The sequence below is a fragment of the Salvelinus namaycush genome, chromosome 9 (assembly GCF_016432855.1).
Source record: "Salvelinus namaycush isolate Seneca chromosome 9, SaNama_1.0, whole genome shotgun sequence".
Classification (NCBI taxonomy): domain Eukaryota; kingdom Metazoa; phylum Chordata; class Actinopteri; order Salmoniformes; family Salmonidae; genus Salvelinus; species Salvelinus namaycush.
The window spans coordinates 49,036,274-49,167,193 of NC_052315.1; the positions used below are offsets into that span (position 1 = coordinate 49,036,274).

Here is a 130,920-nt window from a genome sequence, read left to right on the forward strand (position 1 = left end):
AGAAGAGACTTGCTAGGGCAAAGAAACACGAGCAGTTGGAGATTTTTGGTTCCAACTGCCGTGTCTTTGTGAGATGCAGAGTAGGTGAGCGGATGATCTCATCATGTGTGGTTCCCACCGTGAAGCATGAAGGAACAGGTGGGATGGTGTGGGGGTGCTTTGCTGGTGACACTGTCAGTGATTTATTTAGAATTTAAGGCACACTTAACCAGCATGGCTACAACAGCATTCTGCAGCAATACGCCATCCCATCTGGTTTGCGCTTAGTGGGACTATCATTTGTTTTCAACAAGACAATGACCCAACACACCTCCAGGCTGTGTAAGGGCTTTTTGACCAAGAAGGAGAGTGATGATCTGTACTTCTCCACAACTTTGTACCTGACCTGTTTTGGAGAGCTCCTTGGTATTCATGGTGTCGCTTGCTTGGTGGTGCCCCTTGATTAGTGGTGTTGGAGACTCTGGGGATTTTCAGAACAGGTGTATGTATACTGAGATCATGTGACAGATCAAGTGATAAATATAGTCTACCTGTGTGCAATCTAACTAATTATGTGACTTCTGAAGGTAATTGGTTGCACCATAGCAAAGGGGGTGAATACATATGCACGCATCACTTTTAAATTTTTTGAAACAAGTTATGTTTTTCACTTCACTACACCAATTTGGACTATTTTGTGTACGTCCATTACAGAAAATCCAAATTACAGGTTGTAATGCAACAAAATAGGAAAAACGGCAAGAGGGATGAATGCTTTTGCAAGGCACTGTACTGCTAAGAATATGAGAGTAGGGTGACTCCCCTAGCGGGTCTCAAACCCAGGGCACAGCACCAATGACAAACACCTTAATCACTGTCCCAATAAGGGATAGCTCTAGGTCAGTGTTTCTCAGCTCCGGTCCTCAAGTACCCCCAACAAGTACACATTTTCGTCGTACTGTAGAGCTATTTTTACTTGCATACAATATAGCTGGTTCACCCTGTCCTGCCCCAGGGGTTCCACGGCCCTGCAGTGCCCCAACCCAACACGCCTCACTCAGCTTTAGGATCTAACTTAAACATTCATTATTGGTTTCAGGTGTGTAAGGCCAAAGTGACAACCCACAGGATGGCAGACCCCCAGGGCTAGGACTGAGCAGCCCAGCAGCTAGGGATTGACTAAATAGGTATCGCTCTTGACATGGGCATGTTTTCAATACAGACTCCTTTTGTCGTATAGTATTACATATAAGGCATCCAGACCTTATGAAAGTTGCACAGTATACCCTTAATCTTATAATAAATCAAATCTAGTGATACATAACTTGGCATTTCTTCCATTTATTGTGGGAGGATAACCAGTTTCATAGCCACTATAAATGCTAGGTTACACAATTTGTTCTGATAACAGTCTCCAGTATCAACATTTACAAGCAAATCTGTAGACATACTGAGATAAATGAACATACTCTTTGCCAGAATTCAAACAGCCTTCACAAGAGCTTAACATGGTTTTAAACTGCAGTAATTTATGTCAGAGATTATATGTGACCCGTTTCAGGAATATGTATGTCGCTGGTCACTACTTTACAGGAAAACCGTTTGAACTTAAACATTTTTCTTTCAAAATGCATTTTTTTTGGCAGAAATGCCTTCTCAAACGTGAACTTTCATGTGCCTTAAAAACAAACTTGTATGCCATCTGTAAATACAAATAAAATGGTTAAATTACAAGCCCAGTTGGTTTAGCCACAGAAAAAGCGAGCAACCTTCCCTAGCCATGATTGGCGGAGATAATGGGTGGGCTGGAAATCCCGAGAGATAAGTAAGGTTTGGTCTGCCATATAGCACGCTTCTGTCTATTTGAGCTGGTCAGTATGTCTAGGTAATCCTGTCTAATGCAGCTTTTTAAAAAATGTATTGCTTAGTAAAAACTGCATAAGTCTAATGTTAAGTTAAAGTGTACTTTTAGCTAGCTAACGTAAGCTGGCTGGCTCGCTAGCTAACGTTATGTGTATGCTCTCCACTTTCTGGAGGACCCGAGTTTTGAAGTCAGTGGAATTCGGTTATGATAGCTAAGGAGGTGGAGAAAACACGTGTCTCCGGATTATATCTACAAACTAAGGGCAACCATGGCATCCGACAGGAGACGCGTCCATCCATGATGTACACGGGTAAATAGTCTAGCTAGCTACATTTTCAGATATTACACGTTTCTAATTTTGACAGAAAGTGGTTTCATTTCAAGTTAAAGTGTACCGTTAGCTGGCTCGCTCACGTTACTTGCATGATTATATTTGTTTCGCAGAGCCATTTGCTTGACTAGTTAACGTAAACTAACTCACTTCTGTACATCACGCTGGTCCGTACAATTGACCTTATTTTAGTGCCCCAAAAACGTAACACTTCCAGATCAACCGTAATATCAATACCATTGTAAAGCACAATTTCTCCCCTTTCCAACAAAATCAATGATGAGGCCTTCATGATGCCCATCTCTGCATGATTCAAGAAGGCAATGAGCTCCGTCGGGTCTTTTTAAAAATGGCGGGTGGGGAAGCTAAACCTATTGCGTGATAGTGAGAAGGAGAGATGTCCTGTGGGGAAATGGCTTTTTTCACTCGATCTGTCCAACTTACCACCTTATCGCTTCTAAAAATGTAAATAAAACATTATAAAGAGTTTATATAATGTGTCATTACATACCTATTTAAAGGTTTGTGTCGAATTTGAATCGGGTTTTTAGCGCGGTGCTAAAGTGATCTTCAGAAGTAAACAGCGGCTTTTGAGAGTCAAGACAGCCTGCAGTGATGACGCAAAAAATGACTAGGTATCCCCCCTTACCCTGTCCCTTTCTTGTTTTTGAACGGTGAGAGAAGTGCTACACCTGGAGGAGAGAAGCTGTGAGACAGAATTAGTTGCTTTATGCATGCTGTATGTTACGCCATGACACGTCACAATGTAACGTACAGCGTCGGAGGGGTCAGTTTTTTCAACTTTTCTCCAATACTATAGAGTCATTACAATGTCAATCAATGCTTGAATAGAAACGTAGTTCTCAACACAGTCGCTACAGTCCCATTAGTTGTCACGGTTGCGCACATTTGTACGGAATGGGGTTCGCTTACGTTATAGCCTAATGTTAGCTAGCTACCTGCAGATTCATGCAGGGTGGTAATGTCATGAGTTGGGATTTTTGGTTAATTGTTTAGCTAGCTAGCTACATGTCTTAACAAAAAAAACACTATGCAAGTCTACATTTCAATAGAATGTCACTCCAACAACTGTTGATCGATGTACTAGCTGGTAAATTCGCTCTGGCTATCTACTCCGATTCAAACAACAGGTAAGATAGTCTAGCTAGCTACATTTTTAGATATTACACATTTCTAATTTTGACAAAGTCTTTTTAACTTGAAATGAGGTGTACTATTAGCTTGCTAGCTGCTGGCTGGCTGTGATGTTATTATTCATATCTCAGAGCCATTTGCTTGACTAGTTATAGCCTAATGAAATTGCATTTGTCACATGCGCCGAATACAACAGTTTGGGATCGGTGAAATGCTTACTTACAAGCCCTTAAGAAAATCCCTAAAAAAGTAAGAGACAAGAATAGCAAATAATAGCTAGCTAACATTGAACCTGGTTGGTTGACTACCTGCAGATTCATGCAGGGTAGTAACGTCATGAGTTGGGATTATGATTCATTGTTTACCTAGCTAGCTACATGTCTTAACAAAAGACTCTCGCCTGAGTGTGCCAGAGCGCAGAATAACGGATTAATTTACGAATGCTCAACACGTTGAATATGGCCGGTGTCAGTAAACGTCGGCAAAAAAAGGGTAATTCAAGTTAGTCACCAATGCTCTGGATAACATGAAAACAGACTAACCAGCTCTGCTAGGGCGAGTAAAATGGTCAGAGTGGAGTGTTCTCTCATTATGTGTCTGGAAGTAGCTAGCAAGCTAGCCAATGTTAGCCAGTTTGCTTAGGTGCTTGTCTGCCATTGTGAGGTCAGAACGTTCGGATCAACCCTACTCATCGGGCCAGAGCGTCCAGTGTGCGCTCTGAACGCTCCGAGAGCGAAGCACTCTGAATTTACGAAAGGACATTCTGACAGCACAGTTAGAGTCACCAATGCTCTGGATAACATAACAGCCTAACCAGCTCTGCTAGGGTGATTACTAACACAGACAGTGGCGTATCAGGAATATCTGAATGCTGTGAACTAAGAGGTTGTGGTTAAAATCACAGGTGAGGGCATGTTCAATAATAATTACCATATAAATGAACATGTACTGTATGTCAAAGTGTGTGAAATATGTAAGTTGAGAACACCTTGCCAACAGACAAAAAGTGCTGTGAATTGATCAGGGCCTTGATGGGCTTGGCAACAGTAACAAGGCGTGATGTGTAATAAAAAATGTTTTTATGGAGAATGATTCTTTGGGACCATCAGGCGACGTCCTGAAAACTGATACACAGAAATGTTCTTGCAACGTTCCCATTAAATATGTTTAGAACATAAATATCTTACATTCTGTGAGCATGGCAACCATGTTCTGTGTATGTTTGGTGGGACGTTGATGGAATATTCTTATACCCCTCAGAGAACTGGACACATGAATGTTCTTGCAATGTCCCATGAAACGTGTCTAGAACATTAATATCTGATATTGTGAGACCATGGCAACTATGTTCTTCTGTGTATGTTTGACGTGATGTTGATGGAATATTCTACTAACGCTCAGGAAACTGGACACGTGAACCAACTGGGCAAAAACTGACTGAATCGTTATTTCCACATAATTTCAACAACAACAAATGTAATATGATGCTGTTAGGGGCACATTAGGGGTAACATTACAAAAACATTCTCTCTACCTGGAATTGTTAGCTGGGTCTCTCTGGTTTAATGTGAGCCATTCCTCCCCCTCACCGCCTTATGCTGGAGGCATGTCTGTGTAAAAAATGTCAAACTATTCTCTGTGTAGCAGCGCACTTTCGTGACATTGCTCGCATGGGAAAAATGGAGGAAATGCACTTTACCCCCAAGTGCTATCCTCACTTGGACTCTCCCCTCGGCACCTTCTCAGGTTCCAGCCAGGGAAAAAAAATCAGCACGTCTACTCCCTCCAGTCTCTTCTGACATACAGAGCAGGATGACAGGTTGCCATTTGTCATCCTTCAAGGCCCCATTCCCATGCTTTGCGACATTAATTAATCACCTCTGTCTATTGCACACAAGCGAACACAGTAGAATAGAATCACGTGTGCATCTCTTCGAAGCACCATCAGGGGGTGCCATCACTCTAGGTGAGTGAGGCAGGGAATAAACCTGATATATTTCCCCATTCTCTCGATGGATTCCTGTCACCCGAGCAGGTCATCCCTGAGTTTTCATTTGCTTAACATGGGAACCGGTTTTCTGGGCTCACAATGAAACTCCCTTAACTCACTGGGTTTTTGGGATCTTTTTTGGTTCTCTTGATGGAAACTGGTACTCCCGAATCCATAACGCTCTGATGCTTTTTTCCTTATCCGTTTAAACGCTGCTCTTGGTTCACACAGTCGGCCTTTGCCCACTCTACCTCCCCTTTTCGGGGGATATTTTAGCTTTTGATAGCCCTCCTCTCTGGAGTAGGGCCAAGACAGACCAGACACATAGTTGCTCTACTTCTTAAGATTACATCTGGGTAACCAGTATGTTTACTTCTTCCTTTTAGCTACACCATTTGACAGCGTATGGCATTCCGTCAGCTGCTCTCTCATGCAAGCCCTGCTCGGTGACATGTATAGCCTATGCCTGTTGCCACTCACTAAGGGCGTAGTCTAAAAGGATCAAGCATGTTTTGCAAGAAACACTAAGCTCATATGCCTCGGTCGCATTACGAGTTCTCCCAGTTACCTGGGACACACTCTCTGCCCCCCTTCGGCATTATCGCTCCCTGGGTTGCATGAGCATGACACGTGCACACTAGCGTATTAACAGCCTCTGAGAGCCCACTTTTTGTATCTATCCGGACTGACTCCGACTGTTAGAAGCGACAACTCTATTAGGGTGTTTGGAGACTCCATCCCTACATGGTAATAACGCACCACTAGGGGCGGAAGCCCTCGCGCACATAGTCAAGGGTGATGCCCTACGCTTTTTCCTCCACTATGTGTAGCACTCCCCATTCCGATAAGCAGAGTGAGGTAACAGGCTTATCACTCATCTTCGAGCCCCTTGATGACCAGGGACGCCGTCGTTGGCAGAGATCACGCTCCTGATTTACAACCAGTCCTGGTAGCTACCGTTACACAGGGATCTTATGACCCAGGTGTACGGGGAGATTTGCTACCCTCACCCAGTAGCCATGGCCCATGAGCGGATGAATCTGAATGCAACAGGCCTGCCACTGAAGATCATTGAGCCTTCCAGAGCCCTTTCTAAACACTGACTATATGGAAAAAAGTGGTGCGTTTTTTGGAAGTGGTGTGACCTAAACAGATAATTTAATGCTCTTTATCCAATGTTTTTATGCTTCATTGCAGGACTTTTTTGAGCAGAGGGAAGATCTCTCCTGACAAGTTCCGTTTAGCAGCTATCTCGACCTGTCATACCCTACTGTTAAACTGTCAAAGACTGTAACACCCTCTGTTATGTTGTTGATGAAGGGTGCACGTTGCTTATGCACAGTCTCAAGGCCTTTAGCCCCATATTGGGACCTGTCTATTGTGCTTGAGGCTTCCTGACAGCAGACTCTTGAACCACTGGAAAGCGTGGTGATGTAATACCTCTCCTAAAACGCATTACCGTCAGACACCTGCAAAGGGAGTGAGTGAGCTGCAGGCCCTGTCAGTCCATCAATCGTTCCTATTATTTTCCCCGGGGTTCTCCTATGTAACCTTTCTACCCAACCCTGCCTTTAATTAAGGTCAGTGACAACTATGGTTATTTTGCTTTGTAGCTTGTAGTTTTCCACCCACCGCGAAGAGCATCTCCACCATTTGTGTCCTGTATGTGCTTTGAGCATTTGCTTGGATAAAGCAAGAGTATTGCTTAAGAGCGACAACGCCTCTTCTTTCTTGGGCGCCTGTCTGCAAAGGGGGGCGGCTGTCTCGTAAATGGCTATCCTTTTGGATAGTGGATGCTATTATATTGAAAAGTATAATAGAAAGGGTTAAAGCCCAGAAGAACTCAATCCACCAGAGGCATGGCTACCTCTTGGACTGTTCAAAGGCATCTCCTTACATGATATTTGTGTTAAGGCATGTATGGCCACCCCTCATACATTTGAGGTTTTACCATCTGGATGTCACTGTGCCTTCTATGGCGCATACTTCCTCATTGTCCAAGCCTCTGAGGGCTGATACTGTTGGAACTACCCTGGCTTCAGAAAGCATGTCTGCATCCCATAATTGACACATTGAAAGAAGTATTAGAACTAGACCTTAGTGTTACTTGTGTAACCCCGGCTCCGTGAGTGAGATGTCATATAAGCATAAACAATGACTTTACAACGCATGCTTGGCAAAGGGATAAAGTGTGAAGTCTTGCATTGCCGATTCCTTTCCCAAGGAATGTATTGTTTTGTATTCATACCTGCACACAAGTCTGACTTCCGTGTGTTTTATGCAGGAAATTGGTGCAAACATCAAAGTTATGCGTATGTTAAGATTCAGACTTCTCTTACTTCTCCCAGTTTTTCTAAGCTTTTTTCCCCCCTAAACTGTCTAGTGTGTTTCTTAGCCTTGCCCCAATCACTGCCACCTCCATTTCATGGTGGTGCCTGGTTGTCCTGCCTAGCAGCAGTGCTCGCACAAATCTGACAGGATTATAGCCATCCTAATCTGAGTTAGATCTGAGTTAAACAGGATTGAGCCGTATCGACAGATGCATAGGTTATTTATTAAAGAGGCTCCTTGCACAACTTGAACATTAGGTATTAGAGAAAGCCTGTCAGTACAGCACCTGCCAAGAGTGTGTACACCACCTCCTGGCAGTCAATGCTGGGTCAGTGCCATGCCCCTGATGATGGTGAAATGGGGAGAAGGTGGGTATAGCAATAATCCCTTCCTCTCATGACACTAGGTTGGGTTAAACCCATATTACTTATTACTCATACATTGAATTCAGATGTACAGTAAGCCTAATGTTTCACACAGGTAATAACCCAGTCAACATCTCAATTTATGTTGAATGTTAGATTGAATCAATCTACATTTTCATTTAGATTAAAATATATATTTCATATGAGAAACCTTTTTTCAGGAATAATATACACTGAACAAAAATATAAACGCAACATATGAAGTGTTGGTCCCATGTTTCATGAGCTGAACTAAAAGATCCCAGAAATGTTCCATATGCACAAAAAGTGAAAGAAATGTACATCTCTGTTAGTGAACATTTCCACTTTACCATAATAATCCATCCACCTGACAGGTGTAGCATATCAGCAAGCTGATTAAACAGCACAATCATTATACAAATGCAGCTTGTGCTGGAGACAAAAGGCTACTCTAAAAGGTGTAGTTTGGTCACACAACACAATGCCACAGATGTCTCAAGTTTCGAGGGAGCGTGCAGTTGGCATGCTGACAGCAGAAATGTCTACCAGAGCAGTTGCAAGATAATTGAATGTTCATTTCTCTACCAGAAGCTGCCTCCAAAGTGGTTTTAGAGAAATTGGCAGTACGTCCAACTGGCCTCACAACCACAAACTACGTGTAACAACTCCAGCCCAGGACCTCCACAATTATAGACAACGAGCACAACTGCATTTCATCAATGGAAATTTGAATGCACAGAGATACCGTGACGAGATTCATCCGCAGCCATCACCTCATGTTTCTGCATGATAATGCACAGCACAATGTCGCAGGGATCTGTACACAATTCCTGGAAGCCAAAAAATGCCCAGTACATCCATGACCTGCATACTCACCAAACATGTCACCCATTGAGCACGTTTGGGATGCTCTGGATCGACGTGTATGACAGAGGGTTCCAGTTCCCGTCAATGTTCAGCAACTTCGCAAAGCGATTGAAGAGGAGTGGGACAACATTTCACAGGCCACAATCAACAGCCTGATCAACTCTAGGCGAAGGAGATGTGTCGCGCTGCATGAAGAAAATGGTGGTCACACCAGATACTGATTGGTTTTCTGATCCACGCCCATACCTTTTTTTAAGGTGTCTGTGACCAACAGATGCATATCTGTATTCCTAGTCATGTGTAGGGCGGTCACGAGTCATGACCAAAGTCAAGGTAATTAGGCTTCTCCAAGCTCTGATGCTACTGATGGTCATTAGTAGTCTACCAAAATTGCTAACTGCCGGGTACTCTGCACTCTATTTTCCCTCTAATCACTTTGACATAAATGCAAATGTATTCAAAAATCAAACCAAACACTTCATGAGAGCCACTGAGCTCGTGTTGCGCAACATTTCTATAGGCTATGCAATTGCGTGAGAAAACAGAGTGATGGCCTCTACTAAAAAGAGAGGCTCCCATCAGCTTTCTATAGACTAAGCCTACTCTATTTATTTCTCATCTTTCCTAATATTAAGCACATTGCTTCTCTTTACAACAGGAGTATAGCCTACCTGGCTGGCATGAAAATTAACCACGAGGAACAGTGTCCTCCATCCTCCAGATACATGTATTTTTTTTCCGCTGACCCTGTTTCGAGACATGATAATGGTCTATTCTAAATCAAAACAAATTTCACACACATTTTGTTTGTATATGTAAAGACAAGATGAAATCAATAATAGTGTGATAGGTGACTATTAGCCTATCACTTGTGAATGATGCCCAGCATAAGGCAAGAAACAGTGAATGCATTTTTTTATTTACATTTTCAAATGAAATTTGCACACCTCATGTAGCCATAGACCTATATCTTTTGATAAGGTTTGTATCAAAACTAAAGTGCCCAAATATCTTCTTACAATGAAGCACATTAATTCACTTTACAGCGGGCGTAGAGCCCAACTGGCATACATACACAGCGGGTGAGTTTCAAATTTGGGTAAGATTATTTTCACCATAAAAATGCACCTTCATAATAACAGCATTACATGCATAATCGCATCTGTGGTCACTTTTGGAATGGTGTTGTCCTGCTAATGGAACATTGGCGCTTGTAGCCTACTGCCGTGTGCACATTGCTGCGCTTATAATGTGAAGAAATAATAAATTGCGTCAGGCTTTTTGCTTAAAACAGTTTTTTTGATGCTAGTGGTTGTATTAATTTGGGATCTATCGCATCCCACAACTGTGTCCCAGACGATGTTTGAAATATTTATTTATCGCACAGAATAGGTAAACTTTTGCACTATGTGTCACGCCCTGACCTTAGAGATCCTTTTTATGTCTCTATTTTGGTTGGTCAGGGCGTGAGTTTGGGTGGGCATTCTATGTCTGGTGTTCTATGTTGTCTATTTCTTTGTGTTTGGCCGTGTGTGGTTCTCAATCAGAGGCAGCTGTCTATCGTTGTCTCTGATTGAGAACCATATTTAGGTAGCCTGTTTTCCCACTTTGAGCCAGCGGAAAAAGAGCGTACCTTTTCCCCCTTAGGAGACTGAAAAGATTTGGCATGGGTCCCCAGATCGTCAAAAAGTTCTACAGCTGCACCATCGAGAGCATCCGGACCGGTTGAATCACCGCCTGGTATGGCAACAGCTCGGCATCTGAACGTAAGGCGCTACAGAGGGTAGTGTAAATGGCCCAGTACATCACTGGGGCCAAGCTTCCTGCCATACAGGACCTATATAACAGGCAGTGTCAGAGGTAAACCATTAAAATTGTCAGACTCTGCACGGAAAGCGGTACCGGAGCGCCAAGTCTAGGACCAAAAGGCTCCTCAATAGCTTCTACCCCCAAGTCATTAGACTGCTGAACAATTCATAAAAATCGCCACTGGACAATTTACATTGACCTCTTTCCCTCTCTTTTGTATACTGCTGCTACTCGCTGTTTGTTTGTTACCTATGCAGTCACTTCGTCCCCACCTACATGTACAGATTACCTCAACTAGCCTGTACCCCTGCACACTGACTCGGTACCGGTGCCCCCTGTATATAGCCTCATTATTGTTATTCTTATTGTGTTACTTTTTATTAATACTTTTTATTTTAGCCTACTTGGTAAATATTTTCTTCTTGAACTGCACTGTTGGTTAAGGGCTTGTAAGTAAGCATTTCACGGTAAAGTCTACACTTGTTGTATTCGGCACATGTGGCAAATAAAGTTTGATTTGTATGGGTTGGTAATGTTCCCTAGTTGCGCCGTCACACAAAGCGCAAACCAGATGGGATGGCATATAGCTGCAGAATGCTGTGGAATCCATGCTGGTTAAGTGTGCCTTGAATTCTAAATAAATCACAGTGTTACCAGAAAAACACTCCCACACCATAACACCTCCTCAATGCTATACGGTGGGAAATACACATGCAGAGATCATCCGTTCACCTACACCACGTCTCACAAAGACACAGCGGTGCCTCCATTCCCCCAACGCCATCTTCACCACGAAGCTCACGATTCCCCACATTGTAGTTCTTTTCCGTGGCATTGAGGTGGTGGCAGAAGAAGGCTCAGGGATGTAGCTTGAGGTCCAGGGCAAAACGCTGGGACTGGACAGGTCCGCCCCCACTCTGACATCAGAAGCATCGACCTCCACCACAAACTGACGGGAAGGGTGCGGATGAACCAAGATGGGAGCTGTGGTGAAGCAATGTTTGAGGTCCGGGAACGCTTGGTCAGCAGCTGGAGACCACGTGAACGGAACCTTGGGTGAGGTGAGTGTGGACAGGTGGGAATCCAGGGTGCTGGAACCCCGGATAAAGCGGCGATAGAAGTTGGCAAACCCCAGGAAGCATTGCAGCTGCACCCTGAAAGTAGGCTGGGGCCAATCCACCACCGCTCTTACCTTCCCAGGATGGTGGAACGATGGAACTCACACTTCTCTGCTTTTACAAACAGCTGGTTCTCCAGGAGGCATTGGAGAACCTGTCGGACGTGGAGCACATGTTGTTGGATGGAATGGGAAAAGATTATGTCATCTAGGTAGACAAAGACGAACATCATTGACCAGAGCCTGGAACACAGCAGGGGCATTGGTAAGGCCAAATGGCATGACCAGATACTCGTAGTGACTGCTGGCCATGTTGAAGGCAGTCTTCCACTTGTCCCCTTCCCATATCCGCACCAGGTGGTAGGCGTTCCGTAGATCCAGCTTGGAAAACATGGTGGCCCCCTGGAGCGGCTCGAAGGCCGAGGAGATGAGTGGTAGCGGGTAGCGGTTCTTCACCGTTATGTCGTTGAGACCCCGGTAGTCGATGCACGGGTGCAGGGTCTTGTCCTTCTCCACAAAGAAGAACCCTGCGCCGGCAGGAGAAAATGGATGGATGAATTCTGCAACAAGAGATTCCCCAATGTAGGTATCCATTGCCTTGGTCTCTGGTCCCGACAGAGAGTACAGTCGTCGCCGGGGCGGAGTCGTGCTAGGGAGAATGTCAATCCTGCAGTCATAAGGTCGGTGCGGCAGAAGTGAAGTGGCCCGGGCCTTGCTGAACACCTCCCGTAGGTCCTGGTACTCCACGGGAATGGCGGAGAGGTCCGGGGCACCTTCCGAGCCCCCCATGAAGACGTCCCGAGGCAGGTTGTGCTGACTTCAGGCAATGGGCGTGGGAGAACGGACTCCAGCCCATGAAGGCACCAGTAGACCAATTAATTAAGAGATTGTGTCGCTGGAGCCAGGAGAATCCCAATACCACGGGAATCAGAGGGGACTTGATGAGCAGGAACTGGATAGCCTCACTTTGGTTCCCTGACACGGCCTATAGAGCGCCCATCCAGCGCTCTAATGTACATGGGAATGGAGAGGGGCTGAGTGCGGATGTTCAGCTCGGACGCCAGGGTAGCGTCCAAAAAGCTCTCATCGGCCCCAGAGTCAATGAGAACCCGATGAGATTTGGACTGGTCTCCCCATAGCAGAATGGCATGAAAAGGATTGCGAGCAAGGGAAGCAGGAAGGTTCTCCATATGGCCCACTAGAGTACTCGCTACTACCGGTGAGCCTGTTTCCTTTAAAAGGACAAGAGAACACAAAATGACCAAGAGTTCCGTAATACAGACAACTCTTCGCATTGATCCTGTATTGCCGTTCCGCTGGCGACACCCCAGCTCTGCCTAGTGGCATAGGCTCAGGAAGCGGTGACTCGGCCATATTCGCAGCCCTCGGGGCAGGTCGGGAAGCCTCAGGTTCTCTCGGCAATGAGACCATCTGGAGCTTCCGGGATGACTTGGAGGCGAGGTGGGATCCTTGGGCGTGTGAGCGAAATCCAATTTCCTCTCCTTCCGTCGTTCCCGTAATCCCCCATCGATACAGATGGTCAAAGCAATGAGGGAATCGAGCTCCGTAGGCAACTCCTGGGATGCAAGCTCATCCTTGACCTCCTCAGAGACGCCATGCAGGAACATATCGAACTGTGCCTCTTCATTCCAGCATGCTCCGCTACCAACGTGTGGAAATCCAACGCATAATCAGCTACACTGTGAGAGTCGTGCCGAAGCTGTATTAGCTTCCGGGCTGCCTCTCGCCCAGAGAATGGGGCATCAAAAACCTCACTTCTCCCACAAACCCCTCCAGACCGGCTGTCGTTCCCACACGGCAGTAGCCCAGGTGAGAGCACTCCTGGAAATCAGCGTGATGAGGTAGGCTATCTTGGAGCGATCCGAGGGCAAGGAGGAGGGCTGAAGCTCGAAGACGAGGGCACACTGAACTAGGAACACCCGACAGGTGCTCGGCTCTCCATTGAAGCTTTCCGGAGGAGGTAAGCGAGGCTCCCGAGAAGGTGGAGTGACCGATGAGACGGCGTTGCTAGCAGCTGAGTCACTGAGGAGCTGTGGGGTTACCACCGTGGTAGGCAGCCTCATAGACAACCCGTGGAATTGCTCCAGAAAACTGTCCAACGCCCGGTCATGGCATTCAACCAATGTTTTGACCCCCTCCACAAGGCCACGAAGCAATTCCTTGTGCCTACCGATGGTGGCTCCCTGGTTGGAGATGGCGTTGTGCAGCTGGCACAGGTCTGCTGGGTCAGTTCGTACTATCAGAAATCAAGGTAAGACCCAAATGCAGACACGTCGAATTGACAATGGTTTAATATTCCAACAGGGGCAGGCAATAGACAGGTCAAGGCAGGCAGGGGTCAGTAAACCAGAGGTGGGGCAACGGTACCGGACGGCAGGCAGGGTCCGTGTAGGCAGAGGTCAACAATCCAGCAGTGGAGCAAAGGTACAGGTCGGCAGGCAGGCTCAGGGTCAGGTAGAGTTGTCAGGCAGGCGGGCTCAGAGTCAGGACATGCAAGGGTCAAAACCAGGAGGGCGAGAAAAAGAGAGAATGTAAAAAGCAGGAGCTGTGAACAAAAACGCTGGTTGTCCTGACATACAAGACGAACTGGCAACGGACCACACAGGTATAAATACACAGGGGATAATGGGGAAGATGGGTGACACCTGGAGGGGGAGGAGACGATCACAAGGACAGGTGAAACAGATCAGGGTGTGACAGTCAGATCAAATGCTAACTACACTTCAGGAAATCCTCATTGCACTCTGGATGTGTCATTAATGCCTTAGTTTCAAGGGGAATTCCAATATGACAAGTGGAGTTAGGTGATGTTATTTTCTTTAATTAAACTTCATTGTTTGGAATGCAGCAGATCTCAAAGATTTGCTCTTTCTAATTTTACCCACAATTCTCAGACATCTCTCCACCCCTTTTATTGTTCATAAGTCTGCAGTTTTGGATTTAACAAGAGGGAATGTTGAACACCAACATACAAATGGAATTGACCCAGTGTCTTGAGTACACAGAACTTGATTGGACTTTGCCCTGCTCACCCAATTGATTTTACCCAAAAGTTGAATGTGTGTCTTGTAAGCTATAGTGCCCCATTAAGGTTAATGCCCACCAGGTGTATTGTGTATCACTTAATCTCAGCATAAACGCTATCTCTCCCTGCAGTGAGACATTAACGTAGTTTACGATCCGTGTTTCCATTTCCTTAAAGACATAAACTTCTGTGGAAAACACAAATCAATGCTAACCCATCTGGCACAAATCCAAGGGGTGTGTTTCAAATGGCACCTTATTGAGTGAGTGGCACAATGTGAGTGGTGAGTGGCACAATGTTATCTGGCTTTGATAAGTGATTTCTTGTGCACGTGTTTTTCACAAGGCCTAATAAATGATACCAAAATATTGTTGTTTAGGAGGTCTGAAAGAGAACAAATTAAGACTTAAATCACATAGATGGGAGTGTAGATACTTTTCAGGGAGCAAGAGAGGAGAGATTCAGATTTCCTACCAAAGGACCGTGATCCATCTTGTGTCATAAATACTGACAGATTTAAAGACAACCGATGCATGATTGAGATTTCAGGTTGTAAAGCAGGTAGCACACACCATCAGATAGATTTAGGGATTCTAGTGACAAACATACCTGCCACCAAAATACTTGAAAATACAAAGGGATCAACAAGATTGCATTCAGTTCATATTTCTGGCCTGTATGACAAAGTGAAAAGTAATAATTCCTGTGTAAAAAAAATCCACTCCATATCATCCATTCTGTTTGCAACAAGGCTGTTAAGTAATACTCCCAAGACAACACAGCAAATAAATGCACTGTTTCGCCTAAATTAAAAACTACAGGGTAAGGTCACATTACAATACAACACAATACAAGACAGCACAGAGTGAAACTCTCTCTATTTTCAAATATTGTGGTTGCAGTATCATGTTATGGATATGCGTGTCACTGGCAGGGACTGGGGTGTTGGTTAGGATCAGGTAAAACATTGAGGAAAACCCAGCTCAGTCTTCTGAAAACCTAATCCTGGGATAGCGTTGTATTTTTCTGTTGGACAATAAAAAAATTATAGACTCACCAGAATGGCTTTCCAAATGGTGTTGAGTCTTCCTGAGCGCTCTAGTCTCAGTCCTGACTTAAATCTGCTTTAAAAAAGGTTTAAATATTGCTATCCATCAATGATCTCCTACCAAATTTACTGAGCCTGCGCAATTTTGACAGAAACGATGGATATATGTTGCCCTAAGAGTTGTGCAAAGTTGGTAAAATCTTAATGAAAATGATTCACAGCTGTAATGGCTGCCAAAGGTGCTTCCACCAAGTATTAACCAAGGGGGAGTGTCCAATTATGATAACTACATTTTAAAAACATTTTCTATAACCTTCTTTCACTTTGAAAATGTGGAGTAGGTTGTGTAGATCTGTAGGAAGAAAAAATAAAATGTAATTGTAAGGCAGCAAAATCTGCAAAAAGTTCAAGGGGGCGTAGACTTTCTATAGGCACTGTGTATATATATACATTTAATCAATAAGGCCCAAGGAGGTGTGGTATATGGCCAATATACCACGGCTAAGGGCTGTTCTTAGGGACAATGCAACGCGGAGTGCCTGGACACAGCCCTTAGCCGTGGTATATTGGCCATATATCACAACCACCTGAGGTGCCTTATTTCTATTATAAACTGTTTAACAACGGACTTAGAGCAGGACAAATAAATGTTTTGTCATACCCGTGGTATACGGTCTGATATACCACGGCTGTAAGTCGATCAGCATTCAGGGCTCGAACCACCCAGTATATAAATATACTGTATATACACTACCATTCAAAAGTTTGGGGTCACTTAGAAATGTCCTCGTTAACTTCTCTAGGATAGGGGGCAGCATTTTCACTTTGGATGAATAGCGTACCCAGAGTGAACTGCCTCCTACTCTGTCCCAGATGCTAATATATGCATATTATTATTACTATTGGATATAAAACACTCCGAAGTTTCTAAAACTGTTTGAATGATGTCTATGATTATAACTGAACTCATATGGCAAGCAAAAACCTGAGAAAAAATCCAAACAGGAAGTGAGAATTCTGAGGCTGGTCGATTTTCAACTCATCGCCTATTGAAATCCCAGTGGGATATGGATCTGCACTTCCTACGCCTTCCACTAGATGTCAACAGTCTGTAGAACATTGAATGAAGCTTCTACTGTGATGTGGGGCCGGATGGGAGGTGTTTGAGTCAGTGGTCTGGCAGAGTGCCAGTTCCTGGTCACGCGCATTCCACATGATATCGACTTGCGTTCCAGTACTTCTATAGACACAAAGGAATTCTCCGGTTGGAACGTTATTGAATAATTATGATAACAACATCCTAAAGATTGATTCTCTACTTAGTTTGACCAGTTTATTCGACCTGTAATATAACATTTTTAAGTTTTCGTCCGACGTTCACCTGGATCTGCGCGAGCGTTTGGATGTGTACTATACGTGCTAACAGTAGTAGCTACTTGGACATCAATAATGGACATTGTCGACCAAAACAACAATTTAATGTGGAACTAGGATTCCTGGGAGTGCATTCTGATGAAGATCATCAAAGGTAAGGGAATATTTATGATGTAATTTCGTATTTCTGTTGACTCCAACATGGCGGAGAAATGTTGTTTATATCTGAGCGCCGTCTCAGATTATTGTATGTTTGCTTTTTCCGTAAAGTTTTTTTGAAATCTGACACAGTTAAGAACAAGTGTATCTTTAATTCTATGTAAAACATGTATCTTCATCAAAGTTTATGATGAGTATTTCTGTTATTTGATGTGGCTCTCTGCAATTTCTCCGGATATTGTGAAGGCATTTCTGAACATGGTGCTAATGTAAACTTTTGGATATAAATATACACATTATCGAACAAAACATACATGTATTGTGTAACATGATGTCCTATGAGTGTCATCTGATGAAGATCATCAAAGGTTAGTGATTAATTTTATCTCTTTCTGCTTTTTGTGACTCCTATCTTTTGCTGACAAAATTGCTGTGTGTTTTTGTGACTTGGCTCTGACCTAACATAATCATATGTTGTGCTTTCGCTTTAAATAATTTTTGAAATCGGACACCATGGGTACATTAACAAGATGTTTATCTTTCATTTGATTTATTGGACTTGTTAATGTGTGAAAGTTCCATATTTCTAAAAAATATTTTTGAATTTCGCGCGCTGCCTTTTCAGCGGAATGCTGAAACGCTAATTCTGGTCAGCTTCATATCGGACAAAAACTTAAAAATGTGATATTACCGGTCGAAGAAACATTTCAAACTAAGTACTGAATCAATCATTAGGATGTTTTTAACATATAGCTTCAATAAAGTTCCAACCGGAATATTCCTTCTTGTCTGCGTGAGCCATGGAACGGCAGTGGCTTGCATGCGGAAGAGGGATGTTACGCGAGTGGCTGCTTGATGGACACCTGACTGATTCTGCTCTCATTCTCTCCCAGAACACCATAGAAATCTCATTGGAATTTCTATTTATTGCTGACATCTAGTGGAACCCCTAGGCAGTGCAACCCCAGCCATACGTCTTTTGGGACTCTGTTGAATACAGGCAATCTCAGATTTCTGACTTCCGGTTTGATTTCAACTCAGGATTTTGCCTGCCAATATGAGTTCTGTTAATCTCAGAGAAATAATTCAAACAGTTTTAGAAACTTTGGAGTGTTTTCTATCCAATATTAATAATAATATGGTTTGAATGATGTCTGGGGGTATAACAGAACTCATATGGCAGGCAAAAACCTGAGAAAAAAACCAAACAGGAAGTGAGAATTTTGAGACTGGTCAATGTTCAACTCATCGCCAATTCAATTCCCTGTAAGATTTGGATCTGTTTGCACTTCCTACGCCTTCCACTAGATGTCAACAGTCTGTAGAACGTGGAATGAAGCCTCTAGTGTGATGTGGGGCCGGATGGGAGGTGTTTCAGTCATTGGTCTAGCAGAAGGCCAGTTCCTGGTCATGCGCTTTCCTCATGATATCGCCTTGCGTTCCATAACTTCTACAGACATGAAGGAATGCTCCGGTTGGAAAGTTATTGGATATATATGATAACAACATCCTGAAGATTGATTCTCTACTTAGTTTGACCAGTTTATTCGACCTGTTATATAACTTTTTGAAGTTTTCGCATCTGCGCGAGCGTTTGGACATGTGCACTAAACATGCTAGCAAAAGTAGCTACTTAGACATAAGTAATGGACATTATCGAACAAAACAATGATTTATTGTGGAACTAGGATTTCTGGGAGTGCATTCTGATGAAGATGATCAAAGGTAAGGGAATATTTATGATGTAATTTCGTATTTCTGTTGACTCCAACATGGCGGAGGAATGTTGTTATTTTTGAGCGCCGTCTCAGATTATTGCATGGTGTGCTTTTTACGTAAAGTTTTTTTAAATCTGACACAGCGGTTGCATTAAGAACAAGTGTATCTTTAATTCTATGTAAAACATGTATCTTTCATCAAAGTTTATGATGAGTATTTCTGTTATTTGACGTGGCTCTCTGCAATTTCTCCGGATATTTTGGAGGCATTTCTGAACATGGCGCCAATGTAAACCGAGATTTGTGGATATAAATATGCACATTATCGAACAAAACATAAATGTATTGTGTAACATGATGTGCTATGAGTGTCATCTGATGAAGATCATCAAAGGTTAGTGATTAATTTTATCTCTTTCTGCTTTTTGTGACTACTATCTTTTGCGGGGAAAATTGCTGTGTTTTTCTGTGGCTATGTACTGAGCTAACATAATTGTTTGGTGTGCTTTCGCCGTAAATCCTTTTTAAAATCAGACATGTTGTCTGGATTCACAACATGTGTAAGTTTAATTTGGTGTCTTTCATGTGTGATTTCATGAAAGATAGATTTTTTTAGTAATATATTTGAATTGGCTTCTGGCTTTTGGCCAAGTGGGACGATACCGTCCCACATATCCCAGAGAAGTTAAACTGTTTGCAAACGGACAAAAGTCAGCCATCAAGTCAGCATCCATCAGTCAATAAGATATCATTCTGACACCAAACTGATACATACTGACACGAAACCCACTTTGTCCAACACGTTTAGAAGCCAACTATCACATATTTCAGAGCAGGCCCAAAATTCACAAAGCTGTTTAAACCATAATAAAAACTTAAAACACATCGTTACGTTCTAGCTGCGGATCCAATTCTGACATTATGTGTAGGCCAAGCTGAGGCGACCCCGAATCCCGAGTTTCGGCCCGATAGGTCATTCGGAGCCCGAGCAGCGACCTTAATTAGTGCTGAAAATTCACTTTTTCCTGGCGTTGCTATTGGACAGAAACTTTAGGGTCCATCTCTATGGGCCGAGGCAGTTTCAATGCATCTAGTCTTGTGACTCTGGGACTTATCTAAATGTTGTCATTTTCGTGATGATCAAAATGAATTGAAGTCATTGCAAATGGAGGAGGCTGTTTTTTTTTGGTGGTTGAAGATATCCCTCTAGTGGTGTGGGGGATGTGCTTTGGCAAAGTAGGTGGGGTTATATCCTGCCTGTTTGGCCCTGTCTGGGGTTATCATCGGATGGGGCCACAGTGTCTCCTGACCCCTCTTGTCTCAGCCTCCAGTATTTATGCTGCAGTAGTTTGTGTCGGGGGGCTAGGGTCAGTCTGTTATATCTGGAGTATTTCTCCTGTCTTATCCGGTGTCCTGTGTGAATTTAAGTATGCTCTCTCTAATTCTCTCTTTCTTTCTTTCTCTCTCGGAGGACCTGGGCCCTAGGACCATGCCTCAGGACTACCTGGCATGATGACTCCTTGCTGTCCCCAGTCCACCTGGCCGTGCTGCTGCTCCAGTTTCAACTGTTCTGCCTGCGGCTATGGAACCCTGACCTGCTCACCGGACGTGCTACCTGTCCCAGACCTGCTGTTTTCAACTCTCTAGAGACAGCAGGAGCGGTAGAGATACTCTTAATGATCGGCTATGAAAAGTCAACTGACATTTACTCCTGAGGTGCTGACTTGCTGCACCCTCGACAACTACTGTGATTGATATTATTTGACCATGCTGGTCATTTATGAACATTTGAACATCTTGGCCATGTTCTGTTATAATCTCCACCCGGCACAGCCAGAAGAGGACTGACCACCCCTCACAGCCTGGTTCCTCCCTAGGTTTTGGCCTTTCTAGGGAGTTTTTCCTAGCCACCGTGCTTCTACACCTGCATTGCTTGCTTTTTGGGGTTTTAGGCAGGGTTTCTGTACAGCACTTTGAGATATCAACTGATGTAAGAAGGGCTATATAAATACATTTGATTTGATTTGTTTCTCGGCCTGAGAACCTTCTAGAGCCACATAAGTCGATAGTGCACAGTGAGTTAAGCTCTAGAACATGTAAAGAAAGTTTCAGAGCTCAAGGTCTGACGGTTCTTTGATAGTTCGAACGCAGGTAGCTATTGCAGTCTCTGTGTGTCTGTAAGCCTCACACTGTGTCACTCCCCATTGACTGTATGTGTGTGAGTTCAGAAAATCACATAAATCATGTAGATCTCCAAACACACCGCAACTGGATCTATAACTTTTTTGAAAAGGAAAACACATTTCTTTAACCATCCCCGAACGGACAATGAATTATTTCTCTTAAAGTACGATAGATAAATGGCTGGATCTTTTTTCCTTACACCGTAGCGGTCATGTACTTTGACGTGAAGCGGTCAAATTAGCTGTCACGCCCTGACCACAGACAGCCTTTGTTTTTCTATGGTATAGTAGGTCAGGGCGTAACTGGGGGGTTTTGATCCATTTTAGAATAAGACCGTAATGTAACAAAATCTGGAAAACGTGAAGGGATCTGAATACTTTTCGAATGCACTGTATCTTTATTCTCAGTCATGTGCAATCCATAGACTAGGGCCTAATAAATGTATTTCAATTGACTGATTTCCTTATAAAAACAATAACTCAGTCAAATCTGAAATTGTTGCATGGAGCCCTCTGGCAGAGCTCCAGAGTTCCTCATGCGTTTTTTTGTACCATCATCTTTGAAATGCAAGAAAAAGGCCATAATGTATTATTCCAGCCTAGGCGCAATTTAGATTTTGGCCCCTAGATGGCAGCAGTGTATGTGCAACGTTATAGACTGATCCAATGAACCATTGCAATCATGTTCAAAATGTTGTATCAGGACTGCCCAAATGTGGTTAATTGGTTTATTAAATTCATAACTGTGCACTCTCAAACAATAGCATGGTATTATTTCACTGTAAAAGCTTCTGTACATTGAACAGTGCAGTTAGATTAACAAAAATTTAAGCTTTCTGCCAATATCAGATATGTTCTTGCTACTTACAACCTCATGCTAATCGCATTAGCCTACGTTAGCACAACTTTCCTGTGGGGGATCCACTGATCCTGTTTAAACTATTACCTTTTTTCCCTTTTTTGTCCTCCATACACTTTCATGAGATTTCTTCAGTATTCTAAAGGTCCAATTGTGATATCATCACTTCCAACTTTTCTATTCACTATAAACAATGTAACTTTTGACACAAATCCGCTACTTTGACCACCTTCACAACAACTTAGACAATAAGTTACAGCGTATGAAATCTTCCTCTACTTCTCAGAAAATAATTATCGGGAACCGATCCAACGTTACAGCTGTTTAAGTAACTACATCAAAAACATTTTCGCAAACTTTTTAACAACAAATTTTGACCACTTTCCCAACCAGTTAGAGGAAAATGTAAAGCATATGACATCTTCTCCTTCTTTTTTACTATTGATATCTGATGTCAGAACAAAAACAATAAAACATTTATCACTTTCCCAGCGATTTAGACAAAACATATAAAGGTGTGACATCTTGGTCTACTTAGCTGGTATTTAAATTTGGAATCAGAACAGAATTATTTACTACCAATCAAGAGGTACAACTGTTTTAGTAACGGCATGAATACGATGGGAGACAGAGTGCTGGTTTCAAGTGCAGGGCGCAGCAGGTGTTTATTAGCAAAGGACCACAGGAAGAGGCAGGTAGCTGGGTCCAGGGACAGGCAGAAGGTCATACACAGGGACTCCAAAACAGAAACAGTACAGGCAGGGAAAAGGCTAATAACGTAGTCTGGGAGATCAGGCAAGAGGTTGACGACAGGAAATCTGATAGGCAAAAGTACTGCGCTGTTATTTGTCTGTTTGTGGCCGGCCTTTTACCAGCTTTATCATTTGATTAAGAAATACATGTGTGGTTGAAGGGAGGTTTCTATAGCTAAAACAAACTTCTTCCACTGGAGGCACCGTCATATCTCTCCAAAAATGATAGCCTAACATTTTGTAATTTCTTATGAGTAATTATAACAGTTTGCATAGACTGTGGATTTATAGCAGGAGAGTGTATAAAAGCCGAAGTCGTTATATTTGTGATGAAAAACAGTTGAAGTCGACAAAACCGTCATCTGTCAGCAGGCAGCTGCCATCTTTGACCACCTTGGCCTAGGATGAGAATGGGCTTGGAGATACAGCGGAAGTTGGAAGTTTACATACACTTAGGTTGGAGTCATTAAAACTTGTTTTTCAACCACTCCACAAATTTCTTGTTAATAATCTATAGTTTTGACAATCGGATAGGACATCTACTTTGTGCAAGACAAGTAATTTTTCCAACAATTGTTTACAGACAGATTATTTCACTTAAAACTCACTGTATCACAATTCCAGTGGGTCAGAAGTTTACATACACTAAGTTGACTGTGCCTTTAAACAGCTTAGAAAATTCCAGAAAATTATGTCATGGCTTTAGAAGCTTCTGATAGGCTAATTGACATCATTTGAGTCAATTGGAGGTGTACCTGTGGATGTATTTCAAGGCCTACCTTCAGACTCAATGCCTCTTTGCTTGACATCATGGGAAAACCAAAGGAAACCAGCCAAGTCTGGTTCATCCTTGGGAGCAATTTCCAAACGCCTGAAGGTGCCACGTTCATCTGTACAAACAATAGTACGTAAGTATAAACACCATGGGACCACGCAGCCGTCATACCGCTCAGGAAGGAGACGTGTTCTGTCTCCTAGAGATGAACGTACTTTGGTGCGAAAAGTGCAAATCAATCCCAGAACAACAGCAAAGGACCTTGTGAAGATGCTGGAGGAAATAGGTACAAAATGATCTATATCCACAGTAAAACGAGTCCTATATCGACATAACCTGAAAAGCCGCGCAGCAAGGAAGAAGCCACTGCTCCACAACCACCATAAAAAGCCAAACTACGGTTTGCAACTGCACATGGGGACAAAGATCGTAATTTTTTATTCGAGAAATGTCCTCTGGTCTGATGAAACAAAAATAGAACTGTTTGGCCATAATGACCATTGTTATGTTTGGAGGAAAAAGAGGGAAGCTTGCAAGTCGAAGAACACCATCCCAACCGTGAAGCATGGGGGTGGCAGCATCATGTTGTGGGGGTGCTTTGCTGCAGGAGGGACTGGTGCACTTCACAAAATAGATGACATCATGAGGAAGGGAAAATTAGGTGGATATATTGAAGCAACATCTCAAGACATCAGTCAGGAAGTTAAAGCTTGGTCGCAAATGGGTCTTCCAAATGGACAATGAGCCCAAGTATACTTCCAAAGTTGTGGCAAAATGGCTTAAGAACAACAAAGTCAAGGTATTGGAGTGGCCATCACAAAGCTCTGACCTCAATCCTATATAAAAATATGGGCAGAACTGAAAAAGCATGTGCGAGCAAGGAGGCCTACAAACCTGATTCAGTTGCACCAGCTCTGTCAGGAGGAATGGGCCAGAATTCACCCAACTTATTGTGGGAAGCTTGTGCAAGACTACCCGCAACGTTTGACCCAAGTTAAACAATTTAAAGGCAATGCTACCAAATACTAATTGAGTGTATGTAAACTTCTGACCCACTGGGAGTGTGATGAAAGAAATAAAAGCTGAAATAAATCATTCTCTCTGCTATTATTCTGACATTTCACATTCTTAAAATAAAGTGGTGATCCTAACTGACCAAAGACAGGGAATTTTTACTAGGATTAAATGTCAGGAATTGTAAAAAACTGAGTTTAAATATATTTGGCTAAGGTGTATGTAAACTTCCGACTTCAACTGTATTTGCTTCCCACCCCAAAGAAAGAAGGTTGATGTAGTAGTCTATGAAAGTAATCAGACCAGATACTTTAATATATTTGACTATATTTCACCGATTCACATAAATAAAACTTTAACTTCTTCTACTACCGCAAAAATAGTTTCAAAACATTTGATAGTCTTCCATATTGGCATTACCAGAGAATTTAAAACCATTTTTGTAATAACATAGTATAGATTTTAAGAAATCTGGCTTAATTCATTTGATTAATATTTTGGTGTTTCTATTCCAAGAAAAACAAAAAACAAAACCCTCAGGGTTTCCGTTAGGATGGAATGGAAAATATGCCACTGTAGAACGTGACAGTTTGGAGTAGGCTACAGCAAAGGAGGATTTGAAGATTCTAAATTCATATCTAACGGGCATAACATTTTCCACACCCTAATTGTAGTGTAACCGAACTTTCAGTTGAGCGTACTTGCTCTTCGCCTTCTCTACTTCTCTACTGGAAGTGGATGCTGTTACTATGCAACCTCTTGCTAGATAGTTAGCATACCCAATTACTAGATAGACATTTTTCGACTTTGGGTGTGTTCTTAAATTCAATCTGGAGTGCCTGCGCTCATAAATTCAGAGCATTGTCAGATTGTCCGTTTGTAAATTTAGACCGTTTCGCTCTCTCAATGGTAAAACAGCCTTTCAAAATAATATTACTTCCTGGTTGGATTTTCCTCAGGTTTTCGACTGCCATATCAGTTCTGTTATAACTTCTTATGGCTGCAGCCCGGTGTCGGTACACTTATGACAACAGCCAGCTCAAGTGCAGGGCGCGAAATTCAAAAGATATTTTTTTTAAATATTTAACTTTCACACATTAACAAGTCCAATACAGCATATGAAAGGTACACATCTTGTGAATCCAGCCAACATGTCCGATTTGTAAAATGTTTTACAGCAAAAACACCACATATATTTATGTTAGCTCACCACCAAATACAAAAAAGGACAGACATTTTTCACAGCACAGGTAGCATGCACAAAGCCAACCTAACTAACCAAGAACCAACCAAACTAACCAACAAACAACTTCATCAGATGACAGTCTTATAACATGTTATTCAATAAATCTATGTTTTGTTCGAAAAATGTGCATATTTCAGGTATAAATCATAGTTTACATTGCAGCTATAATCAGAAATTGCACCGAAAGCAGACAGAATAATTACAGACACCAACGCCAAATACCTAAATACTCATCATAAAACATTTCTGAAAAATACATAGTGTACAGCAAATGAAAGACAGGCATCTTGTGATTCCAGCCAATATTTCCGATTTATTAAGTGTTTTACAGCGAAAACACAATATAGCGTTATATTAGCTTACCACAATAGCCAGAAACACAAGCCATTTCCCAGTAGCAAAAGTTAGCGATCGTAACAAACCAGTAAAAGATATATAATTTTTGACTAACCTTGATATTCTTCATCAGATGACAGTCCTATAACATCAGGTTATACATACACTTATGTTTTGTTCGAAAATGTGCATATTTAGAGCTGAAATCAGTGGTTATACATTGTGCTAACGTAGCTACTTTTTCCCACAACGTCCGGATTTTTTTCGGACACTTTTTCTGACACACATATTCTGACCAAATAGCTATTCATAAACATAACTAAAAAATACATGTTGTATAGGAAATGATAGATACACTAGTTATTAATGCAATCGCCGTGTTAGAATTCTAAAAATAACTTCATTACCACATAAGGCTTACGTTATGTCGACTGAGTGCCCAAAACCTGGGCGCAAAACTAATAGTACACAGTTCGACAGATATATGAAATAACATCATAAAATGGATCCTACTTTTGCTGATCTTCCATCAGAATGTTGTACAAGGTGTCCTTTGTCAAGAACAATCGTTGTTTGGATTTAGAATGTCCTCTTTCCCTCTTGAATTAGCAAGCGCACTAGCCAAGTGGCGCGAAGCTCTCCTTTCTGAACAAAGGCACACAACGCAAAACGCCTAACGTCCCGAATAAATTTCAAAAATCTAATAAAACTATATTGAAAAAACATACTTTACGATGATATTGTCACATGTATCAAATAAAATCAAAGCCGGAGATAGTAGTCGCCTATAACGAAAGCTATTCAGAAAGCAAATCCAGGTCCAACCTCGCGCCTTCCTGAAAACAGGAAATGGGTGACACGTCATTCCAAGAGGACGTATTCCATCTCAGACCAAGATAAACACTCCATTTCTTCTCTCACTGCATCTTGACAACCAGGGGAAGGTGTATGACGTGCATGTATACTAATAGGTATCATGCCCATTTATAGGCAGGACCTAGAAGAGAGCATCGATTTCAGATTTTCCACTTCCTGTTCAGGAAGTTTGTGCCAAATGAGTTCTGTTTTACTCACAGATATAATTCAAACGGTTTTAGAAACTAGAGAGTGTTTTCTATCCAATAGTAGTAATAATATGCATATTGTACGAGCAAGAATTGAGTACGAGGCCGTTTGAAATGGGCACCTTTTATCTGGCTACTCAATACTGCCCCTGCAGCCCAAACAGGATAATCACAGACATTATTCTAACAGTTTTGGAAACTTTAGAGTGTTTTATATGCATATCCTAGCTTATGGGCCTGAGTAGCAGGCAGTTTAATTTGGGCACGCTTTTCATCCGGAGGTGAAAATATTGCCCCCTACTCAAGAGAGGTTAAATTGTTTCCAGCAGCCCAGTTACAGTTACCAACGCTCTGGTTAACACGAAAACTGCCTAACCAGCTCTGTTAGGGCAAGTAAAATGGTCAGAGTGGTCTCATTTGTGTCTGGAAGTAGCTAGCAAGCTAGCCAACGTTAGCTTGGTTGCTTGACTGCCATTGTAAGGCCAGAATGCTCAAATCAACCCTACTCCTCGCCCGAACGTCCAGTGCGCTAACTGAGGAAGGATTGACCCAACACAAGCAGTCATATTTTCTAACTCTCGGCTGACATAAAATACAATATGAATTAGCTAAAAGCAATTACTATGTATAATTAATCACATCAAGGGTGAGCTCACCATTGATCTAAATAATTAGGTAAAACACTTTCTAGAAATCGAAAGTAATCCGACGATTCGTTTCAGCCCGCAGCCATGCATTTTTTTCCTCACAGAAACCGAAGATAATAAAAGAAGTATGCATGTTGAAGGGGTGTGTCATCTACCGTGGTTCACATTCCACCATTCATTTCCGGAAGTCTTCAAAAAATGAGTGAACTCTTCACCTAATTTTGTTATAAAATCTTTGGTCACACAGACGATTACGTGAAACCCAGAATGCATTGCATGTCAACAAACATGGCTACACAGCTGGAATTAGCTTAGCACATCATAATCAGTACAACCTTCAAAAAAGTATTTTACACACATAATATGTACCCATTACAAAAATCGGAATGCATGGTTGTCACCTAGAATTGAAAACGTGAATAAAACAGTAAATACACAAATAATTACCACACAAAACATTTTCTGGTAGTGATTTATTGAATCAAGTGGCGCGTGCCGGCAGTCAACCACGTACCCTCTCACTCCCACTCTGAGCCATTCAGTGTTGTTTACAACTCACAAATGTGGAAATTCTGGAGATTTTTTAAAATTCTGACAATGAGTCTGAGTATGAAAGTCAGGAATCAGATTCTGACAGTGACAGTGAAGAGCTGCCCCCCAACCTTGTAGCCATTGAGAACCCTGAATCTGAGGGTTCTCAATGGCCTTGTCCACTGACGAAGTACCAGGTCCCTTTGAAAATGCTGGTGATGATGGAGGCAGACCGACAGTGGATGATGCAGAGAGGGGAGGTGGAGTTCCAGGAGAACGGTCAACAGCTGGCAGTAAAGTGGCATGACAAACGAGACGTCCATGTCCTCTCCACTGTCCATACAGCAACCATGTCGGCCACAGGGAAGGTGGACCAGCTGACGGGAGAGAGAAAGATAAAACCAGATTGTGTGCTTGACTATAACCTCAAAATGGGGGCAGTGGATAAAACAGCTTTGTGGAATGCACTCGGTATAAGAAGATATTTTCCATCTGATCGACACTGCTGTCCTCAACGGCCACATAGTTCACCGCCAACTAACAGGTGAGATGATTACTGAACAAGGTATTTCTGTAATTGGATGTACAGTTCACATACAGTTCCATTATGCAATTACAGTGACAATATCTCACCCACCTACCCACTGCCTCATCCTCTCCCTTCCCTCATCCTCCCCTCTCCCCCATAGGTAAAGTAATTACCTACCAAAAGTACAGAGAGAACCTAATGAGAGTGCTGCTAGAGGAGCACCACACCCCTCGGCGCCCATCCACTAGGGGCTGTGCTGCTGCAGACAATCCCCTACGCCTCACTGCACGGCATTTTCCCTGCAAAGTCCCTCAAACTGCTGCTCAAGGTAGTCGCACACGGAGACACTGCAAAGTCTGCCTGTCTGGCACCAGGAGAAGGAAGCAGAGGAGGTTGACAAAGTACATGTTTTCAGCTTGTGATACACCTCTATGTATTTCACCATGCTTTGAGGAGTATCACATGCTCAAGCACTATTGAGCACATCTGCAGCAATAAGTGACTGATTGACCTGACAGGTGACTTGACAGGTGACCTCCTATGATACTATGCCTTTAGAGGTGGGGGGGTGGAAATGCAGTTGTTGTTCATGCATGAATATTAAATATGGGTTATGCATATTCAGTTTTTTGTCCTCTAGTAAAACAAGTTGTTGTTGAACCAACTACCAATACTGCAATAAAATAGACGACTATTACATATTGGCCTATGTGTTTTCATCCAGTAAAACTGTTAAGGAGTGTAAGTTAACTTTTGAGCTCCACAAGGGGGCAAGGCAGGGCAGAACAGAGCTATGCTGAATAGACCAAATAAACAAACCATGGTCATATTTTTTATTTATTTAACAACAAATTCTTATGTACAATGATGGCCTACACCGGCCAAAACCAGACAACGCTGGGCCAATTGTGCGCTGCCCTATGGGACTCCCAATCACAGCCAGTTGTGATACAGCCTGGATTCGAACCAGGGTGTCTGTAGTGATGCCTCTAGCACTAAGATGCAGTGCCATAGACCGCTGCGCCACTTGGGAGTCATAAGGCCAGGGTAGCTTCAAAATACAACACAAGCTAATACTTCTCTGACGCAACTAGCATTGTTTTACAGAGCTGATAGAAGAATGTAGCTAGCTGCATAAGCATGATTGAATATAGCACCATAAAGGTTATAAATTGAGTAACGTCCCCTCGCGTGTCCGCGGTTATAAGGAATATACACAAATATACGGCCCAGTACATCACCGCGGCTAAGCTGTCTGCCATCCAGGACCTCTACACCAGGCGGTGTCAGAGGAAGGCCCTAAAAGTTGTCAAAGACCCCAGCTACCCCAGTCATAGACTGTTGTCTCTACTACCGCATGGCAAGCGGCACCAGAGTGCCAAGTCTAGGACAAAAAGGCTTCTCAACAGTTTTTACCCCCAAGCCATAAGACTCCTAAACAGGTTATCAAATGGCTACCCAGACTTTTTATATTGTGTGCCCCCCCCCCCCCCCCACCCAAACCCCTCTTTTTACGCTGCTGCTACTCTCTGTTCATCATATATGCATAGTCTCTTTAACCATATCTACATGTACATACTACCTCAATCAGCCTGACTAACCGGTGTCTGTATGTAGCCTCGCTACTGTATATAGCCTGTCTTTTTACTGTTGTTTTATTTCTTTACCTACCTATTGTTCACCTCATCCTTTTTTGCACTATTGGTTAGAGCCTGTAAGTAAGCATTTCACTGTAAGGTCTACACCCGTTGTATTCGGCGCACGTGACAAATAAACTTTGATTTGATTTGAGAAGTGTTTGATTATATTTTCGATGACATTTGCATTTATGTCAGACTGATTCGAGGGAAAATAGAGTGCTGACTACCAGGCAGTTAGCAAGTTTGGTATGCTACTAATGACCATCAGCAGCATCAGAGCTTGGAGAAGCCTTATTACCGTGACTAAATGTTCTCATGGAATTTGACTTCCTTCATGACGCATGTCCACCGGTGTGGCGGTAATATGGTCACTGCAACAGCCCTAGTTGTATAAAACAAAGTTATCAGCAATTGGATAATCTCTATCCAATCAGAGTATCAAAACCAATTATTAATTTTCAAAATTCCGCTTTACCCACGCTCTGGCCCAACCCATTGGTTTCTAGGAACAATCAAGCAGTCTAGAATGGATTTCCATAGAAATTGTCAGGGAAGTACTCAGAACTAATCTCCGTGGGCGTGGTGTAGCGTTTGGCTTGACCAAAGCGTTTGGGTTTCAGGAAACTAGACGTATTTCGTGCGTCACTACTTCACAGGACAGGCATCGGAACGTCAACCTTAAAAAATAAAAACGCGTTTTTGGCTGTAAATGCCTTCTGGAACATGTGAACTTTCATGTGCCTTAATAACAAACTTGTATGCCATCTGTAAATACGAATATGATAGTTAAATAATGATTCTAGTTGGTTTAGACACGGAAAAAGACAGGAACATTCCCGCTAGCTATGGTTGGCTGAGATAATGGATGGGCTGGACTTGCCGAGAGATGAGTTTGGATTGGGTCTGCCTGTAGCCCGCTTCTGTTTATAACATAAACTGTTTATTATGTGTAGGTAATCTGTTCTAATGCAGCTTAAAAAATAAAACAGATATCACGAAGAACTGTGATAATGTTGCTAATGTTCTCCACTCCCTGGAGGACCCGAGTTTTGAAATCAGTGGAATGCCCGGTGGAAGCAAAGTATGATAGCTAAGGAGATTCAGGCATTTGATTGCAAAAATGCGGAGAGAGTTCAAAAAAGAGAACAAACAAAGGCTGTTGTTTAAAAAACCTGTCTCCGAATTAGATTTTCAAACTAAGGGCAATCATGGCATCCGTGACAGAGAGAGAGAGAAGCGTTCATCCATGTATACGGGTAAGAGAGTCTAGCTGGCTACATTTCAAATAGTATATGTTTCAAATTTTATCAGAAAATCATTTTCATTGCAAGTTAAAGCATACAGTCATGGCCAAAAGTTTTGAGAATGACACAAATATTAATTGTCACAAAGTCGGCTGCCACAGTTTGTATGATGACAATTTGCATATACTCCAGAATGTTATGAAGAGTGATCAGATGAATTGCAATTAATTGCAAAGTCCCTCTTTGCCATGCAAATGAACTGAATCCCCCCCAAAACATTTCCACTGCATTTCAGGCCTGCCACAAAAGGACCAGCTGACATCATGTCAGTGATTCTCTCGTTAACACAGGTGTGAGTATTGACGAGGACAAGGCTGGAGATCACTCTGTCATGCTGATTGAGTTCGAATAACCGACTGGAAGCTTCAAAAGGAGGGTGGTGCTTGGAATCATTGTTCTTCCTCTGTCAACCATGGTTACCTGCAAGGAAACATGTGCCGTCATCATTGCTTTGCACAAAAAGGGCTTCCCAGGCAAGGATATTGCTGCCAGTAAGATTGCACCTAAATCAACCATTTATTGGATCATCAACAACTTCAAGGAGAGCGGTTCAATTGTTGTGAAGAAGGCTTCAGGGCGGCCAAGAAAGTCCAGCAAGCTCCAGGATCGTCTCCTAAAGTTGATTCAGCTGCGGGATCGGGGCACCACCAGTACAGAGCTTGCTCAGGAATGGCAGCAGGCAGGTGTGAGTGCATCTACACGCACAGTGAGGCGAAGACTTTTGGAGGATGGCCTGGTGTCAAGAAGGACAGCAAAGAAGCCACTTCTCTCCAGGAAAAACATCAGGGACAGACTGATTTTCTGCAAAAGGTACAGGGATTGGACTGCTGAGGACTGGGGTAAAGTCATTTTCTCTGATGAATCCCCTTTCCGATTGTTTGGGGCATCCGGAAAAAAGCTTGTCCGGAGAAGACAAGGTGAGCGCTACCATCAGTCCTGTGTCATGCCAACAGTAAAGTATCCTGAGACCATTCATGTGTGGGGTTGCTTCTCAGCCAAGGGAGTGGGCTCACTCACAATTTTGCCTCAGAACACAGCCATGAATAAAGAATGGGGACCAACACATCCTCCGAGTGCAACTTCTCCCAACCATCCAGGAACAGTTTGGTGACGAACAATGCCTTTTCCAGCATGATGGAGCACCTTACCAAAAGGCAAAAGTGATAACTAAGTGGCTCGGGGAACAAAACATCGATATTTTGGGTCCATGGCCAGGAAACTCCCCAGACCTTAATCCCATTGAGAACTTGTGGTCAATCCTCAAGAGGCGGGTGGACAAACAAAAACACACAAATTCTGACAAACTCCAAGCATTGATTATGCAAGAATGGGCTGCCATCAGTCAGGATGTGGCCCAGAAGTTAATTGACAGCATGCCAGGGCGGATTGCAGAGGTCTTGAAATTTGAAGGGTCAACTCTGAAAATATTGACTCTAGGCATCAACTTCATGTAATTGTCAATAAAAGCCTTTGACACTTATGAAATACTTGTAATTATACTTCAGTATTCCATAGTAACATCTGACAAAAATATCTAAAGACACTGAAGCAGCAAACTTTGTGGAAATTAATATTTGTGTCATTCTCAAAACTTTTGGCCACGACTGTACTGTTAGCTAGCTAGCTAATGTTACGTGTATGAGCTGTGTAGTAATATTATTCATATCTCAGAGCCATTTGCATTGCTAGTTATAGCCTAATGTTAGCTACCTAGCTAACATTGAACCAAGTTGGTTAGCTTTACCTACCTATAGATTCATGCAGGGTAGTAACATTATGAGGTGGGATAATTGTTTAGCTAGCTACATGTCTAAACAAAAGACTCCACTATGCAATTAACAGTTTTAGTGTGCCGTTTCCATCTTCTGTATCCTGTGCATCTGTCAAATAAACTTTGATTATATTTGATATAGTATGTGTTCACCAGAGATGGTAATGTGAAGAACATGACCTGCACCAAAGTTAGATTAGGATACAGGCCAAGGACTAGATAAAGTGTATTTTTACTACTACTTTCACCACTTTTAGTCTTGAAATCTTTGGTTGTTTACTACACTACCTTACACTGTTTAGCACATGGACCCACATGTGAATCCTTAAAGAGATGGGTGGGGCTAAACCTTGAGTGTGTGAACAATGCTGAATGGGTGTAGACAAATAAAAGCTCTCCAGTAGGTGTACCAAAACATTCACAGGCCATTTTTTTTAATCAAAAGTGGGGTTACAAGTTTATCAACTTTCAAAGCAGAATTACTTTCCCATTGTTCCTCAACTGCACTGTATGATACACAGTACCATTTTGTAGCTCTGAGTCTCTACTTTTATCCAATCTAAAAAACACAATTTCAAATGTTGCTACATAGGACCGAATCCAGGTGGTGGGTCACATATGAAATATTTGTCTTCTGCTATTTAAGCCCTGTTTATACCTGGTGCTAACATGGGTCCTTTTTCCTGATCTTTTCTACATTCTGACTGTGCCCACATTTCCAAAAAATATGTCTACACATGGTATTAAAGTGTGTCTGTTATCCATCCAATGTGTCTGCATTGTGACCAGATTTCCTGTTCCCTTCATTTATGCAAATTATTATATTAAATTGTCTCTCTGTCCAAGACGAAGACGGAAAAACTCTTAAACAAACTACAAAACAATAAACGACGTGAACAGACCTGTACTTGAGAACATAAAACAAGGACGCACGAACAGGAAAGAACACACGAACGAAAACAGTCCCGTGTGGCACAAACACTGACACAGGAACAATCACCCACAAACAAACAGTGAGAACAGCCTACCTTAATATGGTTCTCAATCAGAGGAAACGTAAAACACCTGCCCCTGATTGAGAACCATATCAGGCTAATTGAAAATGAACCCAACATAGAAACACATAACATAGAATGCCCACCCAGCTCACGTCCTGACCAACTAAACACATACTAAACAAAGGAAATAAGGTCAGGAACGTGACAACAGTCAGAATATGGAGAAGTTCATGACAAAGGATGCAAGTTAGAACCAGGTATAAACTGGGCTTTAAATCTGAAATCAGAACAGAAATATCTCCGATCAAAAGTTACAGCTGTTTATCATTTAATGCGCTGAAAAGTAGCTAGTCAAGGCCAGCTAACAGCTCTCTAATGTCCGTTGCTATGGATACTCATTTGCAGAACCATCATTTATTTTCTCTCGTCTCAACACAGTGTAATTTTTGACAGGCCACAACAACCAGAAACAGGGTGTTAACAAAGCTTGAATGAATGAAGGAAAATGTCACGGCTACTTTTGCATCTGACTAACATTATACTGCATAACGCCAACAAGGCAAGGTGAGTCCTATATAATAAAATGCACTTTTCTATTGGTAGGGTCCCTCTCCGGTTTGTTGCATTTGGTTGCTGGTGAATATACAGTACATAGTAAATACACCCCAGTGACAAATGGCTTGCACTGAAAGGAACACAACTTCACACAGCTAAGATTCCAATTGATTTATACATTTCTATTATGATGAATCAATAGGCAAGGACATTTGCTAGCAAGCTATCAATGTGCATAATATCTAACAAGTGAAGCGAAAGTAGGTAAATAAAATAAAACGCTGACGCGCATTCTGACTGAGTGACGGCCCGCTGCAAATTTTGAGGACAGGACACACAGACAGTCACACACACCTCCACTTGCTGCTCCTAATCTGCAGCTTTTTTGGAATATAAACCTGCAAGGAGATAGGTTTTTGCCAACATCGACACTTAATTTTTTTTAGCCGGGTTGCCACACCCCTAATAACAACACAGTAGACATATCTGATACGTAGGCTGAAGAGGAAAACTTATTTCAGTTTAATTTGTTGCATGTGAAAACTATCCACTATCCAAAGTAAAAAGGTTGATATAGTAGTATATCAAAGTAATTAGACCAATTATCTTACTAAATTTAACTTTGAAAGAAGGTTCACACTGAGCACATGTGACAGACGTGACAGAGTCTGGAGACGCCGTGGAGAACGTTCTGCTGCCTGCAACATCCTCCAGCATGACCGGTTTGGCGGTGGGTCAGTCATGGTGTGGGGTGGCATTTCTTTGTGGGGCCGCACAGCCCTCCATGTGCTCGCCAGAGGTAGCCTGACTGCCATTAGGTACCGAGATGAGATCCTCAGACCCCTTGTGAGACCATATGCTGACACATGCACATTTGTGGCCTGCTGGAGGTCATTTTGCAGGGCTCTGGCAGTGCTCCTCCTTGCACAAAGGCGGAGGTAGCGGTCCTGCTGCTGGGTTGTTGCCCTCCTACGGCCTCCTCCACGTCTCCTGATGTACTGGCCTGTCTCCTGGTAGCGCCTCCATGCTCTGGACACTACGCTGACAGACACAGCAAACCTTCTTGCCACAGCTCGCATTGATGTGCCATCCTGGATGAGCTGCACTACCTGAGCCACTTGTGTGGGTTGTAGACTCCGTCTCATGCTACCACTAGAGTGAAAGCACCGCCAGCATTCAAAAGTGACCAAAACATCAGCCAGGAAGCATAGGAACTGAGAAGTGGTCTGTGGTCACCACCTGCAGAACCACTCCTTTATTGGGGGTGTCTTGCTAATTGCCTATAATTTCCACCTTTTGTCTATTCCATTTGCACAACAGCATGTGAAATTTATTGTCAATCAGTGTTGCTTCCTAAGTGGACAGTTTGATTTCACAGAAGTGTGATTGACTTGGAGTTACATTGTGTTGTTTAAGTGTTCCCTTTATTTTTTGGAGCAGTGTATAAATTGTAACTCAGTAAAATCGTTGAAATTGTTCCAAATATATTTTTGTTCAGTATTTGTTTGGATGGATGGTTGACATGACGGAAAGGTAGGCTGATATTTTCTTATCTAAAATGTAGGTGAAACTTTGCTTCAGTACACATTTCTCGAGCTTGCTCATAGGACTCGAGCTTGGAAGAACTCGCTCCTGGTAAAAGCCTTATAGCCTATTCAAAAAGGAAAATACATCAGCGACATAATTTAAGAGATGGAAGTTGCGAGCATAGTGTTTTTGATAAGTTTGAAAATGATCTTAATGTTATTTTGTGGTTACGATGACATCTTTAGAGCAGAGCATTTTCTGTTTGGTTTCCAGAGCATTGAAAGAGAATTCTATTGAGGTATTTAGTGAAAATTGTTTGCGAGCTATTGAAGTTTGAAGGTCTGAATGTCAGGCAAATATTGAATCTCAAACCAACTTTACCACAGTAAATGAAATAGGCTACTACCGAGGTTTGATGATGCTTCTGATATTATAGTAAAAGTGTGTTGAGTCGGTGCTGTGTTCGAGCGGCGTTCGGCGGTCGACGTCACCGGCCTTCTAGCCATCACCGATCCACTTTTCATTTTCCATTTGTTTTGTCTTTGTTTTTTACACACCTGGTTTCAATTCCCCCATTACATGTTCATTATTTAACCCTCTGGTTTCCCCCATGTTTGTGTGAATGTTTGTTTTATTGTAAGGCTGTATCTGACGGCTGGTATTATTGTTACCAGGTTTTGTTATTACACCCGTTTATTTTAGTGGTACCGGTATTTTTCCAGCGCCATAGTATTGTGTTTATACTGGTGTTTTCTTGAATTAAATACCTTGTCCACTCATCTCAGCTCTCCTGCGCCTGACTCCTTTCACCAGTTACCCACAGCCTTGACATTGGCAGAGATCTAAGATTGTGAATCTGTGACACAAATTTATCACATAAAATGTATATGCAATATCTCACAATCTAATGGACTTCACGAATTTAGTATTTTCGCTGTGACAGAACTTTTAAATTTTTCGTAGATTTACGTTCCTCCACAAAGTTCTATCTAGCGCTGCAGTGAGTGGGGGGCTGTATAACCCTGTGACATAGCTCTCTCTTTAGCTCTACTATGCTGTTCCAGCGTGAGAGGTGCGCACTTTGACAGACAGTTCAATAACGAGTCAGAGGGGTTTACAGTGGTTCGCCCTTTAAAAGTTGCAGCATACTGCGGAGCAGCTTGCATGGTGCCACAGAATTCTATGGCACGTTATTGAAGTCTGAACAACTGGTACCATTTAATGCTAGTTAGTGCTAGTTCGACCACCAGAGGGCATCTTTGAGAAGCATTTGATAGCCTTCGATAGTGGCTGTACTAGAGAATTTAAAACCTTTTTTTGTAAGTATATAGAACTGATTTAATACATTTTGCTTAATATTGTGGTGTTTCTATTCCAATACAAACAAAAAAAACTCTGGGTTTCCGTTAGGATGGAACAGAAAATATGGCGCTGTACAACATGATGGTTGGGAGTAGGCTACAGGCTATTTAGCTAAAGAATCCCTGTGTCGTGCGGGCACGCAGGAGACCGGGGTTCAATTACCCGACAGGGAGGAAGGAGTAGGCTGTCCTTGTAAATAAGAAATTGTTCTTAACTGATTCCATATGTGTTATTTCATAGTCGTGATGTCTTCACTATTATTCTACAATATAGAAAATAGTAAAAATAAAGAAAAAGCCTGGAATGAGTAGGTGTGTCCAAATTTTTGACTGGTACTTGCTTAATTAATTTGATTAATATTATGGTGTTTCTATTTGAAGAAAAAATGAAAAACCCTCTGGGTTTCTGCTAGGATGGAACGGAAAATATGGTGCTGTACAATGTGACGGTCAGGAGTACAGCACTGGGCTATTTAGCTAAAGAATCCCTGTGTTGTTCGAGCACGTGGGAGACTGGGGGTCAATTCCCCGATCGGGGGAAGGAGTAGGCTGGCCTTGTAAATAAGAATTTGTTTTTAACCGACTTGCCTGGTTAAATAAATGTTACACTAAGAGCATAATATTTCTACACCCTCATTTTCTAATTCTTGTCTAACCAATATCCAAACAGAGATACTGTGAAAATAAAAATCTCATTGATTTATCAAGATCAGTCCCCATGCTTGTCTCAGAGCAGCGTAAAACGGTGCTGAAATAGTTGTAGGCTACTGCTTCAAATCCTATTGCTTCTAGCTTCAATATGCTCTTTAAATAAATATGACCTACAGCACATTACTCAACACTAGTGAGACTCAAGTCGCATATGGTAGGCCTACAGTGAATCGAAAAACTATGACGTGACTCTCCGCCAATAATTACATATAGAGGATTGGAGGATATTTCTGTAATTTAGTGATGTTTATTCCCATAGTAATTCATTATGGATCCATAACTAAATAAACATTGGCATTTTGAAAGAGTATTTTTATCATAATTTTATAAACGAAAGCATAAAGATGCCATTATTAGTTACATTGTTTTAGTTTCAACGTGCAGACTGGCACTAAGAACAGAACTGCGGGAACGTTTCCCTAGTCAGCGCCATTATTAGGGCGATCCCCCTTAAAGTGTTGCCAGTTTGGCGGGGGGGGGGGGTCCACCCCCCCGCCCCTTCCTCCTCCTCCCTTCCCCATGGGCTAGGTCGGTCTTCTGTGCGTATGCTCTGCGGCAAATCGCGTGCCCCCTGCCCTCGTGCCTTGAACCTTGTGCGCTTTCAGTGGATACAGCTGGAGAACTGCAAGGCAATCCCATTGTGCGCCACTCGGGATCCATGACCAATATGACCAATATATATTGTCCCGCTAATAACAGGTTAATAATATATCTGCGAGAATATCCAACGGGCTTTTATATAATTCTGAATTAATAATAATAATCGCTTTGTTTAAAAAATTATATTTTGGAGATGATTTTGTTTTCAAATAACATAAAATGAGTGAGGAAAAAGGCGATTCTTGAACATAAATAAAGCCAGTTTGTTCTTTAGAATTATTGATTTCTGTTATTAGAGGGAGATAAACTAAAAACATACAGTAAGTAATAATACTGAAGTTGTGTACAATTATCAGTTTCTATTTAGGTTTATGTCGCCCATTCATTGTCAGTTAGAGACACAGTAGGACCCAAAAGCATAATCAGTGCTCTAACTCCCCAATGCATTTGAAACGTAGATTGGCCCAAAATAGCTACGTAGATTGGCTCACCAAGTTTGTGAATTAAACACATCTGAAGTCATTGAATGTCTAATATTAATAGTAGTATACTGACTAGCTAGCATTGTTGGTAGTTATTTTCAAACCGTACAGACCTGAACTCTGGTTCTGAACTCTGTTGCCCCTGATCAGTGGCACTGTGGTACTTATAGGTTCTGCTGTACAGATGATTGGCTGTGGGGAACATTCTGAATGTATTTCATTTAAATGTTATTGTATTTATGTAGATATTTTAGTGCTAGTGTAATTACAAAGTAAAACATTTAAATATGCAGTGGTCACAAAATAGAAGTTAAGAGAACAACGGCCCATGCCATGTTGTCATGGTAATACTAAAGGCTACGGACCAGATGAAGTACATCATAGTCAGACTAGCAATTTATTGATTAGAAGTTTTAAACTTGACTGGACTCATAGGTCTTTCTCCATACTGCATGTCAACTAATGCAACGTTTGTGAATCATTTGAAAAAGGAGTGAATGCTGGGGTCAAAAGTTGCAACATTCTTTTTAAAAGTTTCAGTTATGAAGTGTGTGTGTGTGTGGAAATTACAACATGATGTTATTCACATTACTTTCAAATAGAATGGATATTTATATTAGTACTTTCACACTGTCTGTTCTTCTAAGAGGAGCCTCTGAGGCTTCATGCTGACAGTTGATTTACGATGCCTTGGTGATAAAACCTAGACTGCATTCCATTCCATGATTAGTGTCTGTGAAATGTCGGCCTATCTGCCAGTGCCAGGCAAACCCATCCTCCAGTTTATTTCTCCCACGTTGCAGACGAAGACTGGACTTCATTATTTGAGGGAAGGACCTAGTGTCCTATGTTACATTCATATTTCTGTATATACAAGCAGTAAATGATATAGAGACAGAAACCTGGTGCAGTGTAAATATTGCTGTCTCTTGCTTGATAGCACAATGTACCTTTGTATAATTCTACTCCTGTTGTTTGTCATAAACAATCAGGAGGATGTACTTTGCTATAAAATGCTGTGGCTCAGTTCTGCTCATTGGGTTCTCAACGATTACCGTCGGGTGGTCGTTGACCAGATTCATTAATTCAATTCTTAATCGATTATAAAGATTGATTGTTTAAAGAAATCTAAAAGTCTCTCTCTTTGGATCAGAAATATTCCACGACAGTCAAAAGTTAAAACATTCTATTTAAACGTTTCAGTTTTGAAGTGTGAGTGTGTGGTGTGAAAAGCCATGTGTTGAAGTTAATCCTTGATGTGGATGTTCTTTCTCTGTGTTTCCCCCTTGAAGGAGCTGCATCAGATGTTCCATCTTCACGCAATCGTTACATCTGACGTTCATCATATCACAACATCATGTATTATGACCTAGGTAGGTTATGACCCATCCCCTGGCATTCTGTTTGGATCACAATCAGTTCAATGTGGTGTTACTGCAGGTTTTCTTCGAAAGCCTGATTGAAAAAATACGCACCATATGTATGTCACCGACCAAAGCACACTCAAAGTTCAACACCACTACTCGTTCTCTTAGTAGTTATATATTGAGCTGGTTTATTTTGTCTTGAAGTATTTGCCTGTATTTATAGTTATACTTTTTGCTTAAATACAAGCATTCTCCTAGATGTCCACATACTTTTCCTCAGATCTTTTGCCCTGTCCAGGATCCAATGGAGTGCGTGCACAAGGGAAGATGTTTGAGGTAAAAATCCAGCACAGGGAAGCTGCTGTTCTCAGCTGACGACAAGGGGGTTGCATAAACATTACGCTTTCACCCAAGCCATTGGGTTGTTGTCTACTTCGACCTCCCATTCCCAGAAAGGTTCCTCCTGAATGTGGTTGTGGGGCACATTGATGTTGAAGGTAGACTGTCCGGGATGTTGGCGTCCTCAAAGACACACGCCAGTCTGAAGCAGCGGTTGCAGTAGTGGGTTGGATCTTCGGACTCTGCATACACCTTGGCCCGGATGGTTGTCACATCACTGCCAGCTACGACAAGAACCTTCAACACATCAGACATGTTTAGTGGATATGTATGACCTGTCCTCATCACATTGAACTTGACCCAATTTGACCTCAAACATGTTTTAGACAGGTCATGTGAAGTCTCGGAATGTGGATGTAGTGCATTCCTGCTTTGTCTCTTGAGGTGCTTTCTTCTTCGTCGCTCCCGTCCTGAGCGTTGGAGAGGACGCTGCCCAGGTATTTCAAAGATTCCACTATTGTAAGTGGCTTGTTGGGGAAGGTTGGTGGGTGAGATGGAATAGAAGATGCCCGCTTGTGTTCACCGAGAGACGCAGCCTGCTATAGGCTTTGGTGTATGTTAAGCCTTGTTCACGTTGACAGTTTGAAGTGACTCTAATCCTGTTTTTTGTATTTCCGATTAGAATCTGTTTTGAACAGTCTGAACTGCCAAAAGCCAAATAAAATGGGATATTCCAAGCCACATTTCAAACCAGATACAAATCTGATTCCTGGCCATGGGACTTGTGTCTGAACGATCAAGTCTGATTTATTTGGCCTGCGGTTTGACAAGGCATTTACTTACACACTGTCCTCCTAGCATCTGTAGACGTCAAAGACAGACAGGTTGAGGAACAAGTAAGTAAAAAATTAGCAGATGTTATTGTGGGTGTAGCAAAATGCTTGTGTTCCCAGCTCCAACAGTGCAGTAGTATCTAACAATTCACAACAATATATGAATCTAAGTAAAATAAAGGAATTAAGAAATATCAGAGTGACATTGACTAAAATACAGTAGAATAGAGTGCAGTATTTACATGAGATGAGTAAAGCATTATTTAAACATTATTAAAGTGGACAGTGATTCCATGTCTATGTATAGAGGGCAGCAGCCTCTAAGGTGCAGGGTTGAGTAACCGGGTGGTAGCCAGCTAGTGATGGCTATTTAACAGTCTGATGGCCTTGAGTTAGAAGCTATTTTTCAGTCCCAGCTTTGATGCACCTGTACTGACCACGCCTTCTGGATGATGGCAAGTTGAACAGGCCATTGTTCAGGTGGTTGATGTCCTTGATGATCTTTTTGGCCTTCCTGTGACATCGTATGCTGTAGGTGTCCTGGAAAGGAGGCCGTGTAACCCCGGGGATGCGTTAGGCAGACCTCACCACCCTCTGGAGAGGCGGTGCAGTTGCCTTACCAGGCGGTGATACAGCCGACAGGATGCCATCACGTGTGCATATGTAAATGTTTGTGAGGATCTTAGAGACCAAGCCGATTTCCTTCTCGCTCCTGAGGTTGAAGAGGTGCTATGGCGCCCTCTTCACCACCCTGTCTGTGTGGGTGGACAATTTCAGTGATCTGTAGGCCGAGGAACTTTAAGCTTTCCACCTTCTCCACTGCGGTCCCGTCGATGTGGATAGAGGGGATCCCTCTGCTGTTTCCTAAAGTCTACAATCAGCTCCTTAGTTTTGTTGACGTTGAGGGAGCAGTTATTTTTCTGGCACCACTCTACCAGGGCCCTCGCCTCCTCCCTGTAGGCTGTCTCGTCATTATTTGTAATCAGGCCTACTACTGTTGTGTCATCTGCAAACTTGATGACTGTGCTTGGATACACAGTCATGGGTGAACAGGGAGTACAGGAGGGGGCTGAGAATGCACACTTGTGGGGCCCCTGTGTTGAGGATCAGTGTAGCGCAGGTGTTGTTTCATACCTTCACCACCTAGGGGCGGCCCTTTCGGGAAGTCCAGGACCCAGTTGCACACGGCGGGGTTTAGACCCAGGGCCCTGAGATGAATAATGATCTTGGAGGGTACTATAGTGTTGAAGGCTGAGCTATACTCAATGAACAGCATTCTTACTTAGGTATTCCTCTTGTCCAGAAGCAATGGCGATTGCATTGTCTGTGGATCTATTGGGGTGGTAAGCAAATTTAAGTGGGTCTAGGGTGTCAGGTAAGGTAGAGGTGATATGATACTTTTAACTAGCTTCTCAAAGCACTTCATGATGACAGAAGTGAGTGCTATGTGGCGATAGTCATTTAGTTCAGTTCTCTTACCTTTACCTTTGCTTTCTTGGGTACAGGAACATCTTGAAGCAAGTGGGGACAGCAGACTGGGATAGGGAGATATTGAATATGTCCATAAACACTCTAGCCAGCTGGTCTGAGGACGCGGCTGGTGATGCCATCTGGGCTGGCAGCCTTGCGAGGGATAACACGCTTACATTTCTTACTCACGTCGGCCACGGAGAACGAGAGCCCACAGTCCTTGGGAGCATGCCAATTCGGTGGCACTGTGATATCCTCAAAGCAGGAGAAGGTGTTTAGCTTGTCAAGGAGCGGTGTCCGCGACGTGGCTGGTTTTCCCTTTTCTTCAGGCCCACCGTCCATCACTAGTAATAGTCTCTGTGTCTGCTGCATGTTACACATTTTCCTCTTTGCATCTGAAGACGTCGAAGCTAGACAGGTTGAGGAACAGGTGAACTCCCAACTTGGTCGACGATGTTTCAGACACAGTGGTCCCTCTTTCATTTGCGGTCATGGTTGTCTAACATGGTTGTCTAACTTTACTTTGTGTTCACCACCCTCCACTGACAGTTTCACAACTCCAACATTGTTTACACACACTCCTACGACCACCAGCACGGTAGTGGTAGTCTCCTCTTTCCAACAAGTAAAAGAAATTAGAAAATTTAAAATAGTCGAATAATGGATTGGTCGGGACTATCTTGAACCAATGCACTGAACCATCCAAACATTACAGTCCCTATAAATAATGTTTTTTAAATCGTCACCGCTTAACTGATGTGCGCATCTGATGTGCTTTAATCATCAAAACATTTAACGTTAGTGATTTTCTAATTATGGTTGAAAGAATCGCAACCTTGATGGTGGTGTAGGAAGACAACTGGCTATCTGATGGCACTGGTGATGTCAAGATATTTCATTCTACACAATTTATATATATATTTAAAAAATACAGGTAGGTAACAGTCATGTTTGGAGTCTGTATGATAAACTGTTAACACTGATCTATATTTAGTGGCTTAGTTGAGGGTTGACATATGACATTTTAACAATATGCTTATGTTTTTAAAAACTTAGGAACAGTCATCAATGTAAGACAATGCTTTGGTTAAAGGTGAATATTCCCAGTCACTGAACCCTGAAAAGTCTATCCTTGGTACTTACTGATACAATCTTTTCACCTTGTGTGTTAGGAGTCCATTTACTGTTTTTAAAATGTGCAAATGGCTGGGGACGACCCAGGGTGCAGGAGCCGATCCCCAGACGGGGGTGCCGAACCCGGGCCCATGGCTACCAGGAGGTGCTACTTCATCCAGCCAGCTCCCTGCCCCAAGAAGATGGTGGGAGGGGGGTGAAACACCGGAGGGGTCCTAACTCCCGCCAAAGGCCTCCTGGGGGACGCCACTACATCCAGCCAACTCCCTGTCTCAGCTATAGAGAGAATTAGTAATGGCGTATTTCTGCAAGCACTATCTCCGCCATGGTTTGTTCAACAGCCTATGTTTTTTGTTGTTGATGATTATCGAAAATAACTTATTTGGTAAATACAGGCTTAGGAAACATTTTGTTCAATGAGATAATCTTCATCAGCTAAGCATTTACACTACCGGTCAAACGTTTTAGAACACCTACTCATTCAAGGTTTCTTCTTTATTTTTACTATTTTCTACATTGTAGGATAATAGTGAAGACATCGAAACTATAAAATAACACATATGGAATCATGTTGTAACCAAAAAAGTGTAAAACAAAACAAAATATACTTTGCATTTGCGATTCTTCAAATAGCCACCATTTGCCTTGATGACAGCTTTGCACACTCTTGGCATTCTGTCAACCAGCTTCACCTGGAAGGCTTTTCCAACAGTCTTGAAGGAGTTCCCACATATGCTGAGCACTTGTTGTCTGCTTTTCCTTCACTCTGCGACCTGACTCATCCCAGACCATCTCAATTGGGTTGAGGTCAGGGGATTGTGGAGGCCAGGTCATCTGATGCAGCACTCCATCACTCTCCTTCTTGGTAAAATAGCCCTTACACAGCCTGGAGGTGTGTTGGGTCATTGTACTGTTGAAAAACAAATGATAGTCCCACAAGCCAAAACCAGATGTGATGGCGTATTGCTGCAGAATGCTGTGATAGCCATGCTGGTTAAGTGCACCTTGAATTCTAAATAAATCACAGACAGTGTCACCAGCAAAGCACCCCCACACCATAACACATCCTCCTCCAAGCTTTACGGTCAGAAATACACATGCAGAGATTATCTGTTCACCCACACCGCGTCTCACAAAGACACAGCGGTTGGAACCGAAAATCTCAAATTTGGACTCCACAGCATAGGACACATTTCCACCGGTCTAATGTCCATTGCTCATGTTTCTTGGCCGAAGCAAGTCTTCTTCTTATTGGTGTCCTTTAGTATTGGTTTCTTTGCAGTGCTTCGACCATGAAGGCCTGATTCACACAGTCTCCTCTGAACAGTTGATGTTGAGATGTGTCTGTTACTTGAACTCTGTGACGCATTTATTTGGACTGCAATCTCTGAGGCTGGTAACTCTAATGAACTTATCCTCTACAGCAGAGGTAACTCTGGGTCTTCCATTCCTGTGGCGGTCCTCGTGAGAGCCAGTTTCATCATAGCGCTTGATGGTTTTTGCGACTGCACTTGAAAAAACTTTCAAAGTTCTTGACATTTTCTGTATTTACTGACCTTCATGTCTTAAAGTAATGATGGACTGTTGTTTCTCTTTGGTTATTTGAGCTGTTCCTGCCATAATATGGACTTGGTCTTTTACCAAATAGGGCCATCCTCTGTATACCCCCCTACCTTGTCACAAAATAATGGATTGGTTCAAACGCATTAAGAAGGAACTAAATTCCACAAATTAACTTTTAAGAAGGCACACCTGCTATTTGAAATGCATTCCAGGTTACTACCTCATGAAGCTGGTTGAGAGAATGCCAAGAGTGTGCAAGACTGTCATCAAGGAAAAGGGTGGTTATTCAAATCTAAAACTATTTTGATTTATTAAACACTTTTTTTGGTTTCTACGTGATTCCATATTGTGTTATTTCATAGTTTTGATGTCTTCACTTTTATTCAACATTGTAGAAAATAGTAAAAAATTAAGAAAAACCCTTGAATGAGTTGGTGTTCTAAATATTTTCACCGGTAGTGTATTTATTAAAATAAAGCAGATTAAACACAAATGCTTCATAATTCATAAAGGTCATGTTAAATGACTGGTTTTATCTCATAGAAGAAAACGTATAAGATCTTGTAAGCCGGTCCTAATTTTCGGGATATATTGTCATATTTCTACCATTCTTACGTTTACATTTTAGTAATTAAGCAGACACTGGTAATATTTTGTAAACACATCTCTGGGCCATCTTTTAGCATTTTCCTCACAGTAACACATATTTTCAGCCTTTGTTGGTCTTATTAAAACAATATCTATTCCTTTATGGCATTTAAAAATCTATTGACTTCCTCCACACTGAAATGAATTGCGGCCAACTTGAAAATAGGCTGCTTTTACACTAAACTTTTCCAATGGGTCGCCTTGGTAACATCTAGGGTACCCCAAAATATACACAGGTACGACCTTTGACCCCCCCAAGGTGGGCCCATGGAGATTTCATTAACATTCCAATTATTTCATACTTTATTTCATACCTCGAGTTATGGTGATTTTTCAGTAGCATATTGTGAAATAATAATGTAATGTAACAGAATCATTAAAAGCTTTAAAGGAACCTGTAACCACACCTGTATAGCATAAGAAAGGCCAATATACAAAGGAAACAGACACACAATGTAATCCAGATGCATGCCTGGATAAGAAATGTCATAATCAATATAATGAATGTATTTATGACTATAGCCTGGTGGGTGCTGATATAATCTATACAATGAATGTACATATGACTGCAGCCTGGTAAAAGCCCCTATTATTTTTTTTGCCAAACTGTTACAGTTGCGTCACCAATATAATCGGTTCAGTGATTTGTGGAGGTGGGAAAAAGCCCTCCTCAAAGATTGTAGTGTTAAATGATTTGTAGAGGCGGGAAAAAGCCCGCCTCAAAAAATAACTTAGGGAGGGAAAACAATAGTGGCGCAAAGCCAAAAAGAGTTGATCCATGGAGTAACTATGTATGTGTCACGTTCTGACCTTAGTTCCTTTTTTTATGTCTCTATTTTGGTTTGGTCAGGGCGTGGGGTGGGGTGGGCATTCTATGTTTTGTTCTATGTTTTGTATTTCTGTGTTTGGCCTGGTATGGTTCCCAATCAGAGGCAGCTGTCAATCGTTGTCTCTGATTGAGAACCATACTTAGGTAGCCTGTTCCCACCTGTGTTTGTGGGTAGTTGTTTCCTGTTTTGTGTTGTGTCACCTGATAGGACTGTTTCGTTTTTTCGTTGTTTCACCTTTGTTATTTTGTGTTCAGTTTAATAAATTTAACATGGACACGTACCACGCTGCATTTTGGTCCGATCCTTCCTATTCCTCATCAGACTAGGACGACGAACGTTACAGTATGTGATATAAGGATGAAAACTGTAAAAAAGGAGTGTGCCGAGGCTGGGAAGACAGTTGATCCATGGACCAGCTTGGCTTGTTACTTTGTAATAAAGTCTATTTTGAATTCACAAGTTCCGGCATCTGAGAAATATTATTGGACCAATATTTCTACGACAAAGTTAATCAATTTTTCCCCTGATAATACAAAATGACATTTCATATCTTCAATGCTATTGACCCAAAAACCAATGACAGTGATAACCACTTATAGGAGGTAGCTAAATGTGGTTATCATACCAAAATAGACTGTCACACACTGATCTGTTTCACCTGTCTTTGTGCTTGTCTCCACCCCCCTCCAGGTGTCGCCCATCTTCCCCATTATCCCCAGTGTATCTATACCTGTGTTCTGTTTGTCTGTTGCCAGTTCGTCTTGTTTGTCAAGTCAACCAGTGCCGTCCTGTGCCTTTGTCCCTACTCTGGATTACCGACCTCTGCCTGACCCTGACCCTGACTGCCGTCCTGTGCCTTTGACACCACTCTGGATTATCGACCCCTGCCTGCCTTGACCTGTCGTTTACCTGCCCCTGTTGCTGTAATAAACAATGTTACTTCAACACAGTCTGCATTTGGGTCTTACCTGAAACGTGATATAGACATGGACCTTAATGACAATCGTCATTAGACTTTGCCACACCAAAGTGGAAAAATGTTTGAAATTTGAGATGCAGACAGTGTCTTCAATCATTGTATAATCCATGTTTTTCCTCTTAGTGTGTTTTTATATGCAATTTTTATTATGTTAATTCAGAATGTATTTCATTTTTTTTTTTAACTGTGGACAATAAAACCAAATTCTGTTGTAATTGATATCAGAAAAGTGTTCTACGGATAGTAGCTGAGGTTCTGACTGACTGCACTACACAGACTCCCTGTGATGGCAAATGCAATTCTAGAGCTCAATGCCACGATTACAATTGATCTTTTTTTAATTTCTATTGTCTGGATATCAACAATTTTCCTTCTGAAGTAACAAGCTATTAGTCCATGAGAAAACAAATACCCTCCATCGTTTAATCATTATTTTATAGAAGCAAAATGTTCCTCCAGCCTTTGTCTTGAATAGTGATTTCCTACACATTCTAATGACACTATACAGTGCATTCAGAAAGTAGTCAGACCCATTGACTTTTTTCACATTTTGTCATGTTACAGCCTTATTTTAAAATGTATTAAATTAGCATTTTTCCTCCCTCATTAATCTACACACAATACTCTATAATGACAAAAAAACAGTTTTTTTTCACATTTTGGCAAATTCATTGAATATTAAAAACAGAAATACCTTATTTACATAAGAATTCAGAGCCTTTGCTATGATACTCGAAATTGAGCATCAGGTACATCCTGTTTCCATTGATCATCCATCAGATGTTTCTACAACTTGATTGGAGTCCACCTGTGGTCAATTCAATTGTTTGGACATCATTTGGAAAGGCACACACCTGTCTATTTAAGGTCCCACAGTTGACAGTGCATGTCAGAGCGATAACCAAGCCATGAGGTTGAAGGAATTATCCGCAGAAGTCCAAGACAGGATTGTGTCGAGGCAGATCTGGGGAATGGTACCAAAACATTTCTGCAGCATTGAAGAATTCAAGAACACAGTGGCCTCCATCATTCTTTAATGGAAGAAGTTTGGAACCACCAAGACTCTTCCTAGAGCTGGCCGACAAGTCAAATCGGGGGAGAAGGGATTTGGTCAGGGAGGTGACCATGTCTGGCCAGATTCTCTCTCTGTGCTTTGGCTCCAATGATAAGTACCTTGGTCTTGACTTGATTTAGCTGGAGGAAGTTGTGAGCCATCCAAGTATTTAAATACTGTGTATGTTGCTTTATCAACGAAGTAGCTATCAGGAACCAAGGTAAGACCCAGATGCAGACTGTCAAAGTAACAATGGTTATTGTAGCAGAGTACAGTAATCCAGAGGTGGCGCAAAGGTACAGGCAGGCAGGCTCAGGGTCAGGGTCAGGCAGAGAGGTCACGCGGGCGGGTACAGGGTCAAGACAGGCGAAGGTCAAAAACCAGGAGGACGAGAAAAGAGGCAGGAAAAAGATAGGCGCTGACAGAAAAACCGCTGGTAGGCTTGAACAGACAAGATGAACTGGCAACAAACAGACAGAGAACACAGGTATAAATACACAGGGGATAATTGGGAAGATGGGTGACACCTGGAGGGGGGTGGAGACAAGCACAGGGACAAGTGAAACAGATCAGGGCGTGACAGTAGCATAACAACGGTTGGACTGTGGAAACCATGACACATATTAACAGGATGTTTGTCCTGAATATGCCCTGAACAAAATATTCAAGCCATTTCACAAAATAAAAATAGGGAATAGGATTTTTTTATTGTTAGTCTGCGATGACAATGCCCAAGCATTGGCCATGGTGGCGAAGTAAATACAATATAGCAAGTAAAACACTGGAATGGTAGATTTGCAGTGGAAGAATGTGCAAAGTAGAGATAGAAATAATGGGGTGCAAAGGAGCAAAATAAATAAATAAATACAGTAGGGGAAGAGGTAGTTGTTTGGGCTAAATTATAGATGGGCTATGTACAGGTGCAGTAATCTGTGAGCTGTTCTGACAGCTGGTGCTTAAAGCTAGTGAGGGAGATAAGTGTTTCCAGTTTCAGAGATTTTTGTAGTTCGTTCCAGTCATTGGCAGCAGAAAACTGGAAAGAGAGGCGGCCAAAGGAGGAATTGGTTTTGGGGGTGACCAGAGAGATATACCTGCTGGAGCGCGTGCTACAGGTGGGTGCTGCTATGGTGACCAGCGAGCTGAGATAAGGGGGAACTTTACCTAGCAGGGTCTTGTAGATGACCTGGAGCCAGTGGGTTTGGCGACGAGTATGAAGCGAGGGCCAGCCAAGGAGAGCGTACAGGTCGCATTGGTGGGTAGTATATGGGGCTTTGGTGACAAAACGGATGGCACTGTGATAGACTGCATCCAATTTATTGAGTAGGGTATTGGAGGCTATTTTGTAAATGACATCGCAGAAGTCAAGGATCGGTAGGATGGTCAGTTTTACGAGGGTGTTTGGCAGCATGAGTGACGGATGCTTTTTTGCGAAATAGGAAGCTAATTCTAGATTTAACTTTGGATTGGAGATGTTTGATGTGAGTCTGGAAGGAGAGTTTACAGTCTAACCAGACACCTAGGTATTTGTAGTTGTACACATATTCTAAGTCAGAACCGTCCAGAGTAGTGATGCTGGAAGGGCGGGCAGTTGAAGAGCATGCATTTAGTTTTACTTGTATTTAAGAGCAGTTGGAGGCCACGGAAGGAGAGTTGTATGGCATTGAAGCTCGTCTGGAGGGTTGTTAACACAGTGTCCAAAGAAGGGCCAGAAGTATACAGAATGGTGTCGTCTGCGTAGAGGTGGATCAGAGACTCACCAGCAGCAAGAGCGAGTCGGCCCAAGAATTGAACCCTGTGGCCCCCATAGAGACTGCCAGAGGCCCGGACAACAGGCCCTCCGATTTGACACACTGAACTCTATCAGAGAAGTAGTTGGTGAACCAGGCGAGGCAATCATTTGAGAAACCAAGGCTATCGAGTCTGCCGATGAGGATGTGGTGATTGACAGAGTCGAAAGCCTTGGCCAGGTCAAGGAATACGGCTGCACCGTATTGTTTCTTATCGATGGCGTTAAGATATCGTTTAGGACCTTGAGCGTGGCTGAGGTGCACCCATGACCAGCTCTGAAACCAGATTGCATAGCGGAGAAGGTGCGGTGGGATTCGAAATGATCGGTAATCTGTTTGTTGACTTGGCTTTCGAAGACCTTAGAAAGGCAGGGTAGGATAGCAGTTTGGGTCAAGAGTGTCCGCCCCTTTGAAGAGTGGGATGACCGCAGCTGCTTTCCAATCTTTGGTAATCTCAGACGACACGAAAGATAGGTTGAACAGCCTAGTAATAGGGGTTGCAACAATTTCGGCAGATAATTTTAGAAAGAAAGGGTCCAGATTGTCTAGCCCGGCTGATTTGTAGGGGTCCAGATTTTGCAGCTCTTTCAGAACATCAGCTGACTGGATTTGGGAGAAGGAGAAATGGGCAAGGCTTGGGCGAGTTGCTATGAGGGGTGATGTGCTGTTGACCGGGGTAGGGGTAGCCAGGTGGAAAGCATGGCCAGCCGTAGAAAAATGCTTATTGAAATTCTCAATTATAGTGGATTTATCGGTGGTGACAGAGTTTCCTATCCTCAGTGCAGTGGGCAGCTGGGAGGAAGTGTTCTTATTCTCCATGGACTTTACAGTGTCCCAGAACTTTTTTGAGGTTGTGTTGCAGGAATCAAATTTCTGCTTGAAAAAGCAAGCCTTGGCTTTTCTAACTGCCTGTGTATATTGGTTTCTAACTTCACTGAAAAGTTGCATATCACGGGGGCTGTTCGATGCTAATGCAGAACATCATAGGATGTTTTTGTGTTGGTTAAGGGCAGTCAGGTCTGGAGAGAACCAAGGGCTATATCTGTTCCTGGTTCTAAATTTCTTGAATGGGGCATGCTTATTTAAGATGGTGAGGAACGCATTTAAAAAAAATAACCAGGCATCTTCTACTGACGGGATGAGGTCAATATCCTTCCAGGATACCCGGGCCAGGTCGATTAGAAAGGCCTGCTCGCTGAAGTGTTTCAGGGAGCGCTTGACAGTGATGAGTGGAGGTCGTTTGACCGCTGACCCATTACGGATGCAGGCAATGAGGTAGTGATCGCTGAGATCTTGGTTGAAAACAGCAGAGGTGTATTTAGAGGGCAAGTTGGTTAGGATGATATCTATGAGGGTGCCCGTGTTTACGGCTTTGGGGTGGTACCTGGTAGGTTCATTGATAATTTGTGTGAGATTGAGGGCATCAAGCTTAGATTGTAGGATGTTAACTTCTTATGGCTGCATCCCGCTCCCGGGATCGATATGACAACAGCCAGTGAAAGTGCAGGGCGCCAAATTCAAACAACAGAAATGTCATTGTAACGCAGTGAGATTTCGGACCAAGACGCAGCGTAGTTAGTGTCCATGTTTTAATAATAAACAACTGAACAAGACACAATACAAAATAACACTAGTGAATCTAACCGAAACAGTCCTATCTGGTGCAATGAACACAAAGACAGAAGACAACCACCCACAAAACCCAACACAAAAGAGGCTACCTAAATATGGTTCCCAATCAGAGACAATGACAAACACCTGCCTCTGATTGAGAACCATATTAGGCCAAACAACAAACCCAACATAGAAACACAACATATAGATAACCCACCCAACTCACGCCCTGACCACACTAAAACAAAGACAAAACAGAGGAAAATAAAGGTCAGAACGTGACACTCATAATTAAAATTCCTCAAACATACATGTGTCTTATATCATTTTAAAGGTAATCTTGTTGTTAATCCCACCAAAGTGTCCGATTTCAGATATGCTTTTCAGTGAAAGCACTACAAACGATTATGTTAGGTCACCACCAAACCACAATAAGCACAGCCATTTTTCCAGCGAAATATAGCAGTCACAAAAAGCAGAAATAGAGATGAAATTAATCACTAACCTTTGATGATCTTCATCAGATGACACTCATAGGACTTCATGTTACACAATACATGCATGTTTTGTTTGATAAGTTCATATTTATATAAAAAAATCTGTGTTTACATTGGCGCGTTACATTCACTAGTTCCAAAAACATCAAGTGATTTTGCATAGCCACATCGTTTCAACAGAAATACTCATCATAAATGTAGATGATAATACAAGTTATACACATGGAATTATAGATATACCTCTCCTTAATGCAACCGCTGTGTCAGATTTCAAAAAAACTTTACGGAAAAAGCAACCCAAGCAATAATCTGAGACGGCGCTCAGAAATATAATAAAATTAGCCGCCATTTTGGAGTCAACAGAAACCAGAAAATAAATGATAAATGTTTCCTTACCTTTGATGAACTTCATCAGAATGCAGTCCTAGGAATCCCAGGTCCACAATAAATGCTTGATTTGTTCGATAATGTCCGTTATTTATGTCCAATTAGCTACTTTGGTTAGCGCGTTTGGCAAACAATTCCAAAGTCACAAAGCGCTTCCACTATAACGTGACGAAATGTCCAAAAGTTCCGTAACAGTCAGTTACGTAAACATGTCATACGATGTACTGAATCAATCTTTAGAATGTTGTTAACATACATCTTGAATAACGTTCCAACCGGAGAATTAGATTGACTTCAGATGAGCGGTGGAACGGAGGTCCTCCTCATGTGAACGTGCATGTGAAAGCATGGTCAGCTCGTGGCAGTGGTGACTAATTCCTGTCTCCTTCGGCCCCCCTTCACATTAGAGTCATCAGACAAAGTTCTATTGACTGTTGACATCTAGTGGAAGCCGTAGGAAGTGAAAACTCATCAATATCTCGCTGTAATTTCAATGAGAGCTTGGTTGAAAATCTGCCACCTCAGAAAAAATCCAAACAGGAAGTGGAACTTCTCAGGTTTTTGCCTGCCATATGAGTTCTGTTATACTCACAGACATAATTCAAACAGTTTTAGAAACCTCAGAGTGTTTTCTATCCAATACGAATAATATATTAGCAACTGGGACTGAGCACCAGGCAGTTTACTATGGGCACCTCTGTGCACCTTTCATCCAAGCTACTCAATACTGCCCCTGCAGCCAAAAGAAGTTAAGCATGTCCCAGTTTAGGTCACCTAGCAGCACAAGCTCTGAAGATAGATGGGGGGCAATCAGTTCACATATGGTGTCCAGAGCACAGCTGGGGGCAGAGGGGGCTGTATAGCAGGCGGCAACGGTGAGAGACTTGTTTTTAGAGAGGTGGATTTTTAAAAGTAGAAGTTCAAATTGTTTGGGTACAGACCTGGATAGTAGGACAGAACTCTGCAGGCTATCAGAACTCTGCAGGATTCAGATACGGCTAAGACATCCGGGTTGGCAGAGTGTGCTAAAGCAGTGAATAAAACAAACTTAGGGAGGAGGCTTCTAATGTTAACATGCATGAAACCAAGGCTATTACGGTTACAGAAGTCATCAAAAGAGAGTGCCTGGGGAATAGGAGTGGAGCTAGGCACTGCAGGGCCTGGATCCACCTCTACATCTCTACATCACCAGAGGAACAGAGGAGGAGTAGGATAAGGGTACGGCTAAAAGCTATGAGAATTGGTCGTCTAGGACGTCTGGAACAGAGAGTAAAAGGAGGTTTCTGGGGGCGATAAAATAGCTTCAAGGTATAATGTACAGACAAAGGTATGGTAGGATGTGAATACAGTGGAGGTAAACCTAAGCATTGAGTGATGATGAGAGAGATATTGTCTCTAGAAACATAATTGAAACCAGGTGATGTCATCGCTTGTGTGGGTGGTGTAACTGAAAGGTTTGATAAGGTATAATGAGCAGGGCTAGAGGCTCTACAAGTTAATAAGCCAATAAACACTAAACAGAACAGCAATGGACGAGGCATATTGACATTAAGGAGAGGCATGCTTAGCCGATTGATCATAAGGGTCCAGTGAGTACTGAGGTTGGTTGGGGTCACGGCGATTCAGACAGCTGGCCGGGCCATGGGTAGCAAGCTGGCAGAGGATGGAGGAGATTAGTGGAGTTCCGTGTGGTAGAGGGGACCAATCCAATTGGCAAAATAGATATAGTGACCCAAGAGAATTGTCCGATAGACCTAGTCAGATAGCAGCCGATAAGACAGCTAACGATTAGCGGGCCGCAGATGGGCTTTCAGGTTACGTCGCGACGGTGGGGCCAGTTGGATAACTCCCTCGGGCAGATAACGTCGGTAGTCCAGTCTTGAAGGCCCGGTGGGGCTCCGTATCGGCAGTAAAACGGGTCCGGATAGGTGATTGTAGCCCAGGAGTGGCTGATGGAACTCTTCAGCTGGCTAGCTCCGGAATAATTGATGTTTGCTCCGGGACCAACATAAGCCAATAGTCACTCGGATAGCAGCTAGTTAGATACAGAGCAGATACAGGCATACTTCCTAACTCAGTTACCGGACAGGAAAGAAACCACTCAGGGATTTCACCACTAGGCCAATGGTGACTTTAAAACAGCTACAGACTTTAATGGCTGTTATAGGAGAAAACTGAGGATGGATCAACAACATTGTAGTTACTAACCTAATTGACAGAGTGAAAAGTAAGAAGCCTGTACAAAATAAAAATATTCCAAAACATGCATCCTGTTTGCAACAAGGCACTAAAGTAATACTGCAAAAAAAAACGTCCCACCTGCCCATAAGAAGTTAAGCCATTTTGCCACAACTTTGTTAGTAAGCTTGGGTTCATTGTCCATTTGGAAGACCCATTTGCGACCAAGCTTTAACTTCCTGACTGATGTCTTGAGATGTTGCTTCAATATATCCACATCATTTTACTGCCTCATGATGCCATATATTTTGTGAAGTGCACCAGTCCCTCCTGCAGCAAAGCACACCCCACAACATGATGCTGCCACCCCCGTGCTTCACGGTTGGGATGGTGTTCTTCGGCTTGCAAGCGTCCCCCTTTTTCTTCCAAACATAACAATGGTCATTATGGCCAAACAGTTATATTTTTGTTTCATCAGACCAGAGGACATTTCTCCAAAAAGTATGATCTTTGTCCCCATGTGCAGTTGCAAACCGTAGGCTGGCTTTTTTATGGCGGTTTTGGAGCAGTGGCTTCTTCTTTGCTGAGCGGCCTTCAGGTTATGTTGATATAGGACTTGTTTTACCGGGGATATAGATACTTTTGTACCTGCTTCCTCCAGCATCTTCACAAGGTCCTTTGCTGTTGTTCTGGGATTGATTTGTACTTTCGCACCAAGTACGTTCATCTCTAGGAGAAAGAACGCGTCTCCTTTCTGAGCAGTTTACGGCTGCTTGGTCCCATGGTGTTTATACTTGCATACTATTATTTGTACAGATGAATGTGGTACCTTCAGGCGTTTGGAAATTGCTCCTAAGGATGAACCAGACTTGTGGAGGTCTGCAATTTTTTTCTGAGGTCTTGGCTGATTTCTTTTGATTTTCCCATGATGTCAAACAAAGATGCACTGAGTTTGAAGGTAGGTCTTGAAATACATCCACAGGTACACCTCTAATTGATTCAAATTATGATGTAAATTAGCCTATCAGAAGTTTCTAAAGCCATGACATTATTTTCTGGAATTTTTCAAGCAGTTTAAAGGCACAGTCAACTTAGTGTATGTAAACCTCTGACCCACTGGAATTGTGATACAGTGAATTATAAGTGAAATAATCTGTCTGTAAACAATTGTTGGAAAAAGTACTTGTGTCATGCACAAAGTAGATGTCCTAACCGACTTGCCAAAACTATAGTTTGTTATTAACCTCTCTGGTACAAGTGGGACGGTAGTGTCCCACCTCCACAACAGCCAGTGAAATTGCAGGGCACCAAATTCAAAACAACAGAAATCCCATAATTAAAATTTCTCAAACATACAAGTATTATACACCATTTTAAAGATAAACTTCTTGTAAATCCAACCACAGTGTCTGATTTCAAAAAGGCTTTACTGCGAAAGCACACCATGTGATTATGTTAGGTCAGCGCCTAGTCACAGAAAACCATACAGCCATTTTCCAGCCAAGGAGGGCTCACAAAAGTCAGAAATAGCGATTAAATTAATCACTAACCTTTGATGATCTTCATCAGATGGGACCCATAGGACTTCATGTTACACAATACTTGTATGTTTTGTTAGATAAAGTTCATATTTATATCCAAAAATATCAGTTTACATTGGTGCGTTATGTTCAGAAATGCATTGTCTCAAACAAACATCCGGTGAAAGTGCATAGAGTGGGACGGTAGACGGTACAGAAATACTCATCATAAACATTGATACAAGTGTTTAACATACATTTAAAGATAAACTTCTCCTTAATGCAACCGCTGTGTCAGATTTCAAAAAGGCTTTACGGCGAAAGCACACTTTGCGATTATGTTAGGTCAGCGCCTAGCCACAGAAAACCATTTTCCTACCAAGGAGAGGTGTCACAAAAGTCAGAAATAGAGTTAAAATGAATCACTTACCTTTGATGATCTTCATCTGATGGCACTCCCATCTTAGACAGCAATTGTTCGTTTTGTTCGATACAGTCCATCATTTATGTCCAAATACCTCCTTTTTGTTCACGCATTTAGTCCAGTAATCCGAAATGCACAAGGCGCGAGCACAAAGTCTAGACGAAAAGTCAAAGTTCTGTTACAGTTTGTAGAAACATGTCAAACGATGTATAGAATCAATTTTTTAGGATGTTTTTATCATAAATCTTCAATAATATTCCAACCGGACAATTCCTTTGTCTTTAGAAATGAAAAGGAACGGAGCTCGTGCTCACGGCCGCATGCGTGACTAAACTGAAGGCGTTCAACCAGACCCCTGGTTCAAACAGCTCTTATTCGCTCCCCTTTTCATAGTAGAGGCCTGAAACAAGGTTCTAAAGACTGTTGACATCCAGTGGAAGCCTTAGGAAGTGCAATCTGACCCCATAGACACAGTATATTGGATAGGAAATCACTTGTGAAAATAAAAACCTCAGATTTCCCACTTCCTGGTTGGATTTTTCTCAGGTTTTCGCCTGCCATATGAGTTCTGTTATACTCACAGACATCATTCAAACCGTTTTAGAAACGTCAGAGTGTTTTCTGTCCAAATCTACTAATAATATGCATATCCTAGCCTCTGGGCCTGAGTAGCAGGCAGTTTACTCTGGGCACGCTTTTCATCCGGATGTGAAAATACTGCCCCCTACACCAGTGAGGTTAACAAGAAATTTGTGGAGTGGTTGAAAAACAAGTTTTAATGACTCCAACCTAAGTGTATGTAAACTTCCAATTTCAACTGTATATACAAACAAATTCTAGTTTACAGTGACGGCCTATCGAACCCACAACCTTGGCTTTGCAAGTACCATGCTTTACCAACTGAGCCACATAGGACCTTTGCTTTATTATCACATGGTACCCTAGATGATAACTACACCAAATTTCCCACAGAACAAGGCGACCCATTGGAAAAGGTTCATAGAGTCATCATAAAATCAGTCACAGCAGCCTATTTTCCAGTTGGCCTCCATTAATTTCAGTGTGGAGGAACTGAATTGATTTTTCAATGCAATAAAGGAATAAATATTGGTTTAATAAGGCCAACATAGGCTGAAAATCTGTGTTACTGTGGGGAAAATACTAAAAGATGGTGCAGAGATGTGAGTTATACGTATTTAGCTAAATATTACCAGAGTGTCTGCTAAATTACTAAAATGTAATGATGGTAGTAAGGTATGAGGTTAAGACGGGCTTAGGAGATCTTATACGTTTTGTTCTATGAGATAATATCAGTCATTTAACATGACCTTCATGAATTATGAAGCCTCTATGTGCTTTTTTAAAATACATAAATGCATAACAATTTACAAAATGTGACGTTAGCTGATGAAGATGATCTCATTGAACAAAACGTATAACATTTACCAAATAAGTTGTTTCTGGGAATATTCTTTTTTTTACTCCAAAAATGCAATTTATTATGCCATAGGCTGTTGAACGAACCATGGCGGAGTTAAGGTTGCAAAAATATGGCATTACACTTTCTCTCTATAGCTGAGACAGGGAACTGTCTGGATGTAGTGGCACCCCCTGGTGGCCTTGACTCAGGGTGGGGGTCACCCCCCACCCTTCCTTGGGTTGCCCCAGCCCATGCAGGGAGCTGGCTGAATGTGTGGTGCCCCCTGGTGGCCATGGGCGAGGGTTAGCACCCCTCCGGGGGTTGCCTCCCCCTCACTGGGCCCTCTCCCCTCATCTCCTTGGGGCAGGGAGCTGGCTGGATGAAGTAGCGCCTCCTGGTGGACGCAGGTGGGGGTCAAAAATGACATTTACATCATTTAGCAGACGCTCTTATCCAGAGCGACTTACAAATTTACCTTTTTATTTAACTAGGCAAGTCAGTTAAGAACAAATTCTTATTTTCAATGACGGCCTAGGAACAGTGGGTTAACTGCCTGTTCAGGGGCAGAACGACAGATTAGTACCTTGTCAGCTCGGGGATTTGAACTTGCAACCTTTCGGTTACTAGTCCAACGCTCTAACCACTAGGCTACCCTGCCGCCCCATGACCATAACAAGCATTTGAAGAAAGCAAGTGAAAAATGAAAATTACAAGTGTTAATGCATGTTCCTGCTAATACGATTTGAACCTTTTGGCTTTCCATATAGTAGAGCAGCAGACGGGCGGGAACGGTTCCTGTGGGCGGCACTTGAAGCGCGCATAAAAGGTGTTGCCCTGTAAAAAAAAGCCATCAACTCACAATGGTATCGCAGTCCACTTTCATGCGCACGCTATGATGTGTGCATTTGGATACCATACAACAGAGCTTATTGCAGCAGTTTTATGCGGTTTAATCTTTTTTTCCCTGTTTGGATACTACTGACTGGGGCATTGGATATGTGCACACGGGATGATGAAAACCCCTTTCCTCCCCGCAGAAGTAAGATAAAATAGGGTTTCGAATACATTGGATTTACTCCTCTCGTTCCATATGAAGAAGTCAAAAGTAAGTTAACATCGGAACTGAACATTTTCTTACTCACTTTCTTGTTATAGGCTGTCTTATTTGCATGTCCTTTTACGCCTGGTGCGGTGCGCGTATTCGAGTGGCAGGTGAGAAAACGAAAGGTGTGAATTGGCCTATTTCTGTCCATAGATTTTGAGAAGTATGCATCATTATGACATTATATGACATTGACATGAAGCCCGTTCCTTTAGTGGTCAGCGTCTTTGGAAACGTTTGTTAAGTTAAGCACCTCACTCCCCATTTTTCCAATACGGCCAAACAGAATATGCCAACGGTAATTATGTTTGGGTGTCCGAACCGATCAGGCACCTAATCATCCTAGATTTTCTCATATATCGTATCACAGTAACACACGAATGACATTTAGTGGCCTATTTGCCTGCACATATCCCATGATGTGTGCAATGAGTGCGCCCCTGTTGAATTGTGTGCAATAATGTACAATCTTTTCGCGCGTAGGGCCTAATCGTTTTCCTTTCATGAAGTCACTAGTTTGTGGTTTAAGGTTAAATAATAAGCAGTGATTAACATACTGTAAGTTCATGTCAGTACATGTACAGTATTTTGATGTGCCATGCGCTATGCCTATTGGTTTTTGGTTTGGGGGTATTGAAATGAAAGTGTAATACAGGCTATTGGTTTTGGCACACTGCATTAGGAAAGTATTCAGACCCCTTGACTTTTTCCACATTTTGTTACGTTACAGCCTTATTCTAAAATTGATTAAATTACTTGTTTTACTCAATCTACACACAATACCCAATAATGACAAAGAGAAAACAGATTTTTTGAATTTTTAGCAAATTTATAAAACAAAAAAATTATAAAAGAAAGTACCTTATTTACATAAGTATTCAGACCCTTTGCTATGAGACTCGAAATTGAGCTCAGGTCAATTCTGTTTCCATTGATCATCCTTGAGATGTTTCTGTATCTTGATTGGAGTCCACCTGTGGTAAATTCAATTGACTGGACATGATTTGGAAAGGCACACCTGTCTATATAAGGTCCCACAGTTGACAATGCATGTCAGAGCAAAAACCAAGCCATGAGGTCAAAGGAATGGTCTGTAGGGTACCGTAACATTTCTGCCGCATTGAAGGTCCCCCAAGAACAGGGAGGCCTCCATCATTCTTAAATGGATTAAGTTTTAAACCACCAAGACTCTTCCTAGAGCGGGCTGCATGGCCAAACTGAGCAATCGGGTGAGAAGGGCCTTGGTCAGGGAGGTGACCAAGAACCCAATGGTTACTCTGACAGAGCTCCAGCGTTCCTCTGTGGAGATGGGAGAACCTTCCAGAAGGGCAACAATCTCTGCAGCACTCCACCAATCAGGCCTTTATGGTAGAGTGGCCAGACGGAACACACTCCTCAGTAAAGGGCACATGCCAGCCCACTTGGAGTTTACCGAAAAGGCACCTAAAGGACTCTCAGACCATGAGAAACAAGATTCTCTTGCCTGATGAAACCAAGATTGAACTCTTTGGCCAGGCTTGAACCTGATGCACCACATCCAACCTGCCAGAGCTTGAGAGGATCTGCACAGAAGAATAGGAGAAACTCCCCAAATACAGTTTGTAGTGTCATACCAAAGAAGAATAGAGGCTGTAATCCCTGCCAGAGGTGCTTCAACAAAGTAAAGGGTCTGAATACTTATGTAAATGTGATATTTCCAGTTTTTTTATATATACATTTGCTAAAGTTTCTAAACCTGTTTTTGCTTTGTCATTATGGGGTGTTATGTGTAGATTGATGGGAAGAAAAATAAAACTATTTAATCAATGTTAAAATAAGGCTGTAATGTAATTTTGTTGGGGGAAAAGTCAAGGGGTCTGAATTCTTTCCAAATGTCATCTTTAGCAATGTCATTTTTACATCAATGATGTGGAAAATTGTTGTACTTCAGTATTCTACACAGCCTCTCAACATCCTGTTTTTGAATAGCCTAACAATATTCAGGTCGTTTATTTATGTAGGCCTACAGTGGGGTCTGAAATTATTGACACCCTTGATAGAGATAATAAAATAATGACCATATAAATAATTCAAATCCTGAGGTGCTCGAATTGGGAAATTATTTTCTACTAATACATTTGCTTCAGAGGGATTTTGTTTAACAAATAATAAAAAATTCTCAAAGGTAGGGGTCAAAATTGACACCCCTAAAGATAAGTTATCAATGAAATAGTGAAGTTTAGTATTTGGTCCCATATTCCTAGCACACAATGACAAAATCAAACTTGTGACTATATAGACTTGCTGGATGCATTTCCAGTTAATTTTGGTTGCGTTTCAGATTATTTTGTGCCCAATAGAAATGAATGGTCAATAATGTATTGTCATTTTGGAGTCACTTTTTTATTATAATTAAGAATACAATCTGTTTCTAAACACTTCTACATTAGTGAAACAACATCTCTTTCTCTGAGCAATTGTATAAAATAATATAATTTACCCTTTTTATTTGCATACAACACAGCTCAGCATTTGAATAATACATTTTATACAGTCATTATTGCTCATCTTTATCAATGGTGTCAATCATTTCGGACCCCACTGGGTATAGGCTTATGTATGGCAATGTATGTATTATGTGTGTAATGTACAGTCTCTTTTTTTGTAATTTCAACAGTGAAACAATAGAGTAAAATACTGTTATTAATGTTTTAAAACATTAATGCTGTAGATTGCACTGCATTATGGGTCAAATTTGGAAAAATACTGTTATTAACTTTAATTGGAAGCCAGCTGTAACAATTACTCTAAAGCACTTTCTTCACAGTAATAGTTTATGCCTACTATAGATTAAAATGATCCGTTTCAGGTGCCAACCTCATGCTGTCGAGTGAGACACATGAAGCTCAGACTATTTAAAAAAGAAAAAATCTTCTTGAAGCGTCTGTGGTCGAAAAATATTTTAGGCAGCTGCTGGGTGGGTACCTTGACTTGTTTATACGTATCTTTATTGAATTGAATTACTGCATGTTTTCTTAGCTTAGCTAGCTAGCTTAAGTTGACACATGCCATTTTGGTCTGCTCTAAATTGCTCATAAATATCTTGCTGTGTGACCGAGAAAAGCATCACCTCCTAAATGATAATGAACCAGTATGTTTTCACCATTACTACAGAGAAATGGCATGGTTCGAGCAGTTCAAAAGATTTGACCCATATTACTGGCACAACGTTTTTTGAGAGGCTTGACGGGCCACATTTTGCACATAAACCGTGGGCTGTACTCTAAAGCCGCTGCGAATGACCGGTGCACCAGTGTGTATCGAGGTGCCTGCCGACCTAAGGTGCACTGGGCAGCAGTAGCCTGTCATCGTGTCACTGGCGGTAGCTAGTAACATGGACTCCAAAATTCCATGTAATGTTACAGTATTAGTAAACCTATTCACTTTATCATTAGTATGTAAACATTTGGTGGAAAAGAAAGGAAAATGTGAGTCTGGTAAATAATCTGTGGGATTGCGTAGGCTACAGAAATGTTTTATTAGTTAGAAAGGGTTTGAAGTATGTGTATCTAGCTGTCGATTTTGTTCAATGACTCCATTGATTTCATAAACTACCCTATATTGGATATATGCTGTAAATTCGAATCAACCCAAGATGATGAACCCTGAAGATGGGACAAAGTGCATGAAAAGGTGGCCCAGAACAGCAGGCTTTTTCTCAACCCCTACATTGCCCCATTGTTCCAAAAGATTACTGAGTTTGAATGAAGGCCTTTAGCGAGGTAAGTACGCACACAACACCAGTTTGATATGTCCCTTGTCACCTGTGTTTTTGCCCCACAGATTAACTGCCCTGGTGCTCTGCCTCTCATTATATTCTTCATTTTTCTATACTTGTCCTAATTAAGGGTGAGAAGAACTAACAAATCAGAACTGAGGATGATTGTTTGAGCCCCATGAGGAACACCTGATGCTGCGCTGAGTTCTCTCCTGGATGCCCAAACTATCACGTTGTGTGTTTCAACTCCTCGGAACCCCCTTACCCCTAGTAGTTGCCCCTGATCATAGATCTAGGATGGTACCCAATCCCAATTTTTAACTCCATCTCCCTTTCTCTCTTCGTCTCTCGCACAGGCTCACAATATTGTTTTTAGATTAGTGTTGCTCTTATTTGGTTACATGCGTTAACTGTAACTTCTGTTGTCAATTATGTTCACTTGTTTATGTTACCAATATGAATAAATGTATTTTATGTTCAAATGTATTGTTTTTCTTACTTTTAGATTTGAGAGGAAATGTCACTGTAAATTTACAGCATTATCCTAGCATGAGAGTTGCTAGATTAACTGTAATTTTGCTTCACAGCAGAGATGCTATAATATATTTCACAGTACTATTTTCCTTACTGTAAAACATTACAGCGTCCATGTAAATTTACAGCAGGGATGCTGTATGTTTTTACAGTAAGGAAAATAGTACTGTGAAATATACTACATCTCTGCTGTAAAACAAAATTACAGTATTAGGCAGGCAACTCTGGTGCCAGGATAATGCAGTAGCTTTACAGGGAAAGTTTTTACAGTGTGTTTCTAAGACAATTTTCTGCTCTGGGACATTAAAGTTGATCCTACCATATCAAGTTTTAATGTCACATGCACAAGTACAGCCTTTTTTTACAAACTCAAAACCCAACAATGCAATATTCAATGTATTACAACAAAAAAACATGAGAAATATGAAATGCACAATTAAGTAAGCATACTAAATACAGGAAATATTAAAGTCAGTTCCAATAGCATATTTACATGTGCATGGATACTGGAGTGATGTAGATATGTATAGGGGTAGGGTGACTAAGCAACAGAATATAAGATAAACAGAGTAGCAGCAGCTTGCATGTGAGTGGGTGTGTAGAGTCAGTATAAATGTGTGAGTGAGCAAATTATGGAGTGTTTGTGTGTGTGTTAGAGTGACGTGTGTAAATACTTGAATAAAAGGTCAAAGATACCAGGTAAATTTGGTCCATGTAGCTATTTTGTTAGCTATTTATCAGTTGTATTGCCTGCGAATAGAAGCTGTTCAGGAGCCTGTTGGTGTCAGACTTGATGTACCGGTACCTCTTGCCGTGCGTCAGCAGAGAAAATTGTCTAAAATAGTCTATTTCCGGGCCTTCTTTTCACACCACCTGTTAGAGGTCCTGGATTCATGGTGTCATCAGCAAACTTGATAATGGTGTTGGAGTCGCGCGTGGCCACACAGTCGTGAGTACAGGAGGGCACTGAGCCAACACCCCTGTTGGGTACTTGTGTTAAGGGTCAGCGTGATGGAGGTGGTGTTGCCTACCCTCACCACCTGGGGTCGGCCTGTCAAAGTCCAGGATCCAGTTGCAGACCCAGAGTCCTTATATCCAGACTTGGTATATGAGCCTAACTGAAATCAGGTGTTTCTCACTTTCACCATAGCCTACAATGTGAACTTTACTGTAGCCTAATCTTTTAGTCAGTAAAACTTTTTTTGTCTGATTCAGTTAGTGTAATTGAACTTCTCACATTCCTGTTTCTTATTCGCACAGCAACTGACAAATACATTATGCACGCTGTGAAACTTTGCACCCTTTGGTCGGCCAATGATGTACAGTCTATCCAGTGTTCTCAATAACTTGTCTGGTTAAATTAAAGTATTATATAAATCCTGATAATTCATATTAACGCAAATATTCTGCCTGTTCCATGTTGTGTGGAAGCCCTTATTGGCAATGTCCTGCTAAAACGGGTTATACCAATCTAGAGTACTCTATCGCTATCGTTTGGAACAAAACTTTATTGACTCCAATGAGCCACTCATACTTTTGACATATGTATGGTACCTCACAGAAAAGAGGAAACATTCCCCTCTTTCATTTCCCTCTTGCTTGTTTTTTATCATGTCAACTACAGTAATAACATATTTTTTTAAATCTCATTGTGCAATAGTCTGCAACTGCTGCTGAAAAATAAATAGCTGTAAAAGTATAATACGATACAGGATGTGTGAAATGTTTGGCTATCAAGAGAATAATGTGTGAGGCGAGGTGCGTGACATTGAGCATTTCTAAAAAGCAATGCACATCGACAGATATAAGCTACACATACTGTACCTCCTAGGTTGTGTTTTATGTCTGCTATTAAACATATCCATGGCCGCCTTCCACAAAGGTCCCAAATGCCTCAGTAGTCAAGGTTTCCAAGACCATAATAAGGCTGGGTATATCGGTTCACTTTAATGCTCTTAACCCCCATTTATAGTCTTGACAGCAGACCGGGGGGGCTCCAAGGTCTCCTTAGAAGTTAGGGACCCAGGGCACCTGTGGAGACACCGGGGTGTGCAGAGAGGGGTCACACGCCGACAGCCCTGTTTGTATCTCTGCTTTACGGTGTGCCCCCTGTGGAGAGCCGAGCACATTTAGGAAGAGTTAGTGATCCAGCGGAGGGGGTCAACGAGGCTATGAATTGAGTGAGATTTTCCCCTCAGATGCCCTTTTCCCCTCAGGTATACAACCTTTCGGTGGGGTAGAGACTGCGGAAGATGACACTACCCCATGCCGCAATTTGGTCAACCTTCAAGGGGAAGCTTTTTTTGTTGTTGGTCTGTCATAATTTACCAGGCAACATTTCAGAGGGCTAAGCATCTGGAAAGTGTTAGGAGCAAGCCACAAAACAAGGCCTGAGTGAAAGAAAGTGGTTAAACCTCTTATGGCTGCAAGCCCGAGGTCGGTACACCTATGACAACATCCCCCACCCCCCCCACACTGATTAGCATCGCTAGCATAGCGTCACAATTAAATAGTAGCATCTAAATATCATTAAATCACAAGTCCAAGACACCAAATGAAAGATACAGATCTTGTGAATAAAGCCACCATTTCAGATTTTTAAAATGTTTTACAGGGAAGACAAAATATGTAAATCTATTAGCTAACCACGTTAGCAAAAGACACCATTTTTCTTTGTCCACCATTTTTTCTCTCCACCAGTAGCTATCACCAATTCGGCCAAATAAAGATATTGATAGCCACTAACCAAGAAAAAACCTCATCAGATGACAGTCTGATAACATATTTATTGTATAGGATAGGTTTTGTTAGAAAAATGTGCATATTTCAGGTATAAATCATAGTTTACAATTGCACCCACCATCACAACTCGACTAGAATAAATACACAGAGCAACGTGTATTACCTAATTACTAATCATAAAACATTTCTTAAAAATACACAGCTCACAGCAATGGAAAGACACAGATCTTGTGAATTCAGACAATATTTCAGATGTTCTAAGTGTTTTACAGCGAAAACACAATAAATCGTTATATTAGCATACCACATGTGCAAACGTTACCAGAGCATTGATTCTAGCCAAAGAGAGCGATAACGTAATCATCGCCAAAATATATTAATTTTTTCACTAACCTTCTCAGAATTCTTCCGATGACACTCCTGTAACATCATATTACAACATACATATAGAGTTTGTTCGAAAATGTGCATATTTAGCCACAAAAAAACGTGGTTATACAATGACAAAACTAGCAAAACTAGCCTGAAAATGTCGGGCGCCATATTTGACAGTGATCTTGTCTCATGATTAACTATTCATAAACTTGACTAAAAAAATATAAGTTGGACAGCTATCGAAAGACAAATTAGTTCTTAATGCAATCGCTGAATTACATTTCTAAAATTATCCTTACTGTGCAATACAGGGTTCGCCAAGCGAAGCTATACCAAAGAAAATGGCGGAATATGCGTTTAAAATTTTTCGACAGAACAACGATTTATCATCTTAAATATTTCTTACTATGAGTTGATCTTCCATCAGAATCTTGGGCAATGTATCCTTTCTTGGGTCTAATCTTCTTTTGGTCGAAAGATGTCCTCTTGTCCGTCGAAATGCCCACTAACGTTCGACCGGTACTGGAAACGTGCCCGGCGCTTCAAAGTGCATCACCAAGAATTGCCTCAAAATCGCACTAAACGGATATAAATTGCTATAAAACGGTTTAAATTAACTACCTTATGATGTCTTTAACACCTATAACGAGTAAAAACATGACCGGCGAAATATTACTGGCTAAACCCAAGCTTGGAAAGAGAGCAGGTCCAACGTACATCGTGCGTCAGGCGCAGCAGGAAAAGAACGGTACATCCGGTCTTTGGCGTTTTATACAGGCCCTGATTGCGCAATCGACTCCATTCAAATTGTCACCTCTTACTGACATCTAGAGGAAGGCGTAGGCAGTGTTTGTAGCATCATAGCCTTCACAGGGACTTATGAACTGACCTGGGAGCAGGGGCCAAGATTTCTGAAATCTCACTCCATATCAGGAAAAGTGCTGTAGAATGAGTTCTGTTCCACTCAGAGACATAATTCAAACGGCTATAGAAACTAGAGAGTGTTTTCTATCCAATAATAACAATAATATGCATATTGTACGAGCAAGAATTGAGTACGAGGCCGTTTGAAATGGGCACCTTAAACAGAGCTACTCAATACTGCCCCTGCAGCCATAAAAAGTTAAACTAAACAGTCCAGGTGATTTTTACATGATTGCCAGTAAAATGGAATGCTGCTGAGGCTGTCTGCATCCCAAATTACACCATATTCCCCATAGGGGGAAAGAAGTGCACTATGAAGGGAATAGGGTGCTATGTCTCCTGAACTCTAGACTCCACATGCCTGAGAATGCTAGTAAAATGGGTCAGACTGGATGATCTGTAAGCAGCTTAGGTATGCTAAATCAACCTGTGTCCCTGCTGAGACTATCAGCATTATTGTCAGTCATGACTTTTTACCATACATTCTACCCACAGACTGGTATTAGAGAGGCATATCACGATCGAGGAACTCTTCGACCAGACTTGAAATACTTGTGAAGCACCGGCACTGAGTGAAATATTTGTTGTCCCTTTGGCCTAAAGCAAAACAAAAGCCTGACTGACCAGCAGCATATTTGTAGGAGCCTGTAATGCTCTGCCAAATACAGGGGATAGGCTCTAACAATCGCCTGTAGGGCTATACCGTTGAAGTCGAAAGTTTACACACACCTTAGCCAAATACATTTAAACTCAGTTTTTCACAATTCCTGACGTTTAATCCTAGTAAAAATCCCTGTTTTAGGTCAGTTAGGATCACCACTTTATTTTAAGAATGTGAAATGTCAGAATAATAGAAGTTTACATACACTCAATTAGTATTTGGTAGCATTTATGGACATGATTAGATAAGTATTCACCCCCCTGAGTCAATAAAGCAAAAGGGCCCGGGGGTGGGGGGGTGGGTACAGCTAAGGGCTGTTCTTAAGCACGACGCAAAGCGGAGTGCCTGGATACAGCCCTTAGCCGTGGTATATTGGCCATATACCACATACCCCCGAGGTGCCTTGTTGCTATTATAAACGGGTTACCAATGTAATTTGAGCAGTAAAAATTCATATTTTGTCATACCCATGGTATACTGTCTGAGATACCACGACTTTCTTCCAATCAGCATTCAGGGCTCGAACCACCCAGTTTATAATACATGTTAGAAACACATTTGACAGCGATTACAGCTGTAAGTCTCATAAGAGCTTTGCACATTTCATTATTTTCAAATATTGGTAAGCAACTTCAGTGTAGATTTGGCCCTGTGTTTTAAGTTATTGTCCTGCAGAAAGGTGAATTCCTCTCCCAGTGTATGGTGTAAAGCAAACAGAAGCAGGTTTTCCTCTAGAATTTTGCCTGTGCTAGCTCCATCCCACATTTTTTCATCCTGAAAAACTCCCCAGTCTTTGCCAATGTCAAGCATGCCCATACCATGATGCAGCCACCACCATACTTGAAAATAGGGAGGCAGTTACTCAGTGATGTGTTTGATTTGATCCAATAAATACTTTCATCAAATAAAACTGTCGTATATACTATAGTAATTCATGTAGTGTTTTTGCAGATTGTAGTATTTACTGTTGTATACTGTAGTATTTACTGTTGTGTGTTGGCAGACATCACTGTAATATTTGCTAGAGTGGTTTTGTTTTATTTTCTTTGACATAGAAGTGGAGGCTTTCTCTTTTAAGAAAACCTGAAGCAAAAATACAAAATCGCATATTTTTCATAACCTGTAGGTAGGACTGGGGTCTGATGGATAGTTATTTTCTATAACCTGTAGTGAACACAATATATGATCTATACTTCGCATGTAGGTTTCTCACTTATGGGTGGCACATATTGTAATATGGGGGAGGGGGATGTGCAATATATTTGTAATTAAATACTCTCGTGAATGTACCAGCCCCCTCATTATCTCAACCAATCATGGCTAGGAAAGATTCTGTACTTTCTCCATGGCTGAACAGCTTCGTGATTTCCAGTGAAGTAATAATGTCTGTCTTCCGCCTCATTTCCATTTGTAGGCGTGTGACCATCAATGCAAATTATGAGCCGAATCCAAACTCAGATGATTGTATTTACACTGCGTTTTCACATTAGACATGCATTGATGTCAACAGTAGATTTGCAATAGAAGTAGGCACATCTAAGGTCAGGGTGTGATTATACATATGTACGAGGCAGAGAACAAGCCGTTGGATGTATAGTTAATTATGTTTACTTTTCCCCTGTGGCTGTGGATAAATCCCCCACTGTCTATGACACTGCTACTGTAATTCATGAAATTTGATTTTCAAGGAAATGTTGGAGGGGGTGCCGTGTGTTGGATTTCTAAGTCACTTAGTAATGTCCTTGTATTTGAAAGAAAAGCAAAAAAAATGTGTCTATTAAAATAACATCAAATTGATCAGAAATACAGTGTAGACATTGTTAATGTTGTAAACGACTATTGTAGCTGGAAACGGCTGATTTTTAATGGAATGTCTACATAGGCGTACAGAGGCCCATTGTCAGCAACCATAATTTCTGTGTTCCAATGGCATGTTGTGTAAACTAATCCAAGTTCATAATTTTAAAAGGCTAAATGATCATTAGAAAACCCTTTTGCAATTATGTTAGTACAGCTGAAAACTGTGGCAACTCCGGGATGATGGCCTGGACTGGACAATAAAAATAAAAGATTAAGATGGGCAAAATAACACACACTGGACAGAGGAACTCTGCCTAGAAAGCCAGCATCCCGGAGTCACCTCTTCACTGTTGACGTTGAGACTGGTGTTTTGCGGGTACTATTTACCAGAGGTGTGGAGTCAGATTCGAGTCACAAATAAAATGACTTGCAACTCGACTTTGACACCAATGACTCGTGACTTGACTTGCTACCCTCCCCAAGCCCAAATATTAAAGTGCAGCGCATCAACTCTTCATTTAACGGATTACAGTTTGAATCGGACAGCAGCCAATCAAATTGTGCGTGGCAGTGCAGAGGAACGTCAGCGGGTGAATTCAGATGGAGCCCTTGGAAAGATGATACCCAAAAATATTATTTTCGGATATAAAGACGACGCTGTATCAACAAAAAACGGATTGCGGGAAAAAAATTACAGACGGAGGCGCAACAATTTCCAACTTTGTTCGACATTTGAAGCTGCACAAAGAACGGTAAGTCGTGGGTAATATAGCCGACAGCTATCCATCACACGAGGTTGTGTGTTTATGAGTGTGTGTAACTTGTTTGTTTCATGGGTTTCTTTTTGCTGGCTTGTGATGTCTGGAGCCTGTATTGTTATGTGCGCTCCTCACTGCTTGCCTAGATTAGACTTGCAGATATACTCGCCACCACGCTGTTTGGAGCTGGAAAAGATCAAATGAGCACATTTGTGGCAGAGTGCTTCCTAGAATGGTTGCGTACTCTTCCTAACCTGCTGATTATGGTGAGTGCTTGAACCTCTGATTGTGTTTATGCTTCACACAAATCCCACCATCCCTCTCTCTGCTGTCCTCGGCAGTTTTGAGCTTTCTCCATTGATAATGAAGATCGGAGGCTTATTTCATCTGAGGCACCGCATTCAGATACAGTTTTCCAGATAGAAATGCAATATATAGATCTGTACTCGATTCTCTATTCCACACGGCAAAGGCTGTTGTAGGTGATGTATTTCTATGTGAATTGCCATGTTGGATGGCCAGCAGATACTCTGCTGCTTAATTCATCTACAGGAGAGCAGCCACCCCACACGACCCGACCCAGCCTACCACGCCTCTCCCGCTGTCACAGAGAGAGAGAGGGGAGGGGGGAGGTCTTTCTCATGGCTACCCATGTATTTCCATGGAAATATAACGTTTATTTGGAAACTAATAAAGATATTTAATAATAATAATAATAAAGATGTTTTTAAAAGCATTCATGATTTGCGTGAATGTAATATACTAACTATTACTCTTGTTAAAAATATGAAATGGTATTACATTTGGTGAAGAACACATTATGACTTGTTTAGGACTCGAAACTCAAAGTTTAGGACTTGAGACTTGACTTGGACTTGCCTGTCTTGACTTGGGACTTGGTCCCACCTCTGCTAATTACTAAAGCTGCCAGTTGAGGACTTGTGAGGCGTCTATTTCTCAAACTAGACACCCTAATGTACTTCTCGTCTTGCTCAGTTGTGCACCGGGGCCTTCCACTCCTCTTTCTCTTCTGGTTAGAGCCAGTTTGCCCTGTTCTGTGAAATAACACACAGCGTTGTATGAGATCTTCAGTTTCTTGGCAATTACTCTCATGCAATAGCCTTCATTTCTCAGAACAACAATAGACTGATGAGTTTCAGAAGAAAGTGTTTTGTTTCTGGACATTTTGAGCCTCTAATAGAACCCACAAACGCTGATGCTCCCGATACTCAACTAGTCTAAAGAAGGCCAGTTTTATTGCTTATTTAATCAGAACAACCGTTTTCAGCTGTGCTAACATTGCAAAAGGATTTTCTAATGATCAATTAGCCTCAACTTGGATTAGCTAACACAACGTGCCATTGGAACACAGGAGTGATGTTTGCTGATAATGGGCCTCTGTACGCCTATGTAGATATTCCATTAAAAAAAATCAGCCGTTTCCAGCTACAATAGTCATTTACAACATTAACAATGTCTCCACTGTATTTCTGATCAATTTGATGTTATTTTAATGGACATAAAATGTTTTTTTTTTTTAACAAGGACATTTCTATGTGACCCCAAACTTTTGAACGGTAGTCTATATTTAAAAAGGAATAGTTTCAACATAAACTAGGCTTAGAGTGAAACACGTATATTCTGGTCTTCATTTTGACAGTTGTTGGAAAAGTTATATATTTTGGTCTTTTTGTAGTAAATCTTTTTGCCCCTAACAGTTAAACTCTACTTTTGAAATTGTGATTAGAGGCACCTTCTCTCATCTCAAGGGTATGAAATACACTCCCTTCTAGATATGCTGGATGGTACTACCTCAAGGCTTACTATAAAAGCAGGTGACATCAATGGTCTTGGTAAGTGGAGCGTGCCAATATTTTTTGCATGATGCTTCCTTGTCTAGACGACTGACATTACACAAAATTCAAAAGGCAATAAGGCACATTTCCCGCAGTTAGGCACATTTCTGCATATGACCAAATTCAACATTTTTGCTTACCATTTCATACACATCTGTGCTTTTCCGAAGAAAAAAAACATGTACGGTAGGCTATGATGATTATGTGTTTATATTTGTAGCTACATCCATCGTAACAAGAAATAGATGACAACATGTCAATTCAATGTATTTTTTCACAAACTCTACAACTGATTGTTGGCGCAGTCAGCCAAAAATAATTAGCTGATTGTTCAATGATTGTAAATTCTTATCCCACAATGGGCAGAAATCTTCTTTTTTTCTCCAAAACCTTTATTTACAATATTCATCCCATGCCTAATTCTGAAAAGTGAAAGCTTTCCTGTGAGAGGGATCACTCTGGTAGTAGTTGTATGTTTTTATACAGTACCCAAGACCAATCTGTGAGTTAATTTGACAAATGGAAAAAGATCTACTGCATAAATATTGCAATGCGGGTTGGATTAAATAGAGCCCCTAATCTTCATTTTTCAAGGTGATGATTGCACTTTTCTTCCCAACACAAGGCACAATAAATGTGAGTCTACATTTCAAAGATAAGTGGCAACAGGTGTCAGGAACTCAGCGCCTCACCACTGTGAGGTAGCTGTCCAGAGCCATTTTTACTCGCGATGCACATTCTTTTATTATCAGAGCCTGCCAGTAGACTTCTGGTAAAGTATGCTCTAGACAGAAAGTGTTGGGATCAGGTACAACTACGTTTACCCCCCCCCCCCCCCCCAAAAAAAATGAATATTTATGAGCAATATCCCCACCCACAACTATTTTTTTTAAGGGGTTGTGCAAATGCTGAAATTGGGATTTAGTTACCCTTTAAAACAAATGTTCTGTTGATGTAACAGGGTTGACCTGAAAATGAGGGACAGGGTTTTTTCTCCCTAAAATTATTCAAAAATAACTTTGTGAAAGCAACAAAATAACTATGGCTTTACAATGATGGTGAAAACTTGTATAAATGTTCAAGTTAAATGGGTTAAAATATTCCTAGAAGTCACAATGCTGTATTTTTATTCGTATAAGAAAATCAGATGTATTGAGTTTTCTATGTGGTCTATGTTAAAGGCTACTTTATTTAATATAACAGGCTTTAAAATGCAATATTTGTGCACAATTACTACTTAAAATATCAAAGGGACGCCAAAAGGCACTCATTTCTTGGAATGACCCAGTAGTAGTAGTACTTTATTGATCCGAAGATATACTACTCAATGTGCTCTTTAGTTGCCAACGCAATGTACTTCCAGTACTCAATCTCTTCAGTTGACCACATGGCATTGAGTGAGCCTCTACATTTTAGACAGTATAATCCCCATGGCATCGTATCCATTTGTGTTTATTTAGTTAACATGGGCCTTTAAGTGCACCTGAGTGGACAGAGGCAGGCAGAATGCAATTTGTAGATGCAGATTTGATTTATACACGTTTTGTGTGGGCGCTGGTCCGCTTTCTGAATCGCTGTGGGAATAGATCAATCGCATTTCCTGTTTTGTATCATAGACTTTTCCTGATGGTTTTCATTTTTACCCACTCTTGTAGGCCTTCTATTTTGGGTTACTATCAGATATGATGAAACTATTATTTTACACAAATGCCAATGTTCTAAATCTATGTTTACACTGTCATTCTTGGACCAAAATCAGAAATGTTTCAGATTTCCATTACATATGATTTTAGCAATACCTGGGAAAACTGCAGAAATGTTTTTGTTGGTTGTTAAGATGGACAAGACATAGTAGAAGCCAGAAGCCTACCAAGACCGTGTCATTGTTGTTCCATTCCAGTCAGTAAAAAATGCACTGGACCATAAAGCCTTGGTCATAGACCTCAAGTCCACTGAAAAACAATAGTATGTTCCTTAGTAATTTCTTCCATCTCATATGAGACAGCATCTAAGCTTTGAAAACAGATTTTATCTGCAAATGTTTTACTCCTTTATAAAACATTTAGCGCACTGGCTGAGATGTTGTATTGTCGTTAGACCAAAATAATTTAGATGAGATTAGGAACAGGGTCTTGCCTGTGAAAAAAGGATGGCCTAAATAAAAATATGCCATGTGGCACTAATGATATGCATGGCCCTGTGTTTTTGTACAATGAGATTACTGTATGTTGTTGGAGAAGGCTGGAGAGGAAGGCACAGGCCTGGGTATCTGGAGGGCCTGTTGAGTCTATTTGGTTAATGATACCGCAGGATCAAAGTGGCTGTAGAATCAAAGTAAGTTGTAGACAATGAGGACATGGGTAATCATCAGGCAGGGCCCTAAAATTTGGGGCCCAAAGCAACATTTTGTTGGGGGCCACTCCACCTCGCGGGCCAAACATTTGTGGCCCCCCTCTTGACGGCAGATATTTGTTTTTGTTTAAAGTACATTTCCTGCAATTCTACACATTTTGCCATTGGGAGTAGAGCAGATGTTGCAGTTTTAAAGCAAGCTTTCTACAATTCTACACATTTTGCCATGGGGCGGAGAGAGGTTTAGACATTTTATAACACATTTCATGCAATTCTACTCATTTTGCCATGTTGCAGAGATAAAAATGGGCAGTTTTACAGCTAATTTCCTGCAATTCTACACATTTTGCCAATACTTATGCCATGTTAATGATATCTAAGGAAGAGTGACTAACAAAATCCATGGGGGCCCCCAGGAGGTCAGGGCCCCTGGGCACATGCCCTGCATCGGTATTCGGCCATGATTACTACAAGTTTAGATAGCTGGCTAGACCAATTTACCAATCAAAAAATGGTTTGCTGACATAATAAGAGAAACTGATGATGCACAACCAAATTTCAAGTCCCTAACTGAGCTAAAAAAAAAAAAGACCGCTTATGTCACTTATGCCTGTAGCTGGCCCTGTCATCAGGCAGTGCAGTGCAGCAAACACAACATACCTCGAGCAGTAATGCACCAAACAAAGTGTGAACACAGGCCTTTTAAGAAGTAGAAAAGTGTTAGTCTGGAGTTAAATCAAACCTGCACTGCAGAAACCTGGCTTTGTTCTTTTTCTACTATGACTTACTGAAGCAAACAAGGAAGCATTAATTTAAGTTCTTTATGAAAATGTGTGTTCGATTTGTTAAACAATGTAATTTAATCTCCAATTACTATTAATTTCCAACTTACCTTGTTTTCATTTTGATCAAGCACTGGTGTGTCAATCTAAGTAACACAATGCAAAAATCCCCTTCAAAATCTGTCAGTTTAGGCTAGAGATATGTATTTTTTGCATTGGAGGTTAAAGGTGACAGAGCTAGAGCGGTGTTTGTTAGACCATGAGACATCCGTAAAATCGGTCTTCTCACGAAAATGTCTTTAGCGTCCAAATGTTTTGACCCCTCTATGGAAAGATGAGACTCTCATGAACACGATGGTGTTCTCCGTTTTGCTCTACGACCCCCACAAGTGTCAAGGGACTCATCTAAAGGTGAACGGTAGTTTTTTTTTTATATAGAAGAATTAAGGTAGTTTTATGCATACACAAAAAAAGGTGAAATATGTGTAAAAAAAATATATAATAATATATTACCCACAAAACACCAATCTCAACATCAACAGTGAAGTGGCGACTCCGGGATGCTGGGCCTTCTAGGTTGACGTTGAGACTGGTGTTTTGTAGGTACTATTTAATGAAACTGCCAGTTGAGGACTTGTGAGGCATCTGTTTCTGAAACTAGACACTCTAATGTACTTGTCCTCTTGATCTGTTGTGCACCGGGGCCTCCCACTCCTCTTTCTATTCTGGTTAGAACCAGTTTGCGCTGTTCTGTGAAGGGAGTAGTACACAGCGTTGTACAAGATCTTCAGTTTCTTACGTAGAATAGCCTTCATTTCTCAGAACAAGAATAGACTGACGTTTCAGAAGAAAGTTATTTGTTTCTGGATATTTTGAGCCTGTAATCGAACCCACAAATGCTGATACTCCAGATACTCAACTAGTCTGAAGAAGGCCAGTTTTATTGCTTCTTTAAATCAGAACAACCATTTTCAGCTGTACTAACATAATTGCAAAAGGGTTTTCGAGTGATCAATTCACCTTTTAAAATTATTAACTTTGATTAGCTAACACAACGTGACATTGGAACACAGGAGTGATGTTTGCTCATAATGGGCCTCTGTACGCCTATGTAGATATTCCATTAAAAAAAAATCAGCCGTTTCCAGCTACAATAGTCATTTACAACATTAATAATGTCTCCATTGTATTTATGATCAATTTGATGTTATTTTAATGGACAAACAATGTGTTTTTCTATCAGACCCCAAACTGCATTAGGAAAGTATTCAGACCCCTTGCCTTTTTCCACATTTTGTTACGTTACAGCCTTATTCTAAAATGGATTAAATACATTATTACCTCAATCTACACACTATACCCCATAATGACAAAGCTGAAACAGGTTGTAATACATTTTTGCAAATGTATTTAAAATAAACAGATACCTTATTTCCATAAGTATTCAGACCCTTTGCTATTAGATTTGAAATTGAGATCAGGTGCATCCTGTTTCCATTGATCTTCCTTGAGATGTTTCTACGACTTGATTGGAGTCCACCTGGGGAACATTTTATTGATTGGACATGATTTGGAAAGGCACACACATCTGTCTATGTAAGGTCCCACAGTTGACAGTGCATGTCAGAGCAAAAACCAAGCCATGAGGTCGAAGGAATTGTCTGTAGAGCTCCGAGATAGGATTGTCGAGGAACAGATCTGGGGAAGGGTACCAAAACATTTCTGCAGCATTGAAGAATTCAAGAACACAGTGGCCTCCATCATTCTTTAATGGAAGAAGTTTGGAGGTAAGGTCCACAAGAACAGATTTGCGTCCATCATTCTAGACGAAATCGGGGGAGAAGGGCCTTGGTCGGGGGAGGTGACAAAGAACCTGATTGTCACTGACAGAGCTCCAGAGTCCCTCTGTGGAGATGGGAGAACCTTCCAGAAGGACAACCATCTCTGCAGCACTCCACCAATTAGGCCTTTATGGTAGAGATGCCAGACAGAAGCCACTCATCAGTAAAAGGCACATGACAGCCCGGCTTGGAGTTTTCCAAAAGGCACTTAAAGACTCTCAGACCATGAGAAACAAGATTCTCTCATCTATGAAACCAAGATCTAACTATTTGGCCTGAATACCAAGCGTCAAGTCTGGAGGAAACCTGGCACCATCCCTACTGTGAAGCATGGTGGTAGCAGCATCATGCTATGGGGATGTTTTTCAGCGGAAGGGACTGGGAGATTAGTCAGTATCGAGGGAAAGGGAGCAAAGTACAGAGATCCTTGATGAAAACCTGCTCGAGAGCACTCAGGGCCTCAGACTGGGGCAAAAGTTCACCTTCCATCAGGACAACGACCTTAAGCACACAGCCAAGACAACACAGAAGTGGCTTTGGGACAAGTCTCTGAATGTTCTTGAGTGGCCCAGCCAGATCCCAGACTTGAACCCGATTGAACATTTCTTAAGAGACCTGAAAATAGCTGTGCAGCGACATTCCCCATCCAAACTGACAGAGCTTGAGAGATCTGCAGAGAAGAATGAGGGAAACTCCCCAAATACAGGTGCGCCAAGCTTGTAGCGTTATACCCAAGAAGACTTGAGGCTTTAATCACTGCCAAATGTGCTTCAACAAAGTACTTAGTAAAGGGTCTGAATACTTATGTAAATGTGATATTTCTGCGGGGGGGTTGTTAATACATTTGCAAAAAAATGATACAAACCTGTTTTTGCTTTGTCATTATGGGGTATTGTGTGTAGATTGATGAGGGAGAAAATGATTTAATCCATTTTAGAAAAAGGCTCCAATGTGGAAAAAGTCAAGGGCTCTGAATACATTCCTGATATTGATTTGCAGCCCCTTTTGCCCTCGGAACAGACCCAATTCTTCCAGGCATGGAAGAAGCGCTCCACAGGGATGCTGGCCCATGTTGACTCCAATGCTTGATACACACGGGAAACTGTTGAGATTGAAAACACAACAGCGTTGCGGTTCTTGACACACTCAACCAGTTCGCCAGGTACCTACTACCATACCCCGTTCAAAGGCACTTAAATCTTTTGTCTTGCCCATTCACCCTCTGAATGGCACACATACACAATCCATTTCTCAATTGTCTCGAGGCTTAAACAGCCTTATTTAACCCGTCTCCTCCCCTTCATCTTCATCTTTGCCTCTACTTACTACTTACTACTCTCACTTATTACAGGAGATGACATGGTGGCTGTGCCACAGTCTGGTGGCCTGGAGATAGAAGTTGTTTTTCAGTCTTTTGGCTTTGATGCACCTGTACTGTCTCTTTCTGCTAGATTGTAGCAGAGTGAACAGACCGTGACTTTGGTGTCTGAGGTTCCTTTGACACCAAGTTCGGTAAGTGTCCTAGAGGGCAGGAAGCCTGCCCCCGGTGATGCGTTGGGCTGACTGCACCACCCTGTGGAGAGCCATTTGGTTGACGGCGGTGTAGATTCCGTATCGGGCGGGGATGCAGCCCAACAGAATGCTCTCAATGGTGCATCTATAGAAGTTTGAGGGTTTTAGGGGCTTTTTTGTTTAGGCATCTGTTGCACCTTCACCATGGTGTCAGTGTGGTGGGACTATTTCAGGTCCTCCGCGTTGAGGATAAGAGTGGCAGAGGTGTTGTTGGCTACCCTCACCACCTGGAGTCGGCCCGTCAGGTAGTCTAAGACCCAGTTGCAGAGGGAGGGGTTCAGACCCAGGGCCCTGAGCTTAGTGACAAGCTTGGGGGCACTATGGTGTTCAAAGCAGAGCTGTAGTCGATGAACAGCATTCTCACATAGGTATTCCTCTTGTCCAGGTGGGATAGGGTGGTGTGCAGTGCAACAGCAATTACGTTGTTCGTGGCGCTGTTGGGGGTGGTATGCAAACTGTAGTGGGTCTAGGGTCCTCAAACTCAACTCTGGACCACAAAGACAGTTCCGCTGTGTTTTTCATTGATTCCCTCTGATCAGGGACTGATTTAGACCTGGTGGGTGCAATTAATTATCAGGTAGAACAGAAAACCAGCAGGCTCTGGACCTCATAGGATAAGAGTTAAATACCCCTGGTCTAGTGTGTCAGGCAAGGTGGAGGGGATATGGTCCTTGACCAGCCTCTCAAAGCACTTCATCATGACAGAGGTCAGTGCTATGGGTCGATTTTCAGTTACCTTAGCTTGCTTGGTTACATGAACAATCAATGGTGGACATCTTGAAGCAAGTGGGGACAACAGACTGGGATAGGGTGAGGTTGAAAATGTCCGTAAACACTCCAGCCAGCTAGTCTGCTCATGCACTGAGGATGCGGCTTGGAATGCCGTCCGGCCTAGCAGCCTTGCGAGGGTTAACACACTTGAAAGTCCAACTCATGTCGGCTACAGCCAAGATGGCGGTGTGTTTTCCTCAAAGCGGGCAAAGAATGTGTTAAGTTTGTCTGAGAGTGAGGCGTCGATGTCTGTGACGTGGCTAGTTTTCCCTTGATAATCCATGATTGTCTGGAATCCCTGCAGCATGCGTCTTGTGTCTGAGCCATTGAATTTTTCCCTATGATGTATTTTTGTCTCTGATTGACTTATAGAGGTCATGGATGGTCTGTTTGTACTTGTCCATGTTCCCAGTCACCTTACCGTGGTTAAATGCGGTGGTTCATTCATCCACATTGTTTGGTTTGGATATGTTCTAATTGTCACTGTAGGAACAACATTCTCTATGCACTTCCTGATTAAACCAGTGACAGTGTTGGAAAACGTGTTGACATTGTGCCAGTGCTTAGCTAGCTGCTACCTACTATTAGTGAAAAGAGGGGAAATGATAGCTAGCTTTACAACCCTGTGTGCATACGTTTTACGAACTAGTTATTACGTTTTAATAATAGTTATTGCTTTGAGTCTGACATGGGAATTGAATTTGAATAGTTTGAATATGAATCTTTTTCAAATCCATATTAGAAAAGTCAAACAGAAAAGTTGTATTTTTCTCCTGGTTAGCCTGTTGCCTGCAAAGGTTGTTACATTGTAACTACAAGTAAAACAAAATGGCACATCACTTTTACATTAAGTTGCTTGCTCCTGGTAAGTACATTGTCAATATATTTATATCACGTTTTTTTTTACAACTTTATTTAACCAGGTAGGCAAGTTGAGAACAAGTTCTCATTTACAATTGCGACCTGGCCAAGATAAAGCAAAGCAGTTCGACACATACAACAACACAGAGTTACACATGGAGTAAAACAAACATACAGTCAATAATACAGTAGAAAAATAAGTCTATATACAATGTGAGCAAATGAGGTGAGATAAGGGCAAAAAAGGCCATGGTGGCGAAGTAAATACAATATAGCAAGTAAAACACTGGAATGGTAGATTTGCAGTGGAAGAATGTGCAAAGTAGAGATAGAAATAATGGGGTGCAAAGGAGCAAAATAAATAAATACAGTAGGGAAAGAGGTAGTTGTTTGGGCTAAATTATAGATGGGCTATGTACAGGTGCAGTAATCTATGAGCTGCTCTGACAGCTGGTGCTTAAACCTAGTGAGGGAGATAAGTGTTTCCAGTTTCAGAGATTTTTGTAGTTCTTTCCAGTCATTGGCAGCAGAGAACTGGAAGGAGAGGGGGCCAAAGGAAGAATTGGTTTTGGGGGTGACCAGAGAGATAAACCTGCTGGAGCGCGTGCTACAGGTGGGTGCTGCTATGGTGACCAGCGAGCTGAGATAAGGGGGTCTTTACCTAGCAGGGTTTGTAGATGACCTGGAGCCAGTGGGTTTGGCGACGAGTATGAAGCGAGGGCCAGCCAACGAGAGCGTACAGGTCGCAGTGGTGGGTAGTATATGGGGCTTTTGTGACAAAACGGATGGCACTGTGATAGACTGTATCCAATTTATTGAGTAGGGTATTGGAGGCTATTTTGTAAATGACATCGCCAAAGTCGAGGATCGGTAGGATGGTCAGTTTTACGAGGGTATGTTTGGCAGCATGAGTGAAGGATGCTTTGTTGCGAAATAGGAAGACAATTCTAGATTTAACTTTGGATTGGAGATGTTTGATGTGAGTCTGGAAGGAGAGTTTACAGTCTAACCAGACACCTAGGTATTTGTAGTTCTCTACATATTCTAAGTCAGAACCGTCCAGAGTTGTGATGCTGGACGGGCGGGCAGGTGCAGGCAGCGATCGGTTGAAGAGCATGCATTTAGTTTTACTTGTATTTAAGAGCAGTTGGAGGCCACGGAAGGAGAGTTGTATGGCATTGAAGCTCGTCTGGAGGGTTGTTAACACAGTGTCCAAAGAAGGGCCAGAAGTATACAGAATGGTGTCGTGTCGTCTGATTGATGTATACAGAGAAGAGAGTCGGCCCAAGAATTGAACCCTGTGGCACCCCCATAGAGACTGCCAGAGGCCCAGACAATAGGCCCTCCGATTTGACACACTGAACTCTGTCAGAGAAGTAGTTGGTGAACCAGGCGAAGCAATCATTTGAGAAACCAAGGCTATCGAGTCTGCCGATGAGGATGTGGTGATTGACAGAGTCGAAAGCCTTGGCCAGGTCAATGAATACGGCTGCACAGTATTGTTTCTTATCGATGGTGGTTAAGATATCGTTTAGGACCTTGAGCGTGGCTGAGGTGCACCCATGACCAGCATGGACCAAGGGTCCAGATTGTCTAACCCGGCTGACTTGTAGGGGTCCAGATTCTGCAGCTCTTTCAGAACATCAGCTGACTGGATTTGGGAGAAGGAGAAATGGGGAAGGCTTGGGCAAGTTGCTGTGGGGGGTGCAGTGCTGTTGACCGGGGTAGGGGTAGCCAGGTGGAAAGCATGGCCAGCCGTAGAGAAATGCTTATTGAAATTCTCAATTATAGTGGATTTATTGGTGGTGACAGAGTTTCCTATCCTCAGTGCAGTGGGCATCTGGGAGGAGGTGTTCTTATTCTCCATGGACTTTACAGTGTCCCAGAACTTTTTTGAGTTTGTGTTGCAGGAAGCAAATTTCTGCTTGAAAAAGCTAGCCTTGCCTTTTCTAACTGCCTGTGTATATTGGTTTCTAGCTTCCCTGAAAAGTTGCATATTACGGGGGCTGTTTGATGCTAATGCAGAACGCCATAGGATGTTTTTGTGTTGGTTAAGGGCAGTCAGGTTTGGAGAGAACCAAGAGCTATATATGTTCCTGGTTCTAAATTCCTTGAATGGGGCATGCTTATTTAAGAAGGTGAGGAAGGCATTTTTAAAAAAAATAACCAGGCATCCTCTACTGACTGGATGAGGTCAATATCCTACCAGGATACCCGGGCCAGGTCGATTAGAAAGGCCTGCTCGCTGAAGTGTTTAAGGGAGTGTTTGACAGTGATGAGTGGAGGTCGTTTGACCGCAGACCCATTACGGATGCAGGCAATGAGGCAGTGATCGCTGAGATCTTGGTTGAAAACAGCAGAGGTGTATTTAGAGGGCAAGTTGGTTAGGATGATATCTATAAGGGTGCCCGTGTTTACGGCTTTGGGGTGGTACCTGGTAGGTTCATTGATCATTTGTGTGAGATTGAGGGCATCAAGCTTAGATTGTAGGATGGCTGGGGTGTTCCAGTTTAGGTCACCTAGCAGCACAAGCTCTGAAGATAGATGGGGGGCAATCAGTTCACATATGGTGTCCAGAGCACAGCTGGGGGCAGAGGGTGGTCTATAGCAGACGTCAATGGTGAGAGACTTGTTTTTAAAAGTAGAAGTTTAAATTGTTTGGGTACAGACCTGGATAGTAGGAGAGAACTCTGCAGGCTATCAGAACTCTGCAGGATTCAGACACGGCTAGGACATCCGGGTTGGCAGAGTGTGCTAAAGCAGTGAATAAAACAAACTTAGGGAGGAGGCTTCTAATGTTAACATGCATGAAACCAAGGCTATTACGGTTACAGAAGTCATCAAAAGAGAGTGCCTAGGGAATAGGAGTGGAGCTAGGCACGGCAGGGCCTGGATCCACCTCTACATCACCAGAGGAGGAGTAGGATAAGGGTACGGCTAAAAGCTATGAGAATTGGTCGTCTAGGACGTCTGGAACAGAGTGTAAAAGGAGGTTTCTGGGGGCGATAAAATAGCTTCAAGGTATAATGTACAGACAAAGGTATGGTAGGATGTGAATACAGTGGAGGTAAACCTAGGCATTGAGTGATGATGAGAGAGATATTGTCTCTAGAAACATCATTGAAACCAGGTGATGTCATCGCATGTGTGGGTGGTGGAACTGAAAGGTTGGATAAGGTATAATGAGCAGGGCTAGAGGCTCTACAGTGAAATAAGCCAATAAACACTAACCAGAACAGCAATGGACAAGGCATATTGACATTAAGGAGAGGCATGGTTAGCCGAGTGATCATAAGGGTCCAGTGAGTAGTGAGGTTGGTTGGGGTCACGGCGATTCAGACAGCTGGCCGGGCCATCGGTAGCAAGCTGGCAGAGGATGGAGGTCTGTTTTTAGCCACCTCGTGCGTTTCCGTCGGTAGATTAGTGGGGTTCCGTGTGGTAGAGGGGACCAATCCAATTGGCAAAATAGATGTAGTGACCCAAGAAAATTGTCCGAAGATCTATTCAGATAGCAGCCAATAAGACAGCTAACGTGAGGTGATTGTAGCCCAGGAGTGGCTGATGGAACTCTTCAGCTGGCTAGCTCGGGAATAATTGATGTTTGCTCCGGGACGGACGTAAGCCAATTGTCACTCGGATAGCAGCTAGCTAGCTGCAAGATCCAGGTGTAAATGTCCAGAGCTTGCGGTAGAAATCCGGGGATATGGAGAGAAAAATAAGTCCGGTATGCTCTGGTCTGAGTCGCGTTGTACAAAACTGGCGATAGCTTTTCGAGCTAAAGGATAGCTGATGACCACCAACCGTAAAGATTGTTAGATTGTAAGTATAATGTAACACAAAATGGTTATACCTAGTGCTCTCCTGTCTCCTAATTTGACCTGGTTAGGGTAGTGTCTGAAAAAGTTGTCACACACTACTGGATTTCAACTTACATTAAGTTGCTTGGTTAATAACAACTATATCATATGTAACTACCTTGTTTTTACATTACACTTGAATCGGTATAGCTTTTGAGTGATAACATAACTTTACCATCTGTAAACTACTGATTTATCTTATTTCAGGAATGTCCTCCAGAATATGCAAATTACAGATAAGATCACTTCAACCCAGCAGTTACCGGAAACAAATTCCAATCATATTCAGATGGTGGACCTGAATTTGATAACCCTGTTGTTGCAGTAAATGCGAACGTTTAGTGTATTCAAGGTTTATAAAAATGCTTCTAAAGTTTATAATTAACACTTTAACATGTCAAACTTGATTTGCTTTAAGGGGCCTTTTTTGCAAGACATAAGTCATAAATATTGTTCCCTGATCTATTATACTGTCTTCCAATCTGATTTTTTGGGATACAGACAGAACCTAAATTCATGCTGAGTCTCTGAAGTAGCCCTTATAAAACATCCCTCACAAGACCCTGACACCATTGTGTTCTCCCAGTTTAACCAAAGCCAGATGTCAAAGCCTATGATGCTATTATATCCATTTCCTCATCTTGAAGTGGTTTACCAGTGACAGTTTACCACTGTCCAAACGTGCCACTGTGTATAGTCCCCAGGCATCTATGAAACAATGGCTGTTCCACCGGGGCCTGGCATTTTCCTGCCTCACATGACACTTTTTTAAGACCAAGTGCTACACCAAAGTAGTTTGAACTTTTGCTCAGTTGTGGCATAGCTAATTGTAAAATAACGACCACAACACCAGGGTTTTATTTCCTTTGTTTTAAGCATAGACAGGGGTAAAGTTCTCCGTCACTGCAACAGTTTTTCCTCATATGGATTGTGGAGAGATCATTTTTGAGATCCACAATAAAATCTCCAGACAGAAGCATGTCTTTTCTACGAAATATGTATTCTCAAATATGTTATTTTCTCTGTTACCCTGTGTGCACTGAACTGACATGCCTGATTGTGGATTAAACCCCGATGAATGGAATTAAATCGTCGATAATGCTCACCACAGCAGCGCTCAACTCAGACAACCGTGTGTAGCTTATTGTAACTGCTTGCAAAGTAATTTAAAGCCTATACTTTATCATTCAGGATGTTTAAAAAAAATAATATTTCACCTTTATTTAACCAGGTAGGCAAGTTGAGAACAAGTTCTCATTTACAATTACGACCTGGCCAAGATAAAGCAAAGCAGTTCGACACATACAACAACACAGTTACACATGGAGTAAAACAAACATACAGTCAATAATGCAGTAGAAAAATAAGTCTATATACAATGTGAGCAAATGAGGTGAGATAAGGGAGGTAAAGGCAAAAAAAGGCCATGGTGGTGAGGTAAATACAATATAGCAAGTAAAACACTGGAATGGTAGATTTGCAGTGGAAGAATGTGCAAAGTAGAGATAGAAATAATGGTGTAACTTTCCAGTGCTACTATATTTGTGATTGTAATGTTGTTATAAAGAAATTCACAGACAACCCCATTGTAGAATACTTTACCTACTTACCTAGTCGGCTTGTTGGGTGTGAGATAAATATTATTCTCAAGGCGTATTAAAGTTGCGAGAGCCATAGGAGGGGAAACTGTATTAGGAGAGAAACTGTATTCTGACAAGCAGTCAATGCACAACAATTCTTAACTAAAAACAGTTTTGGCCTTCGTTTAAAAAAAAAAGAGAGGGATCACAGTTTTACATTGCTACCACGTGTATTTCTCTACTCCTTCATCTGCTTGTGTAGCATGGAGTTTCAAGCATGTCTTAGGTGTAGCTACTAACAGAGCTCTTAAAAGGGGCAATGTCCTTAAAAGGGCAATAACATACTTTGTAATAAAAACAACAAAAACATGTTATTATTTATATATTCATCTGTATGATAAAATTATTAATAATAACAAATCAGCATTTTGTGTCCAATGGAGTAAATGCAGATGTATAAACCCCATGCTTTTGCCTGTGTACATTTTATAGGCACTATGCATTCATCAGTTGGGCTACAGGTGATAATGCTTTTTGCTAATAGCACATCTGCGTAAACAAGTTGGTCTTAAATGCTAGGTCCGACTTCGGGATCAGAATTTACACCTGTTGCAACAATCAAAATGAGACTAATTGTTGCTAAATCCGGCATAAGCAATGCACATTCATACCATCCTTGTGGCATTTCTAAACTTTGCGATGCATTTCACTTTGCAAAGCCCACCACTATGCATGCACGCTTCCTTAACCACAACTGGATGGATCAATAAATAATTACTGGGGGGACGAATATCACTGAATGACAAAAATATTGGAATAAAGTAGGTTAATGCAATTGAAGGCATGTATCAAATTGTTGCTTACCGAAACTCCCAAAGTCATCCAACTGTTTTAAATAATTTAAAGCAATAGCCGTGTGTGGTCAACTACACTATATACAAAAGTATGTGGACAACCCTTCAAATTAGTGGATTCGGCTATTTCAGCCACACCCGTTGTTGACAGGTGTATTAAATCGAGCACACAACCATGCAATCTCCATAGACAAACATTGGCAGCAGAATGGCCTTACTGAAGAGCTCAGTGACATTCAACGTGGCACCGTCATAGGATACTACCTTTCCAAGAACTCAGTTCATACATTTTCTTCCCTACTAGAGGTCCCCCGGTCAACTGTAAGTGCTGTTATTGTGAAGTGGAAACGTGTAGGAGCAACAACGGCTCAGCTGCAAAGTGGTAGGCCACACAAGCTCATAGAACGGGACTACTGAGTGCTGAAGCACGTAGCGCGTTAAAATCTGCTGTTTTCGGTTGCAACACTCACTACCAAGTTCCAAACTGCTTCTGGAAGCAACGTCAGCACAAGAACTGTTCATCAGGAGCTTCATGAAATAGGTTTCCATGGCCAGGCAGCCGCACACATGCCTAAGATCAGCATGCGCAATGCCAAGAGTCGGCTGGAGTGGTGTACAGCTCGCTGCCATTGGACTCTGGAGCAGTGGAAACGCATTCTCTGGAATGATGAATCACGCTTCACCATCTGGCGATCCAACGGACAAATCTGGGTTTGGCAGATGCCTGCTCCAATGCATAGTGCCAACTGTAACGTTTGTGGAGGAGGAATAATGGTCTGGGGAGGTTTTTCATGGTTTCAGGCTAGGCTCCTTAGTTCCAGTGAAGGGAGATCTTAATGCTACAGCATACTATAACATTCTAGACGGTTCTGTGCATCCAACTTTTTGGCAACATATTGGGGAAGGCCCTTTTCTGGTTCAGTATAACAATGCCCCCGTGCACAAAGCGAGGTCCATACAGAAATGGTTTGTTTAGATCAGTGTGGAAGAACTTGACTCGTCTGCACAGATCCCTGACCTCAACCCCATCGAACACCTTTGGGATGAATTGGAATGCCGACTGCGAGCCAGGCCTAATCGCCCAACATCAGTGCCTGACTTCACCAATGCTCTTTTTGCTGAATGGAAGCAAGTCCCCACATCTAGTGGAAAGCCTTCCCAGAAGTGTGGAGGCTGTTAAGCATAAAAGGGGGGACCAACTCCATATCAATGCCATGATTTTGGAATGAGATGTTTGACGAGCAGGTTTCCACATACTTTTGGTCCTGTAGTGTATCATTTCACAACTGTTTTTTGATTGATTGAGACAGGTGTAGGGACTCATCTTGATAAATCAATGTCAAATCTTTTTCGCTGAATCTCTGCTTGGATATTTGGTTACAATTAGCTATATTGAGGTTAGTGCTCATGATCATAATCTTTAGTCTACCTTGTTTAGCACTAGTTGATTATTTTGCTCTTCACACGCGTAGTAGCCTATATCCCAACCTAAAGCCCTTGACTTGTCGGATAATCAATCAATTTGATTTTGCTTTACTGAATCTCCGTCTAGCATATATGAGGTTATTTTATCTCTGGCTGGACTAATAAATAGTGGTGGTAGCTAATCTATTTGTTTGCTAATCTGTCACTGATCAGAAAAAGGTATAATGATATAATGTAGAATAAATCAGGTTTATTGTTTTGCTATTGACTCATAGGCAACTCAAAAACTATGTGGAGGTTGTGAAATATGAACACGACTCACATCCTTTTGAAAATATAGATTGCTATTATTTTCTGTGCGTATCATGATGACGATAGTCCCAATTTAAAAACCTACGCCTGCTCTCTACTAGGCGTATAATCTACGCCCAGTCATACCTCTAGATTTGACGTGTTGCCACACGTCAAATTTTTTGGTCCGGCATTGAGCGCATTTAGATGTAGAGTTATGAACCACTTACAACCAACTGGTGCAACCGGCCCTTGATAATATACACAGTGCTCAAAACATTCAGAACACCTTCCTAATATTGAGTTCTTATCTGGGCTATGAGGGTGTAAGGTGTGGGTCAGGTCGGTCTGTTGCATAAGGGAATTTACATCGAAAAGGACCCATGAGCACCAACATCTGAAGTTCATAGGAGCATGTCAAATGAAAGCTAAGAGTCTATAGTTTTGGGAAATGACATAGATACATGTTTCAACCATTTTCCATGTAAAAAAAGTGGCATAAGTTAAGACTTTGATTTCTGGATAAACAGATGGAAAAGGGGTCTGAATATATAATAATAATATATGCCATTTAGCAGGCGCCTTAATCCAAAGCAATTACAGTCATGCGTGCATACATTTTAGAAAACATCTACCAGAAATAGTCTTAAAAGGTATCAGAAATACATCAAAATACAATAATGCTGAGGTAAAGACCCCTACCAACTAATGTAAACACTTACATTTCGTTTTGGAGAAATTGTCTAACTTCTGTAAGTTTAAGAAATACTGTCTTGTAATTCCGTGACCAAAAACCTACATATCTTTAAGATATTTTCTCATTTCTCTCCCTCATGAGGGAGGATGATGAAAGTTTACTGAAGTCACAAGTAAAGGTAGACCTACCAGTTAGTTATAGTGTTTTTACTGATAACAATTTTGTTTATGAATTATTAAGTGATTAAATCTCTGAATTATGTTACAGAATTACCCAAAAATGAGGAAAATGACATTAATATCCATAATTATACATTACTGTGTAGAACAGATCAGGGACCCATGATGTAATTCCATTACCGGGTGTAAATCAACTTCACTTACTGTAGTTCATTAACCAAAAGAGATTTTGGTAGCACTTCATTTGAATGGGTCCTTATTACAGTGTAATTACACATGTAATTTCACTGTAACATGTAGTTAATTATAATAACTTATCGTTACACTGTAATAACATGTAACTGGTGGTAATTGCAGTCTGTTATTACAGAGGTGTAACTAATGCTTATTACCATGCTCAATAAACTCTAATTACCTACGCGTGAATGCGCACTATTCAAAATCTCCACTCGTTGTTGCTAGCACTTGCCCCAAAAGAGTGTAACATCTAGGTTAACTTGGTTGAGTTTACAAAAACAGATCAGATATTTGGTTTGGATAACTTGTAATCAATGTGTACGTTATCCATTATGACAACCTGAACCTCCTTGCCATCCAAGTGAGGGGATAAACCCATAAGTACAATGCAATTACAAGGTGTTACACAGGATTTAGCTACTTAAAATGAAGTGCATCTTGAATGGTACATACTTGTAATTAATGTGTACTTATTTTAAGGCTTCCGGAAGCTCCATCCAAGTGAGAGGATAAACACACTAGTACACCACAGAGTACATGTAATATCTGTATAAGTACAATGCAATTAATAGGTGTTACACAGGATTTAGCTTGTTGAAATTGAGGATATCTTGAGGGGTACTTGCTTTGAATTATTATGTATCTACAAAGTACGTTACCTTTTCTGACAATCGAATCGTCAGCATCTGAATGCGCCATCCAAGTAAGAAAATAAACACAGTAATATACCACGGAGTACATATCTGTAATATCGGAATAAGTACAAGGTTGTTGCTAGTTACACAGGATTTAGCTATTTAATAAGTGTCACTTTATAGTGAGCTATGATCAATATCTATATAGTTACTTGTATTGCTCATTACCAAGTGAAAATACCTACAAACAAAAGATGAGCTTCTACTTTAGTCAACCTTATTGCAACATGTTAAAATAACTTACAAGATAATACAGATTTGTATTGTTAGATTAAACAAAGATAGGCCTATAACACAAAAACAACTATTCTAGTGGTGACTCACATCTTTAGCCTAAATTATGGTGAGTAGCCTAGATAGCTAGCTAATTTAGAAATATGGGATTGTCTTTTTCTTCCCTTTTTTAACATTACACGTAACAATGGACAACTCAGTCTCTGACCTCATCTGTTTCTTACTTGTAAGCATTTTCCCATCCTGGAGTCTAAGACCTTGTTGGAATCTGTGGTAGAGAAGATGAATGTATGACAATTTAGCATAGACACTATTCATCACCCCTAGTTATCATCATCATGATTTCTGTAGTTTTTGCATATAGCTAGCTAGGCCTAACTAGCATCTTAGCTAGTTATCACGTTATCCAGCTAGCAACAATAGTGTTTGTGTTGACACAAGTAACTAGCTAACAGATACCCTTAGAAAAGGGTTCAGGGAAGAGCCCAGCTAACGTTAGCTAGCTAGCTAGCTAGTGACTAGCAACCATAGCATATTTGCCAACTTTAGGTAGCTAGCTAGCAAGTCAAGGTTGGAAAACTAGCTAGCTAGCATGCTAGCTTATCCAAAAAAACAACAGATTGCATGGAAAGTCTATTCTTTAACTAACTAGCTAGCCTAGTTGGTGGGCCCAACAAAAACTAGCTAAAGTTTGATAGCTAGCAAACGCTAGCTTACTACCTATGCTAAATCGTCAAGGAAGAATTAATGTATACAAAAAAGCTAAACAAATTGCATGAAAATGTACTTTCTGTCTCGTGTGTTGACATTTTTGACACAACACCTTGTTTTATTTAAAGTAATCTTTCATGTTTGGAATTCGCACACTGACCTTCTCGATCCCGTTCTTTACACACTGTTACATGAAGTCAGTGTCAACACTTGGGCATGTTCGAGGTCGCCATTATTCCGAACGTGTAGCAGATCTTGACATGATGCCTTAATTCCTTGAATAAATAAATAATTGCACCAATGTATCCCATCCAAAAGTGAGAATGTTCCAACAGTGAAAACCCTTGCATGATCGACAGTTTGTCAAATGACATTTTTAAGTGCATTTATAAACCATTATTCAACCAAGCTTCATAGGGTTACAATTTGGCAAGCACGAATGACTCTCTCACAATTTGACCATAACTGTTTATTAATGTGTCTAAAAAAAATTTAATTGATGGTTAAAATAACTGACCCGTTTTCAAATTAAATTGTTAAATCATTTAATGTTCAAGTATTTTTTCATGTCAACCGTTTGAACCCATTTTTGCCAGACCTTTATTGCAGAGTTGTCTCAATGAGGTGGTCGGTTTTCAATTGGTTAACACTTATAACATGGTTTGTGCAGGCTGAAATATGGTGCGTTGGGATGGTATCGGAAACCTTTACATTTAACAAGCATGGTAACAAGCATTCGTTGTTACACCCCTGTAATTAACAGACTGCAATTACCACCAGTTACATGTTGTTATTAAAGTGTAACTCTGAAGTATTAAACTTAATTACAATACTTGTTAGTGTATTTACACATGTAATTGCACTGTAATAAGGACCCCTTAAAATGAGGTGTTACCGAGATTATTTCAAACTCAAGGTGCCATGTCACAGCTGACACCCCATTCTTTCTACAGACATCGTTGAATCTTAATTTGGCGCAGATATTTAACAGTTAATCACCTGAGGGAAATTTGACCCTGGATACCAAGGCTGCAATTCCATTACCAAAGTTTGCATCTGCAACTTTATATCACTAAATTAGTTTTTGTACATTTTTCAGTGGAGATTGTTAAAAGTAGTCCTTGTTCAAAGAGTTTTATGGTTTGTTAAACTTTAAAATCAATGGGGGTTTTTTGGCATACATTTAAAAGTGAAAATACTGGGTCAAAGCGTAATTCCGTTACTGTGGAATTGCCCATAACATGCTCAGACTGTTATGGGGAAAAGGGTGGAAGGGGTGACAGGGGCGAGGGGGGGTGACAGGGGCGAGGGAATGTTCCAGGGGCGAGGTGTAGGCAGACTGTCACACAGGCCTCCCTGAAACACTACAGGCATTAGTCATTAGACAGTGAAAGGCCTGGTCTGGATACCAAGGCTGCAATTCAGAAGATTGAAGTGAGCCAATTAGATAATAACAAAAGAGAAGCATCCAAGTTAGCTGCTGACAACCATATAATGGCAAGCTGTGTCTAGAAAGGACTAGAGCACTAATCACCGTCTATTTTACGGAGCCTAGTGTTTGAAGACAGACTTCTAAGGGAACAATATCATCACCATGGTGAAAATAAAGTTGCGTGGATATGTGCTCTTCTCTTCTCATGCCTAGGATGGTTTTTAAGTGTCAGGTTGCTACCTTTGATCAACTAAGATCAGCCTAAGGGTTAACTTTAGTGGATTATGTCTAATTTAAATAATATATTTCCAAAATGCTATATCCACTTTTTTTTCTAATGATTGTTTATTCACAGATTTTAGATATGTATGAGAATGTTTTTTTGCAAAACGCTATATATTCATTGTTCAGCTGGAATTAAATGTTGGTATCCTGTATATTTTACTGTGATATGTGGTTGTCTTACTCAATTATCTAAAGATGAATGCACTTACTGTAAGTTGCTCTGGATAAGAGCATCTGCTAAATTACTCAAATGTAAAATGTTTTACATACAAATCTCATATTACTGTATTGAATTATAAAAAAGTATAATATTTGTCACAAATGTATAATTTGTACTGTTCTTAAAAAACAGTTATCTGAGAGTGAGGTGGAAAAGTAGCATTTGCCCCCAAAAATACATGATTGTCTCTCTGTCACGACTTCTGCCAAAGTCAGTTCCTCTCCTTGTTCGGGCGGTGTTCGGCGGTCGACGTCACCGGTCTTCTGGCCATCACCGATCCATTTTTCATTTTCCATTTGTTTTGTCTTTTTCCACACACCTGGTTTTCATTACGTGTTGTGTATTTAACCCTCTGTTCCCCCCCCATGTCTTTGTGTGGTATTGTTTGTTTGTAAGTGCTTGTGCACATGTTGACTGGTGCGCGTCGGGTTTTGTCCTCAAGTTATTTTCTTGATGCCGTTGGTTTTGAAATTAAACTGCTCCGGCTATTACCTAGTTCTGCTCTCCTGCGTTTGACTTCCCTGCCACCAGTTACGCACCCCTTACACTCTCTGAAATGAAACCATCAAGTGACAGATTTTAAACAAATACAGTACGTCTGTCATTGAACAACCCCATGCCATAAGTAGATAGTGAAAAAACACACCAATCTATTTAAGAATGTCTTTAAAACAATAAAAGCTAATATACCAACATTTCTGAAAATGGATATATGGCATTTTGAAATGAAACTCTTCAATTGTAGGCAACAGCTAGTTACGCTAATAGAATATTTATCTGTAGACATTTCTCATGATGTTGTGTGTTTGTCTTTCTTGGTTTTCAGATTTGGATACGCATCTGTGTCCATTTATTGCTGTGCACCACATTTGGAGTTCACTCAAGTGAATTTGGAGATGCTGTAACAGATGACATCACAAGCATTTCACTATTGGTAAGGTCCTCGGAAGTACTTACTACTTCAAGCCACCAAAACTGCAAATTAAAGCTCTTTGGCTAATGGTCTTATTGTATATAGCTGTCTCGATCCAATTACTGCCAGTAATGTAGTTTTATTCTCAACAAGGGATCCTTTCGAAATCAACCATTAGGCAGGCTTATGCGTAACATTGTTGCAATGCCAGTTGCACACAATTCATTTGTGAACTTTATACTTTGATACATTGATCCATTGTTTCCAAATACCACTTATTTTCCTAATGGGTATTGTAATGCAGTTGGACTTCCTGCATTAGCATTAGTGTTGTCACGATACCAGAATTTTTACTTCGATACCGATACCAGGTTTAATATCGCGATACTCGATACCATCATGATACTCAATACCACGGCAAAACAGGCGTATTAGCCAAAGTCACAGAATGGCACTTTATCCAGACAGATAAACTCCGCTACTGCTCTCTTCAATAGTTGGGAATCTTGAGTTCAATATCATTACATTTTAAATTTGATGTCAACATGTTTCAGGGATAGCTATGTTTGCATTAATTATAAAATCATACAATTAATTTGGCTTTGTTTTTACCAATCTAACTAAATAACAGCATAATGGTAATCATTTATTTGAATAGTAAATCTCTATTGATAAACTGGGAAATCAAGATGTAGTCTAGGCGGTCTATCCACAATACAGGTGAATGCATATTCAATAGGAGTGTGTACATGCATTGAGCTTGTTTTCGCTGCTTTCATATGGCTACAGATAACAGACAATCTGTTTCCCTTCCATTTGGGACTTATTTTATTGTACTGATCAACAAAATGTCATAGAAGTAGCAATCTCTTCTTTTATAAAAGTGCCCGCTGTCTCCTTAAACCCAGTAATGACGTCATTCATGATGAGTCACATGCCCACACAGTCAGTTTAGTTTGGTGAGGAAGAGACGTGACAGACGAAGGGGGAAAGGATCTTTGGATGGAGATGACTAAGTGAATTAATAGTTTTTTGGTGACAATTAGCTTAGAAATCATCATATTTTGCATCACAAACAAAGTACTAGGATAGTGAATTGATGTCAGCGTCATCTGTAAGCTAGCAAGGAAAGTTAGCTTACAAAGTAGGAAGCTACCGGTATCATCTTGTATTGTAAAGTTTTCTAATAAGTAATTAACAGTATCAACATTTCAACATGCCTTGTTGCATTATTCAAGTGTGTTAACTTCTGTGCAGCATGAGTGGGGAGCCAACATGTTGCATGAACGGTGCGCTCGTGCTAAGGGGACATCGGCTGCACTGATAGGCAGACTTGATCCTCTCAATCAGTATACGACATAAGACACATTTGAGAAAAGTGACGAAAGTAACAAAAACAGTTTTTCATGTTCTTGTAACGGCAGTCCTCCTCCTCTTCATCTGAAGAGGAGGAGTATTGAGGGAACCAAGGCGCAGCGTAGTGAAATGACATATTTTATTAACGAAAACACGAACTTGACTAAACTAACAAAAACAACAAACTGTGTAGACAGACCTAGACGACGAACTTACATAAAACAAGAAGAACGCACGAATAGGAAACAGACTACACAAACCGAACAAACCGTAAACAGTCCCGCGTGGTGTACAGACACAGACACGGAAGACAATCACCCACAACGAACACTGTGACAACGCCTACCTAAATATGACTCTTAATTAGAGGAACGCCAAACACCTGCCTCTAATTAAGAGCCATACCAGGCAACCCAAAAACCAACACAGAAACAGAAAACATAGAATGCCCACCCAAACTCACGTCCTGACCAACTAACACATATAACAAACTAACAGAAATAGGTCAGGAACGTGACATAACCCCCCCCATAAGGTGCGAACTCTGGGCGCACCAGCACAAAGTCTAGGGGAGGGTCTGGGTGGGCATCTGACCACGGTGGTGGCTCAGGCTCCGGGCGAGGTCCCCACCCCACCATAGTCAATCCCAGCTTCCATCTCCCCCTAAAAATGTCCACCCACATCTTACCCCCACAAAATCCTCTTGGTAACATCCACGACAGGGGCAGCACCGGGACAGAGGGATAGATCAAGACAGAGAGATCGATCAGGATATAGAGGTAGCTCAGGATAGAGAGGGAGATCAGGATAAAGAGGTAGCTTAGGATAGAGGGGCAACTCCGGACTGAAGGGCAGCTCCGGACAGAGAGACAGCTCTGGACTGAGGGGCAGTTCTGGATTACTAGCCGCTTCTGGCTGAGGGGCAGCTCATGGCTGACTGACGGCTCTGGACGCTCATGGCAGGCTGACGGCTCTGGACGCTCATGGCAGGCTGACGGCTCTGGACGCTCATGGCTGGCTGACGGCTCTCGACGCTCATGGCTGGCTGACGGCTCTCGACGCTCATGGCTGGCTGACGGCTCTCGACGCTCATGGCAGGCTGACGGCTCTCGACGCTCATGGCAGGCTGACGGCTCTGGCTGCTCATGGCTCGCTGGCGGCTCTGGCAGATCCTGTCTGGTTGGCGGCTCTGGCAGATCCTGTCTGGTTGGCGGCTCTGGCAGATCCTGTCTGGCTGGCGGCTCTGGCAGATCCTGTCTGGTTGGCGGCTCTGGCAGATCCTGTCTGGTTGGCGGCTCTGGCAGATCCTGTCTGGTTGACGGCTCTGGCAGATCCTGTCTGGTTGGCGGCTCTGGCAGATCCTGTCTGACGGACGGCTCTAGCGGCTCCTGTTTGGCGGGCGGCTCTAGCGGCTCCTGTCTGGCGGACGGCTCTGTAGGCTCATGGCAGACGGGCGGCTTTGCAGGCTCATGGCAGACGGGCGGCTTTGCAGGCTCATTGCAGACGGATGGCTCAGACGGCGCTGGGGAGACGGATGGCTCAGATGGCGCTGGGGAGACGGATGGCTCAGATGGCGCTGGGGAGACGGATGGCTCAGATGGCACTGGGGAGACGGATGGCTCAGATGGCGCTGGGGAGACGGATGGCTCAGATGGCGCTGGGGAGACGGATGGCTCAGATGGCGCTGGGGAGACGGATGGCTCAGATGGCGCTGGGGAGACGGATGGCTCTGGCCGGATAAGGCGCACTGTAGACCTGGTGCGTAGTGCCGGAACTGGAGGCACCGGGCTAAGGACACGCACCTTCATACTAGTGCGGGGAGCAGGGACAGGGCACACTGGACTCTCAAAGCCCACTCTATACCTGGTGCGTGGTACCGGCACTGGTGGCACCGGGCTGAGGACAAGCACATCAGGATTAGTAGGGGGAGAAGAAACAGTGTGTACAGGGCTCTGGAGACGCACAGGAGGCTTAGTGCGTGGTGCCGGAACTGGAGGCACCGAACTGGATACACGCACTACAGGGAGAGTGCGTGGAGGAGGAACAGGGCTCAGGAGACGCACTGGTAGCCTAGTGCGTAGTGTAGGCACTGTAGGTACTAGGCTGGGGCGGGGAGGTGGCGCCGGAAATACCGGACCGTGCAGGCGTACTGGCTCTCTTGAGCATTGAGCCTGCCCAACCTTACCTGGTTGAATGCTCCCGGTTGCCCGACCAGTGCGGGGAGGTGGAATAACCCGCACCGGGCTATGTAGGCGAACCGGGGAAACCATGCGTAAGGCAGGTGCCATGTATGCCGGCCCGAGGAGACGCACTGGAGACCAGACGCGTTGAGCCGGCCTCATGACACCTGGCTCAATACCCAATCTAGCCCTACCAGTGCGGGGAGGTGGAATAACCCGCACTGGGCTATGCACTCGTACAGGAGACACCGTGCGCTCTACTGCGTAACACGGCGCCTGCCCGTACTCCCGCTCTCCACGGTAAGCCTGGGAAGTGGGCGCAGGTCTCCTACCTGCCCTTGGCCCACTACCTCTTAGCCCCCCCCCAAGAAATTTTTGGGTGTTACTCACGGGCTTTTTGGGCTTCCGTGCAAGACGCGTTCCCTCATAACTCCGGTTCCTCTCTCTCTTTTCCTCCACTCTCCGAGCTGCCTCCAGCTGTTCCCATGGACGGTGATTCACTTTAGCCCATGGTCCTTCTCCGTTAAATATTTGCTCCCAACTCCACAAGTCCTGTATACTTCCCCGTTGCTCCAAATTACGCTGCTTGGTTCTGGATTCTTGGTGGGTGATTCTGTAACGGCAGTCCTCCTCCTCTTCATCTGAAGAGGAGGAGTATTGAGGGAACCAAGGCGCAGCGTAGTGAAATGACATATTTTATTAACGAAAACACGAACTTGACTAAACTAACAAAAACAACAAACTGTGTAGACAGACCTAGACGACGAACTTACATAAAACAAGAAGAACGCACGAATAGGAAACATAGACTACACAAACCGAACAAACCGTAAACAGTCCCGCGTGGTGTACAGACACAGACACGGAAGACAATCACCCACAACGAACACTGTGACAACGCCTACCTAAATATGACTCTTAATTAGAGGAACGCCAAACACCTGCCTCTAATTAAGAGCCATACCAGGCAACCCAAAAACCAACACAGAAACAGAAAACATAGAATGCCCACCCAAACTCACGTCCTGACCAACTAACACATATAACAAACTAACAGAAATAGGTCAGGAACGTGACAGTTCTAGTATCAAAAAAGTACATATGTTTTGATATACTGTGCAACACTAATTAGCATTAATGTAAATTAGTAGTTCGTTGACAAACATTTCCGGTATAAATGTTTTGATATTGTCTGTTTTTCAACAGAAACAAAATATACCTAAAGATTACAAGATTCCTGTGACATACATTCCAAAAGAAGTGGTAAGATTTAGTTTCCTTCTCAATAGCATGATTACACTATTATTATAACTTCAAATGTTTGTATTTCTTAGAAAATATAATTGAATGTCTGTGATGCCTGACTTTTTTAGAGGGTGGACTATACATTTGAAGTGTCAAAACTGTCCAGTAGCCATGATTCTTATGTCCGGATTATTGTTTTCTTTTTCAGGGTGGAATGTGTTGGGTCACGCTAAATGTTTTCCACTTGGAACTCAGTTTACGAGGATTGGCAGACAAGTTTGGAAACATTTCTTCCAACAAATATAATATCAGCATATTGATCGAAATGCTGAAAGAGACGCGATATCACATGAAGAACTTGGTACGTTTGGAGCTTTGATTCTAATACTAATAATGTAACTACGATAGATACTATGACAGGTTTATTTTGATGAGGACACATGTTTAAGGCTATTCAAAAATGCACCTTTGAAGTGCATTACTGTACATATAATATTTATGATACCAATATGTCATTACCAATTACAATTATCGCAATAAGCATACCACCCATAGTGCAATGAGTTAGTTAAACGCTTCAAAACATTGAAGACTGAATTGGCAAAGGACTTGTTGGATAGAGGCTTTGACTGGGATGACTACCTGGCTGCTTCTAGTGGAGCTGGCCAATAACACATACATTCATGCAATTCTTTCTGGCCCATTGACATGAAATAGAGAAATACAAGAGACTAGAATAAATTAATAAACAGGTTATATCCCAGTGACCACATCAGAGTTGTCAGCAATAATGTCTTGTGAGGACTGGGTCATCTGTCAGGTAGATCAGGTATTCACAAAGGGACCTCTTGTAGTCTCATGAGAGTGAAGAAATATGTTCATAATGCAGATGTAATAAATTTAAAGCATATTACTCATATTAACTTTGCTCATAATCCAATAGGGATAGTTAAGTCCCCCTTGTCCTATATGTCTTAATTTTGGGCTCAAACATCTCTGTCCAGCTATGTTCTTTGAACTATTTGCTGCATCGCTAAATGAGAGCGCCATTGGGGGGGAAAAGTTCAAGCTAACATGTTTATGTTTTGAATTTCACACCATTGAGATTAGTATTTCCCTTTTGTATCCTCAGGAGGTGATCACGTCTGATTTTGAGTGCCACTATAGAGACGAGAAATGGCAGACAGGACACTATTTTCAGTTTGTTGAAGATTTTCTAAAAACGGCCCGTTCGAATAGAGATTCGCCAGAAGAATGCGATCCACCTCCCTGTCCAACAACAACAACAAAGGCATCAGCAACTACAATAACAACACAATACCCCACATCAGGTAAATGTTCAAGTGTTTTTTTAAAGTGTAAATGTTATCTTACATCATTGTTGCATTCGCTCATATTCAGATAGTGGTCAATGCTGATATGGTCATGGGAGTCAGCTCTCAGTTTCGATCTTGTTAAGTCGTCTAAAATATAATGTGGTGGTTATCATATGCCAGAATTAAAAATGACTATTTGTCTTCTTTGGTGGATGGGCACCAGTACCTCTCCATCAAACCTCCTGCTGTGTTCCTGCCGAATTTGACCGATTTACAAGTTCTTTCTCTGAAAAATGGTATATACATTTTTTTGAGGCCTTGCTCACAATTCATTCTGTGGCAGCACAATGACCAAACGATATACTGTATGTGAGGCTCTGGATAATATCTTTGATCATGACACTAGTGAGGAGGAGAGAGTCCTTGTTAAACTTTGAGTAGTCTGTGATAAATAGCACAATATAGTTTCATCTGAGTATTTGTTATTGTCAAAATAATCCATACATTATGCTTTTTTTAAACTCATAAACGAGTTGTATGAGCTCAGGTCATTAAGGCCTACAGGTCATAAATTGCAAATAGAAGTTCAAAACTCGTAATGTTCACAAGAACGTAAGTTGATAAAAAGATCTAACACAACATTAGGTGATAATATATGTATTATTATTGATTTATAATCAGCTATAATGGAGTGGTCATTTTGGACAGGGAACAGAATTAATTAACATAAAAAGAACACAACAGGAGGGTTAAATGATTCCTCTTGTGAACAGACTTTTTTTTGTTTGTTTTAGATCTCTTCTTCACATGACAAAACATGAAACGTACCAGGTGCTTGGAAGGTCCATTGTGACATTAGTGCTTTTTAATTATAATACTTTTTCAAATTTAACTAGGCAAGTCAGTTAAGAACAAATTTTTATTTACAATGACGGCCTACCGGAGAACACTGCCTCTGAACATTGCCTTGTTCAGAGGCAGAACGACAGATTTTTACCTTGTCAGCTCAAGGATTCGATCCAGCAATTACTGGCCCAACGCTCTAACCACTAGGCTATCTGCCGCCTCTTCAGCCGAGTCAAAGAACCAAAGGAAGATTAGGGCAGTGCACAATTGGCCCAGCGTCATCCGGGTTTGGCCTGTGTAGGCCGTCATTATAAATAAGAATTTGTTCTTAACTGACTTGCCTAGTTAAAGAAAGGTTAAATTTAAAAAATAAAGCGCTATTATGAAACTGTCTCATGAGTTACCTCTCATGACCCATAGTTACCTCTGCTGCAGAGATTAAGTTCATTAGAGTTACCAGCCTCAGGAATTGCAGCCCAAATAAATGCTTCACAGAGTTAAAGTAACAGACACATCAAGAGGGAGGGTGTGCGGACGTGGGACGTAGGGACGTGGTGGACGTAAAGGTAATGACGGACTGAACGAAGTTATGTAGAGCACCTCAAGATAAAACGTAATATTCAATATCTGCAAGTTAGACTAAAATATTAGCACTACATAATCTGGTGGGTGATAACCTTCAATCTGGATAATAACACAAAACAAATCTTAAGACTAGAGACATTTATCGACAAATATTACGAAAACAAGCAACACCCAAACATGACGGAGAGTAAGACAGGGGAACCGATTTCAAAACGAAAACGTGACTCTTCTACAGACACTGATTTAATATTTTCACCACCGGGAATGGTAAAGGTCGAAACCGATCTGTTAAAATCAATAAATGACAAACTGGGTATACTTGAATTAGTTAGGAAGGATATAAGAGTTGAAGGCAAGCCTCGAGATGAGTGATGAAAAAGCTGCGACATTGGAGAAGGAAACACACAAGCTAAAAGGGACAGTCAATAAGATTGAAACCGAAATGAATGAAATTAAAAAGGAGAACACCGTTCTGAGGGAAGCCTTACTGGACATACAAACTAGATCCATGAGAGAGAATCTGGTACTTACAGGTATCCAGGAGAAAGAAGGGGAAGTTCCTGAATCTGTAGTTAGAGAGTTCCTCCTTACAGCGCTTCAGATTCCACGCGAAGTTATCGACAAAATCCAACTTGAACGTGTACACCGCTTCGGACAGAGAGGCCAAAGGTATGAACGCCCAATTGTTGCCAAATTTGCTTCATTTAAAGATAAAATAATGGTTAAAAGCCTGGGTAAAAGACTTGCTGGGACCAAAATTGACATGAATGATCAGTTTCCGAAGGAAATTACGGAACGGCGCAAAGTTCTGTATCCAATTTTCAAAGAAAATAGATTAAAAGCGAAACGAGTAGCTCTCGTCGTTGATAAACTATATATTGATAACCAGTTGTTCAGAGACACAAAGACTACTCCATGGTTATTTAAAAAAATACAAAGTTCTCATAGATGAGGAAAATAAACACAATTCTAGCCCGGTTATGGATTGTAACAATACAATAAAAAATATACAGTGGGGAGAACAAGTATTTGATACACTGCCGATTTTGCAGGTTTTCCTACTTACAGAGCATGTAGAGGTCTGTAATTTTTATCATAGGTACACTTCAACTGTGAGAGACGGAATCTAAAACAAAGATCCAGAAAATCACATTGTATGATTTTTAAGTAATTAATTTGCATTTTATTGCATGACATAAGTATTTGATACATCAGAAAAGCAGACCTTAATATTTGGTACAGAAACCTATTTGGTACAGAAATCCCTGATGCAGTGTGTGCAAACCTGGTCAAGAACTACAGGAAACGTATGATCTCTGTAATTGCAAACAAAGGTTTCTGTACCAAATATTAAGGTCTGCTTTTCTGATGTATCAAATACTTATGTCATGCAATAAAATGCAAATTAATTACTTAAAAATCATACAATGTGATTTTCTGGATTTTTGTTTTAGATTCCGTCTCTCACAGTTGAAGTGTACCTATGATAAAAAATTACAGACCTCTACATGCTTTGTAAGTAGGAAAACCTGCAAAATCGGCAGTGTGTCAAATACTTGTTCTCCCCACTGTAGCTTTTCTATATATCTTCACATATAACTAATTGAACACACAAGCACTAATTCAACATAGTGAAGATTAAAACTCAGTAAACAGAAGGCACAGTATGTGTGGATGGTGTGGTGTGTTTTTTTATTTTATTTGTTATGTTTGGAAAGTTGAGTGAGTGAGTGAGTAATGAAATGGTTGCATATCCCAGAGCCAATGTATTGCTGTGAGCCAGGGTATGAGAGGGCTTTCAATGTTGTTCTGATGATGGATATACTTTTATAATGAATTATACATCTTATTTATTTATTGTCCTATCATGGGGAACTACATTTTATTTTATTGATGTGCCATCCTGGATGAACTGCACTACCTGAGCCACTTGTGTGGGTTGTAGACTCCGTCTCATGCTACCACGAGAGTGAGAGCACCGCCAGCATTCAAAAGTGACCAAAACATCAGCCAGGAAGCATAGGAACTGAGAAGTGGTCTGTGGTCACCACCTGCAGAATCACTCCTTTTTTGGGGGTGTCTTGCTAATTGCCTATAATTTCCACCTTTTGTCTATTCCATTTGCACAACAGCATGTGAAATTTATTGTCAATCAGTGTTGCTTCCTAAGTGGACAGTTTGATTTCACAGAAGTGTGATTGACTTGGAGTTACATTGTGTTGTTTAAGTGTTCCCTTTATTTTTTTGAGCAGTGTATAATAAAAATTGAGGTGAGGGCGATGGAAATGCATTTGGCAGTTGATCTACTTCAATTCGGTAAATGGCACTGTGTGCTCTTTTCAAAGGATGGATCCCAGTCGGTTCAGGGCTATGGGATACAGGGGGTTGAGGGTGGTCTGCCGGGCATTGGGATGACAACCCAACTCGGGATGAGGAGGGCTTTTAGCGGGTGGAATAGTAGGGACCAATTGGAGGTTTACTTAGTAGAAATGCAAATATCATGGTACAGCTATATAGACACTCAATCATCATGTTACTTTTTAATGGTACGTTTACAAACATATATTTTGATAAAAATAATTGAAAGTTGTGTCTCATTATGGTAAGTGGTGAAATAAGTATAGCCAGTTACAATTGTAATGGCTTAGCAGATAATAAGAAAAGACGATCAGTATTTACCTGGCTAAAAGAGAAGGATTATAATATCTATTGTTTACAGGAAACCCATTCAACAGTTTTAGATGAAGTTTTGTGGAAAAAGAACTGGGGGAGCGAAATATATTTCTCCCATGGGCAAAGAAATTCAAAAGTGGTGATGGTTTTAATTAACAAAAATTTTGATCCAAATGTGCAAATTGTCCAAACAGATCCTCAAGGTAGATGGATTATTTTAAATATATGTTATTGGACAATAAACAGATATGGCTTATTAACCTATACGGTCTGAATAATGCTGATCCAAGCTTCTTTGAAAATATATATAAGAATTTATCAACTCTACAAGCAACACTAGACTCTATTATTATAGTGGGAGATTTTAATACGGTCTTAAATACCTCTATGGACCGGAAAAGAAATCACACTACAAACTATCACCCTCAGGCACTTAAGGAAATCATGGATATATTGGAATTAGTGGATATATGGAGACTTAAATAACCTGATCTAGTGAGATATACATGGCGGAGGCTTAATCAAGCTAGTCGTCTTGACTACTTTCTTATACCATTCTCTCTGGCACCAAAAGTTTAAAAAGTGTTGATAGGGGACAGAATGCGGTCGGATCATCACATAATTGGCATACAGTGGGGCAAAAAAGTATTTAGTCAGCCACCAATTGTGCAAGTTCTCCCACTTAAAAAGATGAGAGGCCTGTAATTTTCATCATAGGTACACTTCAACTATGACAGACAAAATGAGAAAAAAATATCCAGAAAATCACATTGTAGGATTTTTAATGAATTTATTTGCAAATTATGGTGGAAAATAAGTATTTGGTCAATAACAAAAGTTTATCTCAATACTTTGTTATATACCCTTTGTTGGCAATGACAGAGGTCAAACGTTTTCTGTAAGTCTTCACAAGGTTTTCACACACTGTTGCTGGTATTTTGGCCCATTCCTCCATGCAGATCTCCTCTAGAGCAGTGATGTGTTGGGGCTGTTGCTGGGCAACACAGACTTTTAACTCCTTCCAAAGATTTTCTATGGGGTTGAGATCTGGAGACTGGCTAGGCCACTCCAGGACCTTGAAATGCTTCTTACGAAGCCACTCCTTCGTTGCCCGGGCGGTGTGTTTGGGATCATTGTCATGCTGAAAGACCCAGCCACGTTTCATCTTCAATGCCCTTGCTGATGGAAGGAGGTTTTCACTCAAAATCTCACGATACATGGCCCCATTCATTCTTTCCTTTACACGGATCAATCGTCCTGGTCCCTTTGCAGAAAAACAGCCCCAAGCATGATGTTTCCACCCCCATGCTTCACAGTAGGTATGGTGTTCTTTGGATGCAACTCAGCATTCTTTGTCCTCCAAACACGACGAGTTGAGTTTTTACCAAAAAGTTATATTTTGGTTTCATCTGACCATATGACATTCTCCCAATCTTCTTCTGGATCATCCAAATGCTCTCTAGCAAACTTCAGACGGGCCTGGACATGTACTGGCTTAAGCAGGGGGACACGTCTGGCACTGCAGGATTTGAGTCCCTGGCGGCGTAGTGTGTTACTGATGGTAGGCTTTGTTACTTTGGTCCCAGTTCTCTGCAGGTCATTCACTAGGTCCCCCCGTGTGGTTCTGGGATTTTTGCTCAACGTTCTTGTGATCATTTTGACCCCACGGGGTGAGATCTTGCGTGGAGCCCCAGATCGAGGGAGATTATCAGTGGTCTTGTATGTCTTCCATTTCCTAATAATTGCTCCCACAGTTGATTTCTTCAAACCAAGCTGCTTACCTATTGCAGATTCAGTCTTCCCAGCCTGGTGCAGGTCTACAATTTTGTTTCTGGTGTCCTTTGACAGCTCTTTGGTCTTGGCCATAGTGGAGTTTGGAGTGTGACTGTTTGAGGTTGTGGACAGGTGTCTTTTATACTGATAACAAGTTCAAACAGGTGCCATTAATACAGGTAACGAGTGGAGGACAGAGGAGCCTCTTACAGGTCTGTGAGAGCCAGAAATCTTGCTTGTTTGTAGGTGACCAAATACTTATTTTCCACCATCATTTGCAAATAAATTCATTAAAAATCCTACAATGTGATTTTCTGGATATTTTTTTCTCATTTTGTCTGTCATAGTTAAAGTGTACCTATGATGAAAAGTACAGGCCTTTCTCAAGTGGGAGAACTTGCACAATTGGTGGCTGACTAAATACTTATTTGCCCACTGTATATATTATTCTTACAGAATTTTCACGTGGGCGAGGATATTGGAAATTTAATCAAAGCCTACTGGATGATAAATTGTTTAGAACTAGGACAGAATAATTTATAACTGACTTTTTTAGACATACATAGGTACAGCAGATCCCCATATTGTATGGGACACTTTTAAATGTGCCTTTAGAGGCAATGCAATTCAGTACTCATCTATAAAACAAAAGCAATTTAGATCAAGAGTCCATATTAACAAAGGAAATTGAAGGACTAACAGTACAGTTAGATAGCAATAAAAACGGTACCATAGAGGCACAGAATAAGTTAGAGGAAAAACAAAAAGAAATGGAGGAACTTATTCAAGAAAGATCCAGTGTAATATATTATAAAAATAAAGCAAACTGGATGGAATATGGGGAAAAATGCACCAAATTATTTTTCAATATAGAAATGCTACCAAAAAGAATGTATTAAAACTTGTTACAAATGGTGGAGTCACGCATGATTCACCAAATTATATTTTGAAAGAGGAAGTAAAGTACTTTAAGAATATGTTTTCGCTTCAGGCTCCTCCATCTCCACTAACTGAAACTAATTGTATGGATTTTTTTCCTAATTATAAATTAAAATTAACATCTGTACAGAAAGACTCATGTGAAGGCCAAATTACATAGGAGGAACTGCTTGATGCAATTGGGGCCTTTAAGGATGTGAAAACTCCAGGGCTGGATGGCATACCAGTGGAAGTATACAAAACTTTTTGGGATATACTCAAAGGACCATTATTAGCTTGTTTTAACCACTCCTATATAAATGGTAGATTATCAGACACGCAACAAGGTCTGATATCATTATTACTGAAACAGGACCCAAGTGGTATATATAAAGATCCAGTCCATTTAAAAAATTGGAGACCTCTTACACTTCAGTGTTGTGATGCAAAAATCCTAGCAAAATGCTTGGCGCATAGAATGAAAAAAGTATTGTCAGATATTATTCATCCTAATCAGACAGGTTTTTTACATGGACGATACATTGGAGATAATATAAGACGAGTACTGGAAACAATAGAACACTATGAAATATCGGGGACACCAGGCCTGGTTTTCATAGCTGATTTTGAAAAGGCTTTTGATAAAGTACGACTGAAGTTTATATATAAATGCCTAGAATATTTCAATTTTGGGGAATCTCTTATAAAATGGGTTAAAATGATGTATAGTAACCCTAGGTGTAAAATAGTAAATAATGGCTACATCTCAGAAAGTTTTAAACTATCTAGAGGAGTGAAACAAGGTTGCCCACTATCGGCATATCTATTTATTATTGCAATCAAAATGTTAGCTGTTAAAATTAGATCAAACATTAATATTAAGGGATTAGAAATCTGTGGCTTAAAAACTAAGGTGTCATTGTACGCTGATGATTCATGTTTTCTTTTTAAACCACAATTAGAGTCTCTCCACGGCCTCTTAGAGGATCTAGATACTTTTGCTATCCTCTCTGGATTAAAACCAAATTATGATAAATGTACCATATTACATATTGGATCACTAAAAAATGCACATTTTACATTACCATATAGTTGACCAATTAAATGGTCTGACGGAGATGTGGACATACTCGGTATACAAATCCCAAAAGAAAGAAATGATCTCACTGAAAATACATTTTTATAGAAAGTTAGCAAAAATAGATAAGATCTTGCTACCATGGAAAGGAAAATACCTGTCTATTTGTGGAAAAATCACCCTGATTAACTCTTTAGTCATATCACAGTTTACCTATTTGCTTATGGTTTTGCCTACACCTAGTGACCTGCTTTTTAAATTATATGAACAAAAAATATTCAATTTTATTTGGAACGGCAAGCCAGATAAGATTAAAAGGGCCTATTTATATAACGAATATGAATTCGGAGGGCAGAAATGATTAAATATTAAAGCATTAGACCTCTCACTAAAGGCATCAGTCATACAAAAGTTATACTTAAATCCAAACTGGTTCTCTAGTAAATTGGTACGAATGTCTCATCCTATGTTCAAGAAGGGCCTTTTTCCCTTTTCAGATTACACCTGCTCACTTTCGGTTGTTTGAAAAGGAAATCATCTCCAAAATATCATTATTTTTTAAACAAGCCTTAGAAAGTTGGTTGCAATTTCAGTTTAATCCACCTGAAAGGACGGAACAAATAGTACAACAAATATTGTGGTTAAATTCAAATATAGGAATTGATAAACAAACTGTATTTATCGAAGAAATGTTTTAAAAAGGTATAATTTAGTGAATGATATCATAAATAGGACTGGTGGAGTTATGTCACACATGCAGCTAACACAGACATATGGAAATGTCTGCTCTACCCAAAATTACAACCAATTAATTGCAGCATTACCACAAAAATGGAAGAGGCAAGTAGAAGGGGAAAAAAGTAAGGAACTTGTATGTCGGCCCTATATTAAAGAACATAAATGGTTAAAGAAGTGTGATAAATAAAAACATATACCAATTTCATTTAAGGACCAAAAAACTGACAGCTGTGCCATATAAATTGCAAAGAGATTTTCGATGTACCCATTCCATGGCACATGTTTTGCGTATCAATTCATAAACCAACGCCGGATTCAAAACTTCGAATTTTTCAATTTAAATTACTATACAAAATTCTTGCAACTAATAGAATGTTATATATATGGGGGATACAATCTTCCCAGCTCTGCAGATTCTGCTGTGAGGAGGCAGAGTCATTAGATCATTTATTTTGGTATTGTCCATATGTAGCTCGTTTTTGGTCACAGGTCCAGGAATGGCTGAAGAATTGCAACATTTGCCTAGAACTAACGCTACAGATAGCAATACTGGGTGATTTGAAAAGCCATAGTCAATCAATCAATAATATAATATAATAATTATTTTAGGAAAAATGTTTATTTTTTATTTACAATCTGTAGAAGCTATGAGAATAGGAAGGTTCAATTATTTTGTGAAGCATCACAGCACAGTTGAAAAATATATGGCAAATAAAAATCCGAAATTGATGATGTTGGAAGATAGATGGGAAGGGTTGAGTGGAGCTGAAGGGTGGGACTAATAACAAGATAAACAATGTAGGGCGTACGGGATCTGTGAAATGTGTATAGGTTCGGAGCTTTTGTGAAATGGCACAGTTACAAGTGGAAATCAAACTGGATGGACATCAGAAATAGAGGAAGGACTAAGAACAAACAAGAGATAACTATTGTAAAGTAGACTGTGTCTGTAAAATGTGTATAAGATGTATAAATTGAAGGTAAAAGCAAAAGTGTTTATTAGTTTACTCCAATTGGGGGATCGGTGGTAGGGTTTGCGGGGAATAATAATAAAGGTATATTCTTTAAAAAAGTATGTATGTCTATATAAGTATGTGTATATGTATGCATACGTGTATGGATATATATATTTACCCAAAAAATATGGGGGATTGGAAATGATGCAGACAATTACATTGGAAGCAACATTCTTTCCACAATATTAAGCTGATCCAACCCTAAAAAATAAATAAAAAAACAACAACATAAAATATTTAAAAAAACAGACACATCTCAACATCAACTGTTCAGAGGAGACTGTGTGAATCAGGCCTTCTTGGTCGAATTTCTGCAAAGAAACCACTACCAAAGGACACCCATAATAAGAAGAGACTTGCTTTGGCCAAGAAACATGAGCAGTGGAAATTTGTCCTTTGATGTGATGAGTCCAAATTTGAGATTTTTGGTTCCAACCGCCGTGTCTTCGTGAGATGCGGTGTGGATGAACCGATGATCTCAGCATGTGTACAGGACAATGACCCAACACACCTCCAGGCTGTGTAAGGGCTATTTTACCAAGAAGGAGAGTGATGGAGTGCTGATTAGATGACCTGACCTCAACCAAATTGAGATGGTTTGGGATGAGTCGGACCACAAAGTGAAGGAAAAGCAGCCAACAAGTGCTCAGCATATGTGGGAACTCCTTCAAGACTGTTGAAAAAGCATTCCAGGTGAAGCTGGCTGAGAGAATGCCAAGAGTGCAAAGCTGTCATCAAGGCAAAGGGTGGCTATTTGAAGAATCTCCAATATAAAATATATTTTGATTTGTTTAACACTTTTTTGGTTACTACATGATTCCATATGTGTTATTTCATAGTTTTGATGTCTTCACTATTATTCTACAATGTAGAAAATAGTAAAAATAAAGAAGAACCCTTGAATGAGTAGGTGTTCTAAAACTTTTGACCGGTAGTGTATATAGACACAGAACTTACACAATCCACATACAGTATGTACACTATAAAACTGAACCTAAAAACTACAGAATACACCATAAACACTATAACGGATGCATGTAGAGATGTATGAATTTTTTTTTTAAATTACAGGATGATGAGCAATGGGGGAAATATATATGTAACAGTCAACCGGTGGCAGAGCGCAGAAGAAAGTGCAAAGAGCAATGTGCAGTTGTAGGATAAAAGTGCAGGGTGGATAGTCCGTGGATTAAAATTGCAGAGTGAAAAGTCCATGAGTGAGAAGATCATTGTGTACCAGGTGGCCACGGTAAGGGCCAAGGTGTGGGGGAAGAAGCTGTTCAGGTGATGCAAGGTTTTGGTCGTGATTGACTTGAACAGTTTGCCAGAGTTGAGTCTTTGGAATAATGGGTGATCAGAGTGGAAGGGGTCGACGAAGATCTTTCTGCACGCTTCCTCGCCCTGGAGTCGTGCAGGAACTCGATGGAGGGCAGGTGGCAGCCGATGGAGGGCAGTGTGGAGTGTGATTGAGATTGCGTCATCTGTGGATCTATTGGAGTGGGTATAGGGTTTCCGGCATGATTACATACTCAATTTACATCACAAATAATATTGTTAGTGCGGTTAGTATGAGTATTTCGAACACAGCTTCACTAGTTACTGTGCCTCATAAGCACATGATTGACATCAGGAAAGGAGGGTGGGCTATCAGCTGATCATTGATTTACATCAATCAGGCCAAACCAACGGATAGGATGGAGGGTGGCGACGACGGCTTGCGAGCAGTAGGTTTCGAACAACAATGACAAATAATAATAATAATAAATAAAAAGGGCACTTTGGAGACAGGAAAGGCAAAAAAACATGTGCTCTGCACTCTAGTCAGTGAGGAGGTTACAATCTAAGATAGATGCCCTCAAATTATCAAGGATCCTACCAGATACAACCCGAAATCCGTAAACATGGGCATCCTCATAGATATCATGCTGACCAACTTGCCCTCTAAATAGACCTCAGCGATCACTGCCTCATTGCCTGCGTCCATTATGGGTCCGCGGTCAAACGACCACCCATCATCACTGTCAAACGCCCCCTAAAACACTTCTGCAAGCAGGCCTTTCTAATCGACCTGTCCCAGGTATCCTGGAAGGATATTAACCTCATCCCATCAGTAGAGGATGCCTAGTTGTTCTTTAAAAGTGCTTTCCTCACCATCTTAAATAAGCATGCCCCTTTCAAAAAATGTAGAACTAAGAACAGATATAGCCCTTGGTTCACTCCAGACTTGACTGCCCTTGACCAGCACAAAAACATCCTGGGGCGTACTGCACTAGCATCGAATAGTCCCCACGATATGCAACTTTTCAGGGAAGTCAGGAACCAATATACACAGTCAGTTAGGAAAGCAAAGGCTAGGTTTTTCAAACAGCAATTTGCATCCTGCAGCACTAATTCCAAAAAGTTTTGGGACACTGTAAAGTCCATGGAGAATAAGAGCATCTCCTCCCAGCTGCCCACTGCACTGAGGCTAGGAAACACTGTCACCACCGATAAATCCACGATAATCGAGAATTAAAAAAATTAATTCTCTACAGCTGGCCATGCTTTCCACCTGGCTACTCCAACCTCGGCCAACAGCTCTGCACCCCCCGCAGCAACTTGCCCAAGCCTCCCCCATTTCTCCTTCACCCAAATCAAGACAGCTGATGTTCTGAAAGAGCTGCAAAATCTAGATCCCTACAAATTAGCTGGGCTAGACAATCTGGACCCTCTCTTCCTAAAGTTACCCGCCGCCATTGTTGCAACCCCTATTACTAGTCTGTTCAAGCTCTTTCGTATCATCTGAGATTCCTAAAGATTGGAAAGCGGGCGCGGTCATCCGCCTCTTCAAAGGGGTAGACACTCTAGACCCAAACTGTTACAGACCTATATCCATCTAATGTCTTCGAAAGCCAAGTTAACAAACAGATCACCGACCATTTCCAATCCCACCGTACCTTCTCCGCTATGCAATCTGGTTTCCGAGCTGGTCACGGGTGCACCTCAGCCACACTCAATGTCCTAAACGATATCTTAACCGTCATCGATAAAAGACAGTACTGTGCAGCCGTCTTTCTACTCTGTCAAGCCTTTCTAAGGCTTTCTACTCTGTCAATCACCACATCCTCATCGGCAGACTCGATAGCCTTGGTTTCTCAAATGATTGCCTCGCCTGGTTCACCAACTACTTCTCTGACAGAGTTCAGTGTGTCAAATCAAAGGGCCTGTTGTCCGGACCTCTGGCAGTCTCTATGGGGGTGCCACAGGGTTCAATTCTCGAGCGGACTCTTTTCTCTGTATATATCAATGATGTCTCTCTTGCTGCTGGTGATTCTCTGATCCACCTCTACACAGACGACACCATTCTGTATACATCTGGCCCTTCTTTGGACACTGTGTTAACAAACCTCCAAACGAGCTTCAATACCATACAACACTCCTTCCGTGGCCTCCAACTGCTTTTAAATGCTAGTAAAACTAAATGCATGCTCTTCAACCGATCGCTGCCCGCACCCACCTGCCCGACTAGCATCACTACTTTGGACGTTCTGGCTAAGAATATGTAGACAACTATAAATACCTAGGTGTCTGGCTAGACTGTAAACTCTCCTTCCAGACTCATATTAAGCATCTCCAATACAAAATTAAATCTAGAATCGGCTTCTTATTTCACAACAAAGCCTCCTTCACTCATGCTGCCAAACATACCCTCGTAAAACTGACTATCCTACCGATCCTTGACTTCGGCGATGTCATTTACAAAATAGCCTCCAACACTCTACTCAGCAAATTGGATGCAGTCTATAACAGTGCCATCCGTTTTGTCACCAAAGCCCCATATACTACGCACCACTGCGACCTGTATGCTCTCATTGGCTTGCCCTCGCTACATATTCGTTGCCAAACCCACTCGCTCCAGGTCATCTATAAGTCTTTGCTAGGTAATGCCCTGCCTTACCTCAGCTCACTGGTCACCATAGCAACACCCACCCATAGCACGCGCTCCAGCAGGTATATTTCACTGGTCATACCCAAAGCCAACACCCCCTTCGTCCGCCTTTCCTTCCAGTTCTCTGCTGCCAATGACTGGAACGAATTGCCAAAATCACTGAAGTTGGAGACTTATATCTCCCTCACTAACTTTAAGCGTCAGCTGTCAGAGCAGCTTACCGATTGCTGCAGCTGTACACAGCCCATCTGTAAATAGCCCATCCAACTACCTACCTCATCCCCATATTTGTTTTTGTTTTTGTTTTTCTGCTCTTTTGCACACCAGTATTTCTACTTGCACATCCTCATCTGCACATCTATCACTCCAGTGTTAATTGCTAAATTGTAATTACTTCACCACTATGGCCTATTTATTGCCTTTCCTCCTTACTTCATTTGCACACACTGTACACAGATTTTTCTATTGTGTTCTTGACTGTACGTTTGTTTATCCCATGTGTAACTCTGTGTTGTTGTTTTTGCCGCACTGCTTTGCTTTATCTTGTCCAGGTCGCAGTTGTAAATGAGAACTTGTTCTCAACTGGCCTACCTGGTTAAATAAAGGTGAAATAAAATAAAAAATAAATTATATATATATATATATTACAATTATTTGCCAGCTTTCAAATACAAATGGTTTGAATTGTCCGATTTCGTATGATTTCTTTGCTTGCACCTTTTCAATAATCTTACAGACTAGAAACATTTCTGTCCCTACAGGGAAAGAGCCTCTGAGGTTCCTGCCAGAAGTAGTGGAGAGAAGCCTCCTGTCACTACTTGTAATTCCTATTGCAGCCATCGTGTTTCTGTTTGTGTGGAAGGTGAGCTGTTCTTTGACACTAAAGACCTGCATCTTAAAACCTGACTGTTGGCAATTGTCAATCTCTTTGATTGCAAGTACATTTTTTGGTCTTTGATGGTTTTTGTCTGTGACTGTCTGGGTGTTTCTTTCCCAGTAACTGCTACTTTGACTTCTCTTTTGAATTTAACTTTGTTTGTGGGTTAACATGGGTTTCCTTGGTGTTTTAAGGGCCAACGCCTTTTTTAAATATGAAATCATTTCTGGGTAACAATTAAGTACGTTACTGTGATTGTTTTAAATGAAAATTGTAACAAATAAACAAAAATTGCTTTTAGCAAAGAGTAATTTCTCAAGCAAGAATTTAGCTAGGACTGTCTGGGAGGGGAAAACTGAAAACGATCTGTTGTTGGCAGAGAGGTTTGGAACTCTTTCTTATCAGTTTATTAACTAATTTAAAGCATAGCGATGTCACCAGGCAGGCCAAAACTACATCCCACCATAACAAGTAGACATTTCAGGTGGTCTTTTCAAACAACTATCACAAATGCACAGTATTATTCCAACCTCATTGTGGAAATACATATACAACACAGGAAATTAAGTTTTTGAATGCACTGGGCCTTCAACAAAGTATTACTCTTATCTAACAGGTGAAATCCAGGAGCAACCAACATCAATCAGATGAACTGAAATCAGTGGAAGGAGGCCTCTTCACAGGAACAGAAGAGAGTTTGGCACCTCCACTAGACAACATTTCTGAAAAGTAAAGACATTCACTCATCTGTTTAATTGAATCTATCAATTCACTAATCTTAATATCTGACAGGTTTGCGTGTGCCAAAATAATTTAGTAGTTTTGTGGTGAATTTGTATCTACATATGTCAATAGATTTATGGTACATGTTTTGTCCATTACAGGAACAGATTGAACATCATTGAGACAGTGTAATTGTTCAAGCCTTGGAAATTGGTGAGATTTTTCATATCAATATGCGACCTCAGAAATGGAAAACCGTAGTAGTCAACTCCTGACATTTATGCCTTGACAACAAAGAGTATGGAACTAGGATAATTATTCTTAGTTCGCTGTATGTAAAGATTAACACTAATTTACTGTACATCCACTTCTTTCTCTCTCTCTTAGGTGTACAGAGGAGTCATCTAAGAAAGAGCGAGCAAACATAAAACTGCATTTCTTACGGTGAAAGACTTGCTTCTTTCCTGTCCAGAAACGGACAGCCTTCTCATACCAGAACCAGATAATGGCACACAAAAATGTGCTCAGTCTTATCACTCCTGCAATAAGCTGGGAGTTGTTCTAGCGAGAATATATTAACCTGTCATCTACTATCAAATGTCATCAAATGAAGCTGAAAAGGGGAGTGTGATTCTCATGGAAACATCTGGAGACACCGGTGAAAACAGTGAACTTCACGGGACAAAGTTGGTTTCACAAGCACTCCCCCGTTTGCACTTTTTGTGGGTTTGGCTGGAGTGTGGACACTGGTTCTACTCCAGAACGCAGCATAGAACAAACACCTATAAATGGCTTTCTTTCATTAGGACTGAAGCATAAATGACTACCTCTAGTCGCCCTCACTTTCCTCAACAGCATTCCACTCCACCTCCTTATCCATTTTGGTTTCCATTGGACATTCCCTGAGAATCTATTTTGAAATGAGTTAGCTAGAAATACTCTCAAATTTAACCATCTGTTTTATTTGATGTTTTTTTGGCCATGTACGTACGGAAGGGATGAGGTTGTGTGATGGATTTATTTATTTACTCGGATTGCTGACAGCATAATATTGCTGCAGTTGGAGAGAAGAAACTGTCAGTGATTCAGCTCATCTATAGACATACTAAATGAGCAGGAAAAGGTCTACGAGGGTGGTTTATAAAGACTACATAACCCATTATTCTGCAATGCATAAAGCCTACTTAAACAGCACACTGGAATCTATAAACACATGCGTTATCTATATTAAGACAGCCATAGAGTATGTGTGATGGTGTTGTTTATTGCTTATGAATGGGTTGTATGAAACGCCTTTGTTAGAGTTGTAAATGTAAAAAAAAAAAAATGCTACTTTGACTAACTTTCATTTATCCCATTATATACAGTAAAAATGATTGTCCCTATAGCAATCAATGTTAGATCAAGGGTAAATCGTACATATCCATATTGATTTAGATCAGACATTGAGGATCTGATAACACAAGGTTTTTCTATACCCTCAATGCACAAGAAAGAGGTGGTCTAGCCTCAAGTAAACCAGTTTTGCATCAGATTCTGCAATTACATTAGAACTCCGCTCAGGTATATTGCAGCCTAACCACCCATAAGGCATATTATGTATGTTGCATGTACACAGCTGTACAGTTTAATAATGTGTTGAAGTGGTTCAAAGCTATGAATTGACCTTGAGCCAAAAAACATTTTTACTTGAACAATATACTTGTCAATCCAGTAACCAAGTACCCTAATGAATTGTGTTCCAAATAACCTTCAGTAACCTATACAGAAAGTGAGCTAAAACGTTTATTTCTCAGGTAACAATATTAGAACATTTTCTTAACACGCACGTCAAAAGCCAGAATATAGCAAAGTTTGGAGAGGACCAGACTCTAAAATTCACCATTATTTAGAAAAGTGATATGATCTGTGAGGACAGTCTCTAGCAGTTTGTCCACTGTCTATCAAATCGTGTGGTACTCAGCAACTCAGGCTAAGATATTGCAGCATAATTAGGAAGATTAGTCTGATTAAAAGTTGGGTCCGCAGTCATGGCCATCATTCTATTATACCCAAAATGTTGTGTATGACATTTCACCAACTCATCAGGAGACTACTAAGAGTTGAGGCAAACCGTTGAAAAAAACAGCAACATGGAGGACCTGAGACCAAGAACCCCATCTCATTGATAGTTGTTGGTTGTCTCTCAGTGACCATGAACCAATGGGATAGAACGTGTTGTGGACCATACCTAGAGAGTGTTGAATCATTGCCCAACTGGTTGTAATGATCTCACACCAATGGAAACAACGTGTTACTTGTGTTGTCATTGTGGCCCTTATATGTTAACCCATTACCCTCATTTCAATACACAATTTTGATACTCGTCCAAACAAAATGGACCCTAAGCCTAAGTGGAAGCCATATTAAATATCAGGACACAGTCAGAGCAATAACCCTCTTCCTCTGGACACTTATACTCCACAACACCAAGCTCTTATAACGCAATTCTACACTAAATAACATGTGACAGAAAAATGCATTAAACTCCAGTTTGCATTCATTTAGACAATCCTGCCTGCATGTAATGTTTTAGCTGTTGTACTCTTTATAGGAAACGGGTCAAATGGTAAAACCTGTTTATTTCACCAAGTGTATTTGGGAAATTGTCCTCTTGGACTTTTCTGTTAGAAGAGTGTTTTTATTATGCAAAATGGAGTGTAGGTAAAAAATAAAAACACATTGGTGTTCATATAGTTCTCAGCAAAAGTGACAGTTTCAGCATGAGAAGCTGAAACTGCTTGGTGTGAGTAAGTGTTGTTTTGTTAAAGGTACAAGAGTATTCTTTTTCATCCCCCTCTCCACAATGAAAAACTAAAAAAATTGCCACAACAAAACAATCATGTAAGCTTTTAAAGAGTTAACTTCAGAAGGTTTGCAGGTGTTTTACATATTGTATGAATATTGTGATGAGTTGAAACATGGTTTAAGCTGTGAACAGAAATGTGGTGGCATCACCCATGTTCTTGTCTGTCTGAGAGCCTATGAACACAGAGATATGGGGCTGCGTCCCAAATAACACCCTATTCCCTATTTACAGTGCATTTGGAAAGTATTCAGACCCCTTGACTTTCACAATTTGTTACATTACAGCCTTATTTTAAAATGTATTAAATAGATTTTTCCCCTTATCAATCGACACACAATAATGACAAAGCAAAAACAGATTTTTATACAAAATGCATACAAAACAAGAAAACTGACATAACATTTACATAAGTATTGACCCTTTACACAGACCCCACTCAGTACTTTGTTGAAGCACCTTTTGCAGCGATTACAGCCATGAGTCTTCTTGGGTATGACTCTTCAAGCTTGGCACACCTGTATTTGGCGAGTTTCTCATATTCTTCTCTGCAGATCCTCTCAAGCTCTGTCAGGTTGGATGGGGAGTGTCGCTGCACAGCTTTTTTCAGGTCTCTCCAGAGATGTTCGATCGGGTTCAAGTCCGGGTTCCGGGTGGGCCACTCAAGGTCATTCAGAGACTTGTTCCGAAGCCACTCCTGTGTTGTCTTGGCTGTGTGCTTAGGGTCGTTGTCCTGTTGGAAGGTGAACTTTTGCCCCAGTCTGAAGTCCTGAGCAATCTGGAGCAGGTTTTCATCAAGGATCTCTCTGTACTTTGCCTTTCCCTCGATCCTGACTAGGCTCCCAGTCCCTGCAGCTGAAAAACATCCCCACAGCATGCTGCTGCCACCACCATGCCTCACTGTAGAGATGGTGCCAGGCTTCTTCCAGACGTGACCCTTGGCATTCAGGCCAAAGAGTTCAATCTTGCTTTCATCAGACCAGATAATCTTGTTTCTCATGGTCAGAGTCCTTTAGGTGCCTTTCAGCAAACACCAAGCGACCTGTCATGTGCCTTTTACTGAGATTGGCTTCCATCTGGCCACTCTACCATAAAGGCCTGATTGGTGGAGTGCTGCAGAGATGGTTGTCCTTCTGGAAGGTTCACCCATCTCCACAGATGAACTCTGGAGCTCTGTCAGAGTGACCATCGGGTTCTTGGTCACCTCCCTGACCAAGGCCCTTCTCCCCCGATTGCTCAGTTTGGCTCTAGGAAGAGTCTTGGTGGTTCCAAGCTTCTTCCATTTAAGAATGATGATGGCCACTGTGTTCTTGGGGACCTTCAATGCTGCAGAAATGTTTTGGTACCCTTCCCCAGGATTGTGTCGAGGCACAGATCTATCTCGGAGGTCTACGGACAATTCCTTCGACCCGATTGCTTTGTTTTTGCTCTGACATGCACTGTCAACTGTAAGACCTTATATAGACAGGTGTGTGCCTTTCCAAATCATGTCCAATCAATTGAATTTACCACAGGTGGACTCCAATTAAGTTGTAGAAACAGGATGCACCTGAGCTCAATTTCAAGTCTCATTGCAAATATTTAAAAGAAACTGTTTATACATTTGCTGACATTTCTAAAATGCTGTTTTCACTTTGTCATTATAGGGTATTGTGTGTAGATTGTTGGTGGGAGAAAATCTGGGGTCAAGGGGTCTGAATACACTGTAGTTCACTATATAGGGAATAGGGTGCTATTTTGAATGTCTTTCCATGGAGCCTCAACAGCCCTGCAGTCCATGGTGAAGAGAGCAAGAGTGAGCAGCATACCACAATGCATCCCACTGCTGGCTTGCCTCTTAAACTAAGCAGAGTTGGTATTGGATGTGAGACCAGATGCTGCTGGAAGTGGTGGTGAAGAGGCTAGTAGAAGGTCAAATCAAAGTGTATTTGTCATGTGCGCCGAATACAAGAGGTGCAGTCCTTACTTACAGGCTCTAACCAATAGTGCAAAAAAGGTGTTAGGTGAACAGTAGGTAAGGTACTCTTTCCTCTGGTCTAAAAAAATATCTCAATGCCCCAGGGGGGGCAGTGATTGGCGACATTGCCCTGTGTAGGGTGCCGTCTTTCGGATGGGATGTTAAACGAGTGTCCTGACTCTCTGTGGTCACTAAAGATCCCATGGCACTTATCGTAAGAGTAGAGGTGTTAATCCTGATGTCCTGGCTAAAGTCCCAATCTGGTCCTCATACCATCATCTCCAGCTTCCAATTGGCTCATTCCTCTCCCCTGTAACTATTCCCCAGGTCGTTGCTCTAAATGAGAATGTGTTCTCAGTCAACTTGCCTGGTAAAATAATGGTTCAATAAAAGAGCCCTAAATATGTTATGGTATCAGTTCTGATATGCTCTTTAGCTTATTTTGGTTGAAAGTAGCTGTGCTCTGAACCGTGGTGTTCAGTTTAGTCTCCCACCATCGAAATAGAATTCCATATTTCTAATGTTAGAAGCTGAATTGAGGAATTCTGTGTTTATGTGTTCCAGGAAGTTAGTCTGGTTGCCAAAAGTAAACGTAATTGTGACCCAGGCGAAAGCTGGGCAACACTACTGTTTACTGTATTATTGTATAAATGAAAACAGACATATACAGTATATGATGATATGAATAAAGTACACTTATCCAAATATGCAGTGTTGTATTTGCTGATCATTATATAAAAAGTGTTAGAAAGAAATACAGTATACCTTCTAGAGCAAAGGAAATATATATAGTACCAGTCAAAAGTTTGGACACACCTACTCATTCAAGGGTTTTAAATTTATTTTTACTATTTTCTACATTGTAGAATAGTAGTGAAGACATCAAAACTATGAAATAACACATCTCCCCTGACTTCACTCCTTCTAAAGATGTAATCAAATATCATTGTTTTCGTCATGAGTAAATAAAGAGCCAACACATGTTGAATATGTCAGTGTGAATACAGCATTGTGTTGCTGTGAATATACATACAGTACAGAACTGTAACATATCTGACAATGACTATCGAAGAAGGACTGACCTAAACTGCAGCGACTTATCGACCTCAACTAAGGTAAACCCAAGGGTATGGTCATGGGTCAGGTGGCTGACTAATGGCTAATTTCTTCAACCTCAAAAGATCCATATGTCCTGCATGCTTTTTGTCACACCACAATATTTGATACGGCTGTGAATTCACAATATGTCATAGAGTGCCCTCTGTAATTATTGGGACAGTGAAGCATTTTATCTTCTTTTGGCGCTACACTCAAAGTAATTTGAGCGTATTTTCATCCATATCAGATGAGTATTTTGTGTAGATCGTTGACAAAAAAATGAAAATTAAATCCATTTGAATCTCACTTTGTAACACAAAAAAAGTGGAAAGGTCAAGGGTTGTGAATAGTTTCTGAAGGCACTGTAGTTAGTTATTAGCCCATGTCAGTCCATGCTATGAAACGGCTACGACCACAACCAACATTGCGTTAGGCCTTTTGTGTACCTTGTAGATATAAGCAGGATATGTACAGTACTGTACATCCTTGTAGCTTTAGCTACTGCTATGAAGCATATATGACTCAGGCATGTGTGGGAAACAGGGCCGTGCACAGATCTTTCAGGGGGCAGATGTTCAAAATATAATCCTAATTAATTTCTCAAAATTCATAACATACCAAATGCTTTTGTAGCTATTTCTTTTTGAGCATAGGCATATTTATATATACACACACACACACACACACAACATTGTGGACAGTTAGTATTTGGACATCTATATAGTGTTTTCAGTAATAACTAGTACCGATCATGAGCTTTTTAAACCCAACCGTCTGCTACTCTCGGACCATCCCACCTATCTCCATAGACACCCTTTGATTTTCACGTGCCATACATTTTTCAACTGTTCTGTGATGTCTCACATGAACTTTGAACTTCTCTAAACGCAGACTAGCCACAGAATGTACGTTAAAGATACAAGAGAATTATTATATTGTTGATTTTCCAAATCGCCCAACATTGCTATTTGAAGCGTTCATTTTAAATGATTGCTGGTATTTTTTTGCCATTCCTGAACCTGTGACCAAAGACATGCTACATGGGGACAATATCAGAATAAATGATCTAATGCTCTAAGGCTGAAATTGTTTTATGCCTCATATAATATTCTGTTGGTGGTAATAATTTAAATTGAAAAACTCAGCGTTGAATCAAGCTCTGTTTTTTATGTATCCGTTCATACACTACGTGCCATGGAATTTGTACATCAAACATTTCTTCCAAGCTATTTTGCAACCTGCATGGCACAGCTGCAAACATTTTTGTCCTCAAATGAAACTGGTAAATGTGTCTAGTAATGCCAATATTTTTCAGTCAATTTTGGTCTTTAATATATAGCAGACAAACAAGTGTCCTACCTTCACCCCCTTCCACTTGCCTACTCCATTTTCACAGTAATGCTGTAGTCAGTTGGTTTTAACTTGGATTCAGCAAACATTATCACACCCAGATCTGTTTCACCTGTCTTGTGCTTGTCTCCACCCCCCCTCCAGGTGTCACCCATTTTCCCAGTTATCCCATGTGCATTTATACCTGTGTTTTCTGTTTGTCTGTTGCCAGTTCGTCTTGTCTCATCAAGCCTACCAGCATGTTTTTCCCCATAATCTTGTCCAATGCCTGTTTTCTAGTTCTTCTGGTTTTGACCATTCTGCATGCCCTGAGCCTGCCTGCCCCTGACCTGTCGTTTTCCTGCCCCGTTCTGGATGGCCATACTTCTTCATTACACAAAGGAAAAACCTCAACCAATTTCTAAAGACTGTTGACATCCAGTGGAAGCGGTAAGAACTGCAAGAAGGTCCCTTAGAAATATGTATTCCCAATGAAAGCTCATTGAAAAGAGTGACCTCAAAAAAAAAATATCTGAATGGTTTGTCCTCGGGGTTTCGCCTGCTAAATAAGTTCTGTTATACTCACAGACATGATTCAAACAGTTTTAGAAACTTCAGAGTGTTTTCTATCCAAATCGACTAATAATATATATATCTTATCTTCTGGGGATGAGTAGCTGGCAGTTGAATTTGGGTATGCTTTTCATCCAAACGTGAAAATGCTGCCCCCTATCCTAGAGAAGTTGTTAACAAACTATAGTTTTGACAATCGGATAGGACATCTACTTTGTGCATGACACAGGTAATTGTTTACAGATTATTTCACTTATAATTCACTGTATCACAATTCCAGTGGGTCAGAAGTTTACATACACTCAGTTGACTGTGCCTTAAAAATTACAGAAAATTATATCATGGCTTTAGAAGTTTCTGATAGGCTAATTGACATCATTTGAGTCAATTGGAGGTGTACCTGTGGATGTATTTCAAGGCCTACCTTCAAACTCAGTGCCTCTTTGCTTGACATCATGGGGAAATCATCCAGCAAACTCTGCTGCTGAGCCGGAGAGAGCTTCTGCATCAGCATTGTGTCGTTGGGGCTGTTGTCTTGATTCCATTTTCCCTTAGACGGACCCTGCTTCTCCTGGCCACTTCACATCAAATCAAGTTCTCTTTTCCGACATTCTCGTTGCCAGTGACCAGAAATCCCGCAATAATGACATACACCTGGTTTCTTTTTTGCTGAATGAATAATGTTGTTGGTTTCACTCGGAACCTGCACAACTCTGATACCCACGTCTTGTGGATGCGTAAAAGTTTTTGATCATTCATCCAACTGTTTTGGAGATGCTGATTTGTGTGATTACTCTCACTAGAAGTTTATCTTTACTTCCTTTTACAGCCTGTTTTCTGTTTGGCCTAAGACATCGTTTGTGACTGCTGTCAGAATCTGTTGACTCGAAGCTAGGCAGTACTGACCAGATGCTTGAAACCTGATCTGCCATGCACAATTCAGTGTGAGGATAGATAGAGGGAACAGAGAGGCCACAGGTGGGGGTCACATCTGACTTTTTCACCCATGTCTCCTCCTCTACTTTGAAATGGTTCTTTATATCAAGAAACTGTGAATTTAAAATCTCTTTCATGCTCACATCCGGAAGAGCTGTTCCACCCTTTTCCAGAGTGGTTTTCTCACTTAACAATGACATTACATTAACGTCAAAAGTTGTATATTTATTTAACTCAGCCAAAAAAGAAACATCCTCTCAATGGGGATGTTTCTTCACTTCAATGAGGATGGCTTTCACTTCAGCAGTAATACATTCATGAACTTCTTTGAGGAACAGATCATGATCATTAGAAAGCAAATTACGGACTCCTCTTTAAATCTGCCTATTCCTCCAAAGCTCAGCTGTCCTGAGTCTGCACAACTCTGCCAGGACCTAGGATCAAGAGAGACAACTAAGTGTTTTAGTACCATATCTCTTGACACAGTGATGAAAATAATCTTGGCCTCTAAACCTTCAAGCTGCATACTGGACCCTATTCCAACTAAACTACTGAAAGAGCTGCTTCCTGCTCTTGGCCCTCCTATGTTGAACATAATAAACGGCTCTCTATCCACCAGATGTGTAGCAAACTCACTAAAAGTGGCAGTAATAAAGCCTCTCTTGAAAACCCAGAAAATATAAAAAACTATCGGCCTACATCGAATCTTCCATTCCTCTCAAAGTTTAGAAAAAGCTGTTGCGCAGCAACTCACTGCCTTCCTGAAGACAAACAATGTATACGAAATGCTTCAGTCTGGTTTTAGACCCCATCATAGCACTGAGACTGCACTTGTGAAGGTGGTAAATTACCTTTTAATGGCGTCAGACCGAGGCTCTGCATCTGTCCTCGTGCTCCTAGACCTTAGTGCTGCCTTTGATACCATCGATCACCACATTCTTTTGGAGAGATTGGAAACCCAAATTGGTCTACACGGACAAGTTCTGGACTGGTTTAGATCTTATCTGTCGGAAAGATATCAGTTTGTCTCTGTGAATGGTTTGTCCTCTGACAAATCAACTGTACATTTCGGTGTTTCTCAAAGTTCCGTTTTAGGACCACTACTGTTTTCACTATATATTTTACCTCTTGGTGATGTCATTCGGAAACATAATGTTAACTTCTACTGCTATGCGGATGATACACAGCTGTACATTTCGATGAAACATGGTGAAGCCCCAAAATTGCCCTCGCTAGAAGCCTGTGTTTCAGACATAAGGAAGTGGATGGCTGCAAACGTTCTACTTTTTAAACTCGGACAAAACAGAGATGCTTGTTTTAGGTCCCAAGAAACAAAGAGATCTTCTGTTGAATCTGACAATTAATCTTGATGGTTGTACAGTCGGCTCAAATAAAACTGAAGGACCTCGGCATTACTCTGGGCCCTGATCTCTCTTTTGACGAACATATCAAGACTGTTTCAAGGACAGCTTTTTTCCATCTACGTAACATTGCAAAAATCAGAAACTTTCTGTCCTAAAATGATGCAGAAAAATGAATCTATGCTTTTGTTACTTCTAGGTTAGACTACAGCAATGCTCTACTTTCTGGCTAAAGCATTAAATAAACTTCAGTTAGTGCTAAATACGGCTGCTAGAATCCTGACTAGAACCAAAAAGTTTTAGCATATTACTCCAGTGTTAGCGTCCCTACACTGGCTTCCTGTTAAATTTGATTTGATTTTTTTTAAATTTGATTTAAGGCAAGGGCTGATTTCAAGGTTTTACTGCTAACCTACAAAGCATTACATGAGCTTGCTCCTACCTATCTTTCCGATTTGGTCCTGCCGTACATACCTACACGTACGCTATAGTCACAAGACACAGGCCTCCTAATTGTCCCTAGAATTTCTAAGCAAACAGCTGGAGGCAGGGCTTTCTCCTATAGAGCTCCATTTTTATGGAATGATCTGCCTACCCATGTGAGAGACGCAGACTCGGTCTCAACTTTTAAGTCTTTACTGAAGACTCATCTCTTCAGTGGGTCATATGATTGAGTGTAGTCTGGCCCAGGAGTGTTAGCGGGGTGAACAGGCAGTGGCTCGGGTGGTTGTTGTCCTTGATCTTTTTGGCCTTCCTGTGACATCGGGTGCTGTAGGTGTCCTGGAGGGAAGGTAGTTTGCCCCCGGTGATGCGTTGTGCCGACCGCACCACCCTCTGGAGAGCCCTGCGGTTTTGGGCTGTGCAGTTGCCATACCAGCTTTAATATTTAATAATTTCTGCCCTCCGAATTCATTTTCATGATCTAAATAGGCCCATGTGCACCCTCATCAGATGAACCGCAACATGTCGGCTAAAGCGATTTAATAAATTATTGCAATTTAACGTTTTTAAAATTGTGATAGTGAAGAGCAAAATAATCCTAGCATTTCCAAATAAAAATCTGATTGATTTATCAAGACCAGTCCCCATGCTGTCATTCAGTGATATTTATACCCACAGTATTTCGCTATGGATCCATTAATATATTTAAAGTCCCCGAACTCGGCAAGAGTCCCGTGTCCTGCTGATAGTTGAAATAAACATCTGCATTTTGAAAGATTATTTTTATAACAAAAGGATAAAGATGTTGATGAAGAAATACTGTACAATACATGCTTTACCTGACATTTTGCGGTTGCATGACGTCTGTAGTTAGAAATGTACCACTTTAATACATTGCAAGTTGGGGGGAATTTTTTCCACACATGGCCCGAGATATCATTTTGTAATGGTTGAAGAGTTGTTTACACCCATAGGTTTTAGGCCTGCAGTAGGTTATAAAAATCCATGCCCTTCTGGGAATGTTTAAAAGTCCAAAAGTTCTGTCAGAAGTATTAAAATCAACCAATGTCAGCCTTTAAATGCTTTATTATCCAAATGTTTAAAGTGTGTGGGGGACGTAGAGAATGCATTTGACTGTTTTTAATATGAGGGCTTTCAGGAGGAACGGAAAATTGCGTGTCAATTCATAAACCATGTGCCATGGAATCGGTACATCAAAAATCTCTTCCCAACTATTTTGAAATCTATATGGCACAGCTCTCAATTCGTTGGTCCTTGAAGAGCAACTGCCTTTAAAAAGCACCGAATCCCTTTGAGAACAGCATGTGGCATCGATGAGTCAGGAACAGTTATTCTAGTGTCAAAATTGACTACAGAGTGTAAATAGGATACTTTAGTAATTAAATCTTTCTCCTCTAAAAGAGATTTTGGAACATCCGTGATCACAACAGGTAAATGAAGGTTGGGTTTTGATTTAACAATGTACATAGCTGCGGTGATTGCTCTCTATCCAATAGCATAGACAGTGAGACAAACCTGCCCAGCAGCCCGACTTTGTTTACATAAGACAACACGTTGCATATTTATTTATTTGAGAAACATGTACCAAACATCTTCAAAATGTAAAATTGCACAACTAAAACATCCTCAGCAAAAAGGTCAAAATTAATTTCAAATTTCTTGAGTTATCTTACATTTATTCTGGGGATTTTGAGGACGTGAAATAGGCTACAGTGTTTCATGGTGGGCAAACATCATTAACCAAATGCGGATTTGGTCAGGAAACACACCTCCAAGACTGAAATCTCGTTTTTTTTAATGAGCAACAGAAAAACTAAAATGCCAAATGGCATGTTCAGTGGTTCTTTAAATACTTTTTTAGTTAAGGTAAGCTTAACCAGCTTCGTTTATATTTTTTGCTTGGTGCAGGGAATTCGAACGTATCCACTTGTCATCCAGGCCACTCGAGATAAACTGCAGGAATCACTCCCATTAATCCCTAAATGAGGGGTCTGCTTGCAGACCATTTTTATATGCATTCATAATTAATTGCAGATTCTGTTGAGCTCATTAAAGATTATTACAAGATGAGTTTCTCGATTTGTATTTATTTTTGTAACACAGAACACTGTGGGTAAAAATAGACACACAAGGACAGCGGAGTCCCACAAGACCCACTTCAGAGAGGAAGAGCCATGCATGGAGATGTTTTTTTTTTTTATGTGGAAAAGGGGAAAATAAGGATGTGGAGATGTGCTGATAAATGCATTTGCGGAACTAATTTGAATCAATCTTCAAGTGATGTTATTTAAAAAGTAAGTGTCCAGTGTTTCCAGATTTCTATGAAATATGACCTATAATTAATTACAATACCAGTGAAATAGTTATTTCCCAAAAAGGATAATTAAGTATGTTAAAAAGCAGCTTTTCTGTGTTGGAATGGTGTGGGTGTACCCCAACAACAGAATGGTGTGGGCGTATACCGGTCATTAAAAAAAAGAAGAGTAGACCGCTGATTGGCCATCTCATCATCCTCAGAGGAAATAGCAAGCATTTTTTAAATGGCCTGTTTCAGATACAAGTCTGAGGAGGCATTTTAAGTGTTTTTTTCTCCAATGTATCTTTTAGAAACAAATACTACAGTATATAGGATGAGTCAATAACATTATTTGTTTGAGTTAACAGAATTTAGTCTTTTAAAAGTGAGATATTCGCTGGAGAGTTAAT

General features: G+C 41.3%; 1 protein-coding gene across 1 annotated transcript; it reads left to right on the top strand.

The window, feature by feature from the left end:
• The first annotated feature begins 60,976 nt into the window (after window positions 1-60,976).
• Window positions 60,977-120,778, top strand: kitlga (kit ligand a). Its single transcript, XM_039001592.1, has 9 exons — window positions 60,977-61,208; window positions 96,315-96,422; window positions 101,144-101,200; window positions 101,391-101,543; window positions 102,315-102,513; window positions 116,815-116,915; window positions 117,547-117,659; window positions 117,815-117,866; window positions 118,041-120,778. The coding sequence occupies exons 1-8, from the start codon at window positions 61,194-61,196 to the stop codon at window positions 117,843-117,845; spliced, it is 777 nt and encodes a 258-aa protein (XP_038857520.1). The 5' UTR covers window positions 60,977-61,193; the 3' UTR covers window positions 117,846-117,866; window positions 118,041-120,778.
• The last annotated feature ends 10,142 nt before the right edge of the window (window positions 120,779-130,920 follow it).

Coding starts and splice junctions, on each gene's coding strand:
- kitlga (XM_039001592.1), top strand. Junction 96,423..101,143: donor TCACAAGCATTTCACTATTG/GTAAGGTCCTCG, acceptor GTTTTTCAACAG/AAACAAAATATACCTAAAGA. Junction 102,514..116,814: donor AACACAATACCCCACATCAG/GTAAATGTTCAA, acceptor CTGTCCCTACAG/GGAAAGAGCCTCTGAGGTTC.